The following is a 113,037-nucleotide window of genomic DNA, read 5'->3' on the forward strand; positions in this document are numbered from 1 at the left end:
CCAACCTCTGCAATAATAATAATAATAATAATAAACACCCTCCCTGGACTCAGGGCTCTCTGCTCTCACGGATGCTGATGCTTTGGATAGAGAGTCCAAGCTCCGAGCGTGAAATAAAGGATCTTTGCTTTTACATATGGGATTTGGTCTCTGTGGTGCTCTTTAGGGGGTCCCCGCAATCTGGGCATAACATAGCAAGTAGCTCACTTCCTCTCCTTGCTCGCATCATCCAAAAAGCCCTGTGCTTCTCCTCGCCCCTCCTTATAAACCCTTTCTCACCTGGCTCCTCCTTACCACTTCCTGTCAGCTAGTTGCTGACTCAGCTTTCTGACTGCAGGTGAACTTTATTTAATTAAACACATCTTTGCATCATTAAACAAATGTTCCAGAGCGTAAACAAAAGTAACACACCTTAAAATATTCTATAACACATTAGACAAGCATTTCAAATAAATCAAGCATACTTACATATTCTATGATTGATTAAGCTTGGTTGATAGAGTCATTATTGGAACCATTTTTAACTCCCTAGAATGGATGTTTGCTATGAAGAATGACACATACAGCTGCCGTAAGGTTGGATAAGGAGCTTCCCTGTCTGCTCCCAGGGAAATGGGGGCTATGTACAGGCTTGTAGGGCTTACTGGGTAGAGAGCAGTGTTCTGCTTCTTGCACTAGCTGCTATTTAAAGGTTCTTGGTGTCACAGCTACCTGAGCCATTGCTCATTCAAGGGAAGGCAAGATGGACATTACGCGAACTTCATCTTGAAACTTCAACTATTTGCTTAAAGTATTTAAAAAGTATTTAATAGAGAAGTATTTATCAATTATAAATATAACTAGTATCAAAAGTATTTATATTATAAAGTGTTTAATAGAAAGCATGCAGCAATAAAATATTTTATATGAGCAAAGATGTGATCAGTAAATAGCAATTGAAATATTTTTTATTTAAGAAAAATGGCAAAAAAAGAGTCTTTTTAGTGTTGTAATTTTACTTAATTGAGAAAAAGCATCCATCTCAAATTCCTTTGAACACAAATATCCTTACAGGGCTGTGTGTCTTTCTGTCAAGTATTCAGTGATGACTTGGGGTAGTGAGCTTGGAAGGCTCAGGCAAACTCTAAGATGGTTATGATGCACAACCAGCCTGGGGCCTCTGAGACGCTGAGCCAGGACATTTCAGGTATGCCTCTGGTTACAGATAGCATTATTTTCTAAAACCTAATGTAAGTGTGGATTAAAAAGAAAGTTAAATGTATCCTTTAAAATTCTGTATTAAATTAAGGATGGTACATCTCATGACAGTGAGAGCCCCAGGCCCTTTTCAGTAAATTTCAAACTTTGTTTTCTTTTGTAATTAATACCCATTATTATGGTCATACCCAATCAAACACAAGTCCATTAAACAGGTCAGTATTTCAATAAATTCAATAATTCAATAAATTAAAAATAAGAATCATACCAGAAAGCTGAAACCCAGAGGAAAAACCCTAAGCCCAGTCAGGAATGTCCCCAGCTGCCCTGAATTTGCAGTTGGTGTCATCAGGGGCTTTCTCTTGGCAGGAAAATTCCACGGACTCCCACACTCTTCGGAACATTTCAGTGCGAGAGAGCTGAAGGCTGGACTCTGCTGGAGCAGTTCAGACCTGTGCTTCACAGTGCCCTGGAGGTTTGCTTTGAATAGAGCTGTGAGGTTGTCAAGGGCAGAAACTGAGAATCTCATTTTTTCCTAAAGGAACAGATTTTAATCGCCACAAGAAGTGCGGCGTCTCATTGAGTAAGGATGTCTCAACACTGAAACCCTATCGGAGCATACTTATTGTAAACAACTGTAGCTTCAAAATCATTCTGAAGAGGCCATACAGTTCTGAGGGGGTTCCAGAATGAAACGGGAAGTGGAACACGTTAGGAGGAGCCCTGCAGCCTTCGGGAAGGGTCTGCAGAGGAGACCCTTCAGAGCGTCACTGGGAGCACTGTACCTACTGTGCTGAGAGGAAGTGATGGCTGACTGCTCCGTCCTAAACACAACACGTTTGCCATCTCCCTCCAAGGCTTGGAGAACACTACAAAGAGAAAGCAGCAAGAAAGGCTGCGAAATGCTGTCTTCTGAACAGGACAAACATCGCAGTCATGCACTCCCAACAACTGCAGATGTCTGCACCAGGTCCGCCCAAGAACGGGACCAGCTGGAGAGATGGCTCAGCGGTTAAGAGTACAGACTGCCCTTTCAAAGGACCCAGGTTCAGTTCCCAGCATCCACATGTCAGCTTACAACTGTCTGTAGCTCCAAAATCTGACACCCTCACACGGGCATTAATGTAGGCAAGACACCAATGTACATAAAATGATACCCGAGGGGCCCTCACTGCTGAACTATTTAGGAAAATGGGGAGTCCTTGACTTCAATTATGTGCCCATTCATGACACCACCAGGCTCCAATGGATTCCAATGGTCCCACAGAAGGCCCTGGTTCAACTAAATGGGTCACAAAACAAACCCAGATGAATTGGGGGGGGGGGTGTTACTTGTACTTAGGTAACTATGTAAGGTGAAGATGTGTCAATTTCCTTATAGTAGGCATTTCATTAGGCATAAATTTATTAATGAATCATTTTTACATAAAATTGATAGAACTAAACTGGAAAAAAAAAACAGGCAAGACTATTTGAATTTATTAAACTAATCTGCAGATGTTTTTAAAACTCCCCAAGGAAAATTATCAGTTTTCTTCATCTGGAAGTGTTTGGGTCTCAGGAACAGCAGCATGAAGTTGAGGTCCAAAGCAGTGACTGGTTGTTGGCCACCCACTCCTGCCCGTACTGAACAAGGAATTATTCTACCCACTCTGGGATTTCTGCTTTCCTTCTGCTCTGTGTTGGTTCTTCCCCTAGTCCAACAACGCATTCTGCGGGAGAGACTCATGCAGCCACTCTGCACGCTCCCTCTAGTGGTCACAATGAAAATCACAGGAACGTTAAATTAACCGACGCCAGAATGTGCCCGGAGGAGGGTCAGTAGCCTATGAAGGCTTGGGTTATAATCTTCCAAAAACAGTTAAACTTTTGATGTTTATATTTATGGAAACTCTGAAAGATTAAGCTATAATCATACAACTTACAATAATACAAACTGTCACCTAGAGATTCCCATAAACAATTAAAGATCAAATTGATTACATCAACTGTGAGAATAGTAAAGTAGGAAATGCCATATGTAATGAAAAACGGAGAAATAAAAACTGTTTGGGACTAACATTTTAAAGGAGGCTCATTTATCAACACGTTTTCCAGAATTATACAGTCTACAAATCTCACGAACGAGTTCCCTGAGCATTGTGCTTTCATGGCGAGCCAGGAGCTTACACCCTCAATTCCAACGGCATGCCATCTATCTGCTCTATCTCTCCTCGATAGAGCTTCTTCCAGACTTCCAGTTCTCTTTTAACCAAGAGCTCTTGGGTGTTCTCTTCAGAGATGGCAGCTTCGATATCTTTAATTTCAAGTTCCATCTGAGTTAGGACTGAGGCGCTCGGATTCTCTCCAGCATGCACTAAGTCTTCTTTTGCTGCTGCTTCTCCCTAAACAAATCAAAGTGGTGTGTTATTTGAAATCCGAATCCAATGACCCATTCTGAGTTGAATACTCTAGTTTTGCATCAGTAATTCAGAACAATTGAAGTGCATGTGTGGTGATATTGTGTTCCCCAGAATATTGTGCCCTCTAATAAACTTATCTGGGGTCAGAGAACAGAACAGCCACTAGATACAGAGTCCAGGTGGTGGTGATGCACACCATTAATCCCAGCATTCGGGAGGTAGAGCCAGGCAGATCTCTGTGAGTTCAAAGCCACACTGGAAACAGCCAGGCATGGTGACGCACGCCTTTAATCCCAGGAAGTGATGGCAGAAAGCAGAAAGGTATATAAGGCATGAGGACCAGAAACCAGAAGCTTTTGGCATGGTTAAGCTTTTAGGCTTTTGAGCAACAGTTCAGCTGGGATTCATTCTGGATGAGGACACAGAGGCTTCCAGTCTGAGGAAACAGGATCAGCTGAGGAACTGGCGAGGTGAGGTGGCTGTGGCTTGTTCTACTTCTCTGATCTTCCAGCATTGACCCCAATACCTGGCTCTGGGTTTGATTTTATTAATAAGAACTTTTAAGATTCATGCTATATGCATGAGAAAGTATGCTGTAGTTTTGAATATGTGAAGTCAGCAACAACTATTAAGAGGGTTTGTACTAAAGGGGCTGGAGAGATGGCTCAGGGGTTAAGAGCACCTTCTGCTGTTCTGGAGGACCAAGTTTGGTTGTCAGTGTTTGGTTGGCAACTTGCAACCTCCTGTAACTCTGATTCCAGAGGATACAACACCTTCTTCTGGCCTCAAAGGGTACCATCATTTCCATGCACATACCTACATTCAGTCACATGCATATTATTTTAAAATAAAATAAATTAAACTTATAAAGTTATAAACTATTTAGATTCAGCCTCTTGCTGTGGGGTTTGGAAGTATGTCCTGGCACATGCTAGGCAAACCCTCTCCCATTCTACATCTTCAAATCTGATTTACACTTGTGTAAGTATTTGTATAATATATACAAAAATTAATAAGAAGGAGTTTGAGATTTTTAATAGTGAACAGTGTAATTTAAGAAGAAGGTATGGCTGGGCGTGGTGGTGCAAGCCTTTAATCCCAGCACTTGGGAGGCAGAGGCAGGCGGATCTCTGTGAGTTCGAGGCCAGCCTGGGCTACCAAGTGAGTTCCAGGAAAGGCACAAAGCTACACAGAGAAACCCTGTCTCGAAAAACCAAAAAGAAGGAGGAGGAGGAGGAGGAGGAGGAGGAGGAGGAGGGGGAGGGGGAGGGGGAGGGGGAGGAGAAGGAGGAGAAGAAGGAGAAGGAGAAGAAGAAGGTATGACAATAAAAGAACTTCTGGAGGTATCACCATCCCTGATTTCAAGCTCTACAACAGAGCTATAGTAATAAAAACCACATGGTATTGGCATAAAAACAGACAGGCAGATCAATGGCATTGAATAGAAGACCCTGACATAAATCCACACACCTATGGACACCTGATTTTCCACAAAGAACCTGAAAATATACAATGGAAAAAGGAAAGTATCTTTAACAAATGATACTGGCATAACTGGATGTCGGCGTGTAGAAGAATGTAACTAGATCCATACCTATCATCCTGCACAAAACTCAAGTCCAAGTGGATCAAAGACATCAACATAAATCCAGATACACTGAACCTAATAGAAGAGAAAGTGGGGAATAACCTCCAACACATAGGCACAGGAGACAACTTCCTGAACAAAATGCCAGTAGCACAGACAATAAGACTGACAGTTAATAAATGGGACCTCATGAAATTGAAAAGCTTCTGTAAGGCAAAGGACATCATCAATAGGACAAAACAGAACCTACAGAATGGGAAAAGATCTTTACCAACCCCACATCCAACAGTGCTGATCTCCAAAATATATAAAGAACTCATGAAACTAGATATCAACAAACCAAATAATCCAATTAAAAATGGGGTTCAGATCTAAACAGAGAATTCTTGACATAAGAATCTCAAAGGGCTGAGAAACATTTAAGATGTCCAACATTATTAGCCATCAAGGAAATGCAAATCAAAAAAATAGACAGGTGTTTCTTTGGATTTGAGGACCTTGAGATTCCATCTTACACCTATCAGGATGGCTAAGATAAGAAATACAAGTGACAGTTCATGCTGGAGAGGATTTGGAGCAAGGAAAACACTCCTCCATTGCTGGTGGGAGTTCGAATTTCTACAACTACTTTGGAAGCCAGTGTGGCAGTATCTCAGAAAACTGGGAATCAACCTACCACAAGACCCAGCTGTACCGATCTTGGGCATATACCCAAGGATGCTCAATCATACCACAAGAACACTTGCTCAACTATGTTCATAGCAGCTTTATTTGTAGTAGCCAGAACCTGGAAACAACCTAGATGTCCCTCAAGTAAAGAATGGACAAAGAAAACATGGTACATTTACACAATGGAGTATTACTCAGCTGTCAGAAACAAGGATACCGGGGCTGGAGAGATGGCTCAGAGGTTAAGAGCACTGGCTGCTCTTCCAGAGGTCCTGAGTTCAATTCTCAGCAACCACATGCTGGCTCACAACCATCTGTAATAAGAGCTGGTGCCCTCTTCTGGCTTGCAGGCATACATGCAAGCAGAACACTGTATACATAATAATAAGTGAATAAATTAAAAAAAAAAAAACAAAGAGAGATGGCTTGGTGGTTGGGAGCACTGACTGTTCTTCAAGAGGTCCTGAGTTCAATTCCCAGCAACCACATGGTAGCTCACAACCACCCATAATGAAATCTGGTGCTGTCTTCTGGCCTGCAAGAACACATGTAGGCAGAACACTGTATACATAATAAAGAAAAAAAAAAGAAAGATAAACATGATATGTACTCATTCCTAAGTGGATATTAGCTATAAAATAAAGAATAACCATGCTACAATCCACAGCCCCAGGTAACAAGTAGGGTTCATGTGGGGACACCCAGATCTCCTTGGAAAGGGGAAATAGATTTCATGAGGGGACTGAGGGCAGGTGGGAAAGGGAACATGAGCGATCAGGTTGGGGGGATGAGGGGAGAGAGTACTGAAAGAGACTACTGGAAATGGGGGAGCACTTCAGGGTCAGGTAAAAACCTGACACAAGGGAATCTCCCAGGAATCTACAAGGAAGACCCCAGCTTAGACTCCTAGCAATAGCAGACACATAGCCTGAACTGGCCATCTCCTGTGACCAGATGAGTGCCTAGCTCAATTGTCTTCAGAGAGGCTTCATCCAGCAACTGATGGAAACAGATGCAGACCTACAGCCAAACATTAGGTGAATCCTGCAGAAGAGGAAGAGAAAGGATTGTAAGAGCCAGAGGGGACAAGGACACCAAAAGAAAACTCACAGAATCAACTAACCTGGGTTCACAGCCCACAGAGACTGAACCAATAACCAAGGAGCCTGCATGGGACTGACCTAGGCCCTCTACATGTATGTTACAGTTGTGTAGCTTGGTCCTCTTGTGGGACTCCTCTCAGTGGGAACAGGGGCTGTCTCCAACTCTTTTACAGGCTTTTGGGGCCCTATTCCTCATACTGGATCTCCTTGCCCAGCCTTAATATATGGGGAGGTGTTGAGTCTTTCTGCAACCTGATAAGCCATGTTTTGTTGATACTCATGGGAGACCTGCCCTTTCCTAAACAAAAATGCAGGAGGAGTGGATTGGGGGGTGGGAACAGAGGGGAGTAGGAAGAGGGATTGGGAGGGGAAATTATGGATGGGATGTAAAATAAATAAATAAATTTATTTAATAATCCAAAGAAGAGCAAGGTATGAGTGTGGCAGTCCCAAGGCCTAGAAAAAATAGAACTGATAAGGACTTTAAGGCCAGTGGGAAAATGATAATGAAGTCTGGCAGAGCCAGGACTCAGCCAAGGGCAGCCAGGAGTGGAACTGGTGTGAGGAGTAAGAAGAGATGAAACATAAAGGTCCCAGCAGACACTGGCTAAAATACTTGCTTCCTGCCCGTAACCTCCACACAAGCCAAACCACCACATAATTCAAAAATCAGTGTCTCCAGAAATGACATCAAACCCAGGCTGCTGCTGAGAGTACATGGTGTGAAGACCCACCCATGACCACGACTATGACTACATGCTAAGACTTCGGAAACATGTAAACCGGTACTGTAGTTCATAGATAAACCATAAGGTTACAAAAGTCTTAGAGGCATTGTGCGGGTACAGTGTCCCAGGCATTCCAAGGTGAGAAGCTTTAACTCAGAGAGATTTGCAAAAGTGGCTTTATAGTGTCATGAATCCCAATAAAAGTCAAGAAGACTCAAGCTCTTGAAAAAAATGAAGTAACAATGCCACACCAACTCCAGTGTCGTCCGTGTGACATGAACAATTATGTCAATAACAGTGGACGGGAGATACATGTCCCACAGGACTAAGCTCCCTGGAGGTCCCTGGCAGAGTGTCCGTGTTTTGCCTCCTTCTCGAAGAAGACATGCTTCACAGATCATGAGCTCCCTGGGCTATGGGTTCTGCATAACTGCTTTTCTGATAATGTTCTAATTAATCTATGAAGCAAGCCAAAATTAATGAATGCTTGGCTTGTGAACTATAGAGGAAAGGGGAAGCTGGACATGGGTCTTAATCAGATATAGCAGAATGAGCTATTTCTTAAAAATCCCAAGCTGCTAGATAAAAAAAAAAAAAGGATAAAGGTTCAGGCACTTCTAGGGAATGAACACTCACCCACTAGGAATCCTTTGGGAATCCCAACTAAGTGAGTTATGACAAAAGACATTATCTCATAGGAGGCAGATGGTGGGCCTTTGCATGGGAAGTTCAGCATGGGAAACTCAAGGACTACAGCAGAACCCCTTTCCCTTACAGGCGTAAAAGTACAAGAGTCCATATTCCAACAGGTAAAAAGGTTTTACATTAAAAGAAATATATGGTAAAAAACTAAAAAAGACTTAGAGAGGGTCTACAACATCCAAATTGGCTAAGTGGGCCATGGGAACCAAAAAAGGAATAATGTATTATAAACTAGAAAACTGCTGGGATAAGATAAGGGACACAGCTACAACCACAAGAAGCCTACACAAGTCTAGGAACTGTACTAAGTTTAAAAAACACAGACTGCTCTTTGGGTCATAAAGTTCTTGTGAGTGAAGGGATATGTCTAGCGCCGATTAGTGGCTGTGTGCTTGATTTTTTTTAAAGATGATGTAATTGAATTATTGCCAAGCTCTTGTTGTTCCTTGTATGACTTAATAGTTTTCTTTTCTGTATATAAACTACTGATTTACAAAAGTAAATTTGCAGCAGATTCAAACCACTTCTGAGTGTGTTGTCTGTCTGTCATTCACCGAACCCTTGCCTTCCTGACTACCCAAGCCCTGGTTCTCCTATGTCGTGGTACCCCTGATGGGCCACTCCATGGCATAACAAAATACTGCTCATCCACTTGGATTAATAGCAACCAAAACAGTTTCAATTATACATATATGTATGATTGAACATATACACATATATTTATTAGAGAGTGTGAGAGAGAACAGTAAAAGTGAATGAAACACACATGTGTATGGAAGATGGAGAGGGAGCAGTAAAAGTGAATGAGGCCCCTGGACGTTAGAAGTTCTCTGTACTTAGATACAAACATTGGCAATTTCTCTTTTTAGGGGAAAAAGGGGAGGAGGAGGAGGAGGAGGAGGAGGAGGAGGAGGAGGAGGAGGAGGAGGAGGAGGAGGAGGAGGAGAAGAAGAAGAAGAAGAAGAAGAAGAAGAAGAAGAAGAAGAAGAAGAAGAAGAAGAAGAAGAAGAAGAAGAAGAAGAAGAAGAAGAAAGTGCCCCGAGGATTCAGCAAAGAGCCCTGAGAATCATCCCCACACTGAGGGCTGATTTCTCATTGAAGTCTCATGTGGGTAGTACCTCCTATGTATCTCCCATTTCCATCTGTGAGGTGGGAAGGGTGTGATGGGTTAGCAGAATATAGTGTGGGGGTGATGCCGGCTGATCTCCTGAGCTCTGAAGTCCCCACATAGAGAGAAATTGTTTCAGAGAACAGTACTCTAGTAACCACAGCCCAGGGGCCTTTGCCCCTCCCAGTAACCACAGCCCAGGGACCTTAGTTCCCACCACCACCACCAGTAACCACAGCCCAGGGGCCTTAGACCACCCTCCTGGACCTGATAATACTGATAGGACCTTGTGCTTCGAGTTATCATGAAGTCAGGACAACTCAACAATGGCAGGTACTGAAACTGTCAAGTGGGAGATTTAAGCCACTGCAGACAAAGAGCAGAGCGCACTGGCTTTGGACAGGCCATCCTTTCGCGGTCATTCCACAGAGAATAGAGAATGATTAGAGGATTTCATGCAACTTTCAACATTAATTAGGAAACAGTCTCAGAATGCTGCCCTGGGACCCCACCCTACCCTGTGAGGACACGAAGCCACAGAGCTAGCCCAGGTGTGACCAGTGTAGGGGAGGGGAGAGGTTCCAGCTGCCACCCCACATGGCCTTCCAGCCCAGGTGTTCCTGTACTGGAGTTCCGGCTGCCTCCCTAGGCAAAGAGGAGCCCTCGGATAACAGCAACATCTCCAGCAACCAGAGATAGCCCAGCACCCTAGGCACCACACTGTTCCAACGTCAGCTGAGAGGCGCAGAGACAGATAGCGCTCCAGAGTTTCCCAAACCACAGATTCAGAAAGGAAATAAATGTCTGAAGGCACCAAATTGAGTAGTTTAAAACGAAAAAGGAAAAGATTGGTTTGAAAAAGACGCAGTAAGAGAGTGACTTCCACTATAAGAAACACTAACTTATTATATAATTCCTGTCTCAGAAAAACACTGAGACAGCCCTGATTAAACATCATCAAACGATGCTGATGAGAAGCACAGACTCCAGGAAATCTACGAGTACTCAGAAGGTTTTGAACAACACCTATCCTCTGTAAATTCTTACAATAAGACCAGTGTGTCTCCAGAATTTCCCCTCAAATTAGAGAATATGGAAGGTGAAGATTGTTTAATTACGCATGCACTAACAGCTATTAATTCTGTAATCTAAGTGCTTACATTTCACGGCATGTTAACTATGACCCCAAAAAGCTGTTACCAGAAAGCTTGACTTCCTACTTGTGAATCTTAACAATATCGTGGTGTGCTGCTTAGCTCTATCCAGAAGCCAATTTTAAGACAAGAAAACCAATACTGTGCCTTTCTAAAGAAAAAGATGTGTTTCCCTGATATCATGTATATAATATTATAGCTCGGTTTTCATTGCCTGTTACAAGTTTTCAGACATTTATTTTTCCCAAGGTTAAGTGATTTTGATCCCACGACTGGTTACAGATTACCTCGAGTCTTAGCACGCCAACTGGACTGTTCATTTCAGCTTGACTGGCTTTTGAAACTTCACGAAAGCTATGTCTTCTGCCGTCACACCTGTGTCCTTCCTTTGGGGACATATTCAAGATCTTCTTTATTCTGTAAGACAGCAAAGGAAGAAAGTTTTTTAACGAGTAAATACCTAGTAATTGTTTAAATAAATATTATACCCTATTGTATATATGTGTGTCTATAAATCACAATCCTGACTCAAAGAAACTTTATTTGAAACCATTTGGATTACATTATAATCTTATTGATGTCTTAGTTAGGTTGCTACTATATGATGACACACTATGGCCAAAAGCAACTTCGGGAGGAAAGGATTTATTTTGCATGTGTATCTTGGGAAGCCAGGAAGCCAAGACAGAAATTCAAACAAGGCAGGAGCCTGGAGGCAGGAGCTGATGAGGGACCATGGAGGAATGCTCTTTACTGGCTTGTTCTTCCTGGCTTGTTCAGCCTGTGTTCTTATAGAATCTGGGACCACCAGCCCAGGGGTGACACTGCCCACAGTGGGCTGGCCATAAGTCACTAATTTAAGAAAATGCCTGACAGGCTTGCCTGCCATGGCTGCATCTCATGGAGGCAGTTTTAAGTTGAGGTTCCCTCCGCTTAGTTTGTGCCCAGTTGACAGAAGACTAGCCAGGACAATTGATATGCATGGTTAATGTTATAACTACATACAGAATTTTAAATAATGACTATCCATTTCAGTGGATGACATAGAACATTAACTATTAGCTAGAACCCAGAAGTCAGTAGCCAAGATGAAGAAGATAAGTATACTTCTATATAATGTTTTCACAATATGTATAAAAACATGCTTTGGTAATTATAGAATACGGTCTATAAAAAGAAAAGAAGGTACACACAAGAAAGCATCAGAGAGGCTGGGAGACGTAGAACAGCGCTAGAGGCTGTGTTTCTAAGCCACATTCTGAGCACAGTCCCAGCCGAAAACACACGTCATCAAGAACATTCGTGGTTGAAAATAAACAGAAAAGGTCCTTGAAATTTCTACAGAGAGGGGAAGTAAGACAGAAAAAGCTTGGAAGGGAGGAAGTCCACAGAGAAAGAATGAATAAAGAATCGTGACTTTTTAAAAACTACATAGCTTTGCTAACACAATATTGACTAAACACATGAAATAAAAACCATGTACAGAAATAGTTAGGTGGGAGGAGAATCTTAATTCACTCAGCAAACAAACTCAGCTACCCAGAGAGTAGGTATAAAGGCAGCCATGTGTGGGGCGGCAGAGAGCCCAGAAAACACTTGGGTTTTGGTCTGGTAGGGGAAGCGTGAGACTGTGTCATTCCTTGTGTTCAGGTCATACATGAGCTTTTGTACATATGGCCCCATACACAGTTCAGCCTTCTGTGTCTACAAGCTCTCTGACTGAGGTCAAATGCAGACTGAAAATACTTGAGAGAAACACATCTGAACCGACATCTACACCCCTTTCTTCTAATTCTCTACACCACACAGAATTACAGTTAAGTGTCTTTTTTAGAAAAATAGATTTGAAGATTCTTTAAAAGCTTTTTAATATTGTATTTATTGTTGGAGAACACACATGTGTGGAGGTCAGAGGATAACTTTCTGGACTCAATTCTCTCTTTTCCTAGTGGCTTCTGGGTATAGAACTTAGGTCCTCTAGCTCCCACATTGACAGGTAAGCCATCCCCAGACCATCACCTCAGGCCCATACTCACACCCAACCAACAAATACGGATATAGAGTACCATCCCCAAAGAAGAAACTTAGAAAAATCCAAGAAACGTCTGTTCCACAAGTTGCCAATCCTGTAATAATGGACTCCAATGAGAACAGCCTGGAAGAACTTTCAGATAAAAGAATTATTATAACCATGTCCAAACAACTCAAGGAAGATATGAACACACCCCAAGAAATAAAAGCAAAGAAATTAATGAAATGCAGATACCATGCCAAACATAAAATAGAATTAAGCAAAGAGAACTGCTGGAGGACCCAAACTAAAATGATCCTGGAAATGAAAAACTCAATAAGCCAGATAAGACTTCAATGGAAAGCCTCACCATCAAAATGGAACCTGTAGAAAACGGGAAAGCAGTGGGAAGAGAAGGTAAAAAAAAAAAAAAAAAAAAAAAAACAACTAGAGCACTCAATAAATGTAATTCTCCACACACATGGACTCATGGACAGAAATCACATGATCATGTCAATGGATGCTGAAAAGAGTCTGACAAAATACAACAACCCTTCATGATACACTGAAAAGAATGGGGATGGAGAAAATACATGCCAACATAATAAAGGTTAAGTATGGCAAACCAATAGCCACAATCCTAGGGAGTGGAGAAAAACTTGAAACACTCCCACAGAACAAGACAAGGCTGTGAGTTCAACAGTGCCTGGTATCTTAGCTCAAGCAACAGGACAAGAGAAGGAAATAAGAGGGACACACATAAGAAAGGAAGCTGTCAAAGTATTCCTGTGCAGATGACATGATTCTTCTACATATGACAGACCCCAAAGACCCCACCAGGAAACTCCTAGAGCTAGTGAACGTTTTCAGCATTGTGGCCCGTTACAAAATTAACATCCCGAGACTGGAGAGATGGCCCAGTGGTTGAGAGGACTCCCTGCCTTCTAAAGGACCTGGGTTCAATTCTCAGTACCCACATGGAGCTCACAACTGTCTATAATTCCAGTCCCAGGGAATCCAATGCCCTCTTCTGGCCTCCAAGGGCAGCAGGCACCCATGTGATACACAGGTATACAAGCAGAGAGAGGAGAAAGTGGAAGAATACTCTTGAACTCATTGGAACAGGGAAGCACTTTCTGAACAGGACTCCAACAGTGCATGTGGTGATATTTTATTTGTGCCTTAATAAATAAAGCTTGCCTGGCGATCAGAGGAATAGGAATGGCCATTATAGTAAACAAAGAAGTCAGGCAATGGTAGCACATGCCTTTAATCCTATCATTTGGCAGGCAGGAATCTGTCTGGATCTCTGTAAGTTCAAGGCCACACTGGAAACAGAGCCAGGTGTGGTGGCACATGCCTTAAATTCCAACACTAGTTAACCATGGAGGTCTGGAGGTCTGCACAGACAGATAGGAAGTGACAGAGCTGGGCAGGAAGAAGAAGTGATGTAGCTGGACAGAGAGAGCAAATCAGATGGCAGAACAGCAAGGCATATAGACATGGGTAGACAGGAAGTAACTCACATTTGGAAGCTGCTGAGTTGGTGAGGTAAGGTTGGCTGGTGGCTTTCTCTATTTCCCTGTTCTCTCTCAGGCTTTCACCCCTACATCTGGTTCCGTGTTTTTTATTTAATAAGACCATTTAGATATTCATCTACAAGTGCAGGCATTCAGATCAACAATTAATTAATGGAACCCTGTGAAACTAAAAACTCCTGTATAGCAAAGAACACTATCAGCCAAGTGAAGAGGCAGCCTACAGAGTGGGAAAACTATTTATCAGCTATGCAGAATATACAAAGAGCATTAAAAAAAACTGAACACACACACATACAAAAAAAAAAATCTTGAACACCTAGAAAACAAACAACCCAATCATAAACAGCACAAAACCATCAACAACAGAAAGCTGATGCAAACAATTGAGCTAGGGCACCAAGTGAGCGAGAATGAAAGACTCTGGGGATGTTTGAAGTTGAACTAAATGCATTTTGCATTAGGATATGGCTATATGTCTATGAGGGTCAAGGAGTAGAATGGGGTAGCCTGAATGAGAGTGGCCCCCCCCCAGAGGCTCATATATTTGAATGTCTAGTCACCAGGGAGTAGCACTATTTGAGAAGGATTAGTAGGTGTGGCAATTTTGGAAGAAGTATTTCACTTGGGGTGGGCTTTGGGGTTTCAAAAGCCCATGCCAGGTCCAGTCTCTCTCTCTCTTCTCTCTCTCTCTCTCTCTCTCTCTCTCTCTCTCTCTCTCTCTCTCTCTCTCTCTCTCTCCCCTCTCTCTCTCTCTCTCCCTCCCTCCCTCCCTCCCTCCCTCCCTCTCTGTCTCTATCTCCTCTGTCTCTCTCTCTCCTTGCCTCTGCCCCACCCCCAGCCTGCAGATCCTAGATGTAGTTCTCACCTAGTACTCCAGCACAAAGCATGCCACTATGCTCCCTTCCGTAATGATAATGGACTATGCAGCTGAAAAGTAAGCAAGCCCCTAATTAAATGTTTTTCTTTATAAAAGTTGCCTTGGTCATGGTGTCTCTTCACAGAGATAGAACAGCAACTAAGATATAGAATGAACACAGAGATTTCAAAGAAGAAACACAAATGCCTGAGAAACAGACCTTACATGTTAAGTATCCTCAGCTATCAGAAAAATGAACATTAAAACTAATGTGAGATTTCATCTTACCCAAGTCAGAAAGGCTAAGTTTTTGTTTTTGTTTAAAAAAAAAGAAGAGAAAAATAATAAATGCTGGTATGAATGTGTGGAAAGAAACAGTCACTCACTGCTGGTGAAAGTGTAAACTTGTATAGCTACTATGGAAATCAAGGTGGATATTCTTCAAAATGCTAGAAATGATCCTGAGCATAGTCCCAAAAGACCCTATATCCTAGTACAGAGATAAATGCCCATCCATGTTCATTTCCGCTCCATGTACAACAGCTAGAACATGGAAAAGGCCTAGATGCCCATTAACTCATGAGTAGATAATGAAAACGTGGTCCCTACACACAATGGAATTTTATTCAGCTACAAAGAAAAATTAAAAGTTTGGGGAAATGGATGGAATTGGAAATAATCATTCTGAATGAGGTGACCCAGACCCAGAAAGACCAATGCTGCATGTTCTGTCGTATACATGGATGCTAGCTTTGCCTCTATAGATACATGTGTTTAAATTGGGAGTGCCCACAGAAGGCAGGAAAGTAGTCAAGGGCTGTGGGTTTGTGCATCTCAAGGGAAGAGGAATAGCGTGCACATACTATGAAGCAGAGAAAGGGGTAATGGAATAGGAAAGTTAAATGGAGTTGGGGATGGGAGGGCAGGGTAGAGGAGGGAATGCTGGGGGGGGGGATAACTAAACTATAGGCCCTTGAAAATGACAAATGAAAATCTGCCACCATAGAAACTTCATAAAATATAGGCATATACATATACATATATATAAGGAATTTAAATGGAGTTACACTATAAAGAGGAAACAATGCCCCTCTCAGATACCATAGACTATCTATAGAATAAAACCCACTGCCAGGTATGGGTTACCTCTTTTTGAAATGTTGATCAGTGGGGTGCCATAGACTTCCTCTAAACACTACAGATGATTGCCATTTTTCTAAGTTACTCTCCGGAATCTGATAGAAAGACCCAATGCTGGAGATACCACCTACTTGTTTCATGGTTCATGGAGAAATCCACCTGAAGGAGTCTATGCATGCTACCAGAAGTAATCAACAGTCTTACCCAGCTGTGACTCCCGAGAGCTACTGTAATGACGGGTCATGAAATGTCCACCGGTGCAACAGTTAATTCCTACACCACAAGATTGAGCTCATGTCCACTCTTGTTAACTGGTCCCAAATCTACGCCTGGCTAGGTCCTAGGCCCTAAGGGAAACCTTAGTACTATTAATGTGCTAAATGGACACAGTGACACAATTCCCTCCACATTCTTATCTTCATCCCCAGAGGTGAATGTGTCTCTCAACCCTCATCAGAGAAACTTCTTTTGCAGTAGATGGTGATGAATACAGTGACTACACTGGCCAAGATGCAAAGCATAAGAGACTGTGAATGCTCAGCTCTAACTGAGACATATATGCCACATTCTCTCCTTTCCAAGTCTTGGGGACCATGGTGGGAGAGAAAGAGGAAAGACGGCAAGGGCCATAGTGGTGGACATCTGCATGCAGCAAAGCAGTCTCGTCTGGACACAACAGGACTGCTGCACACACGAACTCAGAGCAGCAGTGACGACATGCACAAGACCTGCACACGATCAAGCCAGTCAAAGTCCCAGCCAGAACGGGAGAAGGGGCTGTCCTAGGTAGTGTTTCTCTCATCGTGATGAAACACCATGACCAAAAAGCAAGTTGGAGAGGAGAGCGTTTATTGGGCTTACACTTCCACATCGCAGTCCATCATAGAAGAAAGCCAGGATAGGAACAGGGCAGGAACCTGGAGGCAGGAGCTGACGAGGAGGCCAAGGAGGGGTGCTGATTATTGGTTTGCTCCCCATGGCTTGCTCGGCCTGCTTTCTTACTCAGCCCAAGACCACCAGCCAAGGCGTGGCCCCACTCACAAGGGGCTAGGCCCTCCCCTATCAATCACTAATTAAGAAAATGTCCTGCAAGTTTGCCTACAGCCTGATCTTCTGGAGGCATTTTCTCTTCTCAGATGACTTTAGCTTGTGTCAAGCTGACATGAAACTCTCCAGCACGGGGGCTCACAGACTACCACCCCCATATGAGGAGCTATTGGCAACTAATGGCTGCTGGGGGAAGGAGAATCAGTTTTCTTTAGGGATGCAGTCATTGAAAGGCTAGCCATACTCCAGAAGATGGTCTTACACCCATTCCCATACAAGCATCACTAAGAGACTTGACATGTCTTAAAAAAAGTACATGAAGTGTAGAGGAAGACGTGATGGAAGAGGCACAGGGAGACGATGGAAGGAGGGATATGGAGGTGGATCTGATCAAAACATTATGTGTACATATGATACCTTCAACAATAAAACATTTTAATAATAAAAATATTTTGTGTGATATAATTGTAGTACATGTTCCCTCTTTTTGTACTAATTATCGATAATGAAAATCCATGTGAAACAAAGTTGACCCTCTTTTCTTTTGAATCAAGTTATTAGCATAAAATAGAGAAAATGGATGATAAAATCCGCAGAAATAAAAATTCAAGGTAGATGAAGAAGAGTGCAGTTGGCATTATTCTTACTGTTTTTTAAAATCATTAAAGTGTAAATGTAATATTTTGAATTTCAAAAAGGTTTAGGATGCACCACGGGTACCTGAAGTCCAAGGTACAGTGCTGTACTTTCAGTATGATTTTGCGGAGAGGTTTTCATGCAATTATAGTCAGGTTAAACAATGGTTGAAGAGACTTGCAATGCTAAAGCTTACTCAGTTAGCTCTTTCTCTAACACTGTAGTCCTCCTTGCTTCTCGGCGCAAAGCACGGAGCAGAGAATGTACTGAGCTGATCAGTTTTCTCCTTGCTTTTTCCTGATCCTCAGACTTTGGAAAGAAATTAACAGAAAGTTATTTTTTTTTAAATAAGAAGACTTGCTCATCTTTGTTAAAACATAGCAGGACTCCTGTAACCCCACTCACACCCATTTCTAACTCCTACTGTAAAAGTAGAGTTTAAGAAAGCCAATCTGTGTCCATCTGTTTATAAGTATTAACACAAATAATGAGCAGTATCTACTGAAAATGAGAGCTTGGGGTAAGTTTTTGTTTGTTTGTTTGTTTGTTTGTTTGTTTTACTTTTATTCTTCAATCACACATTATATTCCAACTGCAGTTTCCCCTCCCTCCACTCCTTCCAGCCCACCCTCCACCTCTTTTCTCCCCCCAGATCAACTCCTCCTCTCAATTTTTTAATTATAAATTTTCTCTTTTCCTTATGCACATTATTGTGACCTTGTCTTACTAAGCAGAAGTCAACTAAATAACTCAGTAGTTCACCCTAATTAAGCACCATGTGATGCCAGGAAGTTAAAAGCCAAAGGAAGAATGATTACTCAACTCACCGAGCTCCTAGGATTTTCCGTGAATTCACAGCTGCCTTCTGGGCTTTGAGAGGTGTGGGGCACATTTCCTTGTGACTCCATGCTGCTGCTGGTTAGATTTGCCACTTGAGGACACTTGGGGTGAGGTCCTACAAGAGTCACCATTGCAGAGGTGTTCTGCCTCATCTCTTCCTCAAGATTTGCACTCAACCCCTTTGGACACTTGCAAGTCCTGCACAGATGGAAAAATGTAAACACTGAATGTGTCTCATGCTCCCCCAAATGACTGCAGGGTTCTTAAACAGCTTGCTTCTTAGAGAACGGTGACATCAGAGTAGAATGGTACATTAACACTGAAACTGAGACAGGACACCGACTGCATACAATTATTGGCTTAGGATTGTTCTCAAGAACCACAGCTACGCACAGAAGCATATTGCTGCAACCTTAGCACTTAGGAAGTGGATACAAGAGGACTGGGTTTAGGGCAAGACTGGACTATGTACTGAGTTCCAGGCCAGCCTCATCTACAGAGTGAGACATTGTCTCAAAAGACAACAAGCAAACAAAACACAGTATGTCTATTTCTAGGGACATGCTGAACCAACTAGTGAATCAAACGGTATAGGATGAAGAAAAATCACCATCAATGATACGTAGCTTAACAGTTAAAATTGTTTTAATGCGCCTCTGAAGATTTATATTTCTAAGGGTAACTCTGCAAGATAATGGCATACTTGATAATTATTACCACTGCATATGAACATATTTAAATATCATGCTGTACTTCTAAAATACATACAACTAATAAAAGTTAAGAATCCTTGAGGCAGGTGTGGTGGCACAACACCTTTAATCCCAGCACTTGGAAGAAAGAGGCAAGAGGATCTCTGTGAGTTCTAAGCCAGCCTGGTCTACAAAGAGAGTTCCAGAACAGCCAGGGCTGTTACACAAAAAAACTTTCTTTAAAAAAAAAAGGGGGGGGTATGTCCATTAGACATATCATCCATACAAAAAGTGAATCAAGAAACAGGAATTAAATGATATCATAGGTGAAATGGACCTAGGAGATATTTATAGCACATTCCACCCAAACACCAAATTATAGACATTTTTCTTAGTGGCTCATGAAACTTCCTCTAAAATAAGTCATATATTAAGACATAAAACAAGTCTCAACAAATACAGGAAAACTGAAACAATGTCTCACTTTCTACCTGATCATGATGACATAGAGCTGTAAATCAATAGCTGGGAAAACTACAGAAAATATACAAACTCATGTAGCAACACACTACTGACTTATGAGTGGGTCTTTGAAGAAACTGAGAAGAAAAAAATGTAAATCCTAGAATTAAATAAAAATGAAAACAATGTACCCGGACCTGTGGAACACAATGAAGGCAGTCTTCTTAAGAAGGATGCTTACAAATCTAAGTGCCTACATTTCAAAAATCAGAGATCTTAATAGACAAACAAGAGACAAACATTAAGAAACTGAAAAAAGAGTAAACCAATCCCCAGAGCATCAGACTGATGGAAATAACCAAGATCAGGACAGAAAATAATGAAGTCGAAATGAACCAAAAACAATAAAGAGAATCAATGAAACAAAGACCTGGGTCTGTGAAAAGATAAAATTAATACATTTTTAACCAAGTTAACCAAAAGATACAAAGAAAATTCAATATATATAATTATGAGTGAAAAGGGAGAGATTGCAATAGACACAGAGGAAATTCAGAGGAACATGAGAATGTAGTTTAAAATTTTTGTAGCCCACTAAATTGGAAAAATCTGGAAGAATTGAGTGAATTTCTAGCTGTATCTGACCTACTACAATTAAACCAAGATAAAGCAAATAATTTTAAAAGATATAAAGCTACAAATGAGATAGAAGCAGTAATTAAAAATCTCCCATGCAGATAATCCTGGGAAGGGGAAATGGATGAGATCTTCATGAGTATACTGGGGGTAGGGGATGGGGGATGAGAACATAAGGGAATGGGATGGTCGAGCTGGAACAGGGATGGAGTGGGAGAGCAATGAAAGAGATACCTTGATAGAGGGAGACATTGTGGGGCTAGGGAAATACAGGGTGCCAGGGAAGTTCCCAGGAATCCACAAGGATGACCCCAGCTTAGACTACTAGCAATAGTGGAGAGGGTGCCTGAGCTGGCTTACCCCAGTAATCAGATCAGTGAATAACTGTGGGAGCCTATCTGGGAGATCAGCTCCCACATTTTACCCCAGGGTACTCTTGAGAAATGAGAGATAAGAGATTTAGATTGAAGGATAGAGGGGAGAGAAACAGATACAAACACAGGATAGCCTCTGGAGGGCATGGATCCTTATCCACTGGCCCCTTCTGTCTCTTCTAAAGGGCTATTTATTGGAATGCCAAGGGGTGGAGCAAAAGACCTCCCCCTAGCTCAGCCAAGTGCAGACCCTTCCAATCACCTAGTGACCATGCCCACAGTCAAGCAGTCTTCTAATGCGGCTCTGCTGGGTAAAGGAAGCTCAGATCTCACTTGGAAGCCTTTGTGGGTCTCCACAAATACCCTAACTTCCATCATAGAGCTGTCTGTCAGCCAGTAACTGATGGAAGCAGAGAGCCACAGCCATGCACCAGGCCGAGCGCCAGAAGTACAGCTGAAGAGATGGAAGAAGAATTGTATGAGCAAGGGGCATCAAGATCATGATGGGGAAACCTACAGAGACAACCAAACCAAGCTAGTGGGAACTCATGAACTTTAGACCAATAGCTGTGGAGCCTCTATGGGACTGGACTAGGCCCTTTGCATAATCGAGACAGTTGTGTAGTTATCTGCTTAAGGGGCCCCCTGGCAGTGGGAATAGGATCCATCCCTGGTGCATGAACTGGCTATTTGGAGCCTAATACCTATGGTGGGACACCTTGCACAGCCTTGATGCAGGGGGAGGGACTTGGACCTGCCTCAACTGATTGTACTCTGCTGACTCCCCATGATAGGCCTTACCTTTTTGGAGGAGGGCATTAAGGGTGGGTTGAGGTGGAAGGCTGGGGGAAGGGGCAGGGTGGGAGGAGGGAAGAGAGGGGAGTCTGTGGTTGGTATATAAAATGAATAAAAAAATTCTTAATAAAGAAAAACTTAAATTAAAATAGTTGCAAACCTTCAAAAAAAAGATCTCCAAGCAGGCCTGAGCCAGCAGAGAACACAGACGGCTACCCTATTTCCCAGACTTCTTGGTTTCAGAGTAGGGGGAAGGATGAAGCCTACACAATCGACAGAAATTAGCTGGGTCTGGTCTTCTCCAGGCCTGAGCCAGTGGAAGACACAGATGCCCAACCCCCATCCACTCACCCACCCACCCCACCCACCCCGCCCCAGACTTCTTATACCATCATACCAAGCACTCCCCGAGGTTTCTAGGCCTGGGCATGTGAACGAAGAAAAGCAATAGCTCCACACCATGCCTTGTGGCTGGGACAGGCAGGACTCCACCAAACACCACTGTGACCCAACCAAGAGCCCTGGTGCCGGGTGATTGGACATCATTATAGTGAGCGAGTACAGGGTGGGGAAATGGAGAAGAGAGAGCCAGAAGGGTTCATGGGCTGGGGAGAGGGGCAGATCTGAAGAGGTGGGGGTGATTAGGAACAAGCTGATGTGAATGGCTTGCTAGCCACCTGAGTTCAAGGTGATGTCCGGACCTGGATTATTGCCAAGGGCCAGGTCTTTGTCTGAGGCCAAGGGGACCTGTGCTGATGTCTGTGGCTCCTATTGTCACTGAAGGCAGTGTGAAGGCCTGTGGTCTAGGCCACCACTTGGGGCCATGTTGGTGTCTGATGGCCATGTTGCTACAGAGGCCATGCCAATCTGGGTGGCTGTACTGCCTCCTGCTACCATGGAGTCATCCAGGCCCAGGCCACTGCCTAGGGCCATGTCTGGGTCCACAGCCCTGCAGTGGTTAGGATCTAGGGCAATGTCCATGGCTCCTGTTACCGCTGAGGGCTCTGCAGATGCCCAGGGTCTGGTCAGAGACCATGTTGGTGCCCTAGGGCCATGCTGCCACCAGGGCCCATGCTCATCCAGATGGCCTGTGCTGCCACCAGGCCATAGTGATGTCTGGGCCCAAGTTGCTGCCAAGGGCCATGTCTGGGTCCATGGTCCTTCTGTAGCTGGGATCTATGATGATGTCCATGGCTCATGTTAGCACAGAGAGTTATTGGAACCATGATACGCTGAGCCACACCCACCCTTCACTGGCCCTAGGATAGCTGGTCCTGCCCCTCACTGGATACTGCAGTAGGAGAGATGGCCCCCAGGGAAAGACAGCCCTACCCATCACCACAGGCATGCACCTCACCTGAGCAGCATACTAGAGCTGATCCCGTGGTTGGGGATGCAGGTGAGAAGACCCCGAGGGTATGTGAGCAGGAAAGCTGATCCCACCACCCCATCTGCCATGTGGTGGTGTGGGTGAGAGAGAAAGATGCCCCTCCCCCCCCACACACACACATTACCACCTGTGACAGGAGGGAGAACTGGCCCAGGCGTCACAAGAGTGGGAGAGCTAGCCCTGACCCTCCCTGGCTGTGGCACACAGGAGAGCAGGCTCTGTACCCCGTCTTGGTGGCACACTAGAGCTGGCCCTGTGTCTGGTATGCAGGTGAGCCAGCCCTGGGGGCATGAGAGCAGGAGAGCTGGCCCCCACACACCTCATCTGCCCCCTACAGCAATCAGGAGAGAGGGCTCTGCACCTGGTCTGGGCAAAACAGTAGAGCTGGCCCTGGTGGTGTGAGTGTGCGTGACCTGGATCTGAGGATCTGAGAGCAGGGGAACTAGCCTGGTTCCTTGCTGCAGGCTGCACTGGGTGAGCTAGCCGAGGCAGTGCTGGAGAGCTCTCCTCTACCCAGGCCCAGAGCCAGGGCTATGAGTTGGCCCACCCCAACATCCACCTCACCTATGAACTATTGGAGCAGGTGAAGAGGACAAACCTACAGATCTCCATGACACAGGATGACAGCAGGAGCCCCAGTGAGAACCCATTATCTGTGGTGTAGCAGAAGCCAGAGACCTGGAGCCAGACCAATGACTCCTGGCAATGCACGTAATTTGTAAGTAAAGATGAATGGACTAAAGGGTAAACTGTGTGACTCAAAGGGCCACACTACAGCTTCCATGACAAGAAGCTCGCTCTCTCTCTCTCTCTCTCTCTCTCTCTCTCTCTCTCTCTCTCTCTCCCCCTCTCTCTGGTTGGTTGGCTTGGTTTGGTTTTTCCTTTAAATTTGGTTTTGTTTGGGGGGAAGGAAGTTGGCAAAGAAAGAGGGTAGACGTGAGGGGTGGGGAGATGTGAAATCCACAAAGAATCAATACAAGTTAAAAAGAAATTTACACTAAAGATACTATTTATCTGAACACGCACGCACGCACGCACGCACGCACGCACACAAGCACACCTCCTGAGCAGGGCTGGAGAGATGGCTCCAGTAGGCTTCGCTCCGGGGATGCAGAGATGGTTCAATATATGTAAATCATTAAATGGAATTTACCACACAAATATGTCCAAGGACAGAAACTATGTGATCATCTTATTAGGTGCATTAAAGGCCTTTCACAAAATCCAACACCCTTTATGATTAACCCTGGAGAGACAGGGATGGAGAAAATACATGCAAAAAAATAAAGGCTAAGTATGACATGATCCTAGGGAGTATGGCCATGATCCTAGGGAGTGGAGAAAAACCTGAAGCACTCCCACAGAACAAGACAAGGCTGTGGGTTCAATAGTACCTGGAATATCAGCTCAAGCAACAGGACAAGAGAAGGAAATAAGAGGGACACATATAGGAAAGGAAGCTGTCAAAGTATTCCTGTTTGCAGATGACATGATTCCACACATGACAGACCCCAAGGACTCTACCAGGAAACTCCTAGAGCTAATGAACACTTTCAGCATTGTGGCCAGTTACAAAGCTCACACCAGTGGTTTTCCTACACACTGAAGACAAACAGGCTGAGGAAGAAATCAGGGAAACTATCCCATTCACACAAGCATTGAGAAATCAAGCTGGTACTACCAGGAAGCTTCCTCCCACCGGCTAGCTTTCATGGCACCAGAAGGTGCTGTGCAGGTTGATTGGGAAGAAAAGTCATCAACTGTCTTACCCAGCTGTGAATCCTGCAAGCCACACTCATGATCAGCATGGCAAAAGATGTGCCCATGGAAACAATAGTGGCATAAATTATGGGGGTAACCAACCACTTTCTGATTGGACATCTGGTCCACTTCACAAGCAGAAAAACAAACATGTGATGCTATGAGTCTGGTCAAGAAGTGATGGCTGGGGAGCTCATAGGCCCCAAGAAGTAAAAGCCCTACTATTATTTTGCCAAATGGACATAGTACAAAACTGCCCTCTAAATTTGTATAGATTAGTGCAACTAACTCTCAGACCTCACTGGAGAAATATTTATGTTCAGAAGACAGTGGTTAATGCAGAAACTCACAATTGGTCAAAGTACAGAGAATGAGTCCATGGTGTGCTAAGCCTTTATCAACCTCTCCCCACAAGGCTCAGAGACCATCTCAGAACAAATGAGAAAGACAGAGCGTAAGAGCCAGAGGTCAGGGAGGACTAAGGCAAACAGTATCTTCTAGGCACACCAGGACTGCTGCCTTCCTGAACTTGCAGCAGCCTGCACAAGACCAAGCCAGTCACATCCCAGCGTGTGTGGGACAGGGGTTTTCAAGGCCCCACACCAGAGGTGCTATTGACAGTTAAGGCTCTGAGGGTGAATCAGTTTGCTTTAAGGCTGTGGCCCCTGGGAGGTGGACCAATCCTCCAGCGGATGGCCCCAATCCCATGAGTATACCAGTAACAGAAATTAGACTTGGTGGGTTACAATTTTAAGGGAAAACAAACAAACAAACAAACAAAAGACAGGACACCCAGAAGCATTTGCTTCTGCTCTCTGTACGCTGCTCCCATATGAAGAAATCAAGCCTTTTCCACTGAGGAGGAATTCAGAGCCTAAGGGAGGCCAAGATGCAGATAAATTAAGAAACTGAAGCAGCCCAGGCAGTTAGTTCAGAACATCCTTACCAAGGTTGGAGGTGGGGCTGCATTTTCTGTCTGCCTTACACTCCTGCCCACACAGAACAAGGAATTAGTCTAACCAGCTGGGACTTCCACTTCCCTTCTGTTGTAGAATATTATTTTAAGATGTGTTACTTTTGTTTAGGTTGCATTTGTTTAACTCTGTGAAGCTGTGTTACTGTACCTGTCTAAAACACCTGATGGTCTAATAAAGAACTGAACAGCAAACAGCAAGGCAGGAGAAAGGATAGGCAGGGCTGGCAAGCAGAGAGAATAAATAGAAGGAGAAATCTGGGAGGACAAAAGATCAAGGAAGGAAAGAGGAAGGAGGAGGACATCAGGGGCCAACCACCCAGCTACACAGCCAGCCACGGAGCAAGAGTAAGATTTATAGAAGTAAGAGAATGGGGAAAGGCCCGAGGCAAAAGGTAGACGGGATAAGTTAAGGAAAGTTGCAAGAAACAAACCAAGCTAAAGGCCAGGCATTTTAAAGTAATAATAAGCCTCCATGTGTGATTTATTTGGGAAATAGGTGGCAGGCCCCCCAAAAGAGCAAAAAAAAAAAAAAAACAAAAAAAAAAAAAAAAACAGCACTTTTCAGTTCAGGGTTGGTCTTTGCTTGTATCCCAGCAATGAAGTCAGGGAGAGAAAAAAAATGCTCAAGGGCAGCAACTCTGCAGCTCCCTCTAGTGGTGACGCTGAGCCACAGGAAAGTTAAATTATCAGAGCCAGGATGCACCCAGGAGCAGTGCCAGCAGTTTAATTACCGGTGCCAGGATGTGCCCAGGAGCGGTGCCAGCAGCACTCGACAGCTTGGGTTTAGGTTATAATCCTTCCAAAGATCACTAAGCTTTTAATATATATATTTATGAAACACTGATAATCAGATCATCATAATAGCTGTGGTAACTAGAGAATTTTCATAAACACTTAAAAATCAGTAGATTAAATCAACTAGGTGAGACTACCAAGGTGGAAAATAGACGTAGAACGAAGAATAGAGGAGTAAGAAGTGTCCTGGATTAACATTTCAAAGCCAGGTCATTTGCCAACATGCCTTCCCAGAACTACAATATCTACTTAGCTTTCACAGTCCACAAGTCCAGGAACCCAGTTCACTAAGAACTACACTTTCTTTCGTGACCAGGCCTTGAGACTGGTTTCTCCTCGGCACTTCTCTCTCCCACTCACCTACTCGGAAGAAGTGAGAGTAAGGCGTTATTACTTCTTAGTTCTTTTAGATACAGTTCCTTGTACTTTTCCACTTCCATTTTGCAAGAGTCGTCCTGCATTCTCACTTCCGAGAGCGCAGATGTGAGCTTCGTCATCTCTGCCTGACTCCCCAGCGCGGCAGCATCCTCCCTCCTCTTCCCTGGATCGCCTTTGGGTGCTGCCTCCACCTAAGACACATCACAAAGGGGGACTTTCACAAATCGGAATGCAAGTAGCTGCTGTGAACTTGAATTGTTTTCAGTGTGGACTCATGACTCAGCAGCTACAAGTATGTATGCCAGAAATGGAACATACATTTTGAAAAGATACACTCTGAAGAAAATAAAGTGACCAGCAAAAAAGTTTAAAGGGACACAGGGAAGGCAGTGGGGTTTGGAGAAATAGCAATAACGGATAGTGACATATGTACGTGAAAATGTCACAGGTTGTCTGAATGCTACTAAAAAAATAACTCAAAGAAAAACACTACTGGAGTTTAAAATACTTTTCTTCAGTATCAAATGTATTAAATATGACTAATAAATATCTGTGCTGCATTCTTCACACATGCACACAGTCTGTGTGTGCGTGCGTGCGTGCGTGCGTGCGTGCGGTTTCTGTGGGCATGGATTGCTGTGCTTTCAAAACTGACCTTGGCACAAACTAGACGAGCTGAGCTGCATCTTCAGTCATAAGTTACCTTGTGCTAGCTCCTGTGTAATTTCATAGTTCCAAAGATAATAAAATCAATCCAGAAATTTTAATCACAAACACTGCAACCTGCTGAGCCCACCAGGCTCCAATTCATGGTCACAAATGGCCCTAGTTAATCTTACAGAGTCATAAAACAAATGGATATACAGGAATGAGAGAAGGAGATTTGTAGGGAGGGAGAAGAGTGGATGGGGAGAGAGGTGAGGGTCAGAGTGGTCATTATGCAATGCATAACATGTGAGAAATTACAAAAATAATTTTAGAAAATTAAAAATAAAAATAAAACAGGCTAAGTGTGGTATACCTTGGGACGAAAGAAGGATGGAAGCCACAGGGTTTTCAGGGGTGGTAGTGGGTGCCTGCCGGTGCTTCAGGAGATTGACTAGATGGGCTTGAAGGCTGACTAAGGGATGATCTTGCTACACAGCACTGAAAGCAAATCCACATGCAAGCTGAGCTGAAGAGCGATGATTGAGCGAAGAGCCTGGTCTTGCTGAGTCAAATACCTGTTTTTGTTTGTCCTCCCCACATGTCAAGTGACACACAAAGCTAAAATAAATGGCTTCTGAGATAACACCCAATCCAGGGAACATGGGGTCTAAAGATGAAACTGTGATAGTGACTATAAAACCTCTCATAGCTAAACCCCAAGGGTTTAGAGTGTTCCTTAATCCATGACAGGTTCTGGGGTTTTAGAATTCTCACAGCAATGTTCTAGAACCACTTCCTAGGAAGCCCAAGAGGCGAAGTTCACCTCTAAAGGATTTGCAAATGTAGCTTTTCAAGTTGCACAGAACCTGATGATTTTCATGGGACAGCCAAAGTCCTTAAAAGAACCAGCTTAGCAAGCATACCACCTGCTGGTCTGGGTTGAGAGAGACCCAGGAAAATAAGAGAGGGCTTTGGGTATTGGGAGTTCTCCAGTGCTGGAGTGGGCAGAGAAAAGAACTCAGATACAAAAATAGGCTATTGTTTTGAAAGTGGGGGGAGGGGAGGAGAGGAGAGGGGAAGAAAAGAAAATACCTGAAGAGATGGCTCAGCAGGTCAGTGTTTGCCCCTAAGCCTGATGACCTGAGTTCCATGCCAGGAGCCCCACAAGAATATCAGGAACAGTCAACACAAATGTCCCTCCCCTGATGTGTCTGTATAACAGGTCTGCATATTTCTTGCTATTAAAACTTAAACGAAATAGTGTATTAGTTACTTTCTCCCTTGCTACCATAAAGTGTCCTGACAAAGACAAGTTAAGGGAGAAAGGACCTTATTCTAGCTTACATTCTGAATGTTCAATCCATCGTGTCAGGGAAGACAGGGGAAGGATCCTGAGGCAGCTGGTCACATTGTATCCATAGTTAGGAAGCAGAGAGCAAGAATGGCAGCTCACTCTCTCCTTTGTATATAATCTAGGATAATATAACCCTGGGAAGGGTGCTGTCCCCTTTTAGGACAGGTCTTCCCACTTCAATTAACCTAATCAACATAATGCCTCACAAGATGTACAGAAGTTTGTCTCTTAGGGCATTAAAGAGCCTATCAAGTTGGTGACCAATGTTAACCATTACAGAGAGCAACTACTTCATTGGTCCAATGTGGTGCTTGTTAAGGTCCTGGAGAAGCCCCACAAAAGACCACCATCCATGTATACAATCAACAAGAGCATTTCATATCCGACCTTCCACTGTTGTGGAGCCAGTTTCCGATGCAATCACATAAGGGTCCTTTTATTTTCTGGGTCCGAGCCTGGGCCACCACATGGCAGGTGGAGGGAAATGTGGCAGTGGCAGCAGGCCCAGGAGTAGAGAGTTTTTAATAGGGAAAATCCACAAGCCTGGAATTACATGCTTTGACATCTTGGGGTCGGGTAGAAAGGATATGGGGCAAGGTGATTTTTTTTTTAAACTGTTGGTCTAGACTTTCAACAAAACCACATTTGAAACTCTTGGGTTGGACTTTTGGTGAGGAATCACAACTTGCTGAGCAGGATTATCTGGGCTGCTCAGCAGGATTATCTGGATGTCTTCAGGGCCATAAACCGCAGACAGGATGTCTGCAGGAGCATACTGTTCTGTATTTGTTCAAGTTGTCATGGCACATTCCTGAGGTCCTTCCTGGAACCGAAGGTGGTCTAAGATGGTGGCCCTTCCCTAAGATGGAGTCTGCACTGCCTTCACACCATCCCATACAAAGACCCTGAGAGGGGAGTGTCCAAGGAAGCAAGCTCATCTTAGATATGATTGGCTTATGCGAGTGGCAGTCGTGTGAGTAACTGCTAATTGGCTGGGGTTAGTTGGGGGTTGGTCTGGGCTACAGTTTTCCATATTTGAGCAGGTCTGGATAAGTCTCAGACTTTGTCCTTATTTGGTTATTACCTTGAGCTGTTGATTATGGGGGCTGGCTCAGTGGCCCAGGCTTGTTACATCCTGACTCCCTTGTCCCTGTGTCATGGGCACCAGTGATTGATTGCCCTTTGTGTTAGTATTCCGACCCGCCCCTTGGGGACCTGCCCAGCCCTCCTGACTCCCTTTAAGAAGAAAACTCCTCCCTCTTCGCTCTCTCTCCCCTTTCCTTCCTCCCCCACCATGAGGTGTGCACACCTCCGCTTTCCCTCCCTCCCCTCTCTTTTTCTCTCTCCTTCCTCTTTCCCTGTCTATCTTTTTATTGTAATAAACCCTCTCTCCACGTGGATGCAGTGCTCGGGGTGTGAGTGACTTTTTATCTTCATGGCGTTGCTGACTCACCCACTGAGGGGCATCTCGGCTCTACCCGCCAAACCCTCCCCTGAACCACATTACACTATGTTCGCTGTTCCTCTTTCGAAACTGCTTGCTCAGTTCCAAAAAGCAGGGACCGAGGCCTAATTCTTAACTGAGTTATTAGGGCAGGCTGTCACAATATTTGCCTAGCCTTCTCAGTGTTCACAATGCAACAGGGGTCAGCTTCCAGGAAGGAAAACACGGATGCCAGGAAGCTGTTCAGCTTGGTGTATAGATACACAGTTTTCATTGTATAGCAATCATATTTCAATCCTAGTGATACTGTGGAAACCAAAGTTACATTTTAAGTTTTAATCACTATACCTAAGAGATCCATGAAACAAAAATGCCTCTGATTTGCAAGCCCCTTGCCTAAGGACAGATAGTTCCTGAAATGCTGGAGGCTGTTGTTTATGGGAGATAACAAGGCACATGCTGTCACTCCCCTAAACAAGTTTGTTTGACCCATCTGCACTGGATGTGCTTGATCATCCAGTGGGTGGGAGGTTCACAGGCAGGAAATACGTCAGGATGTACACTTGCCCCTGATTGGATGTAGGCTGGAGGCACATCAGGATGCATGTTTGACCCTGCTTGGACCTGATGGGAAATTCTTAAGCAGCTGCAAACTCTGACATGGGGCCATTTTTTTTTTTCTGAGAAACCGGAGATGAACCTGGTCAGAGCCCATCCACCTGACTAGTATTTAATTAAAGCTTGCTTCAAATTTGGCCTTAAATTGTGGTAGTGGCCTTATTCTCAACTGGTGGGATTAACAATACATCCACCTTTCAGGAACGTGGACAGTTACATGGATGGGAATCTCAGACACAGATGAATGTCAGCATTAGGAGTACTAGGTTACTCTATGAGGCCCAAGACAGCCAAGAAAACATGTCTATTTTTTATTTTACTGAATAACTTTCCTTTTTAAAACCCCAAAAGGGGGAGGGGAGGGGAGGACAATTCTCTGGCACGAAAAAGGGCTTCTGTAAGACCCAGTATTTGTTCTTGATGAGGGGTAGAAATCATAAGTCACTTATCCCCCAAAGCTGTCACAGTTAGCTTTGGTCATCACCTTGACAGAGCTGGAAAGAGGAAACTTCAAGAGAGGAATTTCACTGTCAGATTAGCTTGAGGTACGTCTGTGGGGCATTTTCTTGATTGCTGATTGACATAAGTGGGTCCATGTGGGCCTGGGCTGCTTAAGAAATGTAGCTGAGCAAGCCATGGGAGTTGATCAGTAAGCAGCATCCCTCCATGCCTCTGCTTCAGTTCCTGCCTTTAGGTTCCTGCCTTAAATTCTGCCCTGACTTCCCTCAGTGATGGACTGTGACTGGGAGTTCTATGGTGAAATAAACGCTTTCCCCCCCCCCCGGTTGGCTTTGGTCCATGTCTCAGTGAGGGTTTCTATTGCTGCAACAAAACACCATGACCAAAAGCAAGTTGGGGAGAAAAGGGTTAATTTGGCTTATTAATTTGGAAGTCAGAAGAGAAACTCAAGCAGGGCTGGAACCTGAGGGCAGGAGCAGAGGCCTCAGAAGGATGCTGCTCACTAACTTGCTTAACATGACTTGCTCCGCCTGCTTTCTACAGAACCCAGGCCCACCAGCCCAGGGATGGCACCACCCACCGTGGCCTGGGCCCTCCCGCATTGATCACTAATTGAGAAAATGCCTTACAGCTGGATCTCATGGAGGCATTTCCTCAACTGAGGCTCCTTCCTCTGATGACTCCAGCTTGTGTCAAGTTGACACGTACAACCTGGCCAGTACAGCCCGTGTTTTATCAGCAACAGAAACCAAAACTAGTGCAGAAGCTAACTGTGATACTCTGGCACTAAGAGAAACGCAGGATTCCACATCTAGCCACTACTGAATGTAAGAGTCATTTAAAACTTTTATCAGGGACTCAGCCATATTCACAACAATGTCCAAACAGCACTGTTGACAACAACCAAAATGTGGAAACCAGTGGGTGTGCCCATCAGTGGCTGGAGATATAAAACAGGACCATCACTATTTCTTATTAAAAATTACACCAAAATCATTTCTTATATTAATTAGTCAATTACTATAAAGCCAGAGGTCTTGCACCTCTACTAATAATAAATAATAGTAGCAACATAATTAAAACAAGTATTTTTATCAATATGCCTTTTCATAGCAGATAACCTACTCCTATGGAAAACTACTCAAGAAAGAACAGCATCTCTTTCCATACCAATGACATTAATGAGAAACCAGGGAAACTGACTCACCGCCTCGGCTCCCGCATTTAACAGTTTTTCCCAGAGGGCTTCCATTTCTCTTGCTTGCTTTTCAGTTGTGACGATTAAGTTGGAATTTTCAAGTTCAATCCTAAATATTTTAAAGGAATTGTTCTCACAGGTGATTTTAAATACCACATAATTCCTAAATAATTGTCTTAAAAGCAATTTTGCAAATTCTTTGAAAAACAAGATATTGGGTAGATGAATCATGTTCCTAGCTGTGCTGTGAAGTTCAGGGATCGTGTGGATAACTGCTTTCTCCTTTTATTTTTGTGGATGTGGATGAAACAAGGGCCTTATGCATGCAAATATACATTCTGCCACTCAGTTACCTCCCCACCCCCATGCAATTCTGTAATGCAAGTCAAATGGCTGGAAGCAGAAGTTTACCCTGGCCTTACACACATGCACCTCTGCTTGCGTGGATGTGTTGCTCACACTACTCTGTCTGCCTCATAAACACTCCAGCTGTCTTTGCAAGCTGCACGCAGTTATACCTCTGAATCCTATGGCAGATCATCTTGGCAGCTTTTAGTATCTCCAGTGCTTCTTGCAACTAGAACAAAGAACAAAGAGAAGCTACAATTAGACACGTACAAGCTGGTCCATCTCGTGTTTGCGTTCCTTTCTCAGATTTCATCGGAGCACAGACAGACCCTTCCTCTGCATGTCGTCCACAGTTACTCTGTGCTATAATTGACGAGCTAGCAGACCTACTGCTATATGGATCTGGTGATCTGTAAAGCCCAATATCACACTATCCGGCTTTCCCGGAAATATTTATGACCCCAGAACTAATGCTGAAACACATCATTAGTTTTTAATTATATTTTATCAGATGCTCAAGTTGAAACAATTGGTAAAATAGAGTATATTCCATGTGGTAATAATATATCTGCATTTTTACTTCCAAACATCTCCTCACCATAATTTGAGAAGCCATATCAGTGATGATAAAAACTAACATGATGCATTCCTTAGATGACATCTTAGTCACTGTTCTATTATTGTGAAGAGACACCATGACCACAGCAACCCTTATAAAAGAAAGCATTTAACTGAGAGCTCGCTTACAGTTTCAGAGGTTTAGTCCATTTTCACAGCAGTGAACATGATGGCGGGCATGACAGACTGGGCCTAGCATGGGCTTTGGAAACCTCAAAGCCCACTCCCAATATCACACTTCCTCCAACAAAGCCACACCTCCTAATCCTTCTCAAATAGTGAACTCCCTGATGACTGAGCATTCAAATATATGAACCTGTGGGGGCCATTCTCATTTAAACCACCACAATGTCTCATAGGATCATTTTCAGGGACAGTATCTACACAGATGCCACAATGCCTGGGTCTCCATCTCAACTCAACAGTCATGAGGTGAGGGATCCTGAGAAAGTTAATGTTTTGTCTTGGTTGCTTCATCTGTGATATGGAGATATTGATAGAAACCACTACATTGGATTGTCAAGGATATTGTTGGGGAATATATAGAAGGCATATTATAAGCTACATATAACATCTGATTCTGGCGTTAGCATCAAGATTACATTTTATATTCTAATATGCAAGGGGAGAGCTCTTCCTGGTGAGTCCTTTCTTACTTTAGTGAAAGTGTAGGCATATGAGGAATGAGACCTCTAATGCATCCTTAGTACTTCTTGAAATTTGGCCAATTATACCAGTGTTGTGCAGCTGTTTCCTCTGGATGGCAACATTCCTTCCTGGAGGAGAATGGGGATCTCGAGACTCTAGAGGCTCATGAAAATTACTAGGCTCAGGATGCCCACAAAACTTACAGGATCCACGGAGGCCCCTCCTGGAGATCAAACAATACCTGGGGGAGACAAGACTCTTCCACAGAGCTGCCTGTATGCTGTGCAGGAAACATCTGAGCTGTCACTATGCTGGGGTGGGCTTTTTGGGGATGCAGCTGCGAATGCTGATGATCTTCTTCAGCGATCGCCAAAACTCAATGTTGATTACGACCCATCTTGGGCAGCATTGTTCTTTTGGTATACCATTGTTGTTGCATCCGGTGTGAATAGACATTTAGTCACAGCTCCACAGAAGAAGCCACACAGCAACTGGACAGTAGTACTCCTGCCTACTTAGAATAGCCCATGCCTCCAGGATCTTAGGACTACTCAGCAGACTGCGATAGTGTAAGGCAGTGCCAATGGGACCTGCTGGAATAGGGGACATGGAAGTGACATGACCCAGAGGTAGGCTAAAGCCCTGATGGACTCTACTGTAGAATCAAAGGTCTTTATCAGTCTGTCCCAACCACTGTCATGTAAGGCTGCTTTGTCACCCCCATGTGTGTTAAAGTGTTATGGAATAGTGCATAAAAGAAGCTGCTGCAGGGGCTTACCCACCAGTTATGTGCTAAGCATCTGCAATCTCCAGTTCTGGCTACAGAAGGAAGGACTGCAGATATACATTTTCCCATTGTGAGGCCAACAGGAACATTTAATTAAACAATGTCCTATTCATTAAGTGCATTTGATTTTATACTAAATTTCTCAGAATATATTGAAAATAAAAGCTTCACTATATCCTGTTCTCAGGAAAAAATTATTGGTATGATACAGAGGTATGATATAGATTTTATCCTGTAATTTAAGCAAATATGCTTTTAGTTTATTTAAGAAAAAGCATCATATATCACCTGATATTCCTCCCAAGTTAACTTAGACAATATTTTCTCTCATGCAGAAATAATTAAATCAATGTAAAGTTGAAGGATAAACTGCTCTGAACAGACAAGTTCTACATCGACTTTGATAATCAGTCCAGTTGGAGAAGGCTTCGTGGAAGAGAAAATGGTGAGCCACTCCCAAATAAATTAGGCCAGATGAGTAAATACAGAGAAGACAGAAAGAACAGCATGAGGAAAGGCAGCTAGATGGCACTATGAATTCAGCTGGCTGGGAGGGCAAAACCCTGTAGCAAGGAAATAAGAAGAGGTCTACAGAGCTGGTGGAGCAATGTTCACAGCAGAATTACTAGCAGGAGCTGAACAGTGGAGCAAACTAATATCCATCAATCAAGGAACAGGCACATGGTACATCCACACAATGGTGTGTGTGTGTGTGTGTGTGTGTGTGTGTGTATGTCTGTGTGTGTGTGTGTGTCTGTCTGTGTCTGTGTCTGTGTCTGTGTGTTGAGACAGGATCTCATTAGGTAGACCTGGCCAGGAACTCACTACGCATGCCAGGCTGGCTTTGAACTTGAACCTATCTTCCTTCTTCTGACTCCTGAGTGCTGGGATTACAGAGATGAGCCATCATGCCTGGCCATACAAGAGATGCTACACAGTGACATAAAGAAATGAAGATGAATCCCAAAAGTACTGTGCTAACTAAAAGGAGCAAGTGATGGTCTTGATATTTTATGACTCTATCCACATGAAACGCTCGGAACATTGGAATTAAATTCACAATGTATAGATTGGTGATTTTCAAAGAATAAAGAAGGTCGAGGGAGTAAGGGGCTAATGGGGTCTAAATATGTAATCAAGAACACAACCTACAAACACAAAACCTTGCTGAAACTAAGTAGCAAGTACAGTCTCACATATGTTATTGTGATGGTTTCCAAAAAAATGGCCCCCAAAGGGAGTGGCACTATTAGGAGGTGTGGCCTTATTGGGGTGGGTGTGGCCTTATTGGGCTGGGTGTGGCCTTATTGGAGGTGTGTCACTATGGAGGTTTGCTCTGAGTTCTCATACATACTCAAGATACTGCCCAGTGAAACAGACCACTTCCTGTTGCATACAAGATGTAAGACTCTCAGCTACTTCTCCAGCACCATGTCTGAGTGCACACTGCCATGTCGCATTGTGATGATAATGGACTGAACCTCTGAACTGTAAGTCACCCCAATTAAATGTTTTTCCTTTATAAGAGTTGCCATGGTCGTGGTGTCTCTTCACAGCAAGAGACATCCTAACTAAGATAGCAGTTGGTACCAGGAATAAGACATTAGTGTGATAGGCCTGATCATGTTTTTGTTTGGAGGAATTTGGACTTTGGTACTTTGGGTTAGGAAAGCAGTGGAAGGCTTTAAGCGCTGCTTAATGGGCCATGCCAGTAGGGACATGGAAGAGTGTGTGTGGTGGTTCCCCTGCAGACTTTACAGCAGCCAGGGGGGAAAAGTGATCCACGAAGAGACAAGAAAGAATCTCAGCTAAGCCCGATTTTATTATAACCAGTCCTGGACCAGGACCTCTAGATCTGGCCCAGATCATTTTACTTCAGCCGTATTTAAGCACAGCACAATTTTTGAACAAGGTATTCAGATAACAAGTAACTCAGTCCCAAGTGCACAACAAATTAAGATGTGTTTACACTGAGATTCCTTACCAAGTCCATCTGGCTTCTTTCCCAAGAATGGGTACTGTTGACTCAGAGATAGGGCCCAAGATTCAGGGTCTAGGGAGTGTGACTGACGTAAACACAATGTCTGTGGGTGTCAGGATTGGCCTGGTCCTAAGATGACACAGAAGTCACTTAGGCTGTTGTAACGCACACGTGACCTCTCTCCTAAGAGAGCAGTGCTCAAGATTTAGGGGAAAGGTCTTGGATAAGGAAAAACATAAATTCTGTGAGATAAGGCAGAGCCTGTCTCCTCGGACAGCAAAGGCTCACCAGGGTGTGACAGGACATCATTCCCAGCATTCCAAGAAGAGCAACTCCACACCCATTCCTCTGAAGAGGTCTAACTTTCCTGGCTTCCCTAGCGCTTATCTGTGTGCACAAGGCTCTTTGCTCTCAACAACAGTGGTGCTAAGAGGGATTTGAACTGTGGGGGGCTGGCTCAAGAGGTTTCAGGGAAGAATTTTAGTATATTGCCTAGAGATCATTCTTGTGATATTTTGGTGAGGAATGTGGCTGCTTTTTGACCTTGTCCAAAAAGTTTGCCTGAAACTAAAGTGAAGAGTTTTGGATTAATTCACTTAGCAGAAGAAATCTCAAAATAGCCTAGTATATACTCTGTTGCGTGGTTACTAGTGCTCACTCTGATGAAGACATAATGAAAAGGAGCAAGCTGAGCAAGGAAAAATATTTGAGGAAAAAAGGAACACCAGGCAGGAAATCCAAGCAAAGATACAGGGAGAAGAAAGGCAGAGTCAGGGGAGACACTTTGAGCTGCCAGGGGAGCAAGATGTGATAGAACACAGGTAAAGCCACGAGACACATGGCAATACATAGATTAGCAGAAATGGGCTAAGTTAAGATGTTAGAGCTAGCTAGCAATAAGCTTGAGCCATAGACCAAACAGTTTGTAATTAATATTAAGCCTCTGAGTGATTATTTTATAAAAACAGCTCTGCCCGGGCAGGACTAGGCTGGACCAGGCAGGACCCAGAAACTTCAGTCTATAGGGGTGTCCCTGAATGAAGGTCTAGAGAGGCCATTAAATGAAGCTATGAAGTTGAAGCCTGGATTGCCTTGGAGACCCCAAGATGATAGATAGAGATGCTAGAGCCCTGGGATACCTCCCAAGGAAAGGTGCTCACAGGGAGTAGAAGCAGCCCAGGAGAAAGAAGTGTGTTGCAGTCAACAAAGCTGAAGGGTATTGAAGATCTGAAGAGTGCTTTGACCTCAGACATGGGGATGCAGAGTTTGGAGTTTGCCCAACAGGTTTTCAGTCTTGCTTTGGTCCAGAATTTCTTCACTATGCTCTCTTCTCTATGTTTTGGAATGATAATGCATCTCCTGTGCCATTATATGTTGAAAGTATATGATCTGTGTTTTTATTTTAGCTTTACAAGGGATTACAGTTAAGAGATTGCATGAATCTCAGAAGAGACTTTGCATTTTAGACTTTGCATTAAATAGGTTTGAGACTGTTACAGACTATGGGGACTTTGAAGTTGGACTGAATGCATTTTTGCATTATGACATGGCTACAAGCCCTTGGGGCCAGGGAGTAGAATGTGGTGGTTTGAAAGAAAATGGCCCCCAAAGAAAGTGGCAATATTAGGAGGTGTGGCCTTTTGGGAGTAGATTTGATCTTATTGGAGAAAGTTTGTCACTGTGGAGACAGGTTCTGAGTTCTCATATATGCTCAAGATACCAACCAGTGTCTCAGACCACTTCCTGTTGCCTCTAAGATGTAGGATTCTCAGTTTCTTCTGCAGCACCATGTCTGCCTACATGCTGTCATGTCCCACCATGGTCATGGTGTCTCTTCACAGCAATAGAAACCCTAAGACAATTATTTAGATTCCAATTGTTTGAATGACAGGTGAGTTTATCAAAGAACAAAAGAAGTTCTTTAATGCAGGTAGAGAAAGTACCAGGAATTAACATTACATTACAAAACATTTAACTAACATCATCATAATTTCAAAGCTAAGTAAGCCTTATTTTAACATAAAAAAAATGCCTAAACTGACATTTATCCTAGGGGTTGCCCTTGGCTTACCTTTCATGCCGTTATTCAGAAAAATATATGCTGAGCATCTACTATATGCCAAGATTTACAACAAACAAAAATCAAAAACTTTGTCATTTCCTTTTAGGATGAGACGACATTTTGTTTCAAGTCTAAATAAATGTCACATGCCACAGAATGTTCCGGTCCACCATGGACCACATGTACACAGTGGTCCCACAAGACTGCGGGACATAGTGCTGTGGTAGCACCCAGGGATTATATAAGCACAGGGTTTGTGTGAGTGAGCACAGGACTGTGGTGTTTCCACAAGTGAAATTGCCAAACACCACGTTTCTCAGGTTGTATCGCTGTCCATAGGCAAAATACAACTATGTGTGTGAAAGGCAGAGAGTGTTATATGTTATACTGATGAAACAAAGTCAGAGATAGGAGATTTTACCAAAGATTAATTCACCTCATTCCAAGTCTTTTCCTCAGTTTCTGCCCAAGGACACACTCCAGGGTGTGTCACGTCAAGTTTCTCAAGGTGTTGCTCTCTTTCAGTTCTCAAATTTTCCATGTTGCCATCGGGCAACTGTGCATTCATCACAGTCTTCTGTTCTTGTGAGGCAAATCTGCAATTGAAAATGCTTTTATTGAAGTCATCTGTGTATTCATATGTCAATTACTACCCTGTACACTTTTGTTCATTTCTCACTTAGAACTTTTCCAAAAGACTTAACGCTTGGGAGATAAAGATGTAAGCATTCCACCAATGGCTAAGTTTCTTGTCTAACTAATTCTACTTAATATTATGGATTTCCCAGTAAAGTGACAGTAGGGATTACTAATTAACTTAATAAAAAATAATACATTTTCAGCATAGAAATTTGAATTACTTTTATCTATGTGTGAGGGAGAGGTGCTATGTACACAGTAATTAGTTTCCAGTTTACTTTTTATTCCTTGCTTGTTAAGACTGATGGAATTCCTGGCCGCTCCCCCAGCTACATGACCACACATGCGCTGTCCAGTAGCCAAACAAGAGGCTTAGTCATTCCAGGGCCTTACTTCCTACATAACCCATGCACTGCTTGGTCACATAATTTACATGCAGTGTGACCATGTAATCTACGTGCATGCTTGGCATAGCTACATAAGCCCATATGTGCATGTTTGGGGGGAACCTATAAAAAGTGGGTTCCATCTTATCCCTGCTCTCTCTCCCTGCACTTCCACTTCCATAGGCCTAAGCAACACCCCCCCTCCTTCTCCTAATAAACTCTTATAGTGGATTTTGTTGTGCCTCATGGCTTTTCTCGAAAGATAAACAGTGTTGCTTAATGAATAACATTGTGCCGCATAATAACTAAAAAAGACTAAAACTACATCTGGGGTAAGACTGGGCCTGTAAGCTGGTGAAAGGCCTGGAATGAACCCACAGACATGCGTACACTTAAAACATTTTCTAGCTCAAGAAAGGTAAAAGTTTGTTTTGTTTTGCTTGTTTTTAGTTTGGGGAGACAAGTTCTCATTATATAGCCTTGATTGACCTGTAACTCACTATGTAGACCAGGCTGGCCTTGAACTCACAGAGATCCACCCACCTGCCTCTGTTTCATGAGTGCTAGGACAAAAGACATGAGCCACCACACCTGGATTAAACACATTCTTTAAGTCCCTTAACCATATAGTTCTATGCTGAAGAACTCATTCAAAGTAAATAAAAATCTAGAAAGTTACAAAAATAATGTTCCCTCATTTCTCAACACAATAAAGACTATGTAAACCTAGCTGGTATAACACTAAATGGGCAAAATAGAGCTCATTTCCTCTCAATCTGGAACTACAAGGGTGCTTATTTTCTCTACTCTTATTAAATGTAGTCCTTAAGTTTTGATGGAGCAATGCAATAAGAGAAAGCCATAAATGGGATAGAACTCAGAAAAGATGTTAAACTATCTCTGCTTGCAAACTATATCATTCTACACTTAAAGGACCCTAATGCCTAAAACACACTGGATCCGATAACACCTTCAGTAAAGTAGCAGAATACAAAATCAGTAACTTTTATATATGCTCAAGAAAACAGACTTACTAAGAAGAAAAGTCAGGAAAGATAGACCATGCAGAGTAGCCTCAGAGCAAGCTACAGTAAGGAGTGTCCTGGCAGCACATGTCCACTGGTGCAACAGAGGTACAAACGTCATGGGAGCAACCAACCCCTTTCTGATTGGATTGAAATACCACTCCACAAGATGAAGCCCACACCTAGCACCATTATCAGGCCAAGCATAGACAGTTCATAGCCCCTGTGGAGAACCTACTACTATGATGCTGCTAAACTGACATGGTATTAAATTGTCTCATAATCATTTACTATTATATGCACAGATCAATGCATCTTTTAACCCTCGTCTGAGAAGCTTCTGTTTGTGGTAGATGGTGATTACACAGAGACCCACAACTGGTCAAGATGCAGATAATTAGAGACTGTAGACTGCTCAGCCCCCAAAGGAACGTGTGCACCACATCCTCACCCCTCCCAAGACGTAAGAGGAGGCGGAAAGTGTCTAAGAGGCAGAGGTGGTGGGTGATGGCAAATACCTCCTGGATGCAGAGAAGCAGCTGCACATAGGAACTCATGGAGGCTATGACAGCCTGTGTGACAAGGCCTATGTGACAAGGCCTGTGCGACAAGGCCTGCCTGTGCAAGCCCAAGCCAAGACCAAATCCCAGCATGGGGAGGGGAGTGGAGCATACCATCCCACCACGAGCCATGGAACAACTGGTAATTGTTAGCTGCTAAGAGAGGAAGAGTCTGTTTTCTCTAAGGGTAAGAGGACCACTCTCCCGTGGAATCCCACACATCTAAGAATATTTGGTTAGCACAAATTTGCCTTGAAGGTTTAGGGTTTGGTGTTGTTGTTTTTTTTTTGGGGGGGGGGTTGGTAGGTTGGTTTTGTTTAAAAAGACACAAAGTTGGGTGGTGTACTGGCTAGTTTTATGTCAACTTGACACAAACTAGAGTCATCAGAGAGGAAGGGAGCCTCAATTGAGAGAATGCCTCCTCATAATCCAGGTGTAAGGCATTTTCTTACTTAGTGATTCATGGAGGAGGCCCCAGCCCATTGTGCGTAGGACCACCTCCTGGTTGATAGTCCTGGGTTCTACAAGAAAGCAGGCTGAGAAAGCCCTGAGGAGCAAGCCAGTATGTAGGATCCCTCCACAGCCTCTGAATCAGCTTCTGCCTCCAGATTCTGGCCCTGTTTGAGTTCCTGTCCAGACTTCTTTCGCTGATGAACAGTACTATGGATGTGTAAGCCAAATAAACCTTTTCTTCCCCAACTTGCTTTCGGTCATGGTGTTCCATAACAGCAATAGCAACCCTAACACAAGTGAGTGAGAGTGCAGAGCAGAACTGAGAGAGTTAGGGGTCTAATGTGATCAAAACATACTGTATAAAACTTGAATCTATCAAATAACTAATAACATGTTTTTAAAGTAAGTTCTTACACAAAATATAAGAATAAACCTAACTGTTGGGCAGTAGTGGTGCATGCCTTTAATCCCAGCACTCAGAAGGCAGAGGCAGGAGGATGTCTCTGAGTTTGAGGCCAGCCTGGCCTACAGAGTGAGTTCTAGGACAGCCAGGACTATACAGAAAAACTCTTGTATCGAAAAAACAAAACTAAACTAAAAGAAACAAACAAAAAAGAATAGACCTAACCAGGCAGGTGAAGACTTCCACAATGAAATTTTCAGGACACTGAAACAAGAACACGAAGAAGGACTAGAAGCTGGAAAGCCTGTCTGGACTCCCGGGGTGACTGAACTTAGATTGGGAAGCTGTCAAAAAAAAAAAGATCTGTGCTACCAAAGGCAGCCTACAGATCAAAGCAATCCTCGTCAAAATGCCAGTAACGTTCTTCACAGACCTAGGGGGGAAAATTCTAAAATTCCTGTGGGAACACAGAAGACAACAGATACCCAAAGAAACTCCTGGCCAAAGGAACACAGCTGGAGACGTCGACCTCAAACTATTCTACAGAGCCTCCGTGATAAAAACATCAGGATATCCGCATCAAAACAGACACGGGCACTAATGGAACACAGCAGAAGACTAGATGGGGAAACCAGTGTGAAAGCTTCTCAAAACACTAAAAATACGGCAGAATCCAAGGCATCGACCCAAAGGTATCCTACCGCAAAGATATCTACCTTCCATGTTCATTGCTGCTCTAGGCACAATAGCTAAAATAAAGTAAATCAACCCAGATGTACATCAACAGATGACCGACAATGAAAATGTACATACATACAATGGAATATTAGTCAGCCCTAAAGAAAAGTGAAATTTGCAAGAAAATAGATGGAACTGGAAAACATAATATTGAGGAAACCTAGACTCATAAAGACAAATACTGTGTATTCCACCTTACATGTAGATCCTAGCCTCTGTTAAATACATGGATTTGGGTGAGAGTAAATATAAAGACAGAAAACAGAAAGGGGTCCCTGAGACAAGGGGGGAAAGAGGCTTTAGAAAACATGGCGAGAAATGATAGAAGAAAGTTAAGGGAGGATACTGGAGGCCAAAGACACCAGGAAGGGAGAGCAGGGAGGTGAGGAGAGGGGAAGTCAGTCAAAATGAAGTAAGTCACACGTGGAAACCGCTACTTTGTAAGCTAATTTTTAAAAATAAACACTTCTTAAAAGAGAAATTTTAAATGATGAATAAAATATGACTCCTTGGAGTTAGTTTAACTTAAATATAGCTCTTGGGGGGGGTTGCTATGTGAATGCAGAAAAGACATACAATGGATGAAATGGCTGTGGATGGATGAAAAAAAAATAGCATAACATTCTATGGACACACACTAAAAACCCACAAGGAAAGAACAAAGATTTTAAAAATGGTGCTCCTTGCAGCATTAATTAAAAGGCAAAGCCCTCAAACCACTGAATGTGGTTATTAGAAAAGTCTAGTGGGTGTCTATGCAGCCATTAAGCTGGGATTTGGAAGAGCACCTTTTACGTTACAATTACACATGGCTTGTTGGGTTATTTCTAAGAATTGCACACCGAAAAGACCATGCTCTCCCGTGACGAGTTCTGTGCACTAGTCTACAATGACAAGCCGCCACTACGTTTGTGCAGCAGAGCTGGCACTGCATACTTTAAGTTGTAGGAATACTTTTCCCTCTTCGCTTTTTCCTGCTGTGACTGGGGCCTCGCATTTCTCTTTTCTGACAGCTCCTCTTGAAGGCCACTAAGTTTATAGTCCACGTTTTTGTTTTTTCCTGTAACTAGATCACGGTGGTGTTCCAGTTCCGTCACTCCTTCATTTAGGTCAGCTACAACCTCCATTTCCAAAAGGCTTCCAGATCTACATTAAGAAGAAAACATATTTCTAAAGTCACATGCATGTAGTGGAGAGTCCATTTTCATATCTGCTAAGTCATAACTGAGCCAGCATACACCAAGTTCCTAAGTCCAGCAGATAAAGCCCTGGCATGTTTTAGGGGTCGCCAGGAGTGTTCCTTTACTTAAAGCCATTTTGCTTAAGGATGTGGTTTGACAGGTGTCTTTGCGAGTCTGTAGGGCTTTATTTTATTTTATTTTTTATTTTGATTCAGGTCTTACCAGTTCATACTCACTTTTCTCAATGCAAGATCTCAAAATGCTACAACTGAAAAGTAATGTTTAAAATCTTTCTTCCTACATTCAAAATAGGAAGTAGGGCTTTTCCCCCTTCTTTCTGGGACTAAATTTCACATATCCTAACATAGATGCTTGAGAAGTAAAACATAATGATGGCTGTGATAAAAGTTCACAGTGTGATATTTGGATGACAAGATAAAGCAGAGTGTGGGCTTAAGCCAAGACCTTTCTCCAGTTCTTCCTCAGAGGGACCTACAGCCTTTTACAAGGGCAACTGTACAATGGGGGTGTGTGTGAAACAATAAGACTTTTGGGGGCCTATTGGATACTGGTTCTGAACTGACACTGATTCCAGGAGACTCCAAAACACACTGTGGCCCTCCAGTTAAAGTAGGGGCTTACAGAGGTCAGGTGATTAATGGAGTTTGGGCTGAAGTCCAACTCACAGTAGATCCAGTAGGTCCCCGAACTTATCCTGTGGTTATTTCCCCAGTTCCAGAATGTATAATTGAGATAGATACACTTAGAAGTTGGCAGAATTCTCATACTGGTTCCCTGATCTGTGGAGTGGGGGCTATAATGTTTGGAAAGGCTAAATGGAAGGCTTTAGGGTAGTCTTCTACCTCAGTGAAATTCTTAGGAGTCCAGTGGTGTGGGGCAGGCAAAGATACTTCTTCTAAGGTGAAGGGTAGGTTATTGAACCTGGCCCCTCACACTGCCAAGAAAAAAGCACAATGTTTAGTGGAAACTTAAAGTTTGACAACAGGCCACCAAGCTCTGGGCAACCTGAGCTGCCCATCATGAGCTGGGTGTTATCTGACTCACCAAGTCATTAAGTAGGACATTCACAGCAGCAATCTATTAACTAATGGAAGTGGCATATGGGTGATAAGGCCTGCGCCGGTCCTGAAGGCACAGGCAAGTCACATGAAGAAGTTGCCCAAATGCCTGTGGTTTCTACTATTACAATATTGTCTTCTGCCAAGCATGTACCTGCAGCTTCATGAGGTGTGCCCTATTATCTGTTGACGGAGGAAGAGACAAGGGCCTGTTTTAGTGGTGTTTCTGCACATTGCATAGGTACTGCCCAGAGGGGGTCAGCCACAGCATTAACAACTCTCTAGGAGAACCCTAGAAGACACTGTCGACGGGAATCTTCACAGCGGGCAACTTTAAATAGAACACATGGTCACACGTTTTGTATGGAAGGAGAAATGGCCAGCTGTGCAATTGATCATTGGTCATGGGCTATAGCCAATGAGCTGGCTAGATGATCAGGGACTTGGGAAGAGCATGATTGGAAAGTTAGTGAGAAAGACATCCGGGGAAGAACTATGTGGATAGATCACTCCAAATGGGCAAAGGAATTGGAGATACTTGTGTCCCATGTAAGTGCTCACTAAAAAGTGACTTCACTGAGGGAGGAGTTCAGTAATCAAGTAGAGAAGATGACCCATTCTGTGGACAGTCAGCCTCTTTCCCCAGCCATCCCTGTCACTGCCCCATGAACCAAGGATCAAAACAACCATGGTGGCAGAGATGAAAGTTATACATGGGCTCAACAACACGGACCGCCACTCACCGAGGCTGACCTGGCTATAGCTGCTTCTGAGTCCCAGGTCTGCCAACAGCAGAGCCCAGCACTAAGCCTATATGGCATCATTCCCCAGGGTGACCAGCCAGGGACCTGGTGGCAGATTGACTACCCTGGACTACTTCCTCCATGTAAAAAACACTCTGTCCTTACTGGGTAGAACTTATCCTGGTTATGAATTTGTCTTTTCTACATGTAATGCTTTTGCCAAAACTACCATGTGTGGACATTCAGAATGCCTTATCCACTGTCGTGGTATTCCACACAGTATTGCTTCTGACAAAGGATCTCACTTCACTGCCAGGGAAGTGAAACAGTGGACCCAGGATTGTGGAACCCTCTGGTCGTACCATGTTCCCTATCATGCTGAAGCAGCTGACCTGATTGAAAGATGGAATGGAGAAAATTAGGTGCTACAGGTCCGAGATGAAGGGATACTTTTAACTCTGTTCAGTTCCTATTCAGCAGGGCAGGGTGGGGGTGGTAGTGGGAAAGACTCACATTTAAGGAAGTCAAGTTGTGGGGATACAGCACGTAGTATCCAAGAATGTGGATGCTTCCTCCAGATTCCGAAGAGACTTGATTCTCTTCTATTGATGATGTCAGGAACCCAGACACCAATGGAAGACACTCCTGTTCAGACTGGGTCACTAAGAGAGTGGGACATGAGTTAAAGGAAACACAGCAAAGCAGCTGTGGTTGCTTCTCACTAAATGATCATTTCTTCTACAGAAGGTGAAAGGTTTATATTTCAGTTGTGTGAATGCTCAGTAGAGAATCGTATTTGCACATAGGAGGATAATCCTGTGACCCCAGTATACACGCACGATTTCAAACTAGAGTTCCTTCTGTTTCTATTTTAGTTAGCACGTGCTACCACTTTCATGTTAGGTAAAGTATATAAGAATTAAAAATACAATAGACCATCAAAAATTCTAATACACATCTTTATCGATTAATTTGAGCAAAATGAAAGCCACTAAATCACTTGCATTGTTAAGGAACAATGCTGAAGAGAACTACATAATTTTGTTTACAAGAAGCATAACTCCTCCAGTGAAAACCACAATTGACCCAATTAGGCTTCCAGGTACTCTAGTGGGAATATGACTAGTTAATAGTACTAAAGGAAATGCTTTTAAAAATACCACCTCTTAGCTGGGCATGGTGGTGCACACCTTTAATCCCAGCACTCAGGGAGGCAGAGGCAGACAGATCTCCGTGAGTTTGAGACCAGCCTGGTCTACAAAGCAAGTTCCAGGAGAGCCAGAACTGTTACACACAGAGAGAAACCCTGTCTCAGAAACCTCCCCACCACCACCCCCCCAAAAAAAATCCCAACTCTTAGCATTCAGAAACATCTAACAGAATGAATTAAAATACATATTATAGATTAAATATATAATTATCATGAATTAATATACTTTTGGAAAACCTAAAATATATTCTGCATTGCATAGGTAAAGTACATGACCATAGGTAACATGAAAACACAGAGGGGAGGGGCCTCATTACTGTGTGTGGTGCCCCCTGCAAAGGCACAAAGGGTCTTATGAACACAAAGGAGAGCTGATTAGATTCTTTTAGTACCCTCAATTCCAGGCTTCTGCAGAAATCCCCCGTGTCTTAAATGGGGCCTCGCATCATGAAGGAAACTCAACACACCTGTGTGCCATGTCCATGCTACAACTATTGGGTTCTACTCTTCGCTGTGGGCATCTTTTCAAATGATAGGTACATGGCAACTATTTGCATGTGAAACCATTTCTTTCCTTAACATCGTGCTTCACCAAAAAATTAGCCCCAGTATGGAACAGAAAGGGTCACAATGCCTCCTTCAGCTCCTTCCCTAGGGCTTAGCTACAGTTCACTCATATTGAATTGTCCCAGGCTGTTAAGTAAATGAACAATTAGTGGAGACTAATTGTTGAAACTAAGTTTGTAAAATGATTTCTCTTTATATTCTCACTAAAAGTACTGTCCCCAGTGCTTACAGATGCCAGGCTGATGGCACCATAGTCTCCCAATGTGACAGACACAACTTCAACTGAAGAAGCCTTCAGAATCTGTTACTCCTCTTCTCTTGGAGAAAAGCTTGCTTTCTGGGATGTGTATTCTTGGTTGTCAACTTGACTATATCTGGAGTAAACTAAAGCCCAAAAATGAAGGGCAAACCTGGGAGGGATTTTTCCTCCAATCAAGTAGGAAGATCTACTTCTAATTCAGACTTTTGAGGTAGAAAAAAGACATGTTTTTAATCCAAATCATTTGAGCTAGGCAAAGACATGCCTTTAATCTGGATCTTGAAGTAGGAAGACATATCTTGAATCCAGATAATTTGTTTTGGTTTTTTTTGGTTTTTTGTTTGTTTGTTTTGTTTTGTTTTTGTTTTTGAGACAGGGTTTCTCTGTGTAGCTTTGTGCCTTTCCTGGCATTCACTTGGTAGCCCAGCCTGGCCTCGAACTCACAGAGATCTGCCTGGCTCGGCCTCCCAAGTGCTGGGATTAAAGGCGTGTGCCACCACCGCCCGGTGAATCCAGATAATTTAACTAGGAAAACCCACCTGTAACCTGGGCCACACCTTCTGTTGTAAGTCTACATAAGGACATGGAAGAAGGAAGGTGTGCACTTTGCCTGCTTGCTCTCACCTTGCTAGCAAGAACATTCCTTTACCGGTATTAGAGCCTGCTTCTTTGGGATTCCAGCCTACACTGAAGACCAGCTGAGGCATCCAGCCTTGTAGATGGAGCAACTCCTGGATTCTATAAGTTCTTTTACTCTGGAAAACCCTGACTACTACACTTGCCTTTCATGTTGGTTGGCTGGGGACATGAATGACAACAAGAATATGGAAATCTTTAAGAGGCAGCCTGTACTTACTAAAAGAAAGCCATTTTCTAAAGACAATCTAAGTGAAATGGCTAATTGACAATTGTAAACAAATGTGATGTTATTTTGTGAGCCATCAATTATGGCCAGTAGTGTTTCTTTTAACTTGCCAACCAATGGAAGCTGAGAAAGAAGAACGTTAGGCAAATATTATTGAAAAGAAACGATTGCATAGTATATAATCATACTCCAATGCTGGTAGAATTCTTCCAAGTTTTTGAGATCTTGGGGTTCACATGTTACACTTTTTCTTATTAGGAGTCATCAGAATCTTGAGGAAACACCTAAATATCCATGTCCCAGACATATAGAGTCTTTTGAATCAGACTCTTATGGGGAAACCTGGATTTGTAATGGTTCAAAATTCTCCCCAGGTCACTGTAATGGACAGTCTAATTGAAAAGCAAATATGCATTTCCTCAGTCTTGTCTCTCACCCACACAACTTAGTCCTCTTATCATCTGGGGATATGGCCAGATGGAGAGATCAGACACCCCTGCTTCTAAAAGCACTAATTCCCTGATTAGGGCAGAACAGGGGCAGAAAATTCAAAATACAACTTGATCCCATCATATGAAAATCTGGACCAAAACTGTAGAGTTGAGAAAAGAATTTGAGCCCTTACCTAAATAGATCAGTGTGCTTCCGATCCTCGCTCTGGTCTCCACACAGTCATACCTGTGCTGCTTGCTCAGAGGCCACTGGGAATCATCTTAGACATGTTCAGTAATGAGGATTGGTAGCCACAATTCCTTCTGATGCACAGAATTTAGAATATTCAGTTAACATTGCATAGGGATAATGTCCTTAGATAGCTCCGTTTGTAAATTGGCCTTCAAACTTGGGGTCCCTGCTCTTCTCTCTTCTTTTCCTCCTTTTCCTCCTCCTCTTATATCTTCTTTTTTGCTGTAGCCTCACCTCTAGATATAAATCACTTTGATAATTTTTCAACAGCATCAAGATTTCCATTTATTGTAAAGTACAAATACGTTTGTTTTCTTTATGATGAAGCCTGTTTCCAGGTCCAATTTTGTTTCCCTGTTTTAAAAATCTTAGTTGAAGAAAGGTTTTGGAAACCATGAGTTTTACTTTTAACAGATTCAGGGTTTTCTCAAATATTTACCATGGGTGCATGGAAGAGAAGGTTATATCTTCTACCACTTCTTCAAGATATCAAAATATAGAGAAACTTGGACAAGTTACCTCAAAGTATTTTTATTCAAGATGCTTGAGCTGCTGCAGGGTCAAATGCACCCACTTACATCACTGTTGATACGAACGCACTCCAGGTGTTTCGGAAATAAATTTGTGTCATCTGTACTTTGTTCTTCTCTCTGTGTCTGCACAGTGTGAGGGGAGCATGGCCACCACTGAGGTGTTTTCAGTGGACGTGGCACAGTGGGCCGCAGTGGTGCTTTGCCTGCCCACCATGTTTTCATCAGCACCCTTTTCAGCAAGGATTGTCCCACACTCCTGTGGTTTCTGGGGGCCTGGGGCCCTGGGCTAATTTCTAACACAGATGAATAAACAGAGCCTTAAATTTCCTTAGTGATATAAAAGAATTTTTTGTAAAATGAAGACATGTTTTTCACCTGAGACAAACATGTTGTGGATATCCTGAGAGTTGGCTTTCTTCTGTCAGCCTATTTTCTGCTTCATTTCAACAAACTGGCCTCCACAGTGATTGCATTTAGCCTGGTGGTGGAGTTCACGGCAGAATATGTGCCTAGCAGACACCAGGCCCTGGGTTCAACCCCCAGCACCTAAATAACAATAATAACAACAACCAAAACTATCTAGAAGTTCTTTTGAGGCAGCCCAAATTCGACCTACAATTTGTCCTGCCTACAAGATGTGTTGGGGTAAAGATGGCGCAGAAATTGTGGGAGTGGCCAAGCAATGACTGGTCCAGCTGGAGACCCCATACCACGAGAGAGAGCCCACCCCTGACACTGCCTGGAGGGCCAGGACCTAGAGGCAGGATGACCCAGAGACCTAGGATAGAACCAAACAAGACTGGTTTAAAAAAATCAATGAAATGTTTGCTATTGACACTCTGCTATTCTCATAGATCAGTGCCTAGCCCAATTGTCATCAGAGAGGTATCATCCAGCAACTGATGAGGGCAAATGCAGAGACCCATAGCCAAACATTAGGTGGAGCTCAGGGAATCCTGTGAAAGAGGGGGAGGAAGGATCATAGGAGCCAGAGGGGTCAAGGACACCACGAGAAAACCCACAGAATCAACTAACCAGAGCCCATAGGAGCTCACAGAGATGGAAATGATGACCAGAGAGCTTGCATAGGACAGACCTAGGCCCTCTGCACATGTTACAATTGTGTGGCTTGGTTGTCTTGTGGAATTCCTAGCAGTAAGAGCAGGGCTGTCTCTGACTCTGTTACCATGCCTCCTCATACTAGACCGCCTCGTCCAGCTCTAACAGAAGAGGAGGTGCCTAGTCTCACTGCAACTTGATATGCATGGCTGGCTGATATCCATGGGAGGTCTGCCCTTTTCTAAAGAGATACAGAGGAGGAGGAGTGGATGGGAAGGGGGCTGGGAGAAGAGGAGGGAAGGGAAACTGCAGTCAGAATTTAAAAACAAAAATAAATAAATATAGATAGATAGATAGATAGATGATAGATAGATAGATAGATAGATAGATAGATAGATAGATAGATAGAATACAAAAAAAGAAATTCAGTAAATAACTGTTAATTCATCTACATTATAATCACTTTTAAGAGCTTTATACATGAATGTAGTTGCTTACTTTATCTGTCAAAGCAGATTGTTAGGTTGAAACTCTCAACATCCTTCTTTCAGTTTTGATTTTGTTTGGATTTATTTATTTCACTGTGGTAGAATATCTAAACAAAATAAATAATGTTACCACAGTTTTTAAAAATCTACAAGTTCTTTTAAGGTCACTCTTAGAAAATTATTTGAAAATTAAAACTATATGATTAAGAATTTGATTTTTTTCTGGGCCTGGAGTGATGGCTCAGAAGCTTAAAGCTCTTACAGAGGATGTTAATTCAGTCCTCAGAGCTCACACTAGGCAGCTTACAACCAACTGTAACTCTAGCTCCATAGGACCCCACACCCTCTCTGGCCTCCACAGGCGCCTGCATACACGTGGCACACACAGAGAAAGACATGCACATAGATCAAAAATAAGTCATTTTCAAAAGAATTTGTTTTTTTTCTTCTGGTACATTTCTCACTTTTATATTATTAAAAATTCTACCCAGCACTGATTTTGTGATGTAAAAGTGTAAAGGTAACTTTTCTAGGAAGAATTAAAAAGGCATTTCTTTCTTGAATAATTCTTTTTTTTTTCCTACTGAATAGGAAATGTCCTCAGTCTTGAGTTATAAACTCTTACGTATATTTGGATTTTTTGTCTGTCTCATATGGTTGTCTGTCTGTGAGTAAGCAATTAACCTGTGATGATGAAAGGCATATTCTGATACCTTTAGGAGCAAGTGTGTGCTCATTACAAGTGTTTTCTCCCTGACATTTCACAGAAGAATTAGGAAGGGGCTACTGTAAAAAGCCACTTTCATTTATGTCAAATCAGACAGTATAGGAGAAGCTGAGTTCAGAAAACAGGGAGTCTCCTCATTCAAAAACATGGAGCCAAGGCTAAGAGAAAGTTGGCCAAGAGCAGATGGTCAATGTCAACGGTCTAAACCCAACTGTGGCTCGTCTCCCCACAGTCCTCTGGTGGCATGAACTTGCAATACTCTCCGGTGCAAATTCAACAAAAACACATGAATGGAGAGCAACAGAAAGTCGTATGGCAACCACAGGAATCTCCATTTTCCTGAGGCTTTGAGAGAGATTAGTGACAAGAGCTTGCCTGAGGTTGAGAAAAGAATGAAAGCACAAGGTGTTTGGAGCTTGGTAAATGGGAGCCATGGCTTCTCTTCTCTATTGGATGTTACTGAACTTAAGGGGGCTCCGGGTCTTGTGAACAAATCACATATGACCAAGAGAGTTGATGGGTCAAGTACTTTCTGAGTAAACCCACAGAAGCAGACAAAATAATGGGTGAAGAGGCATGTGAGAAAGACAGAAACAGACTGGACAGCAAAAAGGGACCCCTGCATAAAATACTGTGAAATAAGGAGGAGAAAAAGAAGAAAACTCCCAGTCAGCTGCCACTCCACTCCACTGTCTCCTGAAAGGACCTCAGGAAAGAATACAGCCTGGGTCAGGGTCAGTGAGATGGCTCCATGAGTAAGGTATTCCCACCAAGCCCCACAAGCTCATGGAGACCTATATGGTAGGAGAGACCTGGATCCTTTAAATTGTCCTCTGACTTCCACGCAAGCACTATGGCACAAGCACACCTACAAGAAATAAACTAAAATGTCATTTTGAGTTATTTTTAAATTATATATGTCTGCGCATGTGTACTTGCTGGTCCCCTCAAAGCCAGAAAAGCCACAGGATCTGCAGCCAGCATTACATATGCGGTTGTGCACCACCCACATCAGGGTGCTTAGAGCAACCTGAGGTCCTCTGAAGGAGCGGAGAGTGCTCCTAACCACTGGGAAATTTTCTTGAGGCCCTGTAATCACTTTTACATGGTAACAAACACATCCTCAGAAGGAAGCAGAAACCGTTGAAGCTCTGGTACACAGTATTTGGATGGGCTCCCCGCTCTCCTGTGGAGGTCCCAGATGCCCAAGAACCATCATCCTGGATGAAGGCAGAGCCAGCAATCTCTGGGCTCTCTTGACCTAAAGCCACCATGGAAGGCAGCCATTCTCCCTCATTGCACACTCAATTCGCAGGTCTCCTGGCCTGTTGTGCTTGTTATCACTAACACAAATTCTCCAGAGTGCAAATTGGCCCTGAACTCTGGTGACATAATGCTGGCCGCCTTAGAGCTTTCTGAAGACTGTATCCTTTGAGAGTCTGGACCAGTCTGAGCAGTAAGGATGCTGCTCCCCTGCTTCCCAGTAGGGTCACTGTGGGAAGCCAAGGAGCCTCAGATCTGCTTCAAACTGGAGGCCTCGAGCCACATGGCCCCTCCCCTCTCCGTACCCAAAATAAGCCTTAGAATAAGCCCTGCCCCAAGTGCCGGACTTATTTAGTTTAGGGTAAGCACCAGACACCGCACAACCAAGTCCCACAGGATTGCTCTCTTGTGCGGGGTCTGAAAGCCACAACACGGATAGCCGCACGGGTTTGCAGATATACCTCCGCTCACGTGATCAGGACCGTTATCCGACAGCGCTTGCTGTACGCGTGAAACATCCCACCAGCCACATGAGCTCACGGGGAAGCCTGGAACCTCTTACAGTGTCAGATCCCGGTGGCAGTTGAACACAGATCATGTACTTTGTTCAAAGCAGACTCACACCACAACAGGAAGCAGATTTTGGACAGCACGGGGCTTGACCTAGAGGGGACCTCAGGGCACTGAAGCCCCAAATATATCTCTCCTGATGCCCTAAAGCTTCCTCTAGCTGGTGCCCCTTCCACCCTAGGGGTGCAGCAGCTGGAGCAGGTCTTGCTGACTGGAGCTGCAGTAACAAGAACCGTTGTCACAAGCTCTAGAGACTAAGCTCAGCCTCCCAGGACACTGGCAAAAACGCTGTGCCTGCCTCCTGGCCTCCCCTCTCCTCAGCCTGAATACATGTTCTCGTGACTTTTATTTTCTGCTATTCGATTTGGACAATGATGTAAGATAATTTTCTAAGCATCCATTTGCCCAGGCAATCCGTTTCCTGTGTGAAAATGTTGCTTCGAGAGGCCAAATGGCAGCATCGGAGCCTGAGCACGGTCCAGGCAAGGACGCCTCCCCTTGCCTCCTCGTCACCCTGCTCCCCTCCTTCCACGGACGATATCTCTGAAGCAGTCTCCAGCCCAAGCTCCCACATCCTCAAATCTCGGGACTCCAGGAAACAGCGTCATCATGCCCCGCCCTCTACAGCCCATGCTGACGTCACTCTGGGTCTCCATCATCCCCCATCTCTGCTCCTAAGATCCACCCCCTGACGGATGGAGCCTCCCACCTCCCGAGCGGCACCTATAGAAGTCAGCTCCCTGGGCATCTATCTGAGTGAGAGGGTGTCCACGTGCAGCTTGCCACTCCCCAGACTCACGAGGAACCACAGGGGACCACACAGTGGTGACAACACCCTAAAGAACTAGCCATGGGAAGGAGGAGGCCAACCTGGTATGGCTGCATGTCAGACCCCCAGGAGCACCACCTGCCAGTCAGACAAGGGCTACATATCTTGCTCTTCTCCCTTGATGCCTCCAGATGGGCAGTCTCTGGCTTGTAAGGCAGATCTTCAGGCTACCACATTCGTCTTCCGAATCCCAGCCTGTCATCCCTGTCATTTGGAGAGATTAAGAACAAAGGGGGTGGGCTCACCTCAACGACACTGCTGAAGAACTTTAGCTGCAGAAGTGGAGAGTATGATCTTGAATTGTGACTCCCGTGAACAGTCAGTTCTGGAGAGACAGCTCGGCAGTGAAGACCACTGACTGCTCTGCTAGAGGATCAGGGTTTAATTTCCAGCATGCACATGGCAGCTCACAAGCATCTATACCTCCAGGTCCAGGGGCCCTGATACCATTTCTGGCCTCTGTGGACACCAGGCTCTCACACAATGCACAGACATGCATGCAGACACTCATACACATAAATGAAAACAAATAAATCTGTCTTTGAGAAAAACAAGAAGTCTGTTGTCCTGGGAGTTTACACGCTGCAAAAGCCACAGAAATAAGAACAATGTCTTATTGCAAAGGGCACAAAATATGATGTATTGTAACATAATTCAGAAACAAATTTATTGCCAAAAGTTAAGGCTTTATTAGTTAAATAGACCAAAGGTGAATAGCGCATCCATATAACAGATGCAAAATTTGTAAAGAAACATGGAAAACATCTTCAACAATTAAAAGTATAAACTGAGACAACAAAATAGTATCACCATTTGGACAGCTACATGGCACTTGAGCAAAATGGCTATGACAAGCTTAACTAGGAAAAAAAGAACCCTGACTGTGTGTGTGTCATGTTTATAGCTAAATATGGGAACATGATTTGGAAAAAAACACAAATGTTAGGTGTGATTTGGTCTGCTAGAATTAAATTTCAGCTTCATATTCTGGTTCTCTCTTGCTTTAACTTGGTACTGACCAAGCTTCTAGGGAGGGGGAGGTACAAAGGTTGATGCTCATCCAAGAACCTGCTCTCTGATTCCACATTCTACAACCCAACACCCATATTCAACCAGAGATTAACACTAAAGAGCCAGGAACATACATTAAAAACCAATGTATGAACTGAATTCAATCAAATTTCAACTAAATGTATGAGCATGATGTTGATGATGATAATGTCAGTGATTATGATGATGCTATTACACGTAGTATTCTTCACCTTAATCATGGTAGCATGAGTTAGATTCAGTTACAGCCAGGTTCCTCCCAGACTGAGATGACAATTCCCTAACACTTATTGGTTGAGATGATTCTAATCTGTCCACTCATACAGCTTGTACCATTATCTAGCTGTGGGCAATTGTCCCCATAGTCTCAGGCATTGAATGCCTGGTCTTCAGGTGGTGATGCTGTCTGAGGAGTTTCGAGCTGTACAGCCTTGCTGGAGGAAGGGAGTCACTGGAGAGGACTTTGGGGTTTGCAGTTTGCTCTCTCGGCTTCCTGTTCCTGCTGCCATGCCTCAGCTACACCAGGATGGATTCAACTCCCTCTGGAAACTAAACCCAGGTAGACTCTTCCTTCTGTAAGTTGCCTTGGTCCTGATGTTTTATCACACCAACAGAAAAGTATGAAATACAATGAACTCTGCTTGGTGTGAATGTATCATTTACATATCAATTCTGTTACGGTTCTTTCCTAACTACCTTACTGGTACAATAAATCCCTGTGTAATGTGCTAAATCCATTATAAGCACAACCACAGTGTCAAAATCGCAGGGGAAGCTCTTACTGTAGAGAGGTCCTCCACATGACTCACCATGTGCCTTTACCATTTCAAGTTACTAAATGAAAATATAGAATTGTAAATGTCAGTGTCTCTAGCCTGTGAATCTACCACAGATAAGTCCTAAAAGTAGGAAGTGACAGACACATGTCTGAAAACTAGATTTCTTCTTGAGATGATGGGGATTAATGGCAGGGTCTCGTACATACTAGGCAAGGGCTGCAACACAGGTCCTCTTTCTGAAAGAGGGTAGGCAGCCCTGTGCCAGGCTGCTGCTCAAGAACAGCAAGGATGCCCCCTCAGTCATTCAGAGCCAAGTCTCCAAGGTTCCTTCCCTTTCCAGCTGTTAAACAGGCTCTTTGTTCTATTTTGCTGCTTTGATCCTAAGTGTTTGGGAAGGAGAAACCACAGGGGTCAGGTTTAACTACAAGAATTCCACATTGAAATGTTTAGAGTGATGCATGTTAAGTGTGATAATACGTACTGTAGATTTTCGTGGATTTAGAAAACACCAGGAGATTGGTGAGGTGCAACTGAGTTTGTGTCCTGTGGGGGCCTTTATGAGGAGGATTCGCTGATGAGGGAACTCCCACACTGGATGTGCACAGCATTATCCCATCGGTGTGAGGTCTGCACAGAATCACAGAACAAAGGCAGCTGAGCACCCCGATTTTCTTCTGCTTCCTGACCAAGTGTGGTGTGAACCACTCAGCTGCACCTTGCCTTCCTTGTCATGATGGACCGAGGCCTCTGAAGCTGACAGACAGCTCGGTTTTCCTCCCTGTGCTGCTGGAAAGTTCTTAGTCACAGCAATGATGTCACCACAACAATGTCAGCCATTTGGAGAGATTATTGAGCCTTTCAATCCATGAACAGAGTAATACAGGATCTCTTTACTAGAGATTACATCATCCAAAGTTTATCTTGGAAATGTCTGGTTTTTACTGTGTACATTTAAAACATAATCTTTTGTATTATTTTACTGATAACAATTAATTTTGTGATATTTTCATTTTCAATTAAAGCAATACTGACAATTTGGGGAAAGTGTTGAGCCTTTCAATCCATGAACAGGGTAATAAAGTATCTCTTTCCTATACGTTAGATAGTGCTAAGTATTTTGGAAATGTTCTGGTTTTTACTGTGTACATTTTAAATAAAAATTTTTGTACTATTTTACTGATATCAATTTTGTGATGTTTTCATTTTCACCTCTTTCATTGATAAAGATTGAAGATTCAGTTTTTATCCATAATTCATTTAAGATTTGGAAGTCCCTTATTAGCTCTAATGAGATCTCATGGAGGCTCACTGTTTTCCATATAAGCAGTCTCTGACCTGTAAGAGCAGTTTCTGTTCTGTTTGTGTATGGACACCCACAGATCTTCACCATCTTGCATTTCCCGAACTGTCATGTCACAGCCAGCCCACTGCCCCTGCTGAGGCCATTTCACCAGGAAGCCTGACTCTAAACCACACAGGATGGGGATCTCTCAGCTGACTTTCTGCACAACTAGATACCCCCACCACGTCTCACCCTACACATACCTTACTGAAGCTCAGCTCAAGCTCAAGCTATGATGTGGACTCCCTGATGTCTGGATGCTTGTGTTAGATAATTGAGACTTGTGGAATATTTTTTCCCATGAAAATATCATAGTGACTGATGGGTGGGGTTCCTTCATTCCTAGGAAGCTGTAATGAACAAATATGAGACCCCTAGGAGTCTTGCACAACCTGACTGGCCTCACTGAAGAGACAAGTCCCTTAGATGCCCAAGGTCACATATGTGGGTCATCAATAGGTGGTAGTCACCAATGCAATTGTCCTGAGGAGAGCCACAAAAGCATGGTGAGCGTAGCTAGCTTGTTTCCAGCCATATTCATAAACACAAGGAGGAAATATAAATAAAACCTTGACATTGTCACTCACAGACTATCCCCAGCATTGAGGAAAAGCTAGGCAATACTTCAAGAAAATAAGCATGGTTTAAACACCATCAATAGCTTGAAACATCCCTGAAAACTCTGGCCACTCACTATTCAAACTGTGTTCTGAATATGTGCAATGGTGGGTGTGTGTCCAGCTTGTGCTCATGGGAATCAGGGATCTCATGACAATGTAATTTGTCCTCATCAGACCCTGAAATGGTACTGCTACCCAGTATAAGGAGCCTGAAACTATAGCAGAAACCCATTTGAAGGGTACCTGAACAGCCTGACCTCTACACATGACCCAAGTCATTAGGATCTCAGCAAACAGCAGCCAGCCTCAACTCTCTGTATTTCTAGCACCACTCTCGGGCATTCACCTGGTCTCTGTCAAAGCAAGGGTTTTAGCCTCCCTTTCTCCAGTATGGCCTCCAGGTATCTGCTTGGGGGCATTGCTATGCCCTGTACAAGCATGCTGAGTGGACATTATAACCATAATTAAGGCAATGAAAATCAGGCACTAACAAGATATTAAAACCAATACTTTCACACAACATTGAAAAGAACCAGAAGAGTACGAAAGCTATTTCTCAGGGGAGGGAAGCTGGCTGTGGGCCTGGGACTGCTACTGGACTGAAATCAGGGGGTGACCCTGCGGAGAACAGAACCGGTGCTGTCTGCAGAGCGGATATAGATGGACAACAAGAGGAGCAAGGTGACAGGGCTGTTCCCCAGGGAGGTAGACCCACAGCAGCAAAGGTGAGACGTGTAAAGTTGCACTGTGTCTGCTGATGTGGTGAGACACACAGGATCCACAGCTGCTAACAGATGTGGTGGCTGGAATGCTGCTGTCCCATCTGGCTCCCACAGCAGAGAGGTCAAAGAATCTTCTGGTAGTTTTTGTGCTCTCCGGCTCTGGTGCACAAGCTGGTTCCTACTCCAGAGTAGCTGTTTTCACTGCTGGTTAACAGACTTCACACTCTGGATCTGAGAATGTTTGGCTGTCCAGATCTAAGGATGTGAACAGATGTGCTGCTGATACGGGCATCTCTAGAAGGGGAAGAGGCAGTGGAGGTAGGCCCCGGATGAGATCTCCTTCACAGCGTTTCCACAGACAGAGGAGATCTTGTTTATTGGGAATCCCGTATCCTATCCTACAAAAGGAGATGTGCCTGGGCTAGGGTCCAGCGACAGCTTCTGCAAACAGGAGGCTCTCAAGCCTCTCCCAGCACACCAGGTACTAAACACACCTCACGGGGTTGTCAAACACCTATCTGTAACATGAATCTTAAAGGTACTTATTAATAAAAACAAACCTGGAGCCATGTACTGGGGCGAACACTGGAAGATCAGAGAAGCAGAACAAGCCACAGCTTCCTCACCTCGCCAATTCCTCAGCTGATCCTGTTTCCTCAGACTGGAAGCCTCTCAGACCTCATCTTGAATGAATCTCAGCTGAACTGCTGCTCCAAAGCCTGAAGGCTTAACCAGCCAAATGCTTCTAGTTTCTGGTCCTCATGCCTTATATACCTTTCTGCCTTCTGCCATCACTCCCTGGGATTAGAGGCATGTGTCACCATGCTTGACTGTATCCTTGTGGCCTTGAACTCACAGAGATCCAGACAAACTTCTGCCTCTGGAATGCTAGGATTAAAGGCGTGTGCTACCACTGCCTAACCTCTATGTTTAATATTGTGGCTGTTCTGTTCTGTGATGCCAGGTAAGTTTATTAACATGCACAATATTTCAGGGAACACAATACCACCATACCTACCTGAGGCTTCTTCATCCTTGACCTCTGATCCAGTGGCTGCTTGTTCCTCCAAATGGGTCAGGAACATATGGACATGAACAACAAGATCAGAGCAGGGCATGTTCACAGTCAAGTGGTTCTTCATCTGTTTCACAACGGTCAGGGCTGAAGACTGGCAAAATTCCTCAGGTCTCCTGTCCATCCACGTGTCCAGGAGGGTACAGATGGTCCTAGGGAAGGGGAAGGACAACAAAGTTAATTGCCTAGAATTTTCTTTTCCAAGCCCCTCATGGCTCCCTACGGTGAGGACTGCAAGGTAGAAGATGTTCAGCCCTTGTGCACGTGAGTGCAGTGAGTAGGGCTGTGAGGTCCATGTGAACAGGAAGCTCCACACAGCCTTTCTCGGGCTCTAATGGAGGACAGCTGAGCAAACCTGCCTGGCATGGGCTGAGATGAGGGTAGAGTCTCACGGGGGCACCTGAGGCTGAAGGTTTCCCACATCTCCCCACGAGGAAGGACCCTGCCCATGCAATTCTTCTCACCCCGCAGGCAATGCTTAGACATCAGTATAGGAGTAGAAACCAGAAGTGTGAGACCCAAGCATTGGCCATCCCTAACCCTTGACCCCCAAATGACCCCAGTGTGGGGAGCCAAGGCCTTCCTCTTGCTGCAAAGCCCACTTACTTCTTTACTTGTTCATCCTCTTCACAGTAAGGGTGGAAGTGTGGAGACCTAGAGGAGACCAGGAATGATGTCATCTGTAAAGTCTCAGGTCCCCCAGCCAAAAGACATCTAGGGGCCAGGATCATTCCTGGAGTGAAATGGCAGTACAGTTATGTCTACTCTCAGAATTATTAGTTCACCTGCATACAATAGATGCTTCAAAATCGTTTGCGCAGTGGGTGAACATGAACATTTCTATCCAGATATCTCAGGGGGCAGAGGGTCCCTCAAATTATTATATAATTTGATAATTATTATTATAATCCACCGGTCTCCACATGGACCACATTTAAGTCAGTACTCCAATATGAGTTCTAGTGCCTCCTTTACGAATGGGAAAAGTGCTTTAACCAAAACATATGAGAAATTGGGTCAGGGAAAGAGAGTTTTTCCAATGTGCAGGGGACAGCCACATTCATTAGGGTTCTAGCTCTGGACACCCCAGTCCCTAGGGCCAAGCCTATAGGAAGCATTTTCTGACTCCATGCAGCTGGGTCCTGACAATCCTCTAGAAATCAAGTAGGCTCAGAGAGAGGCAGAGTGCTTCCCAGAACCACCAAGAGGATCTGAGGCCTCTGGACTTGGAGGTGGTCCTCACCTCTTGAACTGGGTGGTGGCAAACCTTGGGTAGACGTGCAGGAAGGCAGGGACAAAGAAGGGGTCCCCACTCTGAAGGGAAGGCACCAGTGGTTCACCAGCTTTTCCACCGTGTCTGCACCGATGTGGGACTCTCTACAGCGCTCCTCCATGTCCTTTGGGACAGACCCCTTCTCAACCTAAGGGGAGATCAAGGTGGATGGTTCAAACAGGCACAGGACTGCAATGTTCTGATTGGTTATTATCATTCCAAGTTTTCCTGAACCATTACACTGTCCAACACCCCAGGTGAAACTTGAGGAAGCGCTGAGATTTCAGAGTGGTTACCTGGTCTGTGTGGTCCTGGCCCTGGCTGTCCTGGGTCAAGTGTGTTTCCTTCTGGAGCAATGGCCAGAGGCGTTGGAGGCAAGAGTGAACTCTGTGTCTCCAGACACCGCCATGGCCTTCACTGTTGTCTTTCTTTAGGCCTGAGCCTTGAGTAGTCTGAAGACAGCAAGAGAACCTTCTGCTCTCTTTAGGGTCTCAAAGACAAGACCCTGCTGGCCTGACCCTCAGCAATTGGCTGTCTGGGTACCAGGATTCTGAACTGTTAGGTCATCATTGTCTAGGAAGTAAGGTCACATCCTAGAGATCACTCCTCTGAGTCTCGTCCTGGCATAGAGCTTTCCCCAAAGACCGTTGCTCCCCCACACACACTCCCCTCCCACTCCCCAGGTTCACTACTGGACACAGTCACACAGGTGCTTCCCATTTAGTGCCCCCAGGGATGTCTGGGTACAGGCAGCCCCTCAGTTTTGCAATCTGAATCCCTACTGTTGAACTGCATCTGTTACCCTAATCCTAAACTCAACCCTAGTTGCCCTAGCCAGCCATAAACACTAGCCATATTGCCTTGCTTTTAGACTACTTTGTGTGTATGTGTGTGTGTGTTCTGTGTGAAATGTGAGCACATATACACACAACCAGCCCCCAGCCCCCACAATGTCATTGTTCCTGCGCAGAGATTGTCTTTGCCAGAACCAGATCCCGTAAGCATGATCATCTTAGGACTCAAGCCCAGAGGGTTGAAGTCCACAGTAAACGCCAGCTCAGTCACATCCACAGCTTGCAAGATGGACGCTGGCCCCCCAACACTGCTGCTCCCTGACTCACTCATGCTCCATTGTGTCTGCTTCGAATCCCTGCTTGAGTTCTTGTCCTGACTGTGACGGACTGTGACCTGTCACCTGCTATAAACCTTTTCCTTCCCTAAGTTGCTTTTGGCTCTGGTGCTTGTTCCAGCAACAGAATGAGACTGGAACACCATACTCTCTTGTCACTGTAATGTGTTATCTGGCAGCTAACCTCTTCTCTGGCTCCTCATCTCTTCCTCTTTTCTCAGTGTTTATCTTTTTCCGTGTTCCCAGTGGTCTCTGCACCAGAGACATTCCATGTTCATCCCCCGCCAGCCCATTCATTCACCAAGAGGATCGGGTCAATGTTTAGCAAGCCAGTGATCTGATGAGTCACCCTCGTGTGCTTGTGTCACAAGGAACTGCGGAGCGATGCAGTTTTATAGTGATTTAAAACCTTGTGTGATTTGTCGTAATGAAGCGCAGCTGTGTTCCTGCTTGCCTTACTCGTCTCTGCAAGGTGTTCACAGTTTGTTACAGACTCCTTCAGTTCTGTGCACCTAGGGATCGCTGACGTCATCTCCTTTATTCTGAAGTTTGCCTGCACGAGAGGCAGTGCAGGGAAAGACACTGGAGAGAGATCCAGACAAAAGGCCCAGAGCCTTCAGCGGCTCCTCCCCACGTCCCAGCCCTCCAAAGGCTGCTGCGCCTCACCACTGCCCCCATGTGGAGGAAAAGCACACAGCGGAAGAGGATAACGGAAAAGTCACCTTCAGTACAGGGCAAATACTTCACGAACAACATCTGAAGACTAGATTTCACTGGGATAACAGCTAGGTATGAAAAAGTGGATGAATAAGCAGTAAGTGGACTTCAAAAGAAGATAAAAACTTTGACAAAGTATCTGAAATACCTATTAAAATATCTAAAAACTACAAAACATTCTTCAGAAAATAGAACAGTCTTTAAACATGGGGAAGACTCCATTCAAGAGTTCACAGATTTGTTATTAAGAGGTAATTTAACATCAGGATACTTGGCCTTTTTTTTATAATGGTTCCAACATTCCCAAGGAAATCTACCAGTTGAGCTCAGTGGCCCAGCACTTGACTGCTACGAAAAAGGGGATGGTATTTGATGCCCAGAGATTTAAAAAAAAAAAATCATATGTAACTGATCATGTTCAGGAATTATCAGGATAGCCCTGAAAAGAGCAAGTTAGGAGTGGGGAGTGATTTGAAAACACAAACCTGTGATAATCCAGACAGTGTGACTGTCGGCATGTGGAGGAGCCCACATCTGTATCAGAAAGTGAACACGGGTCTGTACCCCACACCATACACAAAGTGAACACAGAATGGATCCTAGATCCAAAGGTAAAACCCCAACCATAAAACTTCTAGAAAAGCTGGATGTGGTGGTGCATTTTTTTAATCCAAGAACTTGAGAGGCAAAAGCAGACAGATCTCTGTGAGTGTAAGGCCAGCCTGGGCTACATACAAGGTTCCAGGCCAGCCAGGGCCCCAAAGGAATACCCTGTCTCAAAAACTAACAAACTTCTACAGGAAAGCATAGATGTATATCTTTGTGGCTTGTTAACAGACGGAATCTTTACCCTGACATATCCCATCAAACCTCATGAGTGAAGAAACATGTAAAAATAGTTATAATGGACCTGCAAAGACTTGCGGACTGGTGCAATGGAAGCATGGATGTATGGGGGTAACTAAGCACAATCTAACTGGGACCTTTGCCCAGCGCCTTTATCCATGACAAGAACTTGTGGCTGCATAGCTAGAGAACCCAAGGGGAGCATCCACTGCTATTATAGTCTGCTCAATGGACTTAGTATCCAACTCACTCCTAATGAGTTATGCTATAACCGTAGATTAGTGCATCTCTCTACTCTCAGTAGAGAAGCTTCTTTCTGCAGTAGATGACAATTAACACCGAACCCCACAACTGGTCTGGGTGCAGGAAATACATGACTGGAAAGTACTCGGCCCTAAATGGGAAACCTGTACCTCGCCCACGCTTTTTAGGTCCGGGATGATTTCAGAAGAGGGGGCAGAAAGATCAATAATGTTTTCCAGGCGGGGAAATTGCACATACAGACTCACAGCCTTTGTGACGACACGCACAAACCTTCACAAAGTCAGCCAGACAAAAACCCAAGTGTGGGAGGGGCAAGTGGGCCTGGAGTCCCGCCCCTAGCTGCCGGCGACTGCTGCTTGGAGCAGAGTCAGTGTTCTTTAAGAAGGTGGTCACTGCCGGGCGGTGGTGGCGCACGCCTTTAACCCCAGCACTCGGGAGGCAGAGCCAGGCGGATCTCTGTGAGTTCGAGGCCAGCCTGGGCTACCAAGTGAGCTCCAGGAAAGGCGCAAAGCTACACAGAGAAACCCTGTCTCGAAAAACCAAAAAAAAAAAAAAAAAAGAAGGTGGTCACTAGGAAGTCAACTGTGCCCCAGTGGATGGCCCACATGCAGAAGTGTATGGGCAACACAAACTGACTGGATTTCCACCCAGAAATGCTCGGGCAGCACAAATTGGATGGGATGGATTATTTTTCTAAAAGGGCATGAATGTGAGGGGGATAGGGATGTGTGGGTGGATCTTGGAGAAATTAGGAGAAGTAGAAAGTGAATATGAAGAATGACATTGTATTAAATTCTCAAAGAATTCATGCGGTTTTTCATGCAATACTATTGAAGAGCAAGCGAACCTAAGCCAAAGACTCAGAAAAAAATTGTGCCACCCAGAATCTATAACAAACTCTTAACCCTAGGCAAAAGCAAACAACATAATTTAAATAGCAAAGACGTTGAAAGGATGTTTCAGCAAACATAGAAAAACAGGAAATAAGCAGGTGGAAAGACGCCAGTCATAATCCTGCTTTAGAGAAATCCTCATAAGTCCATAAATCCAGGCAACACACACATATTAGAATGGGAAGTTAAAAGCGGGGGTGGGGGGGGTGGCTCAGGCCTTTAATCCCAGCACCCGGGAGGCAGAGGCATGCAGATCTCTATGAGTTCAAGGCCAGCCTGGTCTACAGAGTGAGTACCAGGACAGCCGGGGATACACAGAGAAACTGTGTCTCAAAAAAGCAAAAAAGAAGGAGGAGGAGGAGAAGAAGAAGAATTTGTTGTTGTTAAAATATATAGAACCAAGGCAAGGGACTATTCCATCCTTCATATGTGCTGGTGAATATAAAATGGTTAAACCGCTTGGAAAAACACTAAGTCATGTCCTAGTAAGGAAATCTAAGGAAACATGGGGGACTTTGTGAGCAATGTATATGTAAGTTTTGTTTAAAAAAAAATACATGAATTTGCCCCACTCCTCACCAAGGGCACGCGCGCGCGCGCGCGCACACACACACACACACACACACACACACACATGCACACACACTGGAAATGCACAGCACTATCCTTTGGTCTGGGGTGTGGACAGAATCACAGAACAAAGCCAGCCAAGCACCTATTCTCTTCTACTTCCGGACCAAGTCAGGTGTGAACAGCTCAACTTCACCTTGACCGCTTTGTCATGATGGACTGAGGCCTCTGAAGCTGAGAGCCAAGACATGGTTAACTGGCCTGTTGGTCCTGGCCCTGGCTGTCCTGGGTCAAGTTTCTTTCCTTCCGGCCAAATGACCAGAGGCCTCTGAAGCTGAGAGCCAAGACACCGTTTTCCTTATTTGCTTCTTGCAAGTACACGGTCCACCCACGATGACGCCCACAAAGGCAATACTTGGAGAGAGTTGAGACTTTCATCGCGTAAACAGTGTAATACAGTGTCTCTTTAACATACTTCATGTAGTCCTAAGTTTATTTTGGAAATACTCTAATGTTTCTTGTGTATAATTTAAATACAACATTTTGTTTGTTTAACTGATAACAATTTTGGTTAATTTCAGTTACAGCCCTCTCATTGATGAAGATCCAAGGTACAGTTTTTATCCATAATTCATTTATGCTTTGGCAGTCCCTTATTAGCTCTAATGGGATCTCATGGAGGCTTACTATTTTCCATATACAATTAAACTGTAGCCTGTAAGAGCAGTTTCTATTCTGTTTGTGTATGGACACACACAGATCTTCACCATCTTGTATTTCCTGCCACATCTTGTCACAGTCCGTCCACTGGCCCTGCTGTATTATATTGCATACCTGTTTCACCAGGAATCCAGATCCTAACCCAGTCAGCATGGGGGAGTCTCTCAGCTGACTTCCTGCACAACTGGGTCCCCCGCTCATCTCACCCTCCACATACCTTACTGGAGCTCAACTCCCATGCTGTGATGTGGACTCTGAAGTGTGGACACTTGGCTCAAGAGAATGGAGACTTCTGTGCTCTTTACCCATGAAAAATGTCATAGTGACTGATGGGTGAGAGCCCCTCATTCCTGGGAAGCTATAATGAGCATATCTGTGAGCCCTAGATGTCCTGCACAACCTGATTGGCCTCAGGCAGGAGACAAGCACCTTAACTGCCAAGGGAATACAAGTTGGACACCCACTGGTGGTAGCCATCAATGGAATCATGTTGAGGAGAGCCACAAAAGCATGGTGAGTGAGGTTGGCTTGTTTCCAGGTCATAACCATAGACACAGGAGGAAATATAAATTACATTGTCACTTCCAGACTATCCCCAACATTGAGTTAAACATTCCTTCAAAAATTCAGGATGGCTTAAACGTCATCAATAGCTTGAAACACCTCTGAAAATCCTTGCCATTCCTCTGTTCAATATCTGTCCTAAATATGGGCAATGGTGGAGGTGTCTCAGGGAAGGAGGGATCTCATGACATTGCAATGTGTCCTCATCAGACCCTGAAATGGTACTGCTACTCAGTATAAGGAGCCTGAAACTAAAGCAAAAACCCCATTGAAGGGCACCTGGGCAGCCTGACCTATAATCACATGACCCTAGCCACTAGGACCCCAGCAAACCAAAGCCAGTCTCAAATATGTGTATTTCTTGTACCACTCCCATGCATTCACCTGGTTACTGTCAAATAAGGGGCTTATGCCTCTCATCCTCCAGGATGGTCTGTCTCCATGCACCTGCTCACAGAACCCGTGTGGCCTGCGTGGGGACAGTGCTGTGCATAATGAGCATACTGACGGGACGCCATAAGCTCTAGCATTGTTGCCTTGCTTCCAGGCTACGTTTTGCCTGTTCTGTGTGAAATGTGAGCACAACATCCTCTGTGTGTGTTGGAACTTCACTTGGAATTATAGAGTGGGGCAGTTTTATAGTGATTTAAAATCTTGTGTGCTTTGACGAAATAAAGTGCAATTGTGTTAATTCTTCCTTTACCCCTGTTTTCATGGTTTCTGTTACAGACTCCTTCAGGTCTGTGCACCTAGGAGTTGCTGAAGTCACTTCTTTTATACTGAAAGTTTTCCAGCATGAGAAAGATACTCCAGAGAGATCCAGACAAGAGGCCTGGAGCCTTCAGCAGCTCCTCCCCACTTCCCAGCTCTCCAAGGGCTCATGAGCCTCACCACTGCCCCCATGTGGAGGAAAAGCACACAGCAGAAGACAACAACAGAAAAGTCACCTTCAGTGCAGTGTAATTATTTTATGAACAAGATCATCTGAAGGCTGGATTTCTCTGGGATAAGAGCTAGTTATGAAAAAATAGATTAATAGGTAATAAGTGTCTGTGTTCTATGCACATCCCATAATAGCCTTTTCCAGTGACTTGTGTCTGAAGTGAGTCAGAGGCCACTTCACTGAAGTGAGTCAGAGGCCAGGGGCTGCCTCTCACTCTCCATCCTTGCACATGGAGCTCTGTGAGTTTGAGGCCAACTTGGTCAACATAGAGAGTTTCAGGTCTGCCAAAGCTACACAGTGAGACTTTGTCAGACAAAAAAAAAATGAAAAAAATTAACATACCTCCATAGAAGCTATATTTATAGTGTGTTTCATTTGTTTTTATACAACATTTAAATTATTATTATTATTATTATTATTATTATTATTATTATTATTATTATAGTTCTAAAATTCCCAAGGAAATCTGCCATTTGAGGTCAGTGGCAGAGCACTTGACTGACACCAGCCAGGGCTATGATCGTCAGAGATCCTTCTGTAAAATTAACACAAACATGAACATGTCCAGGGACTGTCAAATAGGGACCGGAGAGATGCCTCAGCAGGTAAGAGCACTGGCTATACTTCCAGAGGACCTGGGTTCAATTCCCAGCAACCACATGGCAGTCCACAACTGTCTGTAACTCCAATTCCAGAGTATCTGACATCCCCACACAGACGCACATGCAGGCAAAACACAAATGCACCAAAAAAATAAAATATTATTTAAAAAGAACTGTAAAGTAGCCCTGAAAAGTGAACAAGAGGAGTAATTTCAAATACATACCCATAATAATCAAAATAGTGTGATACTAGTTAAAAAGACATCAACTATATCAAAGGAATATTACAGAAATGCCAGGAACTGTCTGCACATGAGTGACTAGCTCACTTTTGGAAAAGGCAGCATCTGCACCTGTGCTGTGCTGCAGCCGGTGAGGTGTCAGGCCAGTTCACATGTTCTCATGACCTCAAGCTCTAGCTACAGGTGGTGAGGGGTGGGGCCTGGGGTGGAGAGGGTCGCCTCTCACCACCCTGTGGCAGATGAGGGGCAGGGCCAGATCTCTCAAGCTCACTTTCTCAGGGTTGGCTCACCTGTGCTCCATCAGAGAGGTCAGCTCTTCTGGGTTGCCCAGGGGAGATGCAGGGCCCGATCTTCGCAACTCCAACGTTGTAAGTATATCATCTGGGTCTCAGTAAGTGGATCAGATGGCTTTGGGGGTGGGGTGGCAAGAAAAGTCTTCAAATGCCCTAGCTGTGTTCCAGGTACATGCCTATACCTAATCAGGGTAGAGGTACAAGAAAACAGTTACCAAGAAGACTGAGCGGCCCCCACATGCCTGAGAGTGCAGCAGGAGAAGATGATCACAGCCCCAGGGTCACACATGGAGAAAAGTGCAATGCAGATGCCACAGCTCCAAACCGAGGTACAGCAATTCTCCTGTGTGGTGCTATCCACCATGTTAGTGATGTAAGCAGCGTCTAACCATTAGTGAACTGCGATGCAGTGCCGAGCATGTGTGCATATTCTATAGCACACATTCAAAGACCTTATCCTCATGTTATTGTCAGACATCTACAATCCATCTGTTGTTGCACAAATCCTAAATGGTCTTATAATAAAAACCCAGAGCTAGATATCAGGGTGAAAGCTGAAAGATCAGAGAAGCAGAGCAAGCCACAGCCACTCCTGACCTCACCAACTCCTCAGCCTGAAAGAGCTTCAGGCAACCTTTATTTGCTAAGAGTACAAACAAAATATCACCACAATCTGTCATAGTTTGCTTTCTAATGTTGTGCTAAACACCATGGTCAAAAGGAACTTGAGGCCAGTTGTGGTGCAAGTTAATCCTTGCACCAAGAGGCAGAAGCCAGGAGGATTTCTGTGAGTTCCCAGCCAGCTTGGTGTGCAGAGTGAGTTCTAGGGCAACCAGGGCTACATAGAGAGACGCTATGCAAAAAAAAAAAAAAAAAACCTGAAGCAGAGCCTGCTTTCTTATTCATCCTAGGGGCAGGTGCCCAGAGATAACACCACCCACCATGATCTGGACCCTTCCACATCCACCACTAGTCAAGTCAAGCAAATGCCCCCAGAGGCATGCCTCCAGGCTAGTCTGGTAGAGGTGTCTTCTCAGGTGAGATGCCTCTTTCCTGATAACCTTAGTTTGTGTCATGGTGACAAAAAACCAAAAACCTCACACACACACACACACACACACACACACACACACACACACACACACACACTATTGTTCTAAGTTGGTTAATTAGGGGCAAAATACTCTCTGAATTAGGAGGCTCACAGTCCTCTGAGTCTGAATCAGAGGACAGAGAGAGGTCAATAAAGTCAGCTGTGGTGTGTCCTTGTTCTGTGACCTATAAACAAATAGCACTATTTCCAAACGTCTTCCAAGTGTGTTACTGCTCTAGTGGTGGCGTGAAGCTAGATATGTGTGGCCTAAAAATGAGGCAGACTAAAGTCTCCTGCAATAGCCATCTTTATTCCAGGCATCAGACAATATTGAGGTTATTCTGAGGGTTAGGCAACGTCATATGAGCAAAGTCCACTTGAGTCCAAGCTGCATACAGTCACCAGGGCAAGGGCACATGGATTTAGGCTGTATCCACGAAAGAGGACAACTCGGGTGTGGAAACATCACTCTGAATAATAATGGGTAAGATGGTGGGTAATGTGGAGTAAACCCACTCCTGTTTACTACACCTGGGAGGGTCAAGAAAGCACATTCCAAGAACAACGCATGTTATGGAGGAACAGAGGTTACAAGACTCTTGTCTTGTTTACTTGGAGTTTTCTCACGAGCTCTCAGAAATCTCCTCACACAGGTTTTTTCTTGGACCTGTTCTGACACAAATGTTTATACCATATCTAAATGTACAAACACAGTAATCATTCACCTTCTACAAAATCAGAAAACAGGGGCTTCTGAGAACACACTGTCAAAAGGCCTCCTCTTCCTCACCCTCTGCTCTTTCTTAATAACTTCTTCTTGAGGAATGCCTTTCCCTACCCACAGCTTCATGATTTTCACTTTAATTTGTATATTTTCCACTTATTTTTGTAATGTATCACTTTGACTTTTGTATTTTTTTAATAAAATTATATTTTGATTTTTTTAAATAAAAACTAGACTTTTTATTTAAAAAATAAATAGTGCCCACGAAATAAAAAGCATATTTTTAAGGCAAGCATTAATTCTATAAAATACAAAGAATATTTACTATTGTCTTTTTATAGTCTCTACATTTGTGATTCATTTCTCCTACTCACAAAGTGTGCCAGCCACTTAAAATACAATCGTTTTGTACGAGCGAGATTCAGTTTGACTTAGAAAGGAATATTAACAAAAAGGACTAGCAAAGAATTAAATTTAGCAACAGAAAAACATGATTATTGTTTGCGTTATTTGACAGAGAAACATATGATATTTTTATAATCGTCTTTCCCAGGCTTGTTTGTTAAGCCCACTGCAGTATAGAAATATTATCTCCCTCCCTGGTAAGAATGTTATTTTCTTCTTTAAGGGAACACAATCTTTCTTCTCACAACCCTTTTCCTGACTGCCCCCTTCCTAACTCCTCCCTCATAGGTTCGGAAACCTTCTACCTCTTTTATGGGTCATTGCTGCCAAAGCTGAGCCTGCGCCGCACTATGGCGACGTCACCCAGGCTCGCAGCCTCGTGTCGTTTTCCCAAGGCTGTGTAGCGTTTGGGGTGTGTGGGCGAGGGGAGAGGCCCCCCACTGTCACACTGACAGGGCGGGCTCCGGCTGCAGGAGGATGGCTTTGACTTCAGAAGCCTAGGATCTTCTTCCCCGCCCCTTCCCGTAGGGCAAGCATCAGGTCCAGACAGCGCCACCGCTATGTGCTGGATGCTCTGTCTGACAACCCGACGCTATGGACTAGCCAAGGCCGATAACCGCAAGTGCGCTTGCGCACTTCAGACCGACCCTATGGGATCGATCTCAAAGGTACTCAGTGCGCATGAGTAAATCTGGACCTGTTAAATCAGGTTTTGGTGCAGCCCCCCTGCTGTGAGTAAGGGGCGGTTCAAATCCTTTGCCTGAAGTGGCGTTGGAACCACACTGAGCTTAAGGGAATCTTAGGACATTGGATGCCTTGTCTCCAGGAAAACCCTCCAAAAAGGCGAAATCTGCCGCCCCGCTATTGGTTGGTTTCCCTCCCACGCTGCCCTCCCTCCCCGGTCTCTACCAGGATTTAGCAAATGCAAGGCCAGGCTGCTTTAATGACCCCAGCGACTGTAGCAAGATGCATCAGCCTAGAATTTTGAGGGGGAAAGAATCTGCACATCCTCCAGGCAAAATGCGAACTTCAGTGTGCTTGTCTCCCCACGTCTCTCCTGACATTCATGATCTCTTTACTTCTAATTTTCTCCTGTTAGATTTGTTAAAAGACAAACGACTTTTTTGCAGCATGGTGTAACACAGATAATTTTTTTTTAAAGACAATGTCTCTCTATGTAGCCCAGATTGGCCTTGAACTCACAATTCTAATGCCTCTTCAGCCTCCCTAGAGCCGGCATAGCAGGCTTGGATATTTTTACTTATTATTATTGTGTATGTGTGTGTGTGCTGCGTGGGATGGGATTACGAGCCTCAGCCATGTGCAGAGACGGGAGAATGAGGTGATACAGTTGGTTCTCTCCTCACACCTCGCACCTTCATGTGGTTTCTGAGGAACAAACTCAAGTCTCCAGGCTTGCACAACAACTGCCCTTATCCTCTGAGCCATCTCATCAACTCCCAGTTTCTTTTCTTCTTTAATTGATCATTCACTCTTCATAGATTTCCGTGTTTTCTCAGTACACTGCTGAGTCCCAGGATCCCAGCCTGCTCTCCATTTCTGCCTCCTCTTCCCTTTCCGCTTTCTTCACCCCCTCCTTGCTTCTTCCTCTTCCTCTTCCCCTTCTCCCCCTCTTCATTCTCCTCCCCTAGTCTCTGGCCACTCCTTGTCGCCTACCTCAGCAGCTGTGGCAGCAGCAGCTCCCAATTTCCCCTGTCCCCAAGCCTCTGGACTCACCCCTGAGAAATGAGTTCTCGCTCCCTCTCTTAGCAAATCTCCCTCCCAGGTCTTTGTACTCTTCACGAGCTGCTCTGGTGGCCTTGGCCGCGTCTTACAAGCTTTCTGTCTCATACTTTCTTGGTCTTGGGCTATTAAGGGCCCTTGGAAGCCAAGGAAGTCCAAAGGCCATCTGGGTCTTCCTTGGCATGTATCCTGCACCCAAGAAGGACCCAAATGAACAACTTGAGAAAGAAAACCTCCAATGAGGACATCCCTTGGGAGGATGAAGCCGGCCTAGTGAAGCTGCGCTGTTCTTTTGTACGTCAGACCCTGGGGATTCCATCTAGCCACCAGACCAGGAACAGGTTCTCTTAGAAAATTCCTGACTGAGCAGCCCTCAGGATGTATAGGTTCTGACTGGTGCTTTGAGTATACTCCACTCCCACACTGTAAAGCCCACCCAGAAAGAATACAGACCGCAAGGCTTAAAGGCAGAGCCCCAAAGAAAGCTTGGACCAGGAGCCAAGAGCAAGGCTGGGAGCATTAGAAATAAAAGGTCCTCAGAAGTTTTTGCAATCAGCCCCCAGTCTCCACACTTAAAGACTGGAAGACATGTCAGGTGGTGGTGGTGCACGCCTTTGATCCCAGCACTCAGCAGGCAGAGGCAGGTGGATCTCTGTGAGTTTGAGGCCAGCATGGTCTACAGAGTGAGTTCCAGGACAGGCAGGACTACACAGAGAAACCCTGTCTCAAAAACAAAACAAAACAAAAAGGGGAGGGGGGGAAGGACTGGAAGACATTTATTCCTTTTTGTCCATTAAACATCTTAATAATTCTGACCAAGAGTGCTAACAGACACAGTCTAGGCAATACAACACTGCCTGATCCGAGTCATAAATACTCCATGTACATTACCAGGAGGGATAGTCACAGAGGACAGGCATAGTAGTAGCAACCAGAGATGGCTTTCTAAGAGCATATTTCTCTTTTTACTATTAGAGCCTATCAGTAATATACAGACACTACTGTGCTGGTGGATGGTCTCTCCTTGGCTCTTGTCTTCTAGAAGTAAAAAACCCAGTCAAGGAACACAGACAGTTTAAGCAGAAGTTTATTAAGCAAAGCAAACACTCCAGAGAGACCAAAGTGGGCATGAGCTGTCAAGACAGTGGGTAGCAATGTAGTGGGTTGTACGTTGTGCGTTTTTGTAAATGGACAGTTCCTCTCCCCACCACCTGATTCCAAAAAACCAGCTCAGAGGCTTAATTTTGCTTATCAGTACTTGGTGGATAGCTCAGGCTTGTTACTAGCTAACTCTTACATTTAAATTAACCCATTTCTATTAATATATGTATTGCTACGTGGCTCATGGCTTTACCTGTCCTCTAGCATTTCTTGTTTCCTGGGTGGCTAGCTGGCATCTCTCTCAACTCCCCTGACTCTACCCTCCTTCTTCCCATCATTCTTAGTTTGGCTTTCCCATCTAACTTCCTTCCCATGACCAGTAAGAGTAATACATATCCATAGTGCAGAAAAGGATTGTTCCACAGCAGGTTTTTAAGACATTTTCATGAATATTTATGAGTTAGGTAGCATATTTTTAAGGTGAAACAATCATTTTTCCTTCAATTCAAGGTGAACTATACCTCCTTTTTTATGATATTTCTTCTAGAAAAGTCCCACAGACCAGAGGGGGAGGTGGGTTAGGGTGGAGATCAAAATCACTATGTGAAGAACACTGTATTGAAGCCAGGGGCCTTTTGAACATGCAAGAAGCAAAGACTGATTGAAAATAAAACACATAATGAACCCAGCAAGTTATCAGCAGCACTTAGCAGTGTTGGTTGTGACTTTACCACAGCCCTGGTTCAGAACACATTTCCTGTGCACATACATGGGTGACTTCACACCTCACACGGCCAATGCTATTGAAACACCTTGACTACTGTATGCTATTGTAGCTAGAGTTTTCCTGCCTGGCCCACAGTCAGGACAAATCTCTGTCAACACAAATCTCTGTCACCCGCCAGTCCCACAGCCGCTCAGACCCAACCAAGTAAACACAGAGACTTATGTTGCTTACAAACTGTATGGCCATAGCAGGCTTCTTGCTAACTGTTCTTATAGCTTAAATTAATCCATTTCTATAAATCTATACCTTGCCACGTGGCTCGTGGCTTACTGGCATCTTCACATGCTGCTTGTCATGGCAGTGGCTGGCAGTATCTCCCTCTGCCTTCCTGTTCTCTCAATTCTCCCCTCTGCTAGTCCCGCCTATACTTCCTGCCTAGCCACTGGCCAATCAGTGTTTTATTTATTGACCAATCAGAGCAACACATTTGACATACAGACCATCCCACAGTGTGCTATGAATTGCAGTTATTGTTTTTAACTGCACATAGAATGGTTTTGGATCTTATAGAAACACAGTGGATCAATGACAGAAAGCAAAGACTTCCAAATTTTCCTGCTGGTGGCCAGGTCAGAGGAGCAGCAGTCAGCAATTTACTTAAGGGGATCCGTTCACCAGGAAGCAAAGCTCTGATGGGTGAATTTCGAATACACAAGGCCCCAAGGGCTTCAGCTCCAAAATGTCTCTTGCTACTGCTGTGCTTTTACACATTTGCCACTGCCATTTTGATCTGGTATCTGACATGGTGTGAGGTGTAGGGAGATCCCCACTGCCTTTAATGTAGTGTGATTATCTCATGGAAATATCCATTCTTCTGGGCATTTTTACCTGTGGATTATTATGATGATTTCCTCCTAACTGTATTGTTTAACTAAGGCAATGATTTTATACAATAATAGTGTTAGTTTAAATAGAATTTTGATGATTGAGGGTTTTTAATAAATATAGTAAGGGATTATAAAAGAGGTTAGTTTAGTGGGAAAGTTTATTTAGTTAAAGGTGGGATATAGTGTTTCCCCTGCCCCTGATAAAGCAGGGCCTGCAAAGGGTAGAAAATAGAAATAAGGAAGTGTCACACGGCCAGGACTTATGAGTTTCTTTTGAGGAGATATATATATAGACTGTGGTTTAGGTTAATGATAAAAGAAAACAATTGAGTCCCAAGATCCAGGCTTGTGGTGATATTTGTAATCTAAGAAATAAAATTTGCCTGAAGATCAGAGGACAGAGCCAGCCACTAGATTAAACACAGAATCCAGGTAGTGGTGGCACATACCTTTAATCCTAGCACTCAGAAGGAAGAGATTCCTTTGGATCTCTGTGAGTTCAAAGCCACCCTGGACTACATAAGATTGATTCAGTCTAACAGAGGAAACAGAGCCAGGCAGTAATGGCACACACCTTTAATCCCAGCACTTGAGATCTCATGCCTTTGCTATCAGTATTTGGGAAGCACACATGCAATTAATCTCAACACTAGGAAGGAAGTGAAATGGCTGGGTGGAGAAAGGCATATAAGACATGAGGAGACAGGAACTAGAGTCTTTTCGGCTGAGGACTCAAGAAGCATTGAGTCTGAGGATTTGTGGAGATGGGATTGGCTGAGGAGCTGGTGAGGTGATAAGGGACTGTGGCTTGTTCCTTTGTCTCTCTGATCTTTCAGCATTTACCCCAGTATCTGGCTCTGGATTTTTATTATAAGACCATTTAGGATTCAAAGCAACACAGGCTGGCTCAAATTATTTTAACCTTGATGTTGGGCAATGTGTTCACAGGTTTCAGTGTGCATCATAGCTAAAATAAAGCTTTCAATAACAACTTCATGTAACTAAAAAACGAGGAATTGGATGGTTAGTTAAGGTAATTGGACAGTACTTTAAATAATAAAAAGTGAAACTAGTAACCTGTTTTTCTGGCAATTATAAAAACTACTGCCTATGTAAACGGTTATGGCTGAAAGGCTCCTGGTGTTGTGGAAAGTCTAAAAGATGAATGTTTAATTGAGTGTGGATTTCTCAGAATGTGAATACAGATGTAGTTAAGAAGTGTATTAGGATTGACTTGTTCCAGAAAAAAAATATGTTTTTATGGTGATTATATAGTAACTGTAACTTTTGGCTATGGGAAAAATCCTTCTCTTTGTAATGAACTTGGTGTGGGGAATATAAAAAAGGTATGTGAAATTTTTTTTTTTAAAGAGAAACGTTTATACCTCAGAAAAGAAGTCTGTTTTTTCTTGCAGACTCTGCATCTCCCTTCCAGTCTCTCTGACCTGCGGAAGGCTGGTCCCTCTGTGTTTTCCTACTGTCAGTCTTCAGCGTGTAAGTATCAAGTTAATACATCTTTGGATTGGATTGTGATATGATGTTTCATTTTCAAGTGTGATTTTTGAGTCACTAACCTAAGTGTCATAAAAGCAAATTTTGATTTGGGATTAGGACAGACTTTCTGACAATTTTTTAAATGGCCCTAGACATACTTCAGCTACTGGTCCTATATATTTGCATGAATTGGTGTTCTCAGCATTGATGATCATAAAGTCAGAATATTAATCTACTCTGAAAAACAGTGAGGATGTTCAGTGTCTTGCAGCATGAAATATTCAACCAAGATTTGATTTTGTATGTCTGTGTGCAATTGTGTGTGTGTGTGTGTGTGTGTGGTGTGTGCATGTATGTGTGTGTGAGTGAGTGTGTGTGTGTATGTGTGTGTGTGAGTGTGTGTGTATGTATGTGTGTGTGTCTGTGTGTGTGTCTGTGTGTGTGTGAGTATGTGTGTGTATGTGTGTGTGTCTGTGTGTGTGTGTGTGTGTGTGTGTGTGTGTGTGTGTGTGTGTGTAAGGTCAGATGACAACCTCAGGGGTCATTTCCTCAGGTGACATCCACCTTTTTTTTAAAATATAGGTTTTTTTCACGGCACTAGAACTCAGTAGGCTAGGCTGGCCAATAGACCCCAGGGATCTGTCTGTGTGTGTCTCTCTCCCTGGTACCTGGACTATGAGCATATACCACCAAGCCTTGTTTTTCTGTTTGATTTGGTTTCATTTTGGTTTTGGTTTTAAGTTGATTTTGAGGATTGAACTCCGTTTCTCACACTTATAAGACAAGAATTTAAGCCAAATGAGATGTTTCTACAGCCCCAGGGTTTAATTCTTTCTTATTAAAAACTTTGTTAATGTGTGAGTGCTGTGGGATATCGTTCTGTGTGCTGTGAATATGTGTTGCTCTGGTTGGTTAATAAATAAAACACTGATTGGCCAGTGGCCAGGCAGGAAATATAGGCAGGATAAGCAGATGAGGAGCATTCTGGGAAGAGGAAGGGCTGAGTCAGGAGTCACCAGCCAGAAGCAAAGGAAGCAAAATGTCAAGGCAGAACTGAGAAAAGGTACCAAGCCACCACGTGGCTAAACATACATAAGAATTATGGGTTAATTTAAGTGTAAGAGCTAGTCAGTAATAAGCTTGAGCTAATGACCAAGCAGTATTAATATGAGCTTCTGAGTGATTATTTTATAAGCAGGCCAAGGGACTGCAGGGGCCTGGCGGGACCAGAGAAACCTTCCGACTACATGTGAGTATGTGTATGCATGTGAGTGTGAGAGCATCTGCGCCATGGGGTGCATCTGGAGGTCAAAGGACAACTTTCTGGAGTCAGTTCTCTCCTTCCACTTTTATGTGGGTGCTGGGAATAGAACTTGGATTGCATAGTAAATGCTTTCACCAGCTGAGTGATTCCCTGACCCACAAGATTTAATACACAGTTGCTCACAGGTGCTGGAAGAGGGCATCAAATCCCCCTAGAAAGGGGCTCGAGTTATCACCAGTTGTGAGCTGCAGGATGTGATTGCTGGCAACTCAACTCTGGTCCTCAATAAGAACAGCAAGTACTCTTAAATGCTGAGCCATCTCTCCAGCCCCAAGATTTCATGCCTTTGGTAAAAAGCAAGACTTAGCAGCTTCCAACAGTTGACTGAAAACACAATTTAAAGACCTCTAGGAGCCAGGCAGAGGTGATACATGCCTTAAATCCCAGCACTCTGTAAGTAGAGGTAGGCAGATCTGAGTTCTGAGTTCGAGGCCAGCCTGGTCTACAGATTGAGAACAGCCAGGGCTATGCAGAGAAACCCTGTCTTTAAAGCAACCCCCCAACCTCCCCAAACAAAACAACAACAAAGATCCAGAAAACAAGAGGCTGTGTTTATAAGAACTTACTCTAAATCATCAGCCTTCCCAATCCAAGGCTCAGGAAGAATTAAGGAAGAACTGGTAGAAAGAATGTAAGAGCTAGCATATGAAAAGGAGTGCTATGAAATATTGACTTTTGTACATCACATGGCAGTTACACACATCACCTCATAACAACTGTGGTTACCTGCACAAGACCTACATAATATCAAGCCAGTCAAAATTCCAGCATGAAAGGGTGAGGGGGTCCCGAGGTCCCAGCTTTGATGAAGGAACTATTGACAGTACATGGCTGCTGAGGGAGAGAGAGAGAGCTTAGGTTATCTAAGCCTCAGTGGATAGCCCCACATCCACACACATATGGGCAGCACTAACTGGACTCTGGGGACTATCAATAACAACAACAACAAATAGAGGATATGAAGTTTGGAAGGCAACAGGGTGAGGGACACTCAGAAGAGTTGGGGGAGGTAGTCATGGATGAATATGATCGAAATACATTGGATAGATGTATATAAATTTCAAAGAATAAATTTAAAGTATTTTAAAAATCAAATCTGTACATTATGGAGCAGATATAGGAAGAAAACACAGATTATCTTCAGTGGCAGGGACAGAACAACACAGGCCAGCAATTTCATTTCTTATGTCCCCATTAGCTGCTCCCCCACCCCCAACGCACCTCCACCACCTCACACACAGACATTCTTTATCTATATAATGCCCAAGGTCAATGTAACAGACTAAAACTTTCGCCTACCGTTCATGTCCCTCCTCTTCATTTTCCCTCTCTTCTTTTCTCCCTCTGTCTTCTCTTACAGTTATCTCTCTCAAAATCCAGAGGCTGAATTGACATCTGAGTTTGTATCTTTACCCCATATTTTTATTCTGTTAACCAAAACTCTGGCATCTCCTCCTCGTATTTTTCTTTGTCTCTGTTATTCCCTATTCCTATGTACTTGCTGTCAATACTAATCGCCTTTTCCACTGTGGTTCCTCACTTCTTTTCAGATTCTTTCCACTCATATCATGATAGCAGGTACATTAGTGTGCACAGTATTAGCAGGGTTCCTTTGCTCACCAAAACAACTGGCAATTAACAGCTATTTGTTACACTGAGTGTAACACACCACTCTGTTATCATGGTGGGTCCACCACTGGACGTTGACTGGTGCTACAGATAGTAGTCAACCCTTAGTAGAAGTGGGGATAGAGTCCAATATCTTGAACAACCGTCTAACAGAGAAAAAAAAATTACCACAACACTACTACAACCTAGTCACCCCTGAACACTTCCTTGAAAGAAGAAAAGTGACCTGAAGCAAAATAAATAAATAAATAAATAAATAAATAAATAAATAAATAAATAATTAGAAAATCAATCTTAACCAGCAATCTAACAAGACAGGCAAGTCTGAATGTAAGAACACAAGCAACATGAAAAAAATCATGTTTCCTCCTGTCTTAGTTAGGGTTTTTAATTGCTGTGAAGAGACGCTAGGACCATGGCAACTCTAATAAAAGAAGACATTTAATTGAGATGGCTCACTAATAGTTTCAGAGGTTCGGTCGATTATTGTCATGACAGAGAGCACAGCAGTATGCAGGCAGACATGGTACTGGAGCTGAGAACACTACATCTTGCAGGCAATAGGAGGTCAGTTGACTATCACACTGAGGGAAGCTTGAGAAAAAAGACCCACCCCCACAGTGACACACTTCCTCCAACAAGATCACACCTACTCCAACAAGGCCACACCTCCTAATAGTACCACTCCCTTTGGGGGGCATTTTCTTTCAAACCACCACACTTCCCCCAAATGACCAATCCATAATAATGACTCCCATGAAAGGACTTAGAGGAAGCTGAAGACCAAGAATTCAGTGGAGGGCCAGACAGATGCCTCAGTAGGTGAAAACAATTGTCACTAAGCCTAAGGACCTGAATCTGATCCTTGGGACACACATATGAAGGGACAGAACCAATGCCCTGAAAGTTTTCCTATGACCTCCTGAGCCTAATGGATCCATGTCAGAATTTTTGTAGATCTTTAAAGAAGAAATAATAGTAATGTTTTGTTAATCCTGAAATTCATGGGAGAAAAACCAGTTCCACCATTCTGGCTAAATTTAAGCAAATTTTTATTAAAATATTAAATACTGATAAGATGGAATTTGGTCAGGGCCACTACCTGGAAACTTTCCAGATGTATGACCCTGAGACACATGTTGGCATGGCTTATATAGGCAAAAACCTCGGGCCACTGTACTTCCCATGAGGCTTTGTTGTTATTTTTCAAGAACTACAACTCCCAGAATCCCAGGAAGTTACCTGGTCTTTGGGCAGGGATTACAAGTTAATTTAGTGTCTAAAAGCTTCTCAAATTATTCCACAAAGTAGAAAATGAACACCTCCTGATTTCTGCTGTGGATATCTGTATGCTGTGAATGTGTTGCTCTAATTGGTCAATAAATAAAGTGCTGATTGGCCAGTAGCCAGGCAGGAAGTATAGGTGGGACAAAGAGAGAGAAGAATTCTGGGAACAGGAAGGCTGAGTCAGGAGACGCTGCCAGCCACCCTGCAATGAAAAGCAAGATGTGAAGGCAGAACTGGGAAAAGGTACCAAGCCACATGGCTAAACATAAATAAGAATTATGGGTTAATTTAAGTGTAAGATCTAGTTAGCAAGAATCCTGAGCCATTAGGCCAAACAGTTTTAATTAATATAAGCGTCTGTGTGTTTATTTGGGTCTGAGCAGCTGTGGGCCCAGGTGGGACTGGAGAAAACTCCAGCTACAGATTCCTTTCATAAAGTCAGTATTATATCAATAAAGACATACAAAATGAAAATTGCAGGCAAATCTCCTTAATGAACATCAATGAAAAAATTCTTAATAAAATATTTGTAAATAAAATCTGAAGTTATGTAAAAAAGATCTTTCATCATTATCAAATGGGCTTTATTCCAGCAATGTAAGGATAATATAACATGCATAAATCAATAAATGAAATTCATCACATAAATGGACTCAAGGACTGAATCATGCGATCATCTCATCAGCTGCAATAAGGCCTTTAACAAACCCCAACATCCCTTAATGATAAAAGCCCTGGAAAGAGTAGGGAACATATCACAACATAATAAGACTGTCCACAACATTTAACATAAAGCCACCATTATGATAAATGGAGAGAGACCCAAAGCATTCCTGTTAAGATCAGAAATAAGTTCACTCTCTCTCCACCTATTAAATGGATGTGGACATGGCTGCTCATAGTTGCTAAGTCTCAGTGGATGGCCCCACATCCATGCATGTACAGGCAACACTAATTGGACTCATCTCCACTTAAAGCTAAAGCCTTGGCTAGAGAAGGGAACAAAAAGGGAACAAGTAGGACAGGAAGAAGTCTAGTATCCCTGTGTGCAGAATACATGAGTCTGTCAATGACAGACCCCAAAGACTCTGCCAGGATCCCCCTAGAGCTGATGACACTTTCCGTCAAAGTGGCATGGCATGAGATAAACACACCAAATCCAGAAGCTTCCTGTATACTAACAACAAATACACTGAGAAGAAATCAGGGAAACAAAGCAAAACAAAAACAAACCTTGGTAATGTAGTCAATGGTGAAAGACTATAAAATGAAGACTAATTCATTGATGATACAAACTTCAGAAGGCATTAAGAGATAGAAAGACCTCCTTTGCTTATAGATTGGGAGAATCAATATCTAAAAGCAATCTACCAATTTAATACAATCCCCATCAAAATCCCAATGCGATTCTTACAGAAATAGAAAAAAACATTAAATTCATATGAAATACAAAAGACCAGATAGCAAAGCATCTTAAACAATAAAAACTCTGCTAGGTGCAACAACTTACCTGATCTCAAGTTTTTTTACAGAGCTATAGTAATAAAAACAGCATGGTACTGGCATAAAAGAAGAGAGACAGACAGACAGACAGACAGACAGACAGACAAATAGGTAGATATCAATGGAATAGAACTGAGGACATAAATGTAAGTTCATATACCTACAACCATGTTATTTTTGAACAACAAAAAAAATGCCAAAAACACACATTGGAGAAAAATCTCAACAAATAGTGCTGGGAAACTGAGACCTGCATTATTCTAGTTTAATTTCTGAAATCAACTAACAATCGAGACTATCCCCCAAAGACATGCCCACAATCAACTTGATCTGTAATTCCTCGGTGAAGTTCTTTTCCCAGTTGGTTCAACTTAACACACAAACATGTCACTCTAAACCATAACTTGTCACCCCTTGCCCTACCAGATCCCACATTAATACCCTAATATGAAATACAGCCTAACTCCAAAAGGTCCCCAAAGTCTTAACAGATTCCAACACTTCAAAAGTCTCTTTAAAAGTCCAAAGTCTCTTAATTGTGAGTTCTCACAATGCAAACTTCTCAGCCACAAAGAAGTTGGGCAGTCCTGCCTCCCCAGATCTGCCATCTGTAGCACTCACAGCTTGCCTCCTAAGGACAGCTCCATTCCACAGCAGCAGTTCCTCTTGCTGGATGTCACACAATCCTAGCATCCCCCATATTCCAGCGTGTCCATTGCAACTGAGGTTTCCTCTTCACTAATGGCCTCTCAGGGCCCCTCTGCAGGGACTCTGACCCTAACACCACTCACCGACCCTCAGCTTCTCTCCTTGACCCTTTCATGCCTTATGTTGTCAAGTTCCGCTGCCAGCTGGAGATGTACCTCAAGCCTCTTTGACTAGCGCTATATCTGCTCCTGTGTGCTAACCCTGAGAATACACTCTCTTATATACCAAAGAAGCACAGGGCAGTTCATTTCAGTAGTGCTGATCTCTTAACAGCTGCCTCCTCAGTCCCAGACTGTCTGGGGCACACTGATGGTTGTAAAATACCACATGAATAGCTCCTATTCTTGATAGCCCTTGTTCCCTCTAAAGCCTCATGAGCCAGGCCTCCACTGTCCACTGTCCTCTCAGCATTCTTTCTTTTAAGCTCCCACAAAAACACCCTATTATGCTCTGCTTCCAACTCTCTGTGATTCCTCCAGCCCAACATACCAAGCACTTCCACAAAATAGTCCAGTGGGGTAGAAGCCACACGGTAAGGTTTATCTCAGCAACAACTCCACTTCCTCAGTACCAGTCTCTGTTCTAGTTTCATTTCTGTTGCTGTGATAAAACTCAGACCAAAAGCAGGTTAGGGGAGAAAGAGTTTGTATTAGCTAACAGCTTCAGACTATAGTCCATCACATCAGGAAAGTTACAGCATCAGGTGTTTGAACAGATGTTCACATCACCTCCACAGTCAAAAACAGAGAAAATGAATGCATATATGCTCACCCATTTGTTTGCAACATGCTTATAATACTCAGCTAGCTTTCTCTCCTCTCCTATTGTTCGGGACCCTCTGTCTATGGGATAGTGCCACCTACAATGAACTGTGTCTTCCTATATTAATTAGCAATCAAGATAAGACATGCTCACTGATCAACTTGACAAATATAATTAATGCACCATTAAGATTCTCTTCCCAGGGGCTAGAGAAATGACTCTGTGGATAAGAGCACTAGCTACTCCTGCAGAAGACCCAGGTTCAGTTCCCAGCATCCACACGGTGGCTCCCAACCATCTATTTCTATGGTTGCAAGGGATCTGATATCCTCTTCTAACCTATGTGGTCACAAGATACATGTGGTATGCATACATGGAAAGCATTCATACATATAAAATCAAATAATTAAATCCTTAAAAAAAAAAAAAAACCTTGCTTCCAAGGTGAGTCCAGGTCATGCCAAGGTTTTGTCAAGGTTGACAGCTAAAACTAACCAGAAGAATGAAGCTAGATCCTTATTTCATGCCCTACACAAAACCCAGCTCCAAATGGACAAAGATCTGAATGTTAGTCATGAAGCTCTGAAACTTCTAGAGGAAAAAATAGGGATCACACTTCAAGACACAGGTGTAGAGTATCTTTGTTCAGACTGATCTGATTATGTTTGGGAATACACATTTATATACACATACATATGTGCATATAGCAATAATTAGAAGAAAGAGAGGCTATGAATTTGAAAGAGAGCCAGGAGGAGTATATGTGAGTCTTTGAGGAAGGAAAGGGAAGGGAGAAATTATGTAACTATATCACAATCTCTAAAATAAAATGAAAATGGAAATTTTTAAATAAATCTTAAAAAATGGAAAGTTTCCAAAAAAAAAAAAAAAGATACAGGCATAGAGGAGGACTTTCTGAATAGGACTCCTGTCACGCAGGAAATAAAGCCAAAATTTAACACATAGGATCTTGTAAAATAAAAAATGTTTGAACAGCAAAACAAACTGTTAATGAAATAAAATGACAGCCTACAGAATGGGAGAGACTCTTGGCCAGCTATACATCTGACAGAGAATTAGTGTCTAGAATGTACAAAGAACTCAAAAAGCTAACATCAAGAAAACAAAGAACCTAATTAAAAATGGTCTGGGAGTGGGGGCCGGAGAGATGGTTTAGCAGTTAAGAGCCCTTCCTGCCCTTCCAGAGGACCAGAATTTGGTTCCCAACACCCTTGTCAGTCAATTGACAATTGCCCATAACTTCAGCTCCTAGGGATCTGATGCCTTTTTCCAGGCCCCATCACATACCACACACAACATAAATTCATACACACACACACACACACACACACACACACACACACACACACACACACATTTAAAATAAACTTTTTAAAATGGTCTATGGGACTGAAAAGTTCCCAAAAGAAGAAACCCTATGCGCTAAGAACTATTTTTAAAATGTTCAATATCCTTAACTGTTAAGGAATGAAAACCAACACTAATTAGAGATTTCACCTTACCCACATCAGAATGACCAATATCAAGAGAATAAATGCCAGCGCATGCTACCAAGGATGTGGGGGAGGATAAACCTTCACTATTGGTGGGTATAAACTGGTAGAGCCAGTGTGGATCAAGTCTGAAGTTCTTCAAAAAGCTAACAATGTAACTACCATTGGACTAGCTATACCATTTCAGGGCATATCCCCAAAAGACTTTGTGTCCTATTGCAGAGATATTTGCACATGTATGTTCTTTTCTGCTCTATTCACAATAGGTAGCATATGAAATCAACCTAGATTTATGACAACAGACCACCCAGAACTGACTGATACTTCAGAAGGTGTGAAAATGCTTGTAGAGACTCTTGAACAAATGAAGCAAGTACTCTATCTCTTCTGTTAAGATTTATTATTTTATCTTTGTGTGTGTGCATGCACATGCATGTACACATGAGTGCCAGTACCTTTGGAGGCCAGAGAGGGTATCAGGTTCCCTGGAGCTGGAGTTATAGGTAGTTGTGAGCTGCCTGTTGTGGGTGCTGGGAATGAAACCCAAGTCCTCTGAAAGAGCAGCAGTCCCTCTTAGACTCTGAGCTATCATTCCAGCCCCCTGCCAGCATTCTTGAAGAGGTTGTTACTCCATTCCGCGCTACTCCGGGAGGGGTCCATACAGCGTTGTTCTTGATTCCTGTCGTAACTTAAAGCGAAACTCACACAATGTCCGGAGCCCCTGATGTCCTGCAGATGAAGGAGGAGGATGTCCTCAAATTCCTTGCTGCAGGAACCCACTTAGGTGGCACCAACCTTGACTTTCAGATGGAGCAGTACATCTACAAGAGGAAAAGCGATGGCATCTACATCACAAACCTGAAGAGGACCTGGGAGAAGCTGCTGCTTGCAGCCCGTGCTATTGTTGCCATTGAGAACCCTGCTGATGTCAGCGTCATCTCCTCCAGGAAGACCGCGCAGCGAGCTATGCTGAAGTTTGGTCCGCCACTGGAGCCACTCCGATCGCTGGCCGCATCACCCCTGGGACCTTCACTAACCAGATCAAAGCAGCCTTCAGGGAGCCGCGGCTTCTAGTGGTGACTGATGCCAGAGCTGACCACCAGCCCCTCACAGAGGCGTCTTATGTCAACCTGCCCACCATTGCGCTGTGTAACACAGACTCTCCTCTGCGCTATGTGGACATTGCCATCCCATGCAACAATAAGGGAGCTCACTCAGTGGGTCTGATGTGGTGGACGCTGGCCCGGGAAGTACTCCGCATGCGTGGCACTATCTCCCGCGAGCACCCATGGGAAGTTATGCCTGATCTTTACTTCTACAGAGACCCAGAGGAGATTGAGAAGAGGCCGCTGCTGAGAAGGCTGTGACCAAGGAGGAATTCCAGGGCGAATGGACTGCACCAGCTCCTGAGTTCACGGCTGCTCAGCCAGAGGTGGCAGACTGGTCCGAGGGTGTACAGGTGCCCTCTGTACCCATCCAGCAGTTCCCTACTGAAGACTGGAGTGCCCAGCCAGCCACTGAGGACTGGTCAGCAGCTCCCACAGCGCAGGCCACTGAGGAGTTGCTCAGTCCAGCTTGCTCCTCAGACACAGCAAGCACATGTCGGCCCCAGGGCCTTTACACTTGCTATCTCCTCTGCCTGAGGTACCTTTCCATGAGGAACCCACCTGCCTTTCCTGAACAACTTCCTTAAAGCTTCAAACTTTGAGCCAACCCAATCCCTCCTTACCCTCTCTCCTACTCTGTCCTTCTTCCCAACTCATTATTTAATGTGCATGCTTCAATGGCTATTTTGTCTGATTGTCCCCACCCCACCCCCAGCCTGTGTGTAAACCTTATGGGACAAGGACCCTCTCTCCCTGTCTCAAGCACCTAAAACAACACCCGGAATACAGAAGCAACTCAATATGTGTTGGTTCAGGCATGTCTTCCACAACCACATCCTGGTTGGGCATCTCGTTCTACCACTTTTGTATTCCTATAGATGTAACAGAGAAAAGGAGTTTGGGGTATAAAATAACGACTCGCCAGCACTGTGGAGGAAAACACAGCTGTAAGATTTCAAAGCACAGTTTTGACCAGGGCTCATACTTTATACAAAGACGAATCACTTACAGATGTGGCATGCTTTTAAATGGAGCAAAGACACGGGAAATAGAACTTTCTCTGACAAGATGCAAAGTTTACGTTCTAAAACTCTACCAGGATTGTTTGAAGCCATTTGAACAGATTTTGGGTTGGTTTGGTTTGGTTTGTTTTTGCTATCACAAGCTTTTGTGAATGCCCAATTCTACCCAGATCAGAGACAGAGCCCTATCCCTAGGGTCTCAGAGTGACTGCTGAGGCTTTGGCTGGGATAAAACTGCTTGGCTCTTGGTACCAGCTCAGCTCACACTACTCAACTCAGGAGAAAATGACCAATGGAGAGACTGGGTTTAAGGCTGCAAGCCGGGGAGGCCGCACGGAGGAGTTCGGCTGTGAGTCTTGGCAGCCCAGAAAGGGGCATTTTGAACAGTCACAGCCATTCGGCTGCGCCTTCAGCGGCAAGATCAGCGGCAGTGTGCGCACAGCAGGCTCAGCGTGGCCCAGGAGTGGTCAGCTGTGGGATAAAGGTGATTAATTAGAGAATCGCCCCGCCCCCAGGCCTTCACTTATTTACCATAAAATGGGTATCAGAGGGAACCTTTACAATTGAAATTTAAAGAATTTATTAACACAAGGAATGATGTTTAATAGACTTTTAACACTGCTTGACACCTGCCCAGGAAGAGGCAGTCCATTTATCTGTCTCGGGGTGGCCTTGACCAAGTTACTCTGGTAGCCCAGATTCTTCTTTGAAATGATAACAACACCATAACCCTTAAAGCTCGGTTTTCTTACAGTGCTGAATTGATGCAGCAAAGCAGCAGCTTGGGCTCCTGACACGGGGTCAGAGCCCATTACTAACCGGGTTTTCTTTTCTTTTCTTGCTTTCCTTTTTGTTTGTTTGTTTGCTTGTTTTGTTTTTTCAAGACAGGGTTTCTCTGCATAGCTTTAGCTGTCCTGGAACTCACTTGGTAGCCCAGGCTGGCCTCCAACTCACAGAGCTCCGCCTGCCTCTGCCTCTCAAGTGCTGGGGTTAAAGGCGTGTGCAACCAGGCCTGGCTTGGTTTTTCTTTTCTTTTTCAATATTCTGTTTAAAATTCTCTTGACCAAATTGAATTTCTCACCAACCATCCTTCCCTTTTTTAAAATTTTACTTTTATTATTTTACGTGAAGATTCCTTTGAAAAACATTCACCTTTTTCAGATTTTAAAATGTATAGACAATTATTTTAGAAAAATTTTAAAGATAAAAGTATAATGAAGAATAGGGGAACCCGTGGCTGATATGTAGAACTGAATGGTATTGTAAAATAAAATAAATAAAATTTAAAAAAAAAAAAAAGGTATAATGAAGTAACAAACATCAAAGTAAAAGCTGGCTGATATATCATGCATTTTGTCCCAGTTTTTGTTTATACATTTTGTGTATACATCTATATTTTAAAATCAAAACCAGAATGTTCCTAGGTAAAATTTTGTTTCTATGGGCCCCAGGGCACCTTAGCCACACAGATGCCATGACAGGCTTAATAAAAATCAGCTAAAAAGTGTGCCTGAGTTTTGGGTTCTTGGCAGGCAATACCTGATCCAGAAAAAGCCATAAGCTGATACCCCTCAGGAATGGGCCAGTATCTAAGGGGAAGTCCCTGACATTCCAAACATTCCAACCATTAGTTAAGATTAGATAAGATCACCAAATGTCCCTGAGCCCAATACACACCTATTTCCCTTTTGTCAAGATACCCCTAGAGAAATGTCAGCCAATCAGGGTACCGAACCCTGGAAATCCCCTCACCCCTAACCTCTACTATGAGTTTAAAACCTATCCCATCTGGGCTCTCTGCTCTCACTGCTGTATCAGACAGACAGAGAATCCAAGCTCAAGCTTGAAATAAAGGCTCTTTGCTTTTATATATGGGATTCAGTCTCCGTGGTGGTCTTTTGGGGGTCCCCATGATCTAGGCATAACATTTGGGGGCTCATTCGGGATAAAGGGTCTTTGCTTTTACGTATGGATTCATTCTCCAAGGTGGTCTTTTGGGAGTCCCTGATCTGGGTATAATGGTTTCCTTTTAAATATAACCTTGCATCTGTCCTTGAGCTGTTAACAGTATTTCAAAGCTTTAAATAGCCCTGTGCTATAAACTCATAATCATGTGGATAGTTTCTAATTTTTCTAATTAAAAGTACACTGCAATAACATTCTTGATTTTTTATATCTATTTATTTATTTTGTTCAGGTAGAGCAGGGGTGACAATCACATGCCACAGCACACAAGTGGAGGTCGGGGACAACTTTGAAGAGTCAATTCTTTTCTTCCACCATCTGGGTTCCAGGATCAAACCCAGGTTGCAGGCTTGAAGGCAGGTGCCTTTATCCACTGAGTCATCTCACTGGCTCCTTGTTCTTATACAAAACTCTAGATAATTTCTGATTGTTTACTTAAGATAGGGCATTGTGGTGAACTGCTGTAAGCCAACACTCAGGAGATAGAGGCAGATGCATCCCTGTGAGTTCAAAGCCAGCCTGATCTACACAGGTCTCCAGACTAGCTAGGACTCTATAGAGACCCTGTCTATAAAAATGAAATAAAATCTTCTAGCTGAATAATTACTGGGTTAAATAATTTAAACAATTTAAAGACCTGTGGTCAAATTTTAAATATTTCTGCTTTAATTCACACAAAGCTTTGTGTATATTCTTTATATCTCTACATTTACTTATTTATGTTTTTATATTAGGGTTATATGCCCCAAATCATTAGTAAGGTCAGATATTTCTTCTTTTAAATTGTTTCACCAGTGAGCCCCCAGTACCTCCATGCACTCACTCCCAGTACTGGGGCTACATGCAGATACCACTATGCCTGGATTTGTATGTGGCTTCCTTGTATGCAAACTCAGACCCCCACTCAAGCACAACAAGCAATTTACCTACAGTACCACCTCCACAGACCATGCGTTTTTAACTTTTTAGGTTGTCATGCAAAATAATATAGTTTATTATAGCATTTTATGCACATACATCATTTTGCTTCATGCTCATTAATGCCCTGCCTCACTCTCCCCCATCCCCAACCCCTTCTCTCCTGTTTCTGGTCTTCCAGCTCCCCCTCCTGCTTTCCTGTTGCATGCACTCCATTTCTCTCTTTTCATCCTCCACCCTTAATATCTCTTCCTCCCTCCTATGGTCCCCTTTCTGCTTTCAGTACCCACATACCCACTTCAACATGCATTGAAATCTAAAATCTGAACACGAGAGGTCTTTCTGAGTCTGGTTTAGTTTGTTTAACAGACTCTCCAGTTGCATCCATCTTCCTGCAGATGCCACGTTTTATTTTTCTTCACACCTAAATAAAGCTCCAATGTGTAGATGCATGCCACTTTCTTTATCCATTTATCAGTTGCTTGGGCATAGACGCTGGTTCTCCTTCATAGCTATTGTGATGAGTGCAGCAATAAACGTGATTTACATTCTCACCAGCAATGTGCAAGGGTTGATGCTCCCCACAACCTCGCCAACATTTGTGAGAGGACAACTAGTGGGAATTGGTTCTCTTTTTCCACTGTGGGGGTTCCAGGGATTTAAATCGAGTCATCAGGCTTGGCTGCAAGTGCTCTTACCTGCTGAGCCGTCTCACTCACCCGTATTGGTTTTCTTGATGACAGTCATTCTAACTGGGGTGTGATGGAATTTGAAAGCAGTTTTAAATTCTATTTCTCTGGTTGCCAAGGATTCGAACTCTGTTTTCAACTTCAATGGTCAATGGTCAGGCGTTATTAGTTTTGAATGCAGGCTGTGGTCCAGACAATCAGGTCTGGTCTCCAGTGCTAGCTCATGGCCTCCCATCCCCAGAATACAACTGGCAAAGCCACCCTTTTCTCCAGGTATCAGTGCTGGCTTGAAGAGGGCAGAATCTGGAGGTCACGTGATGGGAGATAGCCCCTCCCGCCCTCCGCCCCGCCCCCATGCCCCGCCCCCCCCCCAAGAGAGGTATGTGCTGGCACCCAGTTTAGCTAAGATGCCTTGAAGTAGGTATTGTCTGTACTGTTCTGCCAGCGGTTTCCACTGCTGTGGTGAACACCCGAGATGAAGCACTGTTAAAAGATGAAAGGTTTATTGTGGCTGGAGCTCATTAGGTTCATTCCATGACAAGTACTGGGCCGTAGTAAAGACGGCACGTCACTGACAGAGCTTGTGATGAAGGAAGCCTATTTACCTCAAGAGCTGAAGGAAAGACAGAGGGAAAGGATGTGGCCCCTCTGTCCTCTTTAAAAAGAAGCTCCAATTCCCATTCTCATCTCTTCTAAGTTCTACCTCCCTTTACAGCCAAACAGGAACAAGCTTTTAAGAATGAGCCATTCCAGATACAAACTACCACAGTATTAAATTCAATACTTCACACCAAAGACTCCTTGAGTGAAAGCACCATGGGTCCTTAAGGACCTACCTAAGTTTATACAGACAAAAATAAATTCTTGGGGACAGAGGGGACAGAGGATAGTGTGCCCAGGTACTAGGAGCCATTCTACATGGCAGCTGAGACAAGTACTAACCCACAGGTGAGTCATCAGGGTGGCCACCCCAGATTCTGAGAGATGGAGGACAGACCAGAGCAGGCCAACCTATGAGGTAGCACAGAGCTGTGGAGCCCAGTGTTTTGCCAGCACACAAAAGCACGGAGGTTCAATTTGACTGACCTATTAAGACTACTAGTGTTCTTCCCCACCTGAGTAAACTGCTACAAAAACCCACCCTAAGCCTGGGAGAAAATGTGGCATTCCTCTGTGGCAAAATTTTGAGCCAAGGGTCTGGAAAGATGGTTCACCAGTTAAGGGCACTTGCTCATGCAGATGACCTGGTTTTGGTTCCCAGAATGTACATGGCAGTTTACATCTATCTGTAATTCCAGTTTTAGGGTATCCAATGCCCTTTTCTGACTCCTATGGACACCAGGCCCCCACATAGTATACACACATACAGGCAAACACACACACACACAAAATAAAAACAAATCTAAAAATTGGGGCCAATATCTTTTGACTCAAATTACAGTCTTTGTGTGTTTGCTTAGGAAGGAGTGGGTATAGGAGTGGGTGAGGTTGTCTACTGGTCTGGATGTTTGTATATACAACTTGGTTACTTTTGAGGGGGCTTAGGGGAGTTGGTCAGTTGTTTCTAATGTTTTAATAAGTTAGTTGCTCTTCACAACTGGTTATTTCATGTAACTAATACTAGTTACTAATTCCACTGCATTTTCCCTTTTTCTATTTATATACGCAATGATTAACATATCAGTACACACAAAGCACTATCAGTTCCTTGCACTGTCTTGAAAAAATTCCCTACTTAAAAAAAAAAAAAAAAAGATGCAGGACCAGATGGTGCTGTGGGATGGTCTGGAAAGAAATTAAAATGTGTCAATAATATGTTCAAGCATTATAATATCTCTTTTTATTTTGTTTACACCTGTCAAATAATATGGACAAAAGAGCTGTTGGGGATTAGCTCAGTGGTAGATTGCTTGCCTAGCAGTCTCAAGGCCCTGTGTTCGATCTTCAGCTCGAAATATAATTATGGACAAAAGACCTATCAATTTAAATGACAATATAACCCTTTTAGATTTCATACTTCTCTTCAAATACATGAAATAATGAATTCTGGTGTAAATTTTCATAGATGTGTATTATTGCTTTTATATTTCTTTGATAATAGATCATATCTAAGTGAACTTAGAAAAGGTTTTAATTTGGCCCTTGGTTCCACAGCAATACATGTACCCCATAAAAGTGGCATGGAAACAAGTGTCAGACATTGCAGCTAAAGCAGGCAGCTAAGAATTCACCTTCTTGTCCTGCAGCATAAAGCAAAAAGTGTAAATTAGAAATGGTATGCAGATGTAAATACTCAGGCCAACCCTCACGAGTGAATTCTTCCAGCAGGGTGCCATTTTCTAAATCTTCTCAAATGATGTCACAGACTGAAAATGATAGATTACTCCATCTTCAAGACTGCATGCTTGTTTTCTGTTAAATGTACCAAGTCTTTCTGGAGAAAAATTCTGTAATCATTTAGATGCTTCAAAACCCATGTTACCAGAATTATAATAGAAAAACTTTCATAATTGAAAATTAGTTTAAATATTTGTTTTTATTTAAAAAAAAAAGATGCAGGACCAGATGATGCTGTGAGATGGTCTATATGTCAAATTACTCTGATTGGTCAACAAATAAAACACTGATTGGCCAGTGGCTAGGCAGGAAGTATAGGCAAGACTAACAGAGAGGAGAAAAGAAAGAACAGGAAGGCAGAAGGAGACACTGCCAGCCACCACCAGGACAAGCAGCATGTGAAGATGCCGGGAAGCCACAAGCCACATGGCAAGGTATAGATTTATAGAAATGGATTAATTTAAGCTATAAGAACAGTTAGCAAGAAGCCTGCCACGGCCATACAGTTTGTATGCAATATAAGTCTCTGTGTTTACTTGGTTGGGTCTGAGTGGCTGTGGGACTGGCGGGTGACAGAGATTTGTCCTGACTGTGGGCAAGGCAGGAAAACTCTAGCTACAAAATGGATTCATGGCAGAATTCTACCAGACTTTAAAAGAACTAAACCAATGCTTTTCAAATTATTATACAAAGTAGTAAAGGCAGCTCTGCCTCTAAACCCTTTTTATGAAGACAGTATTGTCTAAACCATTTTATGACCCCAGTATTGTCCTAATCCCAAAGCCAGATCATAAAGAAGGGAAAAAAGGAAAATTGTATATCATCTATCTTCTGATGAACATAGATATGAAATCTTTTATGAAGGGCTGGAGGAGATAGGTCAAGCAGTTCTGTGGGAGTCCCTCTACTGCAGGTAGAGAAATGAACTGCGAGAGGCAAGAAGAAAAATTCAGTTTAGCCTGACTTAGTGTTTCCCCTGACAGTTTCAGTATTTCAGGTTTCATATTAAAGCCTTTGCTTTATTTTGAGTCGATTTCTTTTTTAGAAATATGGATCTTATTTCATGCTTCTAAGCGTGGAATGCCGTTTCCCCTGCACCACTTGGTAAGGATGCTCCTCTTCCCTCCGTTCTATATTTTGATGCCTTTGTCAAAACCAGGTGGCTGTAACTGTGTGAATTTAAGTCTATGTCCTCCATTCTATCCCATTGATCCACACGTCGGTTGTTATGTTTGTCTTAATTTATTACCTGATTTCAGAATTGCTCTTTTTCCATTTTTACCCTTTTAAGATAAATAAATAAAATAAATGTCTGGCACTTAGACTCTTTCCACTTCCTGTCTTCTGAGATGTTCCCTGAGCTAAGGGGGGAGGGGTGTGATAAAGATGTCCCACTTATGTGTGAGCATGCCACAGATGCTCACTCTCTGTACTCTGATCAGTTGTAGGTTTCTTTATTAACTTCATTGTACTGTACAAAACACTTCTCTGATGAAGACTGAGAGCTACACAAATCTGCAGGTACAGAGTTACACACTTAGAGGCAATTTAATACTATGCCCATTTACCAAAATAACACTAATAGGTTCTACCCTAGGGCCTATGAGCTCCCAAGCCATGGGTGCTTGGCCAGCTTTATCATGTAGAACAATCCTTAAATGCAGAGAGTGGATGAATACCCTCATAACATTCATATTACTATTGCATCTATGAGTATATCTTGCCAGACTTGTAGTTATTATTATAGCTTACAAGATTCCCAGCTAGGTAAATACTTTTCTCCCTAGCACCTACATAGCACCTTCCAGTACTATGGAAGCTAGCTATTGTAGAATATTATTTTAAGGTTTGTTACTTTTGTTTATGTTGCATTTGTTTAACTCTGTGAAGTTGTGTTACTTTGCCTGTCTAAAATACCTGATGGTCTAATAAAGAACTGAACGGCCAATAGCAAGGTAGGAGAAAAGATAGGCAGGGCTAGGAGGCAGAGAGAATATATAAAAGGAGAAATCTGGGAAGAGGGATGAAAAGGAATGTGCCAGAGAAGGAGGAGGATTTCAGGGGCCAGTCACCCAGCCACTCAGCTACACAGCCAGACACAGAGTAAGAAATAATGAAAGGTATACAGAAATAGAGAAAGGTAAAAGCCTAAAGGCAAAAGGTAGATTGGCTAATTTAAAGTTAAGGAAAGCTGGCAAGAAATAAGCCAAGCTAAGGCCATGCATTTATAATTAAGAATAAGTCTCTGTGTGTGATTTACTTGGGAGCTGGGTGGTGGGCCTGCCAAAAGAGATAAAAAAATAAAAACAAACAACAGCAGCTAGCCAACAAGAAGAGGTTTCCAGGTCAGCTCCAACTTGATTTCTCTATGTCCTGTGCCCAAAGTGTGTTGTTTCTTCAGCAACAGGGTGCCACCATTAAGTTCTACTTAGGTCATAGCAATTTTCTATATTGTTTGAGAGTCTATGAGACCCTAATGTGCACACCTCTTCTTGTGCCAGTACTATTATGTTTATCACTGTGGCTTTTGTAACATAGTTTGAGATCATGTATTGTGATAGCTTTAGCATTGTCTTTTGGCTCAGGGTTACTTTATCTACTCAGGATCTTTTGTGCCTCCATATGAATTTTAGAATTATTTCTTCTAGCTCTGTGGGGAATGTCATTGACATTTTGAAAGGGATTGCATGGGATGTGTAGGCCACTTTTAGTAAGATAGAAATTTTAACAGATTCACTGATCCACAACTTGAGAGTTCTTTTCATCGTCTGTTTTAGAGGACTTTCACCTAGGTTAGATTCATTCCTAGGTATTGTTTAAGGTCTTTTGTTTTTTTAATATAAATTTGTGTGCGTGTGAAAATGCACAAGTGCCACCTGTGCACAGGTGTCAGTAGAAGGAGAGAAGAGTGTCACATCTGCTTGAGCGGGAGTTATGTGCGGTTGTGAGTTGCTCAGTGTGGGTGCTGGGAGCTGAACTTAGGTCCTCTGGAAGAACAGCAAGTGCTTTTAACCACTGAGCCATGACTCCAGAACTTCATTCCTGGGTATTTTTTAAAGATGCTATGAATGGGATATTTTTCCTAATCAGAGTCATTAATGATATGTAGAAAAGCTACTATTTTCTGTATGTTTGCTTAGTATCCAGTAACTTTGCCAAACGCTTTGTCTAATTTGAGTTTTCTGATGGTGTCCATAAGTATTTTAAGTATAGGGTCATGTCATCTGCAAATAGGGATAATTTTACTTTTATCTTTCTTATTTGCATTTCTTTTATTTATTTCTTTTGTCTAATTGTTCTGGGTAAGATTTGACCATCATATTGAACAAGACTGAGGAAACTGGGCATCCTTGTCTCATTCCAGATTTCAGAGAAAATTATCTCATCTTTCCTCATTTATTATAGTGTTGGCTATATAGATTTTTCATATATAGCCTTGACTAGGTTTAGATATGTTTCTCATATTCCTAGTTTTTTCAGGACTTTTATTGTGAAAGTGTGTTAAGCTTTTTATATGTCTACAGAGATAATCATGCCATTTCCATCCTTAAGTCTACTTAAATAGTTTATTTATTGATTTATATATTGAACCAGTCTCGCACCCTTAGGCTGAAACCGAATTAGTCCTGATATTTGATCTTCTTAATGTGTTCTTAATTTTGTTCACAAGAACTTTATAGAGAATTTTTGTTCCTGTGTTCATCAGGGAAACTAATGCGTAGTTTTCTTTTTTTTTTATTCTGTTCTTATCTGGTTTTGGTATCAGAATAATATCAGCTTCCTAAAGTAAGTCTGGGCAGTGTGGGGCAATAGAGAATTACTGATGTGGTTTTCCGTAAACATCAGCAGTATATGCAGTCGGTCTTTCTTCGTAGGAAGAGTCTTAATTACTGCTCCAACCTTTTTGCTTTTTAAAACAGGGTTTATCTATTTTTTGAGTGTTTCGCTTGTATGTATACACGTGCACTATGTGCACCTCTGGGTGCCCTGTGAGGTAAGAAGAGGGCATCAGAGGGTTGTGAGCCATCATAGGGGTGCTAGGAACGGAATCCATCTCTTCTGCAAGAGCGACAGGTGCTGTGAACTGCTGAGTGGTCTCCCCAGCACCACTCTTCTCTCTTGTTATGGGTCCATTTAAGTTGTTTCTAGCTTCTTAGTTTAATTCATCCACTGCTTCTAGTTTTCCATCTTTTTTTATCAGCTTTTTAAATTACATTTGATTGCTGGGCAGAGGTGGCACATGCCTTTAATCCCAGCACTGGGGAGGCAGAACCAGGCAGATCTCTGTGAGTTCGAGGCCAACCTGGTCTACAGAGCGAGATCCAGGACAGGCACCAAAACTACACAGAGAAACCCTGACTCAAAAAGAAAACAAATTACATTTGATTATTGATTTATTTTGTGTGGAGGGAGGTGCATGTGGATGTCAAAGAAGAACCTGCCCGAGTCAGTTTTCCTCTGCCCCCTGTGAGTCTCTAAGACTGAGCGCAGACGGTCAAGCTTGGTGACAAGTGTCTTTATCTGCTGAACTGTTTCCCTGGGCCTAGGTTTTTCCATCTTTTTTTTTTTTTTTTTTTTTTTTTTTTTTTTTTTTTTTTTTTTTTTTTTTTTAGTTTTTCGAGACAGGGTTTCTCTGTGTAGCTTTGCGCCTTTCCTGGAACTCGCTTTGGAGACCAGGCTGGCCTCGAACTCACAGAGATCCGCCTGCCTCTGCCTCCCGAGTGCTGGGATTAAAGGCGTGCGCCACCAACGCCCGGCTGGTTTTTCCATCTTTTAAGGTATAAGTTTTTAAGGTACTCCCTAGTGATTCTGTGGATTTCATTGGCATCTGTTGTAACAATTCCCTTTTCATTTCTAATTTTTTATATTTGGATCGTCTCTTTTTTCTTTTGCTTAGTTTGGCTAAAGATTTGTCAATCTTGTTTATTCATTTGTTTGTTTGTTTGTTTTGAAGAACCGAATCTTTGTTTGACTTGTCCTATGTATCCACCTTCATGTCTCCATTTCATGAAATTTACCCTAATCTTTATTATTTCTTGCCATCTATTACATTTGGGTCTGACTTCTTGTTTTCCTGGAACCTTAAAAAGTATATCAGGTTATTTATTTGAGGGCTCTCTGATTTTTATTTGTTTGTTTTTGTTTTTTGAGACAGGGTTTCACCTTGTAACCCTGGTTAGCTTAGAATTTGCTTCATACACCAGAGGGGCCTTAATGTTTATGATTAGTTATTTATTACTGGGTGTACATGTATGGGGCACATGTGTATGTGGCAGAATGCTCACATGGAACTCAAAAAACCTTCAGGAATCAGTTCTTTCTTTTGGCCATGGGATCTTCAGATCAAGCCCAGGTCCTCAGGCTTGAGTGGCATGTGCTTTTACCTGCTGCGCCATCCCATTGGTCTCTCTCTGGTTTTCAATGTAAACACTTAGAGCTTTAAACTGTATAGTTGGAAATGCCTTGACTATACTCCAGAGGTTCTATTTCTGGTTGTGTTATCGTTTTTTATTTCTTTCTAGGAGTTTTACATTTTCTTCTTTCATTTATTCAGTGACTCATCATTCATTTTAAAATGAATTTGTGCCGGGCGGTGGTGGCGCACGCCTTTAATCCCAGCACTCGGGAGGCAGAGGCAGGCGTATCTCTGTGAGTTCGAGGCCAGCCTGGGCTACCAAGTGAGTTCCAGGAAAAGGCGCAAAGCTACACAGAGAAACCCTGTCTCGAAAAACCAAAAAAAAAAAAAAAAAAGAATTTGTTCAACCTCCAAGTATTTGTGCAAGTTCTATGGTTCTCTTGCTGGTGATTTCCAATTTTATTCCCTGTGGTCTTATAAGATGTAAGGAAATACTTTGTGACCTATGATGTGATCTATTTTTATGAAGGCTTTATAGGTTACTGAAAAGAATGTGCAGCCTATCCATTGGCTGGACCATTCTGCAGATGTCTGTTAAATCCAGTTATCTATGATGTAATTTAGATCCGAGTTCTTTCCTTGATTTTTGACTTGGGTGACCTATCTAAAGATGAGAGTAGAGCATTGTAGTCAACCACTGTGATTGTATTGAGACCTGTTTGACCTTTAGATCCTTTTATTATTTGTTTTATGATATGGGTGAAAAGTTTAAATCCCCCAGTAATGAGTTTATAATAAGTCAGATCAGCCAAATTAATAAATTCAGGTTTAATCTGAGCAGAGCATTCCTGGGTGTCTTGGAGGGAGAAAAGAAGCCATGAGGGAAAACCATTAGGGGAAGTCTTGGGCTGGACTTAAAATACCCTCTGGGGGTGGAGCCACTGTGTAGTGGGTGAGGGTTTGGAAAGGGGAGCTGAGGGTGGGGTTTGGAGAGGGCAGCCCCAGGAGATATCTCCAACATCAGGGGCCCCTAACATTAAGTGCATATTTATCTGTAGTTGTTGTTCCTCTAAATAAATTTCCCTTTATTACTATGCAATGGTTTTTGTTGTCTCTTCTGGTTGCTTTGGTTTGAAGTCTCTTTTATCAGCACTGTGATTACCAGCTGGAGAGTATCAGCTCCTTCATATCTTATGTTTGTTTGGTAGGTTTATTTACACCCTTTGACTCCTTGTTTGGGGATAGCTTACCAGTAAGGTGGGAAGTTTTGTTATTGTTTTGTTTTGTTTTGTTTTGTTTTGTTTTGTTTTGTTTCTGGAAAACAATGAATAGCTGGATCTCTTTCAAATAAAAATCCAGTTAGTCTCTTAATTGGTGAGCAGAACCCATTTACATTTAAGGTCATTATTTAGAGGGGTTTGCTATTCTCTGGTTTTCTTGGCTATTGTTCTAGTTGGTGTAAAAATTGATAGTTCTTTTATTCATCTGCTGTTAGGATTGGGGATTTACCATTTTGCTGTTAAACCTGATGGATTCCTTCTCATCTCTTTATTCTAAGCCATGGTTGGTTCTGTGTTTGGTCTCTAGAATGTATTCAGAATTCTTGCAAGTTTTGCTCATGCTCATTAATTTTTTAAATATATCTATGACTGTATTGTTGTCTCAACTTTGTCTTCTACCCCTGAAATTCAGTTTTCTGATTCATCTTGTCTGTTAGTGATGCTTTTCCCAGGATTTGGTTCCAAAACTTTTGTTTCTTTTCAGAATCTCAATTTCCATTTGGAAATACTCCTCCATGTTTTTGGATTTCCCTTCCAAGTTACTGACAGTTTCTTCCACTGTGGTATTTTATGGTGTAGGTACTGAGTTGATTCCTTACTGAATTCATCTGCTTTCATTTTTTTTTTGGTTGTTTCATCTCCCCCCCCCCCCCCGTGTGTGTGTGTGTGTGTGTGTGTGTGTGTGTGTGTGTGTGTGTGTGTGCACGCACGTGCACAGGCACACTTGGATACCAATGAAGGCCAGAAGAGGATATTAAATTCCCTGAAACTGGAGGTATAGGCAGTTGTGAGCCTCCCAGTGTGGATGCTGAGTACCAGGCTCTGATCCTGTATAAAACCAAAACATACTACCATTTGCTGAGCCAGCTCTCCAGCCCCAATTCATCCACTTTTTTGAGGCACCATTGATCCTTTTTAAAAGTAAGACTTTGAAATATTTTTCTTGCATTCCAATTATCTCATTGTCTTGGGTTTCTTGTGTTGAGGATTATGAGCTATTAGAAAGGTAAGGAATGGTTGTAGTCTCTTAGTTTCTGCACTTATTTGGGCATCTTTTGGGATGATGTGTCCTCTAGTTTTTGTCCCTCCCCGCTTTTCCTTTATTTGATTTGAGTCCTTCAGTTGGTTTTGTGTTTGCTATTGCTCTATAAGGATAGAAGTTACTATAGTATTAGGTGTAATGACACACAGAAGTTCCATTGATATCTTACAGTAATCAATACTTATACACTTTCCTTGTGTCTTCAGTAAGGCTCAAGTATAGTGGTCCTTAAGTACTGGTAAAGAAAATGTAATGTGTTGCTGTGGAATATTATTTTAAGATGTGTTACATTTGTTTATACTGTGGAACATTTGTTTAATGATGCAAAAATGTTGCATTCTTTTATGTTGCATTTGTTTAACTCTGTAAAGCTGTGTTACTTTGCCTGATTGGTCTAATAAAGAATTTTCCTGATGGTCAATAGCAAGGCAGAAGAAAGGATAGGCAGGGCTTCAGGCAGAGAGAATAAATAGAAGGAGAAATCTGAGAGGAAAGGAAGAAAGAGCAAGAGAACAAGGTAAGGAGGATGCCCTAGGGGCCGGCCACCCAGCCACACAGCCAGCCACACAGTAAGAGTGAAAGTAAGATATACAGAAGTAAGAAAAGAAAAGGAAAAAAGTCCTGGGGCAAAAGGTAGATGGGATAATCTAAAGTTAAGAAAAGCTGGCAAGAAACAATCCAAGCTAAGGCTGAGCATTTATAAGTAACAATAAGGTTCTGTGTGTGACTTATTTGGGAGCTGGGTGATGGGCCCCCAAAGACCAAAAAGCAAAGAGCAAAAGAATAGAAAAAATAACCAACAATTTATAGGGTTTGGGGGGTTTTGTTTTTGGTTGTTGTTTTTGTTGTTTTGGTTTTTGGAAACAGAGTTTCTCTGTGTAACAACCCTGGGTATTCTGGAACTTGGTCTCTAGACCAGGCTGGCCTCCACCTCAAGAGATCTGCCTGCTTCTGCCTCCTGAGCACTGGGATTAAAGGTGTGAGTCACCACCGCCTGGCTGTTTTTTTTTTTTTTGTTGTTGTTGTTGTTGTTGTTGTTGTTGTTTTTAATAGCTAAAGGTTTCCATGTTTATGTAGTGAAATGAGGAATAAATGGAGAATAGGGCAAGAGGAGTAAGCTGAGAGAAGAAAAGTGTTTGAGTTGCAGATGTGAGCCATAGTAGAGAGACTATTGTAAGGGCAAAGCACCATTGTCATCGTCAACTTGACAAAATCTGGAGTCACCTAGAGAGGAGCCTCTAGGCACACCTGTGAGTGATTGCCTAGCCTCTGGGAATGCCTTTGAGGGATTCTGTTAAGTATCTTACTGGAGACTGAAAAACTATACTAAAAGTACCTGGCAGCATTCATTATGCTTGGGTCCTAGACTGTATTAGAAGGAGAAAGCCAGCTGAGCTCAAGCATCTGTGCCGTCTGCTTCCTGACTGTGGACACAGTATGATCAGCTGCTTCCAGCTCCTCCTGCCTTGATTGGGCTGCCATGATGACCTGTGTTACCCTTGAACTGTATACAGTGACCTGAGGAAGATGAGGCATAACTGGCATCGAGCTGTTCTCTGTCCTACCTTGAGTCTCTGTTTCCTGTGACTACTCAGGCTCTTTTCCTTCTCTTTGCTTTGTCCCACTCCAATGTGTTAGTTTTTGTTTGAGCTTATTATATTTTGTTTTATTATTATTATCCCATAGATGCCTGCTTGTTTTCTAATGAGAGACAGAAAGGGGGTGGATTTGGATGGAAGGGGAGTGGGGGAGGAGCTGGGAGGAGGAGGAGAAGGAAAAACCAAAATCAAGATGTATTATGTAAGGGGGGAAAATTCTAATTTCTATAAAATGGAAAAATGTAAAAAGAAAGAAGCAGAAAATAAAAATTGTATCTTTTTCAGAAGAAGGCTGAATAGTGCTAAGGACTGTGGGGATGACTGTGAGTGGCCACAGAACTGGCACTGTCTTCAAAGCAGACAGAAAATGGGTTACCAAAGAAAGAATGGGTCTGGTGTAGCCACTTCTGCAGGAGGCAGATGCACTGCAGCCAGAGCCAGAATGTGTGTTGTGTCTGCTGACACACTGAGACACACAGGATCAGCAGCAGCCAGCAGGTGTACTGGCTGGACCACTGCTGCCACATCTGGCTCCAACTGCACACATCACAGAACCTTCAGGTGGTGTCTGTGCTCTCCGGCTCTGGTGCACAAGCTGGTTCTGGCTCCAGAGTAGCTGGCTTCACTGCTGGTTAACACACTTCAAAATCTGGATCTGCTCATGTGCAGCTTCCTAGATCTAAGGATGGAGACAGATGTGCTGCTGATGTGGGCATCTCTAGAAGGAGAAGAGGAGATGCAGGAAAAGACAAGATACCCAGAATGAGACCTCCTTTTCAGCCTTTGCAAAGACAGAGGAGACCACGTCTGCTGGGAATCCCACCCAATCCAGACTCTAATGGAGGACAGCTGGGCAAACCTGTCTGGCATGGGCTGGATGAAGCTGGAGTCTCATAGAGACCAGCTCAGCATCTCCAGGCTCCCCTCTGCTTCTCAGGTACCCAAGACCCCACCCACAATGCTGTTTCCTTCCTTTGCAGGAGAAGCCCAACACCTCAGCCCTTCAGTGGAAATGACAGTGGAAATCTCGGAGTTGCTCAGCCAACCAACTACAGCCCCTCAAATATTCCCATTTGAGATGGAAGCCCTTCCTCGCCCCATGACCCAGAACCTACCTACTTCTTTTCTTAGTCATAGTCCTCAAAGATGGCAAGAATAGCAGAATTTATAGGTAGAGGCCAGGATAGTGCCATCCCTAAGGTCCTGCCTCCCCCACCTGTCAAGATGTCTAGTGGGCTAGCTGACACCCGGGGTGAAATGAAAGACTGAGAGTCTTGGAAGTTTGTCTGCTCTCTAGATCAAAGACTGCACACCTAGGAATGCGCCTACACACAGTAGGTGCTTCATGCATGATTACACAGTAGGTGAACCCAACTGGCTCCTTTCCAAATACTCCTCAGTGGTTTTCAAACGGAGATTTGATCGTTTGTTTTTCCAAACATGTGCAATAAAGACAGCAAACTGACTTAGAAATGCAGATTGACACGTGTATTGGTTGAAAATACCTTTCCAGACCGCGGGGATGACAATGAATGTATTGCCATCGAGAGACCCAGCCTGGCTAGCCTGTAGCTTCTGCCTGAATTTAAAGCACCATCAGTTTAATCCCAGCACTCGGGAGGCAGAGCCAGGCGGATCTCTGTGAGTTCGAGGCCAGCCTGGGCTACCAAGTGAGCTCCAGGAAAGGCGCAAAGCTACACAGAGAAACCCTGTCTCGAAAAACCAAAAAAAAAAAAAAAAAAAAAAAAAAAGCACCATCAGCACGAGGCTTTCCCAGCGGTTCTGAGCGTGAAGCCTGGATTTGAAGTGGGCTTCCCTCCCTCTGATGATGACTGAACCCTCACTGTGGACTCAGCAGTGTGCTCACTCCTGCAGAAGCAGCCATTTTAATTCTTTAGTGTTTATTTATCTGTGTGCGCATGTGCACACACGTGTGTGGAGGTTAGAGGAACTTGCAGAGACAGGTTCTCTTGATCATGTGCGTCACAGGGGTGTCAGGCGTAGAAGCAATCACTTTTCCCTTGGTCTCTTTAAAGATCCCTCAGTAAGGAGAAACGGCCCCAATGGCTTCTCTTTCTGCTGGCAAAAGCAAATGAAAGCAAATGCTGGTGGGTCAGAAACACAGGACGGTAATGGCAACAATGTGCCAATTTCGGGAAGATGGCAACAATGTGCATGTTTCACGGAGAGGCCGTAAGTGTGTTTGGAAAATTCCTCCAAAGAGACCAGACTTCCTGATTTTCCCTGTATTTAAAGAGAATATATGTATGTAAAATGATTCACTTCCCTAATTTTTCAACCTGTTCTGCCAGAATAATTACTGAGATGTTCTGAGTTGTTTTGCTTTTATGCTGTGCTGGGATAAGCTCCAGGGCTCCATGCATGGTAGGCAACTGCTGTACCACTGAGCTTCATTTGGGAGCCAATGCAAAAATTAAGAGCACTAGTCTTAAAAATGACCTGGATTGCTGGGCAGTGGTACACGCCTTTAATCCCAGCATTCAGGAGATAGAGGTAGGCAGATCTGAGTTCAAGGCCAGCCTGGTCTATAAGGAGAGTTCCAGAACCGCCAGGGCTACACAGAGAAACTCTGTCTCGGGAAAAAAAAAATGTCCTGGATTATCCTGTACATCCTCTGGTCACACTATCTGTCATAGTTAGGGTTTCTATTGTTGTGAAGAGATACCATGATCCTGGCAACTCTTATAAAGGAAAACATTTAATTGCAGTGGCTTACAGTGTTAGAGATTTAGTCCATTATCATCATGGTGGGACATGGTGGTGTGCAGCCAGACATGGTGCTGGAGAAGGAGCTGAGAGCTCTATATCTTGACCCACAGGCAGTGAACTGTCTGCCACACTGAGTGTGGCTTGAGCATAGGAGACCTCAATGCCCACTCCCACAGTGACATACTTACTCCATCGAGGTCACACCTACTCCAACAAAACCACACCTCCTAATAGTGCCACTGCCTTTGGAGGCCATTTCCCTTCAAAGTACCACACTATCCTTGTCACCATCCTGCATTAGCTTGGCGCTCCACCTCTTCTCTTATGCCTCATCTCCTTCACTCTCCATCATCCCATATCTCCCTCTACCCAGTGTCCTTTCCATGTGTGTCAAGGGGCCCATGCTCCACAGTCCTTTACTGTTCATGCTCTTGCCCGTCCACTTATTTGTCCAAATAAGCGTGATCAATGAACAGCAAATGAACAACCTGACTAGTTACGTCTGTACCCGTGTGTGACTTCACAGGTAATCCAGAACTGTAAGGGCGAGTTTCTAACACCCCTTGAAGACATCCCTACCCTATATCAAAGTAAAGAGCAATTGTGTTAATTATGTAATCGCTCCTGTCTGGGTTATTTTTGTGGCTGCTATTACATACGCTCGTTCAGTTATGTAATAGTGATCGCTGGCTTGTCATCCTTTATTCTGAAAGTTTGCCAACACAAAAAGAAGTTGAGGGGAAGACAGTGGGGGAGGGCCTGAGGGAACGGGGCTGTAAACACTTGGCATGCTCATATTACACATTTCTGCCTTCCAAATGGTTTATGCTATGTTTAGCATTGAAAGAAAACGAATACAATAAATGAAATTGATTCTTTGAAAGATACTTTAGACTGTAATTATTTTATCAATAAGAAAATCTAAAAGCTAGATTTGATGTTAGATAATAGCTGGTTATTAATTAATTCTTCTGTTATATGTACATTCGATAATGCTGGGTTTTTTCAGTGATTATATGGGAAGTGAGTCGTCACTCAGGTGATGCAGCTGCTCAGGAGGTGCTGCTTTACTTGAACTTTCTTGCAGGTGATATGGAGGCTGCATGCTCCCCAGGATGCAGCTCTTGCAGGTAATATGGAGGCTGCATGCTCCCCAGGATGCAGCTCTTGCAGGTGACATGGAGGCTGCATGCTCCCCAGGATGCAGCTCTTGCAGGTAATATGGAGGCTGCATGCTCCCCAGGATGCAGCTCTTGCAGGTGATATGGAGGCTGCATGCTCCCCAGGATGCAGCTCTTGCAGGTGATATGGAGGCTGCATGCTCCCCAGGATGCAGCTCTTGCAGGTGATATGGAGGCAGCATGCTCCCCAGGATGCAACCCTGTCAGTTGTCGCAGACAGAAAGGGAGCCTGGTAAAAACGTTGTTGTGAGAGAGAATGCCACTCTGTGCCCCCTTCCCTGATCCACAACTGTAATAACTATCCTCATCTGAGGAGTGTGTGTGTGTGTGTGTGTATGTGTATGTGGTATGTGTGTATGTATGTATGTATGTGTCGTGTGTGTGTGCGTGTGTGTCTGTGTGTCTGTGTGTGTGGTGTGTATGTATGTATGTATGTATGTATGTATGTATGTATGTATGTGTCTGTGTGTGTGGTGTGTATGTATGTATGTATGTGTCGTGTGTGTGTGTGTGTGTGTGTGGTTTGTGTGAAGTGTATGTGTGTATATATGTGTGTATATGTGTGGTATGTGTGCGTGTATGTATGTGTTTGGTGTATATGTATGTATGTGTTGTGTGTGTATATATGTGTGTGTGAAGTGTATGTGTATATATGTGTGTATGTGTGTGGTGTGTGTGCATGTGTATATGTATGTGGTATATATGTATGTATGTGCTGTGTGTGTATATGTGTGTGTGAAGTGTATGTATATTTATGTGTATATATGTGTGTGATGTGTGTATGGAGTGTGTGTGTATGTATGTGGTGTGTATGTATGTAGGTGTTGTGTGTATGTGTTTGGGGGTGTGTATATGTGTGTATATTATGTGTATGTGTGGTGTGTGTGTATAGTGTTTGTGTGCTGTGTGTGGTGCATGTATTTGTGTGTGTATGTGTACATGTATAAGTGTGTGTGTATTTGTGTGTGTATGTTGTATGTGTGTGTATGTATCTTTGTGTATATGAGTATGTGTGGTATGTGTGCAGTATATGCTGTGTTTGTGTGTGGTATATTATATGTGTGCAGTTTGAGCATGTAAATGTACTCTCTGTGGATGGTGTATGTATGGTGTGTGTGTGTGTGTGTGTGTGTGTGTGTGTATGGTGTGTGTGTGTGTATCTGTGTGTATGTGTGTTATGTGTGAGAGTGTGCATGTGCACATTTGAAGGCCAGAAGCTGACATTGGTGTTTTTAACTCGCACTGACCACCTTATCTTTGGACAGGTCCTCTCACTGAACTCAGAGCTCACTGATCAGCTACCCTGGCTGAGATCTCAGAGAATCGTCTGTCTCTGCCCGCCCCCACTTCCCTTCCCTCATAGAACCAGAGCTGCCCTCTGGACCTTTCAAGTCCGGGATCTGAACTCCGGTCCTCATGCTTCCACGACGGGCACTTTTCCCAGCGAGCCGTCTCTCCAACCCCTAAATCTAGCTAACCCAAATCTAACACCAGAAGGTTTTCTTCTAGGGAAAGAAAACAGGGTTAGTTAGAAACAAGTGCCTGGATGCTGACAGTACACTAGAGAGCTGTGTGTGCTGTCGCTAAGAACGTAAGAACCCTTGCTGTGTTGTGACATGAACGTGGTAAACTCCCTTTTCACCTGAGGGTTGGCGTACTTACTCTCTTTTCTGCTCTAGCAAGAAGTAAATATTCCATAAAGAGAAAGTGCCCCATATCTCACCAGACTCCTCAGCCCCTTCCTGCCCTTGCTCTAAGGTCACACTTGAAGGGAGAGTGTGCCCTCTGTGTTTCCATTGGGGCAGCTATTCTGATCCCCCTGTGACTCAGAGATCCCTGCCGAAATGGAGGCTGTGGGGTCTGTCTGTGGGTTCTCATTGTCCTCCCCAAGGAGGGGAGCCAGGACCAGGCGTTTACACTGTACTGTCTTCTTCATCACGGAAAGAATTGCTTTTCTGCATATCCCAGCAGAAACACCTCAGTCCTGTGCAACCCACATGCGTCAGCAACCCATGTCAGCAGCAACACAACACAGCAGCACCCTTCTCCCTGGGAGAGATGGCAGTGGTCTCAGTATCTACTCAGTTGAGCACTTAGAGACAGGGAGATTTTATTTCCCTTTACTGTAGCTAGAGTTTTCCTGCCTGGCCCACAGTCAGGACAAATCTCTGTCACCTGCCAGTCCCACAGCTGCTCAAACCCAACCAAGTAAACACAGAGACTTATATTGCTTACAAACTGTATGGCCATGGCAGGCTTTTTGCTAACTGTTCTTATATCTTAAATTAATCCATTTCCATAAATCTATACCTTGCCACGTGGCTCGTAGCTTACCGGTGTCTTCACCTGCTGCTTGTCATGGCAGCGGCTGGCAGTATCTCCCCCTGCCTTCCTGTTCTCTCAATTCTCCTCTCTGTTAGTCCCGCCTATACTTCCTGCCTGGCCACTGGCCAATCAGTGTTTTATTTATTGACCAATCAGAGCAATTTGACATACAGACCGTCCCACAGCACTTTACAGCTGTATTAAATTTCACTGTGTGCTTTATATACATTTTCTTTTATCCACTTATCTAGGCTGGTTCTGTTCCCTGGCTAATGTGCATAGTTCAGCTATAAACATGGAGGTACCAGCATTTCAGTGTCTTCACTTAGAGTTCTTCAGACATGTACCCAAGGTCACACAGGGGGGTCAAATGGCAGTTAGATTTTCAGTTATTTTAGGAGCTGGCACACTGATTCCCATAGTGGCCATACCAGTATCACATTCCTACCAGAGGTGAAAAAGGTTCCTTTTCCCACATCCTCTCTGACGTTTGTTGTCATTTATTTTCTCTTATAGTCATTTTGACATGGATTAGGTGGAATCTCAAAGAAATTTGTATTTACATTTTCCTGATTCCTAAGGATGCCAAACTTTGTTTTTTCCAAGTATTTATTGGCCATTTGTTGTGTGTGTGTGTGTGTGTGTGTGTGTGTGTGTGTGTGTGTATGTGTGTGTGTGTGTTTGTCTTGCTTTTTCTTAAGATTTATTTATTTGTTTGTTTGTTTATTTATTTATTTATTATGTATACAGAAGAGAGTGCCAGATCTCATTACAGATGGTTGTGAGCCACCATGTGGTTGCTGGGAATTGAACTCAGGACCTCTGGAAGAACAGTCAGTGCTCTTAACCTCTGAGCCATCCCTCCAGCCCTTTATTGGCCATTTGTATCTTTTCCATAGAGAACTATCTATTTATTTCATTTATTGACTGGAAGATTTATGGGTTTGTGGTTCTTTCTATAATGGATACTCATCTCCTGTGAATGTGTTGGCACAGCTTCTGTCCTGTTCTTCAGCTGTCTCTTTGCTCTGGTGACTCCTTTGCTCTGCAGATTCATCTTAATTTCATGTAATACCCTTTTGTTGAAACATCGTCCAAGAACGGAGTCATGTAACATTTCTGAGTGCTTGTGAGAAAATTTCAAGGAACCAAGACAAGAGTCCTGTGATCTCAGTTTCTTTAAGAACACAGAATTGTTCTTGGTTTGTGCTTTTGTGCCCTTTCAGGTGTAGTGGATAAGAGTGAGTTTGCTTCCAATCATTCATTACAACTGATTATTATTCTTTGTTTATATACCTCTATGGAAAACATGTTTTTTGCCACATATGGCTTGTCCTTATGGTTGGATACTTTACTAGTGTGGCTCCTCTTAATCCTCAGAGCATAAATTGTCTGATGCTCTGAATAAAGTTGGCTATTGGATGAGACTTTAGTCTGCCTCATTTATCGGCTCCATTCTCCCAGGTCCCAGCACCATCTAGAGTGATAAACACCCTTTGTCAATGCTCAGGCTTGGTGCTATTGGAGTCCTGCTCAGAAAATCCTTGCCAAAGCCTGTCTCTGAACTATTTCCTCTATATTTTCCTCTAGTAATTTAAAACTTACCAGTATTGCATTAAGGTCTCTGACCCATTTTTAATTGATTATTGTACAGCATAAAAAAAGAAGAAAATAGTTTCATTCTTCTACATGTGGGTATCCAGTTTTCCTAGCACTGTTTGTTAAAGAGGCTGTCTTTTATTCAATGTATTTTCTTGACCAAGTTTTGTCCAAACGTAGGCAGCTGTAACTGCGTGGGTTTGCTTACAGGTCTCCTTCCCTGCTCCACTGGTCTGCACATCCGGGTTTATGTCACTGCTGGGTTCCTTTTACTATGTTTCTCTCATGTAGCTCCAAGTCTGGTGTTGTGATGCCTTCGGTGCTGCTCTTCCAACTAAGGATGGCTTTCTGTTGCTGGCCCTTGTGCTGTCAACAATGCTCTTCTAGTGCTCGGGTGAACACCGTGGACTTTCAGTGGGGACTGAATTAAGTCTGTAGCTTTGGCTAGTATGGCCTCTTTCACAGGATTGACTCTTCCAATTCATGGGCACAGAAGGCCTTTCTATCTGGTCTCGTCAGCAAATGCTTTCTTCCTAAAGCTGGGTCCTAAAGCTTTCATTGTCTTTTAACTTCTCTATTCAGATTTATTTGTAGACCTTCCTTTCTTTCTTCCTTCCTGTCTCTCTTCCTTTTGTTTTTATGAAGCTGTTGGGATAGCATTTTTCCTTGGTGAGTTCATTATTAGTATATAGACATACTACTGACCATATGCTGATCTTGTATTCTACCACATTTCTGACATTTTTTTAGGCTTTTTTAAACATAGGATCATGTATAGATGAACAGTCTTGTTAAATAAGAAACACAGAGCCAATGCAGAGATGAAAGCCCAAGAGGTCAGAGCTAAGACCTAAAGACCTTACCCTTCACTGCTGCTGCTGTCCTCTTCAGCAAGAGAGCTACTTCCTGTCTGTCTTTTTTTTATAGACTTTCTATT

General features: G+C 43.4%; 1 protein-coding gene, 1 long non-coding RNA gene and 2 pseudogenes across 6 annotated transcripts; 1 reads left to right on the plus strand and 3 right to left on the minus strand.

Annotated features, from left to right (window-relative positions):
- Nucleotides 1-1,419: 1,419 nt before the first annotated feature.
- On the minus strand, nt 1,420-2,985 carry LOC143273364 (uncharacterized). Its single transcript, XR_013051426.1, has 2 exons — nt 2,849-2,985; nt 1,420-2,066 (listed from the first exon to the last, which is right to left on the minus strand). It is a non-coding gene; the product is annotated as an uncharacterized LOC143273364 (long non-coding RNA).
- Nucleotides 2,986-3,058: 73 nt separating this feature from the next.
- Ankrd26 (ankyrin repeat domain containing 26) lies at nt 3,059-55,324 on the minus strand. Of its 5 annotated transcripts, XM_076572415.1 has the most exons (14): nt 54,470-55,088; nt 52,029-52,125; nt 50,847-51,017; nt 49,880-50,009; nt 46,867-47,015; nt 44,287-44,496; nt 39,583-39,742; nt 33,221-33,279; nt 32,712-32,811; nt 26,964-27,172; nt 18,710-18,920; nt 18,079-18,191; nt 10,939-11,068; nt 3,059-3,581 (listed from the first exon to the last, which is right to left on the minus strand). In XM_076572415.1, the coding sequence occupies exons 6-14, from the start codon at nt 44,475-44,477 to the stop codon at nt 3,363-3,365; spliced, it is 1,392 nt and encodes a 463-aa protein (XP_076428530.1). In that variant the 5' UTR covers nt 44,478-44,496; nt 46,867-47,015; nt 49,880-50,009; nt 50,847-51,017; nt 52,029-52,125; nt 54,470-55,088; the 3' UTR covers nt 3,059-3,362. The 5 variants fall into 5 exon arrangements, with proteins under 5 accessions (XP_076428530.1, XP_076428528.1, XP_076428529.1 ...); XM_076572413.1 differs by lacking the exons at nt 49,880-50,009; nt 50,847-51,017 and having other exon boundaries at nt 54,470-55,171; XM_076572414.1 differs by lacking the exons at nt 50,847-51,017; nt 52,029-52,125 and having other exon boundaries at nt 49,880-50,174; nt 54,470-55,156.
- A 5,345-nt stretch (nt 55,325-60,669) lies between these two features.
- Nucleotides 60,670-63,393, minus strand: LOC102918228 (uncharacterized; annotated as a pseudogene).
- Nucleotides 63,394-87,642: 24,249 nt separating this feature from the next.
- On the plus strand, nt 87,643-88,976 carry LOC102918535 (small ribosomal subunit protein uS2 pseudogene; annotated as a pseudogene).
- Nucleotides 88,977-113,037: the final 24,061 nt, after the last annotated feature.

Source organism: Peromyscus maniculatus, chromosome 5, assembly GCF_049852395.1.
Source record: "Peromyscus maniculatus bairdii isolate BWxNUB_F1_BW_parent chromosome 5, HU_Pman_BW_mat_3.1, whole genome shotgun sequence".
In the NCBI taxonomy this organism is placed as follows: Eukaryota; Metazoa; Chordata; class Mammalia; order Rodentia; family Cricetidae; genus Peromyscus; species Peromyscus maniculatus.

What these genes read in the sequence shown, in the direction of transcription:
- Ankrd26 (XM_042277924.2), bottom strand. Translation starts at nt 44,477, where the DNA reads ATGGAGGTTGTAGCTGACCTAAATGAAGGAGTGACGGAACTGGAACAC. An exon ending in CTCTCACTTCTTCCGAGTAG is followed by an intron (nt 18,921 to 26,963) that starts GTGAGTGGGAGA and finishes CCATCTGTGCAG; the next exon opens with GACTTGCAAGTGTCCAAAGG. An exon ending in CGGAAAATCCTAGGAGCTCG is followed by an intron (nt 18,192 to 18,709) that starts GTGAGTTGAGTA and finishes TTCTTTCCAAAG; the next exon opens with TCTGAGGATCAGGAAAAAGC.